Source organism: Miscanthus floridulus, chromosome 18 (genome assembly GCF_019320115.1).
Source record: "Miscanthus floridulus cultivar M001 chromosome 18, ASM1932011v1, whole genome shotgun sequence".
Lineage (NCBI taxonomy): Eukaryota > Viridiplantae > Streptophyta > Magnoliopsida > Poales > Poaceae > Miscanthus > Miscanthus floridulus.
This window is the reverse complement of record NC_089597.1, coordinates 133,750,134-133,893,108: the sequence shown is the minus strand read 5'-3', so window position 1 is coordinate 133,893,108 and position 142,975 is coordinate 133,750,134. Positions and strand designations below refer to the sequence as shown.

At 47.8% G+C, this 142,975-nt stretch overlaps 9 protein-coding genes and 2 pseudogenes across 9 annotated transcripts; 4 read left to right on the top strand and 7 right to left on the bottom strand.

The window, feature by feature from the left end:
- Positions 1-7,812: 7,812 nt before the first annotated feature.
- On the top strand, positions 7,813-10,122 carry LOC136524740 (secreted RxLR effector protein 161-like). Its single transcript, XM_066517998.1, has 2 exons — positions 7,813-8,352; positions 10,084-10,122. Exons 1-2 carry the CDS (start codon positions 7,813-7,815, stop codon positions 10,120-10,122), a joined length of 579 nt encoding a protein of 192 aa, XP_066374095.1.
- Positions 10,123-27,711: 17,589 nt separating this feature from the next.
- Positions 27,712-30,145, bottom strand: LOC136524739 (vicilin-like seed storage protein At2g18540). Its single transcript, XM_066517997.1, has 2 exons — positions 29,519-30,145; positions 27,712-27,924 (listed from the first exon to the last, which is right to left on the bottom strand). The coding sequence occupies exons 1-2, from the start codon at positions 30,143-30,145 to the stop codon at positions 27,712-27,714; spliced, it is 840 nt and encodes a 279-aa protein (XP_066374094.1).
- Positions 30,146-51,802: 21,657 nt separating this feature from the next.
- On the top strand, positions 51,803-53,456 carry LOC136522753 (exocyst complex component EXO70A1-like; annotated as a pseudogene).
- Positions 53,457-53,980: 524 nt separating this feature from the next.
- Positions 53,981-57,387, top strand: LOC136524738 (uncharacterized). The gene is made up of 3 exons (XM_066517996.1): positions 53,981-55,612; positions 55,727-56,266; positions 56,320-57,387. Exons 1-3 carry the CDS (start codon positions 53,981-53,983, stop codon positions 57,385-57,387), a joined length of 3,240 nt encoding a protein of 1,079 aa, XP_066374093.1.
- Positions 57,388-65,053: 7,666 nt separating this feature from the next.
- On the bottom strand, positions 65,054-66,997 carry LOC136524737 (uncharacterized). Its single transcript, XM_066517995.1, has 2 exons — positions 66,473-66,997; positions 65,054-65,533 (listed from the first exon to the last, which is right to left on the bottom strand). Exons 1-2 carry the CDS (start codon positions 66,995-66,997, stop codon positions 65,054-65,056), a joined length of 1,005 nt encoding a protein of 334 aa, XP_066374092.1.
- Positions 66,998-69,235: 2,238 nt separating this feature from the next.
- On the bottom strand, positions 69,236-70,187 carry LOC136520168 (uncharacterized). Its single transcript, XM_066513600.1, has one exon. It carries the CDS (start codon positions 70,142-70,144, stop codon positions 69,236-69,238), a length of 909 nt encoding a protein of 302 aa, XP_066369697.1. The 5' UTR covers positions 70,145-70,187.
- Positions 70,188-80,733: 10,546 nt separating this feature from the next.
- On the bottom strand, positions 80,734-81,066 carry LOC136524736 (large ribosomal subunit protein uL2x-like). Its single transcript, XM_066517993.1, has one exon. The coding sequence runs from the start codon at positions 81,064-81,066 to the stop codon at positions 80,734-80,736; it is 333 nt and encodes a 110-aa protein (XP_066374090.1).
- Positions 81,067-95,790: 14,724 nt separating this feature from the next.
- On the bottom strand, positions 95,791-96,802 carry LOC136524246 (uncharacterized). Its single transcript, XM_066517689.1, has one exon. The coding sequence runs from the start codon at positions 96,738-96,740 to the stop codon at positions 95,889-95,891; it is 852 nt and encodes a 283-aa protein (XP_066373786.1). The 5' UTR covers positions 96,741-96,802; the 3' UTR covers positions 95,791-95,888.
- Positions 96,803-115,299: 18,497 nt separating this feature from the next.
- On the bottom strand, positions 115,300-116,396 carry LOC136523561 (uncharacterized). The gene has a single exon (XM_066517203.1). It carries the CDS (start codon positions 116,363-116,365, stop codon positions 115,433-115,435), a length of 933 nt encoding a protein of 310 aa, XP_066373300.1. The 5' UTR covers positions 116,366-116,396; the 3' UTR covers positions 115,300-115,432.
- Positions 116,397-117,877: 1,481 nt separating this feature from the next.
- Positions 117,878-119,833, top strand: LOC136524735 (uncharacterized protein At3g28850-like; annotated as a pseudogene).
- Positions 119,834-131,630: 11,797 nt separating this feature from the next.
- On the bottom strand, positions 131,631-132,725 carry LOC136524864 (uncharacterized). The gene has a single exon (XM_066518110.1). The coding sequence runs from the start codon at positions 132,723-132,725 to the stop codon at positions 131,853-131,855; it is 873 nt and encodes a 290-aa protein (XP_066374207.1). The 3' UTR covers positions 131,631-131,852.
- Between the last annotated feature and the right edge of the window lie 10,250 nt (positions 132,726-142,975).

Genomic DNA, 142,975 nt, shown 5'->3' with positions numbered 1-142,975 from the left:
GTGTGGATGATGTAGAGATTATAAGTGTAGATGGCTCTAACTTGATATTCAAAGGATTTAGATATGAGAATCTATACTTGGTTGATTTCAATACTAGAGAAGCTCAATTGACAACATGTTTGATCACTAAGTCTAGCATGGGTTGGTTATGGTATAGAAGGCTTGGTCATGTTGGAATGAAACAATTGAACAAGTTGATTAAGCATGACTTAGTTAGAGGCTTGAAAGATGTCACATTTGATAAGGATAAGCTATGTAGTGCATGTCAAGCCGGAAAGCAAGTTGGTAACACACATCCTAAGAAGAGCATGATGAGCACATCTAAGGCATTTGAGTTGATGCACATGGACTTATTTGGACCAACCACATACACTAGCATTGGTGGAAACAAATATGGATATGTGATTATGGATGATTTCGTTAGATACACATGGGTATTCTTTCTAGTGGACAAGAGTGATGTGTTTGCAACATTCAAATCATTTGTGAAAGGCATTCACAATGAGTTTGAAACAACCATCAAGAAAGTAAGAAGTGACAATGGTAGTGAGTTCAAGAACACAAGAATTGATGAATTGTGTGATGAATTTGGAATTAGACATCAATTCTTGGCCAAGTATACTCCTCAATCAAATGACTTAGTTGAAAGGAAGAATAGAACCTTGATTGACATGGCAAGATCAATGTTGAGTGAGTACAATGTGAGTCATTCATTTTGGGCCAAAGCAATCAACATAGCTTGCTACTATAGCAACCGACTCTATTGTTATTCCATGATGGAGAAGACACCCTATGAGCTATTGAATGGAAGAAAGCCCAACATAGCATACATTTGGGTTTTTGGATGTAAATGCTACATATTGAAGAAAGACACTAGATTGAGCAAGTTTGAAAAGAAATGTGATGAAGGTTTCTTGCTTGGTTACTCCACTACTAGCAAGGCTTATAAAGTTTGGAATTTAGCTAGTGGTACTCTTGAGGAGGTTCATGATGTGGAGTTTGATGAAACAAATGGTTCCCAAGAGGAAGATGAGAATCTAGATGATGTGAAAGGCACTCAATTGGTCAAGGCAATGAGAAACATGGACATAGGTGAGTTAAGGCCTAGAGTGGTGATTGATGTTGAAGATGACAAGAATCAAGTACTCTCTAACTCAAATGTGCAAGCTAGTGGTTCTCATGATCAAATCCAAGCAAACACTAGTGATGGCAATGTGCAAGATCAACAAATGGCTAGTTCATCATCTCAACCAAGTGATCAATCAAATGCTAGCAATCAAGTGCAAGTGCTTCAACCAACCAATGTTGCAAGAGATCATCCATTGGACACTATCATTGGTGATATTTCAAGAGGTGTGCAAATAAGATCAAGATTGGCTTTATTTTGTGAGCACTTCTCATTTGTGTCATCCATTGAACCTAAGAAGATAGATGAAGCTTTGAAGGATGTTGATTGGGTCAATGCTATGCATGAAGAGCTAAACAACTTTACAAGAAACCAAGTATGGAAGTTAGTTGAGAGGCCTAAGGATCATAATGTGATTGGAACCAAGTGGGTCTTTCGGAACAAGCAAGATCAAGATGGGATAGTAATAAGGAACAAAGCAAGATTAGTGGCACAAGGTTACACTCAAGTTAAAGGTCTTGACTTTGGAGAAACATATGCCCCGGTTGCAAGATTGAAAGCAATTAGGATCTTGCTAGCTTATGCTTGTGCCCACAACATCAAGTTGTACCAAATGAATGTGAAAAGTGCATTTCTAAATGGGTACATCAATGAGCTTGTGTATGTTGAGCAACCTCCCGGTTTTGAGGATGAAAAGAAACCCAACCATGTGGACAAGTTGAGATAGGCTTTGTATGGATTGAAGCAAGCACCTAGAGCATGGTATGAGAGATTGAGGGACTTTCTACTCTCTAAGGGATTCAAGATGGGAAAGGTTGATACCACTCTCTTCACCAAGAAGCTTGGAAATGACTTGTTTGTGATGCAAATCTATGTTGATGATATCATTTTTGGGTCAACAAATCAAGAATTTTGTGAGGAGTTTGGCAAAATGATGGCTAATGAGTTTGAAATGTTCATGATTGGAGAGCTTAGCTACTTCCTTGGTCTTCAAATCAAGCAAATGAAGTATGGCACATTTGTGAGTCAAGGCAAGTATATCAAGGACATGCTCAAGAAGTTTGGAATGGATGATGCTAAAGCTATTAGTACACCAATAGGGACAAATGGAAGCTTGGATAGTGATGCTAGTGGCAACATGGTGGATCAAAAGATGTATCGGTCCATGATTGGAAGTCTACTCTATGTGACTGCATCAAGGCCGGATGTGATGTTTAGTGTATGCATGTGTGCTAGATTTCAAGCCTCACCAAGAGAAAGTCATTTGAAGGCAACTAAGAGAATATTGAGGTACTTAAAGCTTACACAACATGTTGGATTATGGTATCCCAAAGGAGCAAGATTTGAGTTGATTGGATATTCGGACTCTGATTATGCGGGATGCAAAGTTGAGAGAAAGAGCACATCGGGCACATGTCAACTATTGGGAAGATCACTTGTGTCTTGGTCATCAAAGAAGCAAAATAGTGTAGCACTTTCAACCGCCGAAGCGGAGTACATTTCGGCCGGTAGTTGTTGTACACAATTACTTTGGATGAAGGCCACTTTGAGTGATTTTGGAATTAAGTTCAAGCAAGTGCCATTGCTATGTGACAATGAAAGTGCCGTAAAGCTCACCAACAACCCGGTTCAACACTCAAGAACAAAGCATATAGATGTCCGTCATCACTTCATAAGAGATCACCAACAAAAAGGGGACATTTGCATAGAGAGTGTGGGTACCGAAGATCAACTTGCCGACATATTCACCAAGCCAATTGATGAGAAGAGGTTTTGCAAGCTAAGGAATGAATTGAACATACTTGACTTCTCCAATATGTGTTGATGCACCCCCATTATATGACATGCCTCTCCTTCGAGCAAAGCAAGGTAAAATTGATTGACATGTCATCCATCCATTGCTAAGGACTTGTTTAGTGCATCTAGTCATTCCTATCATGTCCTAAGCTCATTTATGAAAATCAAATGAATTTGATGCTTGTATGGTACCACTATTGCTTGTATGTTTGAAATAATCTAGTGGTAGCATATGACATGTCTGTGGGCTTGTTAACCTAGTGTTTGATCTAGAAAATAAGCTACAAGTGTTTAACTCAACATGGTACAAGATAACCCTTATTTGGAGGTGTGAAGAAGCTTGTCCTTGGATCAAACCGAGTTAAATATCTTTTACAAGTAATCTAGATTGAACCAAATTGGGAAAATGATCCTCATTTCACATGGTTTCACCCCAACCTATCTATAATTTGAGCTCACCTTTTGTGCTAATTGTTGACAAAGGGGGAGAGAAATTCACAAAGATAGTAAGATAGGAGGAGCAAACAAATGAAAAGACATTATAAGGGGATCAATCAAAGTTGCACACAAGTAGGGGGAGCAAGCTCATAAACTTGTATGATGCATTTGAATGTGCATTTCATATATTTGCTTGCATGGTATAAGTTCTTAATTTCAATATCCATGCTTGTGTGGTGTATGCTAGTTGTAGGTTTGAATGTTGAAATGAAAAACTAGCATGCATAGGCTAAAGTAACTAGACCTATGTTCATTCTATAAAAACTAGACCCTTATTTGTAATATTGATCTCATGGGGTATTCTAGTTTTTGTGTATGTCTTGTTACTAATGGTGCTAAGGATGGTATATTGGTGTACTCCGATTGGTATCACGCTTCAAAGGCCCATCTCTTATACCTTAGCATCATTTGGTAGAAATTGACTCTTATATTTCCTATCTAAGCATATGTGCAAGCTACAATCCAAACTCTTAGCACATATGTAGGGGGAGCAATTGCTACCATTTGGAGTTCATGAAACTTGTCCATATTCTTTTACACATGGTAAATATGCTTGGGCAAGCAACGTGGATTTAATTAAATCTCAATTCATATCTTTGTGAAAGGGTTGTCATCAATTACCAAAAAGGGGGAGATTGAAAGCTCTAGTTTGGTTTTGGTTAATTGATGAAACCCTAAGTGCTAACCTAGTTTATCAAAGTGATTATGAGATATGTAGCACTACTCTAAGTGATGAAGCAATGGCGAAGATCATGACGATGGTGATGGCATGGTGATGATCAAATGCTTAAACTTGGAAAAGAAGAAAGAGAAAAACAAAAGGCTCAAGGCAAAGATAAAAATTGTAGGAGCCATTTTGTTTTAGTGATCGAGACACTTAGCGAGTGTGATCACATTTAGAATTGATAGACATACTATTAAGAGGGGTGAAACTCGTATTGAAATGCGGTTATCAAAGTGCCACTTGATGCTCTAACTCATTGCATATGCATTTATGATCTAGTGGAGTGCTAACACCCTTGAAAATGCTTTTGTGAAAATATGCTAACACATGTGCACAAGGTGATACACTTGGTGGTTGGCACATTTGAGCAAGGGTTAGAAACCCCCATAGAGTGCGGACAGTCCGACGGTGCCACCGGCGCCCTAGACAGAAAAGACAGAGGTCACTGTAAGTGACCGGACGCTGGTCTTGGTTGGACCGGCGCGTCCGGTCAGTTGCAGCAGTGAGCGTGCATTTCGGTCTTCGACCGGACGCTGGCGCTAAAAGTGACCGGACGCTAGCAGGGTGCATCCGGTCAATGCTGACGTACACTGACGTGTGGTGCATAGTGGAGACATTGAGTGACCGGACGCTGGGTGAGTCCGGTCGAGCATGATAGGACGCGTCCGGTCGTAAGAATTCATATTTGGAACCTTACTGGAAACGACCAGACGCTGAGGTCCAGCGTTCGGTCACTTTCTAACTAACGTGTCCGGTCATCAACTGACCGTTGTAATCGGGCGATCGGCGTTTGAAGCCGATGACACATGGCGCACATCGCACGACAGGACGCTGAGGTCCAGCGTCCGGTCAATCTGACCGGAGCGTCCGATCAGCCTATGTTCAGTGCAGTGAGGAGCCCAGCGGCTCTATTTCGTGGAGGCTTCTATTTAAGCCCCATGGCCGGCTCAAGCTCACTCTCTTAGCCATTTGCATTGACATAGCAACCTTGTGAGCTTAGCCAAAGTCCTCCCACTCATCTCCATCATTGATCCATCATCTTTGTGAGATTGGGAGAGAATCCAAGTGCATTGCTTGAGTGATTGCATCTAAAGGCACTTGGTATTCATGTTGCGCTGCAGATTTCGCTTGTTACTCTTGGTGGTTGCCACCACCTAGACGGCTCGGTGTAGCGGTGGAGGATCGGCACGAGTTGGTGATTGTTCGTGGCCGTCTCCGGTGATTGTGAGCGGAGTTGTACCTTTCTCGGTGGAGTGCCAAAAGGTAACTCTAGTAAATTGCTCGTGTCATTGAGTTACCTCACTTGTGAGTAGGTTCTTGCGGTGTCCAATCGTGTGGACGAGGTTTGTGAAACACCTCTTAGCCACTGAACCACCAAGTGTTGGTCGACACAACGGGGACGTAGCGTGTTGGCAAGCACGTGAACCTCGGGAGAAAATTGGTTGTCTCTTGCCCTTTGGTATTCTTCTGGTGATTGATTTCATCTTCATCTTGTGATTGGTTCATCCCTCTACACGGCGGTATAATCACCCTACTCACTCTTTTATATTCTTGCAAACTAGTTGTGGCAAGCTCTTTAATGTAATTAGAATTGAGAGCTTGATTTGTTATTTAAGTTCATCTAGCGGAGCTCTTTAGTATAGCAAGATTGAGAGCTCTTAGTGAGTAGTATCATAGCAAGTTGTGTGTCTAGTAATCATTGTAACTAGAATTGTTGGATAGGTGGCTTGCAACCCTCGTAGAGCTAGAGCAAGTTTGCATTTCGCTATTTGTCTTACTAATCAAATTGCTCTAGTCGATTTGTAGAATTTTAAATAGGCTATTCACCCCCCTCTAGCCATATTAGGGCCTTTCAGTGGTGGAGAGGCAGAACCAAACGGTGGTCGGCACGGCTCGATCCACGATGAAGGCCAAAGGCATGCCGACAAGGTTCTGGGGTGAAGCGGTGACCACTGCGGTGTTCATCCTCAACCACGCTCCGACCAAGGCCCTGACAGGCAAGACGCTGTTCGAAGCTTGGTATGGGTGCAAGCCGAGCGTGTCCTTCCTCCAGACATTCGGCTGCATCGACCACGTCAGGAAGGCAAAGCCGATCCTCACCAAGCTAGAGGATAGGAGCACACCGATGGTGTTCCTAGGCTATGCGGAGGGTACCAAGGCATATCGGCTCTATGACCCACACAGAGACAAGGTGCTTGCCTCGCGCGATGTCGCGTTCGACGAGAAGGCGGCTTGGGACTGGAACAGTCTAAGCACGGGGGAAGCTGGCGGCTTCACCAGCACCTTTGTCGTCGAGCACCTGGTCATCCACGGTGGTGGAGACACTGGGGAAGAGGTGTCGAGCACTCCGAGAGTTGTGCTAAGCACTATAGCAATAGAGCCGAGCACTCCTGGGGTAGTGCCGAGCACTCCGGTAGGAGTGCTGAGCACTCCTAGAGGGATGCCGAGCATGCCGGAAGTGGTGCCAGGAGGTTCTGCAATGGTGGCGACCACTCTAGGACGGGTGCCGAGCACTCCCGTAGCGGAGCCAAGAGGCCTTGCAGTGGTGCCGACCACTCCTAGACAGAGGCTGAGCACTCCTACAGTGGTGCCGAGCACTGCAGGAGTAGTGATGAGCTGTCCAGAAGAAGTGCCGAGCACTGCAACCAGAGTGCCGAGCACTCTAGCGGAATAGGGAACTCCATCAACACTGATTGAGTTCGCGTCACCTCCAAGTGACATCACTGAGTTCGTGGATGCCTTCCACGAAGGTGAGGAGGTACGGTTCCGCAGGCTGGACGACATCGTCGATGGCACAGGGCCCTCAGGCCTGGCTGGTTGGTTGCTCAATGATCAAGAGCTGCTGCTCATTAGCGCAGAGGAACCACCCATGTTCGTGCTGGTCGAGCGCGATGGAAACTGGCGACGGGCGATGATGGAGGAGATGAAGGCGATCAAGGAAAACGAGACATGGCAGCTCGTTGATCCACCTTCATGATGCCGTCCGATCAGCCTCAAGTGGGTGTACAAGGTCAAGCGGGACGAGCTCAGCGCCATTGTCAAGCACAAGGTGCGCCTCGTCGCCCGAGGCTTTGTTCAGCGCAAGGGCATCGACTTCGAGGAAGTCTTTGCGCCAGTAGCATGCATGGAGTCAGTCTGCTTGCTACTAGCTTTGGCAGCAGCAAAGGATTGGCGCGTCCATCACTTGGACGTTAAATCGGCCTTCCTCAACGGTGAACTAGCGGAGACGGTCTTCGTCAGGCAACCTCCAGGTCTCGCCGTGAAGGGAGAGGAGCACAGGGTGCTCCAACTGTGCAAGACGCTCTATGGGCTGCAGCAGGCCCCACGAGCATAGAACGCCAAGCTTGACGCCACCTTGGGCGAGCTTGGGTTTCAGCGGTGTGCAACCGAGCACGCGCTCTACACACGGCGATGCGGGAAGGAGGAGCTCGTCGTCGGCGTGTATGTGGATGACTTGATCATCACTGGCGCACGCACGGAGGACATCAATAGCTTCAAGAGCGAGATGGCGGCTCGTTTTTGAATGAGCGATCTCGGCGCACTCTCCTACTACTTTGGTACCGAGGTGAGACACGGGAAGGAGGAACTCACGCTCGGTCAGAGCGCGTATGCCTCGAAGCTGTTGGAGCGGAGCGGCATGGTTGAGTGCAAGCCATGTGTGACTCCGATGGAGAAGCGACTGAAGCTGACAAAGGCCAGCACCGCGGCGAAGGTGGATGCAATACTCTACCGAAGCATCGTCAGTGGTCTACGCTACCTAGACCACACGAGGCCGGACATTGCGTTCGCCGTGGGCTACGTCAGTCACTTCATGGAGGATCCCAGAGAGGATCACTGGGCTACGGTGAAGCGGCTATTGTGCTACGTCAAAGGGACAATGGATCAGGAGATCATCTTTCCCAAGACAGGCGGGAGTAGGTTGCAGCTCACTGTGTTTAGCGATGCAGACATGGCGGGGGACATCGACGGACGGCGGAGCACCTCTGGAGTGCTCGTCTTCCTTGGGTCAGCTCTAATTTCATGGCTGTCGCTGAAACAGAAGGTGGTGGCGCTATCTATGTGCGAGGCAGAATACGTAATGGTGGCCATAGTGGCGTGCCAAGTTATGTGGTTGTGCCGGCTGCTGGGCGAGCTGACCGGTGCGAAAGCTCACCCACCGGCACTGATGGTGGACAACCAGCCCGCCATCGCCCTCGCGAAGAATCCGGTTCTCCACGACCAGAGCAAGCACATCGACGTGAAGTTCCACTTCCTCAGGGACTGTGTCGATGAAGGGCAGATCATCATCGAGTTCGTCGAAACTGGTCGGCAACTCGCGGACGTCCTCACCAAGCCGCTCGGACGTCTTCGACTCACGGAGCTGAAGGAGATGATCGGCATGGAGAGGGTACAAGGGATAGCAGTAAGATTAGGAGAAGAATTGTTAGATAATTTATTACTTCCTTATATGAACACACAACAAGGGAAGGCGGCGCCGATAAGGCCCCCTGCGGTGGTACTGTAGCCGCTGTAGAGGCAGGCGCCGAACGGCTCACCTGCCGGACTGTAGCCACATGCAGGGACAGGCGCAGAAGTCAGTCCTGCTGTGTTATCTAGTCACTGTTGCAGCATGGGAGCTGTACTAGGACTAGATGGATAGAGTTGTATATATAGTTTGCCACTGCAACTCAACCAAGAAAGTTCAGATTTGTCATCTCTTATACAGGGCTCCGGTCAACACTGGTGCTTGTACTGTGTGTGTATGCTCTGTTCTTCTTTTTCTTCTACCTCTAGCCATAGTGTATGTGGTCGGACAGCCTCTATCGTGCTCGGCCGTGGTCGGCAAGACTGGTGAGTGATCGACTCACCTGAGCCGATGATCCTGTGGGCTAACATCATCATCATGATCTAGTTGATAGAAGAACTGGTATTCTCATTGCCTGTTGCTGCGGGGGAGTCCTTACCATTTACACGAACTGGTGCTGGTGCTTCATGAATGGTAGGAGGAGGATCCACTGCAGATCGTTTGTAGCTAGTCCACAACACAATGATGCAGCTTAGCGCAGACTTAGTGGCCTTGTGAATGCCAGGTGATAGGTCCTCCGCCAGTCCTGATGCTCTAGAGTCATGGTGACGATCACCCGTCAAGGACACGAACTGAGTCTTGACATAGTCTCTTATGTCCCGTATGGCCTCATCCAGCCTGTCCAGTTTTGCTAGCAGGAGGCTACTCATCTCACCGCTTGACTTTGTAGCTTCAGCGTGCAGCTGGATTGAGGAACAGAGCCACGAGTCCCATAGCTGGACATGTTCCAAGGCACCGGCAAGAGCGTCACGGACGTCTGCTAGTGCCTGGAATCTGTGAGCTGATGCCACTCCACCCCTACCACGCCTACTGCCAGAAACAATAATCCGATGGTCGTCGTCGCTGGCACTAGGATCAATGATTTCCAATGCAACAACGACATCAACAAAAGGGAGCATATGCGAGAAGGTTGCTGCAAAAAATCCTACCAGCTCTGACGTATGTAGCCAGCAGGTTTGTAGCTGCTGTAGAGCTTCTTCTTCCTCCTCCTGTCTAGGACTAGGACACCATCCAGTGAAGCTAAGGATGGATCTTCTGATGCTGTGCGGAGCTAGGACCCAGCTGCGTGCAGTGTGCTGGAGTCGCCGCGAGACGAAGGCCCTCCCAGCGGACGCATCCAGCTGAGCAAGGTGGAGAACCCAGCTGACCTGCAGCTCCCAGAGTCACCTGTCCAAGGGATCTGATCCATGGATGAGGTCCCTCATGTGCTCGCGTGTCTTGGCCTTGTCTTGCTCCGTGACCGTTTCGCCGCCGACCTCCTCGTCCTCGTCTTCTTCCACGACAAACGTGGAGGTGTTGGGAGCGGGCATGAACGAGTGGAGGACACGAGCAGCTAGAGCTGAGGCGCTGCTGCTGCTGGCTGTGGTTGTGCAGGTAGCTGATGAAGCAGTGGTGGTGCTACTGATGCCATAGTTGTTGTTGATGTAATCGGCCAGGTAGTAGGGCTGCGGCGGCCTCTGGTGAACGGAATCGCCACCGCCGCTCTCGGTGGATGAGACCCTCGACCTCCATGCTCCCCGCCAGTTAGCCGGCCATGGGCCTTTTCGCTGCAGGTTCAAGGCTCCAAGCTGACGCAGCTGCTACCTACTGCAGCTCTATAACCTTATGACAGTGTGCATTATTGCCAACGCCATTTCGCTATGTTCTTGACTTGACCTCACCTGGATGCTGTGTGGCTGTGGTTCTTCTGCCCCAGTCTTCAAAAAGGCAACACAGTGCGATTTGTGTGGGTGTTCTTTTTCTCCAGTGCGATTTGTGAACCCAGCTCCTCCCGTCCTTTGTCGCCATACCCCTTCCCCTTCGATTCTGAATGATCGTAGGCTGATGGGAATTCTGATTGACCGGTCCACAATCTGTGGGCAAATGATTGAATGGACTGTTTAGAGGAGGTCAGGGCCTGGTATGGCTCAAGGGACCAAATACAACCATACACCAATATGGGCTAGATTAACGTGTCAAGCCGAGATGTATGTTTTGTTTGCTGTCGTTATGTGCAGGTTTCAGCTGCTCCCTCCCACGTCAGCTTATCGGCTTCTGAGAGGCCGATAGCTCCCACACATCGGCTGTACAATTGCGGATAAGATGCTAGATTTGCTATTTGTGCAAAGTAACACCTAAATCTACAATTGCGGATAAGATGCCAGGCCAATGAGCACAACGGGGAGAGCCATGGGGCTCCACTTCTGGCTCCTCCTCCTCCGTCACCGTCGACTCCGATGACTCACACTGAGATGATGGTGGAACTGTTGGCTGCTCGCCGAGAGTCAGCCCCTGCCATGGAGATAATGGCACAAGCTATTGCGGGCTTCGCCCACGGAGGCCACAGGGGCAATGGTGGGAACAAGGGTGGTGCCCGTCATCCTGAGGGGGCCTCCTCTTACCAGGATTTACTCAAGACCCACCCGCCCACTTTCACATCGATAGATGAGCCCCTGGAGGCGGAGCACTGGCTTCGCATTCTGGAGTAGAAGTTTCTGTTGCTCAACGTGGCTGACGTGCAGAAAGTGCGCTTTGCAGCGCAGCAACTATTGGGATCCGCAAGTGCATGGTGGGATACCTTCCATGCCATGCAGCAGCCAAATCATCTGGCAACCTGGTAGGAGTTCACCACAACATTCAGAGAGTTTTATATTCCTACTGGTGTCATCAACCGGAAGCTGACTGAGTTCCTGGAGCTGCGCCAGGGGAGTATGACAGTGATGGATTATGTTAATAAGTTCAATCCCTTGTCCCAGTATGCTGGCATTCATGTGGACACTGACGAGAAGAAGGACCCCTTCTTTCGCGGCCTCTCTTATATCCTTCAAGAGAAGCTGTACACGGCGAACTATCAGACCTTCGGGGCACTGATGAACGCTGCCATCGCCATGGAGGGCTTGCAGCAGGATTCCTAGGCAGAGTGGAAGAGGAAGCGGGTGGCTGTGGGATCTTCCAGCCACCCTCATACTCAGAAGGTACAGGTTGTCCGGCGGGGGCCCTATCAATCATTAGGTGGACCTTCGTTTCGGTAGCCCCAACAGACTTCTCAGACTTCTTCCACATAGTACCGTGCACCCACTCAGCAGGTGTAGCCCCAGCAGCCTCAGGGACAGTAGGTCCCACCTCGTCAGGGATTTGGAAACAAGCCTGGTGCTTGCTTCAAGTGCGGCAAAGATGGCCACTATGCCCGGGAGTGTCCCCAGAACCAGCCAGCTCAGTCTGCTCAACCATCGGCGAACTCCAGGCTGGTTAAACGGATCGTGATCAAGAGGAAGGTTCCCAGCCGATCCAGACAGGTGAATTTCATGAATGCTGAGCAGATATTGCAGCAGGAATCGGTGATGGCTGGTATGTTTACCATCGATTCCCATCCAGCCTATGTGTTGTTCGATTCTGGTGCATCATATTCCTTTATGAGCATATGAATTGTAGATAGGCAAAACTTACCACTTATGGCTATATCATATTCCTATAGAATCCGTACTGTGGGTTCGTAAATGTTCATCAATACCCAAACGGGCACAGTAAGTTTGGTATTAGCCACCCACACTTACTACCTACAGTTCATGGTAATGCCTAGGCAAGGCATTGATGCTATTCTTGGAATGAACTAGTTACGGGTGTATGGGGTAGTCTTGGATTTGAAACGGAGAAGTGTCGAGTTACGGCTTCCTTCTTCTGAGGATAGGATGTCTCTGCTTGTACCCTCAGATCCAATCTTACCTGTTGCTGCCCATGCTGAAGCCTCTCCTGATCTTACCCCCATCCCTGTGGTATGTGGGTTTCCAGATATTTTTCCTGAAGAACTTCCTGGGTTGCCACCGGACAGAGAGGTGGAATTCTCCATTGAGCTAGAGCCTAGTACTGCTCCTATCCCCCAACGCCCGTACCGCATGGCTCCAAGGGAATTGACTAAGATGAAGATGCAGCTGGAAGAGTTGATGAAAAAAGGTTTTATCCGTCCTAGTTCTTCATCATGGGGTTGTCCAGCCATTTTTGTGAAGAAGAAGGATGGTACTCTACGGATGTATGTGGATTATCGTCCTCTTAATACGGTAACGGTTAAGAACAAGTATCCGTTGCCCCGCATAGATACTTTGTTTGATCAACTAGCGGGTGTCAAGGTGTTCTCGAAGATTGACCTCCGATCAGGCTATCATTAGATCAAGATCAGACCACATGATATACCGAAGACAACTTTTTCTACTAGGTATGGGCTGTATGAGTACCTAGTGATGTCTTTTAGTCTCACCAATGCTCCTGCCTTCTTCATGTACCTGATAAATTTAGTCCTTATGCCGGAGCTGGACAAGTTTATGGTAGTATTCATTGATGATATACTGATTTATTCCAAGAATGATGAAGAGCGTGCCCAACACCTTCGGATAGTGCTATCTCGACTAAGGGAACACAAGCTTTATGCTAAATTCAGCAAGTGTGAATTTTGGTTAGATCGAGTGTAGTTTTTGGGGCATGTGTTGACACCTGACGGCATTTTAGTAGATCCCAGCAAGGTGCAAGATGTGTTGGATTGGAAGTCTCCCAGATCTGTGCACCATATTCGTTAGTTCCTTGGTCTCATGGGGTACTATCGGTGTTTCATTCTAGATTTCTCCAAGATAGCCTAGCCAATGACCAAGCTGCTTCAAAAAGAAGCTAAGTTTGATTGGAGCCCATCCTGTGAAGAAGCCTTCCAAGCTCTGAAGACATTTCTGACCACTGCCCTGTGTTGGCCCAACCAGATATTGAACGACCCTTTGATGTATATTGTGATGCCTCGAAGACGGGGCTGGGGTGTGTGCTTATGCAAGATGGGCGTGTGATAGCTTATGCTTTGTGCCAACTAAAAAAGCACGAGGTGAATTACCCCACCCATGACTTAGAGCTGGCCGCTGTGGTCCACGCTCTGAAGATTTGGAGGCACTATCTGTTGGGCAACAAAGTGCATGTTTTTACAGATCATAAGAGGCTCAAGTATATTTTCACTCAGTCTGAGCTGAATATGAGGCAAAGGAGATGGTTAGAATTGATAAAGGATTATAACTTGGAAGTCCATTATCACCCAGGAAAGGCCAATGTAGTGGCGGATGCTTTGACCCGAAAGTCACGCTAGGTTGAGGAAACAACCTTGTCTCTCAACCATGCAGAAGTGCTGGCTCACATTGCCTTGACCTCAGAGTTGCTTAAGCAGATTATTCTAGAGCAAAAGCAAGACCCCGAAGAAATTCCCCACATCAAAAAATTGATGGCCGAGGGGCGTGGCCCTCACTTTAGTGTTGATGAGTATGGAGTAGTGAGATATAAGGATAGACTGGTGGTCCCATCCAATGAGGAGCTGAAAAGGAAGATTTTGAGTGAAGCCCATCATTCAAAGCTGTCTATTCATCCTGGCAACAACAAGATGTATCATGATCTGCGCCACTTGTATTGGTGGTCCAACATGAAGCAGGACATCACCCGGCACGTCGTGGAGTGCGATACTTATGGTAGAGTTAAGGCAGATCATATGCGTACTCTAGGATATTTGCAGCCCTTACCCATTCCTGTTTGGAAATGGGAAGATATTTCCATGGACTTTGTGGTGGGTTTACTCCGCACATACAAGGGCTATGACTCTATTTGGGTCATTGTGGATAGCCTCACCAAGTCAGCTCATTTCCTACCAGTGAATTCTAAATATTCCACCAGACAGTATGCCAAGTTGTACTTGGACCGGATTGTGACCCTACACGGAGTTCTCCTCACTATCATTTCCAATAGGGGATCGGTTTTTGTCTCTCGCTTCTGGGAGCAACTCCAGGAGTGTCTTGGAACTAGTCTCCTCCATAGTTCAGCCTATCACCCCCAGACTGATGGCCAAACCAAAAGGGTGAACCAAGTGCTCGAAGACATGTTGTGAGCTTGTGCCATTTCTTTTTCTGAGAAGTGGGATGGATGCCCGAAGTTAGCTGAATTTTCTTACAATAATAGCTACCAAGAGAGCATTCGCATGGCACCATTTGAAGCTCTGTATGGGAAGAAATGCCGGATGCCACTTAATTGGGTTGAAGTGGGAGACCATGGATACTTTGGGTCAGAATTCATCAAGGAGGCTCGAGAGCAAGTTGTCCTTATCTAGCGTCATTTGAAGGCAGCTTAGAGCCGATAGAAAGCCTATGCAGACAAGCGAAGAAGGCATTTGGAGTTTAAAGTTAGGGATTATGTGTACCTCAAGGTATCCCCTATGAGAGGAGTACATCAGTTTGGTATTCATGACAAGCTAGCTCCCCGATACGTGGGTCCTTACAAAATTTTGAGGCAATGTGGCCCCGTTGTTTATCGTCTCCAACTTCCTGAGATTTTATCTACGGTACACAAGGTGTTTCATGTGTTGCAATTGAAGAGATGTTTGCGGGTACCGGATGAAGCTATAGAAGTTGAAGGGCTTCCCCTCCAACTAGATTTGACTTATGTTGAGCACCCTATAAAAATCCTAGATGAGAAAGAAAGAGTGACGAGGAATAGCGTGGTAAAGTTCTACAAAGTGCAATGGCAAAACCACTCAGAGGATGAGGCCATGTGGGAACAAGAGAGTTACCTATTGAATCATTACCCCCACCTTCTTTCTGGTTCTGATAGTTAGTTGCTGCGTCGAAATGTAATTCCTATCTCTTTCTCACACTAGGCACATGAAATCTCGGGTTGAGATTTTGTTTTAGGGGGTAGATTTGTAACACCCTCGGTGTTACATTGTACAGTTTTTGCTAAAACCATGGCATGAGCAATCATGTTTATGTATTATTGCATGTGGTAAATTGAGAAATTAAATTTTGTTGCACTAATTCTCAAATTGAGCTCTAATTTATTCCTTGTCCAAGTATTCTCCCGCAGCCCAAATCACTTTCATTCATCCTGATCCAATCCAGCTCTTATTATTCTTCTCCTCCTTAATTTCTCATGCACGCACTCGACACTCGTAAGCCCGCAAAGCACACTTCAGTACATTCTTTGGTAAGACATAGTGCTTTTACTTTGTTGTGTCAAGCAAGTCAAGTTGGCAGCACATGACCGACCGGCAGCAGCATCGCACACGCTACACATTAATCTCAATCACAAGCTCTGCTCGCTGCGCATGCCGCTTGCTCGCTGCTCAGTTGCTTTGCAAACGTAGCTCAGACACCTTTCCACGCGGCAGCACTACAGCAACGTAGAATTACCATAGCATGAAGAAAATACTGTTCACCATAGAAAATACGGTTCACCACAGAAAATACTGTTCGCCGTAGAAAATACTGTTTACTGTAGAAAACACTATTTGTTCGAGCAGCGCGTCGTACACAAGCAGCGCTTTATTACCTTTAAGCAAGCTAGTTAGCCACTAACCCTACGACGCGTCGCTGTCGTGCCTTCGCTTCTCCTGCCTATAAAAGGGCGACACCGAGCTCGCTGCCGTCCTGCGTCACTGCTCGCTCCTCTCGCCTCTCTAGTCTCTCTCTCTCTCTCTCCGAGCTCCGAGCTCCAGCTCGCCCTGTCGATCTCCCTCTTCAAGCTATAATCGACCGATGTAGCTAACCTGCAAGGATTCCTTCATTCTCCTTCTCCATTATTTCTAGGCCCACAGCTATGTGCTGGTCAACAAGTCCAATAGCATGATTAGCCTCCTCCAATAATATCATTTCTTCACCTCTAGAGCTCATTTGAATTTATTTATTTATTGTGAAATAAATTTTATTAGATTCCTAAATTCCTGATCTATCTATTGGTGTATTTTGTTCGTATGGTTCTGCGATGTTTTAGGGTTACTTATTAATTTTAGGTTGCTTGTTATTATTATGGTTATTTAGGGAATGACTTTTTGTGATGCATTGGTAGAAATGCTGGCCCTAAAAATTTTATAGTAGACTCATGATAATATTAGATGCTCTCTGTAATTTTTGTAGCCTCTGAATAGCTAATTTATTAAGGTAGCTAACATACCCTAATTTAAAGCATATAAATCATTTAAGAAATTAGTTGGTATGAGATCAGTAGAGCTAGCTTGTTAGCATGATAAGCGTGTTCTTATTTTAAGAGTTGCGGTTGCCTAAATATTAATTATTACATCATCATCATCGCATGCATATAGAGAACGAGCCACTGGAGATCATGACCTTCGGCGAGCAGGAGTACGACGAAGTCATCGAAGAGTACGAGGAGGAGATCATCGTGCAGGAGGACGTTTCGGAGCCATCCATCACTGACTTTGCTGACACCGCGCCTGCCCAAGGCAAGCCCCGGTGCATAACCCTTATTTTGAATAATAACTGGATATATATATATATATATATATATATATATATATATATATATATATATATATATATATATATATATATATATATATGTTGTGCATCTACGTTACAGGCATTTTATGAAACTACGTGCATAAATATATCCACCCTTGAGTCCTACTAGTATAGGCCAAGTAGCTGCTATGCTCAGGATGTCGGTAGCGTGGGTAACCTGTCATTACTCACAAATAGGTGATAAATATGATCACTCATGATAAAATAGTGGAAAGGAAAATGGTGACCGGGCAGGGATATGGTTAGGTTCTGGTGGGTGTAAAGGGTTGTGTCCTGTAGCCAACAGGGCATAGCTCAGTAACACTTTTTCCCTGTCTGTGTCAATTAAGGACCGATCATTGCAATGGACGCAAGGCAAGTCACAGATCTATTGTCCCGAGCGCATACTTGGGTATGGGCGCTGGGAAGACTTGTTGCTCTCTTGTCGTGGATCCGGCTCTTTTCGGACCGACTGATTGGAGGCGGAGATGGTGGAGGTCCTTGCACCGCACTGAGTCCGGGACTCAGGAGTGGGGGCTTGGAGTCCAAGTTTGGACGGGAACCTGGACACCCAGGACAAGAGGGTGATGGGTTAGTCCTGCTTATGCCTGGGGTACAAGTGGGGTGTGTGCTTTTGGGGGCACCCAGCTGGACATATTGGTTCATGAATCGCCACCGAGTCGGTACGAATTGTCTTACCTCTAGCATCATAGTAAGAACTGAAAGTTGAAAGAAGAAGAAATGGAACTAATTGCTCAACTCTTGCTTGAAAGTAGAACAGGTGCTTATATAGACTGGATAGATAATAACTTAATATGGCTGATAATCATAACATAAATAAGGACTCACTATTAGTATTGCTTTTTGCTAAAAGAAAACCAGCAAACCATGAAGCTTATCATATTCCTTGGAGTCGGGAAATTATTCCCACTAGCCGGATAAGTCTTGCGAGTACGTTGTGTACTTAGGGTTTATTTACCCCTGTTGCAGGTGATGCATGAGAAGTACCTTTGTGTGGAGGATTCTTCTGGTGGGCTTAGACGAATCCTCGTTCTTATCGCTAGATGTTTATTTTAACTTCCGCTGTTTATCATTCCACACTCTGACATTTGGTAATGTAATAATGCATTTTTTAAGAAACTCAGATGTATGAAATGGACCTGTATTGTAACTCGCTCTCATTATTGGATCCTTGAGAAAATGTGGATCTTTTGGGTTCTCCCTTGGGGTATGCCCGACGGATACCATCTGCTGAAGCTTGCTTTCGGGGTGCTTAGTGTCTGGTGGAAGGCGAGCACCTCCGTAAGCGTGTTATTTTGGGCGGTTCTACCACAAGCAGGCTTCTCTGATCCCCAACAAGTCGGCAACAGTGGATCCTAATCACTAGGAGCATCTCCATATACTTGAAGGGCTTCCTTTGGAAGCGGACATATGATCTCTGAAGTAAACTGCAATGGTCTCTAAAGTAAATTATGAAACAAATATGCTTTTTACTAAAACATAACTCTCATTATTTTTTTGTTAAAAACTCTATTGTAACTAATATGTTCTTTTTACTTATGTATTATGCATGTTCTTTAAACTTAAGTCCTTTTGCTACATACATTAGAATATTTTATTGGCCTTGCTAAAAGATATTTGTTCCTGCAGTTCATACTTTGATAGTCATTTGTTTTTATGATACCAATTTGGTGTAGCTGCACAAAGAATATATTTGTTCCTACAGTATATAGTCATCTTGTATTCTTGTTTATTCTGTTAGATGGGCTTGCCTGACCAAAGAATATAATATTTTTTCTAAATAATTTGATAATGCAGCTATCTACTATATAAATTGTGCAATTCTTCCGTATCGCGTGGTGTCCCTGAATAATTGCAAATCTATATTTTTATCAGCCAGTGGTGTCCATGGAAAGTATTAGTTGCATTAGGCTTCTTTTTTCCTGTCAAAATACTTGCCCCAATGCCGACCCCATTGAAGCCTTTGATGATCTCGTTGATTATTAGGAGCGCCATTATATTGGGCATGATTGTGGTATGCTGGTATAGTAGTAGACAATTAACGAAAAGCTAACACTTTAGAATTATTTTAGGCATAGATGGTGTTGACACAGAATTTTCATCCCGTGCCGAGAACACACGTAGCAAACCAGAAGGGTCCGCTTGATGGAGCAGATCTGCCTAGCTTCAGCGCAGGGGGTGGTCGATCCTGCGCGATCCTCCCGAGACGTGCCAGTTAATTTGACCCTGCAATTGACAAGGAGAGAAAGTTCTTCAGTAATTAAGGGCAAAACTTGCCGGTGTTGCCACACAGTCCCCAATGTGCGGCTATGTGAGCCGATATGAAAGGAGATCGACTAAATAGTCGATTCCAGTATATTCATGAGAATAAATCAATTAGAGCTCATGGGGTTGTGTAAGAAGAATCGGTTATCATTCAGGATAAATATCATTAATCGAACAGATATTAATCAATGGCAATAAGATATCAACAAAGATCAGTTTATGATGAGTCAATGATTATAATTAACCAAACCCCTTTTTATATAAAGAAACAATTCAACACCACTTAACCATTTAATAAAGATAAATCTAATAAACATGTTGGATCTCATCTATCATCATGACCAGTGGGGCATGAGGCAGAATCATGCATGCCATAGAAATAACAATAGACTCGACGACCCTAACTCATTACTAATATCAGTAGGGCATGAGACAGAATCATGCAGGCCGTAATGCAATAATAAGATCATGGGGCTAACATATCTTTCAACCTATCTTTACTTCAACGGTCTTGTGATGCGAACTATTCGTGAAAGCGCTCGATATCGGCTAAAACAGCCGATTCAGGCATAACACACAGTTAAAGTCATGCCTTACCAGGAATAGATCTACTAAATAACGATCCCTACTCCACGGTGCTAACAGTGGGATGTGAGGCAGAATCACATAGGCCATGATAACGGGCCGTGGAACGGTTCTCTCTAGCCAATAGATCTACTCAAGACGCAACATGCCTTAACGCACGTTATGCACGATTAAGATTGATGTAAAACAGCCGATAAAACATAACTCATCATTTAAGGTGTAAATTAGATCAGTTTTAGGTTAGCAAACGATGGATCAAATAAGATATAAGGCCGATCTAAATCAATCTCAATCGGGCAGAGTGATATTGCTGTAATTAGATAAATGATAAAAGCAATAAGCAATATCGGTAACTTAATGAATCTACCAAAGACTGCCATTCTAAGGTAGAGCCGATAACTTGACCTCGATTTAATTCAAGCAGTGGGGTGTGAGGCAGAATCACACAAGCCATACTTGAATTAAACAAGAGTCGATAACTAGCTTATACCAGAGCCACAGTGGGGGTCGACCGAATCGATGCAGCCATACGAACAGAGGTATAAACCATGACGGTACTTACAGACAAGCAGTGGAGGTCGACCGGATCGATGCAGGAATACTCGCTGAAGAACTCGTCGAGATCTACTCTACTTCTACTCCTAAGGGGTGGCCGGAGCTGAAAAAAGTAATTGACTTGTATTTGGATTGATTGATTCCCTACAAAATGTCGTAACCCTTCATATTTATAGGGGTGCCTAGCCTTTGGCGGGTTACAAGATAGGAAAATACTACGTGATATCCACGCACGCACATGAGACTTCTAGATGGATACATTGCCACATAACTTGCTGGCCAATCTTCTGAATCCTGCATGTTGCCGAAGCAGAAACCACGGATCTTCCTTCCTTTTTCATCTTGCTTTTCCCTTGTTTGGCTGAACCTAGAAAGTTTCTCCATGATAGCCTACTCCACATTCCTTTAATACCCGATCCTGCACGTATGTGGTTTATTTTGCTGAATACGTATACGAACATGACATCTGGCCGGCCTCGTACATGCACACACATGATGTGTGTCTTTGCTTCTTCCATTGTTGCATTGCACCTGGACGACATGTTTTATTCCAAATAAAATAATCCACCTTTTCCTTCATGTACGGACGGCCCAAGCAGCATATAGCCATATATCAACCGAATAGGATTAAATTTGGCCAAATATGTCAATTGGCCATGTGCAAATAGCTAAAACATGCATATTTCCTTTCCTTTAATCTTCTAGCTTTTCATGTGTGGAATTCCTGGACGCCATGCATCTCCAAAATATATTAAATAAAATTTCATGGCCGGCTTGTAAATATCCCTTAATTGGACATGCATATTTCCTTTTTTTGGTGTAAACTGATGGACGGGGAGATATGAGGCGCGTCTGTGGTACAACAGTTGCAGAAGGGAAGGACAAATTTGCAAGGGTCATCAAGGTTGTTATTTTAAATATGTATATTTTTCTATATAAATTTAATCTTTCCACAAACTTGCAATGATTTGCTGGATTCAAATCAATTCTTGAATCTACAGTCTATTTAGATACGTAATTTCACTTGATTTGGATCCAACTACTTAATTTAGTTTGTTTCTTTCCCCCTATATAAACATCCTTTTTTATCTCTACTTGGGCACCTTCAGTAAGTAGCAGAGATGTCAAGCACTTCCATTCTATATGTCACAACATTCTTGTCCACTTGTTCACAACATAAATATAGATCTAGTTATTATAAAAAAAGATCCATTTAATTTGGCCAAAATCACCTTGTGCAAGGCTGTTGTGTTCACATTTGTTAAGTTGCTTGAAGGGGATCATGACGCCTAAGAGGGGGGGGGGGGTGAATTAGGCAACTTAAAATTCTAACTCTAAACTATGGCATCTTCTTCTAACCTTAGCAAAACCTATGCAAAAGACAAACTATCTAAATATGCAACTATGGTTTTGCTAGTGTGTGTTGCTATCTCTACCGCAAAAGGAGTAATACAATCAATGTAAATGTGGAAGCTAAAGAGCAAGGTAGAGATATGCAAACTCCCATCGATGACTCCAGTATTTTTACCGAGGTATCGAGAAGCGCACAAGCTTCCCCCTAGTCCTCGTTGGAGCCTCTCGCAAGGAATCCCTCGCAAGGGCCAAGCTCCCGGTCGGATAACTCCGTGGATAGCCTCGGACCTTTCCCATGCGCAAGTGGGTCTCCGACGTGCCTTTCGGCAAGCCTCTCCTGGATGCTCCCCGCCGTCTTCACTATCAAACTTCTGGCCGAAACGCCGCGGGCCTTGTTCCCTCCAGTACACGGTGGCGGCCACACCACAAACGCGGTTGGTGTGATCTCACAAGACTACAAGCCCCTCCGATGTACAACAATGGTGCGCGCAAGCACCGAGTGGTAAGAGGTATGCAAACCTCACTAAACACTAGGCCTAAACCTAGAGCAAGCGCATAAGCGATGGTCTAATCAATCTAAGCACTTCGCAAAGCACCTACGCTAATCACCTAATAAAACACTAAGCACTATACAAGTGGAGATCACTAAAATGGTGTATCAACACCCTTGGTATGTTTCCTCAGCTCCACACTTATCAAATGGCCGGTTGGGAGTTGTATTTATAAGCCCCACTGAGAAAGTAGCCGTTGGGGACAAAATCCTGCTTTTCTGCTACTGACCGGACGCTAGAGTTGTCCTGATCGGATGCGTCCGGTCATCCTGACCGTTGGAGCCACAAACAACTAATCGGACGCTGCCAGCATCCGGTCACTTGTCATCGGACGCGTCCGGTCGCAAGTTCGCCACTCCAGAACCTCTCTGTACTCGATCAGACGCTGCTGTCCTGCGTCCGATCAGTTTTGCCGCCAGTGTCTGATCACTTGCTGAGTGTGTTGTCGGACTAATGAACAGTGCCATCAGTGCATCCGGTCGATTCACTTGTTCAGCATCCGGTCGCTTCTTGCTGATGCCGAGCCACTGATTGGAGCGTCCGGTGACTTTTCTCCAGCGTCCGGTCCAGTGTCCGGTCACTTCTGTGAGCTTGTTTCTTCGTGATCTTGCGTACGGCTTGGTTCCTATCTTCGTGCTTGGACTTTGCTTGATATCATGGGTCTTCTCTTGTGCTCCTAAGGTCTTTTCTTGTGGTGTTGATCGTTGGATCATCACGTCGCATTCATCCAAGTCACGTCTTGCACCCTATTGAACTACAAAACAAACACTTGCAAATTCATTAGTCCAATTTGGTTGTGTTGGTCATCAAACACCAAAATCCAAAGTAAATGGGCCTAGGGTCCATTTTCCTTACAATCTCCCCCTTTTTGGTGATTGATGACAACACGGCCAAAGCAAGCAAATAATAGAATTTTGAAAATTTAAAAACTACTGTCGATGTTTTACCACCGATAGCCTGCCACGGGGGTACCCAGGACAGTTGTTCGGGCTTCGACGAATAACGGAATTCGGCGGTTACGCAAAGAGACTCACAATTTATACTGGTTCAGGCCCTCGACTTGGTTGAGTAATAACCTTACATCCAGTTTTGGCGTTAGCCTATTTGCGTCGTATTGCTTCCTTGTATCGGGTATGCGTCTTTTTTCTCTCTTCTTACAATGGGTTGGTCGGGTAGTTAGTTGCCAATCTAGGGACCCCTGCCCTCCTTTATATAGTCCAGGAGAGGCGGGAGTCCTAGTCAGTTACAAAGTAGAGATCCTAGTAGGATGACGTGTAACTAGTCCTAGTAGGATTACATGTAGGGAATCCTAGTTGGACTAGGTCTTCTTTTCTCTTCTCCGTGGGGAACCTTATGGGTCCCTCATCGACAACTACCTACTTACTAGGATGCAATGCAAGAGGCAAGATTATATGATGTTAAAAGGTACTACTTGTAAGACTACATAAAAACTTATCTTACCCTTGCTAATGTCCCCATGTGGTATTATGGATTTAAGCCTTGCTTCCTATAAATTCTCCCCATTACATAGGCTAATCCATAATCCACTATCCTCCCTTTCTCGGACCATTACTACAAATTAATGCTTGCTTTTGGTCCTCTAAATTTCCCCCTTTGGAATCAAACACCAAAAAGGAAGACATTAGTAGCACGAGGGTCAAACTTTGTGATCCTTGAGTGTAGAGTAAAATAGATCATAAAATTTGACTCTCACATTATATAGACTAAGCTCCCCCTAAATATATGCAGACATATGATAGAAGGCAAAGCATATGCATAATTGGCAAAGTATTGCACAAGGGAATTTAATCTATATAATGCACGGAGAAAGCATATAAATATCAAAATGAAATCAACATGATGATATTGGTTTAGAAATACCACATGTAGAAATCAATTTGATTTCTACCACTTGCAATCGGTGGTGGATATTTGAAGTATGATGCTTAACTCCGGGGACTCCATTTTCCTTGCAGTGAGACTACTACACATATGATAAGCTTGAAAAGGTGTTAGTCTCAAAGCATCCAACTTGTAGAGTAGCCTCCCCCTAAATTTGTACACACAAGTATGGAATACTTGTAGAAAACATGCACATTGATTTTAGAATAAAAAATACCACTTGAAACATGACATCACATGAATGTGAGAGTCATTTTCGAAGGCGATATTCCAGAGAAATTATCTACAATTTGGACTATGGCACATATTAGATGGACAATTGAAGGACAAGCTATGTGCCGTGCTCCTAAACAATTTTAAACCATGTAGGTTTGCTCCAAGGGTTAAGAATGAAATCGAGCAAGCCTACCATAAGATATACCTAGTGTATGCATGACAAAAGGTATAAGCATGAAAATGCAAACATAGGCATGAAGAGTAACTAGATGCTTAAAAAAATTTGTAAGGAATACCACTTGAAGGTAATTGAATCTAGTTACCTAACATAGAAAGGGGAATTTGGGTCCATAGTATTCACTAACCCACTTGGTAATGATTTTGTCCATCATGATGCACCCCATGAAATGCATCCAAACTTTGCCAAGTCTCCAAATTCCCTGAAGTCCATTGAACTTCTCACTTCTCTTTCGGGATCCAAACCTTCTTGGTGCTCTTCATGTTGGAAATGATTTCCTTTGGCACCCAAAAGCGTTTGACCCCATTGTTGACTTTCTTGTTCACCTTGATGGCCACCACCTTGTCATTTTTCTTCTTCTTCAAAAGATAAGGTGTGGAGACCTTCTTGTCTACCTTATTGGTGTAGGTGTTGGAGAGCTTGCTTGTTTGCTTCTTCTCTTTCTTCTTTGCTCCTTATGGGTCCCTCATCGACAAGCCCCCGAGCATTTCATGATTGAGCTTCAAGGGCCGGGTTGTTGTAGACTTGTTCCAGGTTCTTTCTTGAAGCGAGATCTTGAGATGGTCTTCTTTTGGTTGGTTTGAGTTCTTTTTTCGGTGGGTGCAATTTTTCGTAAAAATTGCACTCACTGAGTGTAGCCCCCGAGCCTCTTGCTTTTGCTTGCGAAAGTTGGAGGGTTCGGATTCTTGTCTTCAAAAATTTCTGGGGTTATGTATCCCGTAGCCCCCGAGCCTTCTCCGAGTACTTTTCTTTAGAATAGAAATCGGATGAAGGGTCTTGATGTGTTGCCTTTGTTGTAGTCTTGAGTACTTGCATTCTTCGTCTTTCATCCTTGAATTCGAGCCCCCAGGCATAGTTGAAGCAAATGCCGAGCCCCCGAGCTTAGTGTTTGACTAAGCCGTGATGCTCTTCTGAGTTGTTTTTATTCATCCAGGTCGTTTCTAGACTTCTCTGATTCTTGATGTACCTCTTCCAGGTTGTTTGCATTTCGTCCAGGTTCTTTCTGAACTTGTATGTACCTTATCCGGGTTGTTTTCTGATCAATCCGGGTTCTTTCTGAATTTGTCTTGGTACTTGCAGCACTTCTTCGGGGTTGTTTTCTGATCAAACCAGGTTGTTTCTTGACTTATCTGAGTAAAGTAGCTTAGGAGCGTGTTTTTCCTGATCTCATGGTACAGATGTAGCTTTCCTTCTTTGTTGGTTGTGGTTCCACCTTGAGTAGGAAATTCTTTCTTCAATTCTTTCCTCAAATTTAATATCTTTATTTTCATGAAAAATTTTTCGTAGATATGCTGGTGTGTAAGGTTGAGCAGCCGCCGGGCTTTTGTATACTTGATAACTTTCGTGTTGGCAATTAGAAAAGTTCTTCTGATATGGTTTCCATACTTGGTCTATCTGCATTTCTTGGGGTAATCAACCGATTTGTACTGTAGATCTGCGTCATTCTTGGGGTGGGGTAGTTATGAGGGTAAGCTCCTGAGTTGTACTTGTTACTTGTGCCTGCTTCTGGGGCGAAGTGGTCGACCATACTGCTCTTTTAGTAAATGGTCGAGTTGTTTCTTGCTGATTGTTCCGCTCTTGGGGTGTAGTAATCGCTTGACTGAGTTGTAGAGTTGATTGCGCTTGTTCTTTGTGTGGAGTAGTTGATTGTACCGCTCTTGGGGTAGGCGACCGAGTTGTTGGAGTGATTGTACCGCTCTTGGGGTAGGCGACTGAGTTTTCTTTGTTGATTGTGCCGCTTGTTGGGTGAAGTTGTCGATCGTACCACTCTTGGTGTAGGCGACCGAGTTGTATATTTGTAGATGCCTTCTTGTTGGGCAAGGTAGTCGATCGTTCTGCTCTTGGGGTAGGCGACCGAGTTGTTTTTGTGCTTGTGCTGCTCCTTGGGCGAAGTAGTCGGTCGTACCGCTCTTGGGGTAGGTGACCGGGTTGTTGTAGTGCTTGTGTCGCTCCTTGGGCGAAGTAGTCGATCGTACTGCTCTTGGGGTAGGTGACCAGGTTGTTGTAGTGCTTGTGCCGCTACTTGGGCGAAGTAGTCGATCGTACCACTCTTGGTGTAGGTGACCGGGTTGTTGTAGCACTTGTGCTGCTCCTTGGGCGAAGTAGTCGATCGTACCACTCTTGGGGTAGGCGACCGAGTTGTTGAAGTGCTTGTGCCACTTCTTGGGCAAAGTAGTCGATCGTACCACTCTTGGGGTAGGTGACCGGGTTGTTGGAGTGTTTGTGCTGCTTCTTGCGTGAAGTAATCGATCGTACCACTCTTGGGGTAGGCGATCGGACCCGTATAGCACAACCGTTTCCGGGTTGGCTGTCTGCAGGGTAAATAAGCTATTGTACCACTCTTGGGGTAAGCGATTGCGCCCATTTAACAACAACCATTTCCGGGTTGAGCTGTTGCAGGGCTGCCCCTTTTTCCCCAACCTGATTACGGGTTGGTTCAGTCCGTTGGACAGGGCTGTCAGTCAAACCATCTCCATATGGTTGAGTGAAAAAAATTGCCCATGTAGCGCAACCGTTTCCAGGTTGGCTGTTAACAGGGAAGCCCCTTTTTCCCCAACCTGATTACAGGTTGGTTCTGTCCGTTGGACAGGGCTTATATATTTGAAGTCGTTCTTCTTGAAGAATTTCTGCTTTATCTCTCTTGAAGCTTGAGTATGTAATGAACGGTGTCTTGCTTTGGTCTTCTTCTCTTAGAGATATTTGATGATAGCCTGAATAGCAATCCAGAAAGGATAATAGAGCTAATCATGCGCCATTCTTTTGAATTCTTCTTCTCAATTAGTACCAGGTTGGCAAGCCAATCCGGGTTGATTATTTCTCTGATGAATCCCGCTGCCATGAGCTTGGTGATCTCTTTTTTTATTGCTGCTTTTCTGTCCGGAGCGAATCTTCATAACTTTTGCTTAACGGGTTTGGACCCTTTGTTCACGTCAATTATGTGCTCAGCCAACTTCCTTGGGACCCCTGGCATGTCGGCTGGCTTCCAAGCGAAAATATCTTTGTTGTCCCGAAGAAAGTTGGTGAGCGCGAGTTCCTATTTGGGGTTGAGATTTGCACTGATGATTGCCGTCTTCTCCGGGTCACCAGTCAATAAATCAATAGTCTTGGTGGCGGCTTCTTTTGGTGGTGCAAAGTTGCTTGGCTTCTTGGCCGGTACCTGAATCTCGTCTGGCTTCAGTTCGTTGGCTAGCATTGCAATCTTCTTTCCATCCCTTATGTCTTGTAACTTTTCGGATATTTGTACTGCCTGTACGTCACAATCATATGCTTTCTCTAGATCTCCTTTCAATGATAATACACCCTTTGTTGTTGGCATCTTGAGTAGTAGGTATGGATAATATGGTACCGCCATGTATTTTGTTAAGGCTGGTCTCCCAAGTATTGCGTGGTAATATGATTCAAAGTCTGCAACTTCAAATTTGATGAATTTCGTCCGGTATCTGTCTGGTGTGCCAAAGGTGACGGGTAGGGTTATCTGTCCGAGGGGTATAGCTGCTCTGCCGGGCACTATTCCGTAGAATGGTGTGCTTGTGGGTGTCATTAGACCTTTACAATCTAGATTCATCCTTTTGAGAGTATCTGCGAAAATTATGTTAAGCCCGGCTCCTCCATCGATGAGTACTTTAGTTACTGCTACTCCTACGATAGTCAGACCCAGTACTAGCGGGTAGCATCCTGCGTTTTCTGCACTGGTCCATTGGTCTTCTCTTGTGAAGTGGATGGGGTACTCTGACCAATCTAGATATCTTGGGATGGCTGGTTCAGCTGCCATGATGGCTCTGTGAGCTAGTTTCTCTTGTCTTTTGCTTCATGTGTTAGGAACACCCAAAAATATCACCGCTAGCTAGCGTTGGGGTTCTTGATAATCTCCTTCATTTCTCTTTTCCTCCTTCTTGGATTCTTCTTGCTTTGGCTCCGAGTTGTTTTGATTCCTGTTTTCTCTCTTCATGAACCGGCGCTGAAAAGTGCTGCATTCAACTAACTTGTGTCTGGCCCCTGGGTGTATGTGACACGGTATGTTTTCTATGTTTTTTGGCGCTCTTCCTCGGTAGTTGTTACTCTGATAGTTGCTATTACTGTTGTAACTGTTATGGTTTCGGTCATTGCTATTGTTGTAGTTGCCATTGTGATTGCTACCATTGCTATCATTGCTGTTGCAATTGTATCTTCTTTTGTTGTCTGTGGTTGCCACCATATTGTCCTGCCTTGGTCTTTTGTCTTGCTGTCTGTAATTGGGTCTTCTATTCTCTGAGTTGTCCCTAGCAAATCTATGTCGAGTTCTTTCTTCTGATGAAATTAGCTTCTCAACAACCCTCTTGAAGTCTTCATTTGTTCTTGGGTTCTCATTGAAATAGTCCTTATATTGCCAGTTTGCCCAGATTCCTTCTGCAAAGGCTTCTATTACCTCCCTATTAGTAATGTCATGGACTTGAGCTCTGAATTCTCCAAATCTTCTATAGTATTCCCTTAGACTTTCTCCTCTCCTTTGCTTTACTCCTTTCAGTTCGGCTGCCGTCATTGGATGGGTAATAATGCCTGCGAAGTTGTTGCAGAAAGCTTCTTGCAAGTCTTCCCAATACCTGATTGATCTTGTCAAACCATTGTAGCGGCATTGCTTCGAGGGCCATTGGGAAGAATAGAGCCTTGATGTCGTCGTCTCCGCCAGATAATTCAATAGATTGGGAGTAAACCCTTAGCCATTGTCTTGGTTCAACTTTGCCGTCATACTTGGAATGCTTCGCTGGTTTAAACTTGTGTGGTAGCTTTAAAGTTTGTAGTCTTCCTGCGAAACAAGGGAATCTGTCGTATGGTTCCGTTCTTCCGTAATCTGGCGATCTTGCCCTTCTGTAATAAGACATGTCTTCTTTCCACTCGGACTCTCCGTAGTCATCTTCTTTGTCAAATTTTCTTGATATTTCTTGGTAGCATTGGCGTGATTCTGGTTTACCTCTTTCTTGTTGCTTTGAGTAGTATTCCTGCCTTCCATTAACATCAGCACTCTCTACTGGTTCTATTCTTTGAAAAATTGATTTTCTGGGCGACTGCTCCTCTCGTGGTTCTTGTGGAACTTCTTCGTCGGGTTGTTTTGCTGATCCCCCGACCTCTTTTATATGGTCTTCCTTTGCTTTCCCATTATTTGTGAGGGTGTACAACTCCTTTGTTAATTCTTCAATTCTTCCCCTTCTTGTACTTTTTGCGGCTTCTCTCTCCTTCTTTCTGTTGTATTCTGTTAGCTCTGATTTGTACTTATTCCAGACTTGCTTCCTTTGTTTAGCCCTGTTCCTCCTTCTAGCTTTCAATTTGTTTTTCTTTAGTCTTGTTAGTCTTTGCTCATCATCTTCGTTGCTGTCACTTTTCTCATCTGGCGAGATGTTGCCTTCGGATTCATCTGAAGATTTTATATCTGGTATCTGTGGTGGTTCCAAATGTTGTTCTGACTGCTCTGCTATGTAAACAGTATACCTCATCCGAGTTCTTCTCGTATGGTATTCCATCCTCCGTTTGGTTGAGCTGTCTGTAGTTTCTGAGCTAGATCCGAGTTCTTTTCCTTCTTGATAAGATAGTTCCTCAACGCGTGTGCCAATCAGGGCTTTGCTTGATGTAAAAGAACCTGGCCAATGCACCACACAATCTTGTGGGGTAACTGTCATGATCATCCCTTCTTGTGCTCCCTCCAGGAGTATTCTTCTTGCTGAGTTCATCTTGTTTTGGGTAAAGTGTTGATAGATTGATGCCACGTTGCGCAGTCCATAAGTTCCCAAATTCTTCTTTGAGTTGTACGGGTTGTATTCCTTTGCGGTCGTTGTTGTGTCTTCGAGCTCGATTAAGCTTGGCTCTCGTGCTGCGAAGATTGTCTTGAAATTGGGATGTATTTCTTTCTCAGAGTCAGTTTCGTATCCGCTTTCTCCCTCATTCCGAGTTGGATTCAAAATTGAGAGTTTTGTCATCTTCTCGGCGAGTTCGCATTTGACTTCATCATTGAGTTCTTTTTCTTCTCAGAGACGGGTACGAAGCTTGCCGTTGTCGTCAGCTTCGCAGATCCAGGATCCGAAGACGAAGGTTGTTCCTGCCGAAAAGGTCATCTTGAGGTTGAGGTCCGCCGAGCTCTCGAGAAAAATTCGTCGAAAAGCCCCTACCTGGCACGCCAGCTGTCGATGTTTTACCACCGATAGCCTGCCATGGGGGTACCCGGGACAGTTGTTCGGGCTTCGACGAATAACGGAATTCGACGGTTACGCAAAGAGACTCACAATTTATACTGGTTTAGGCCCTCGACTTGGTCGAGTAATAACCTTACATCCAGTTTTGGCGTTAGCCTATTTGCGTCGTATTGCTTCCTTGTATCGGGTATGCGTCTTTTTTCTCTCTTCTTACAATGGGTCGGTCGGGTAGTTAGTTGCCGATCTAGGGACCCCTGTCCTCCTTTATATAGTCCAGGAGAGGCGGGAGTCCTAGTCGGTTACAAAGTAGAGATCCTAGTAGGATGACGTGTAACTAGTCCTAGTAGGATTACATGTAGGGAATCCTAGTTGGACTAGGTCTTCTTTTCTCTTCTCCGTGGGGAACCTTATGGGTCCCTCATCGACAACTACCTACTTACTAGGATGCAATGCAAGAGGCAAGATTATATGATGTTAAAAGGTACTACTTGTAAGACTACATAAAAACTTATCTTACCCTTGCTAATGTCCCCATGTGGTATTATGGATTTAAGCCTTGCTTCCTATAAATTCTCCCCATTACATAGGCTAATCCATAATCCACTATCCTCCCTTTCTCGGACCATTACTACAAATTAATGCTTGCTTTTGGTCCTCTAAATTTCCCCCTTTGGAATCAAACACCAAAAAGGAAGACATTAGTAGCACGAGGGTCAAACTTTGTGATCCTTGAGTGTAGAGTAAAATAGATCATAAAATTTGACTCTCACATTATATAGACTAAGCTCCCCCTAAATATATGCAGACATATGATAGAAGGCAAAGCATATGCATAATTGGCAAAGTATTGCACAAGGGAATTTAATCTATATAATGCACGGAGAAAGCATATAAATATCAAAATGAAATCAACATGATGATATTGGTTTAGAAATACCACATGTAGAAATCAATTTGATTTCTACCACTTGCAATCGGTGGTGGATATTTGAAGTATGATGCTTAACTCCGGGGACTCCATTTTCCTTGCAGTGAGACTACTACACACATGATAAGCTTGAAAAGGTGTTAGTCTCAAAGCATCCAACTTGTAGAGTAGCCTCCCCCTAAATTTGTACACACAAGTATGGAATACTTGTAGAAAACATGCACATTGATTTTAGAATAAAAAATACCACTTGAAACATGACATCACATGAATGTGAGAGTCATTTTCGAAGGCGATATTCCAGAGAAATTATCTACAATTTGGACTATGGCACATATTAGATGGACAATTGAAGGACAAGCTATGTGCCGTGCTCCTAAACAATTTTAAACCATGTAGGTTTGCTCCAAGGGTTAAGAATGAAATCGAGCAAGCCTACCATAAGATATACCTAGTGTATGCATGACAAAAGGTATAAGCATGAAAATGCAAACATAGGCATGAAGAGTAACTAGATGCTTAAAAAAATTTGTAAGGAATACCACTTGAAGGTAATTGAATCTAGTTACCTAACATAGAAAGGGGAATTTGGGTCCATAGTATTCACTAACCCACTTGGCAATGATTTTGTCCATCATGATGCACCCCATGAAATGCATCCAAACTTTGCCAAGTCTCCAAATTCCCTGAAGTCCATTGAACTTCTCACTTCTCTTTCGGGATCCAAACCTTCTTGGTGCTCTTCATGTTGGAAATGATTTCCTTTGGCACCCAAAAGCGTTTGACCCCATTGTTGACTTTCTTGTTCACCTTGATGGCCACCACCTTGTCATTTTTCTTCTTCTTCAAAAGATAAGGTGTGGAGACCTTCTTGTCTACCTTATTGGTGTAGGTGTTGGAGAGCTTGCTTGTTTGCTTCTTCTCTTTCTTCTTTGCTCCTCCCCCATTCTTCACCTTGCACTCATAGGACTTGTGACCTTCCTTGTGGCACATGTAGCAAACCACGGTTTGTCCTTCATCAAGCTTCTTCACTCCCTTGATGATGTTATCTTGATGAAGTTGGGCTTGCTTCGCCTTGCCTTGCACTTGAGTCAAGTCCTTGGTGAGGCGAGCTACTTCTTGCTTGAGTTGCTCATTTTCCTTTGCAACCTCTTGTGTGCATGTATCTACAACAACTTTCTCAACACAAACTTGGTTGCACAAAGATGAGTCTAAACATAAATCATTACAAGAGGTAGAGGCATCCTTTTTAGACATGATAAAGATAGAGCTTTTCTTTTTAGATGCCTTGGTGGGTGTTGTACTAACGGCTTCAAGCTTAGCAACTTTATTAGTTAGCTCATCACAATATTTGCACCTGGTTTCTATTTTAGCAAGCAAACCTTTATAAGCATCTTGTGAGCTAGCTAACTTTTCTTTTAATCTTTCATTTTTCTTTACAAGTTTCTCATCATTGATTGTTCATGCATTTGTTGTTGCACTAGCCTTATGTTGCTCAATTTTAGTAGAAAGTTCAACATTGTTCAAGCAAAGTTTCGTATGTTTCTTGTGAACTATCTAGCTTCCCTTTTAATTTTTCGAGCTTCTTTTGTTGACTAGTGCAAACTTTAGCATAATTAAGATTTTGTTGCACAATTTCAACATAAGAAAGCATTTCATCATCACTATCACTCTCACTGGAGGATGAGCTTTCGTTACCTCGTGCCATAAGGCACATACGAGAAGAGCTTGATGATGAGTGCTTGCGGCCTCGCCTCTTATGATGGTGTTCTTCTTCAATTGAAGAATCATCCCATGACTTTATTGATGTGAGGGCTTGGTTCTTGCATGCCTTCTTCTTTGTCTTGGGTGTGGGCTTGTTTGGACAACCTTCCACAAAGTGCCCTAACTCGCCGCATCCATAGCATTCTCTCTTTCTTTGCTCATTTCTTTGATTGGTGAAAATGAGATCTTGAATTTGGATGGGCACACCCTTGACATTGAGCCTTTGGATCATCTTCTCCACCTTGTTGATAAGTTTGATTGATTCTTCATCAAGGTCGGAGGTGGAGGAGGAAGATTGGTCATCATCACTTGAATCTTCATCATCATCATTGTCGACGAAATATGGTCGGCAGTCTACCTAGGGGTATGCCCAAGGTAGTAGATTGTCGGTAAACAGATGCGCAAGCCACAAACAAGACGGTGACGCAAGACGGACACGAGGTTTTATCCAGGTTCGGCCGCCCGGAAGGCGTAATACCTACGTCCTACGTCTGATTTGTATTGCTGTATGTCAATGAGAGAGAGATATTTTTTAGAGGGGTCCCCTGCCCGCCTTATATAGTCCGAAAGGCAGGGTTACAGATCTGGAAACTAATCCTAGCCAGTTACAATTGCCATACATGGCCGGATAAGGATTCCTATTCTAACCGACCAGGATCTTGCTTGGTCGCCAAATCTGTTTTGACTCCTTACGCGGGACTCCGAACAGGTTGGCCAGGCCGTGCGTCGTCTTTTAGTGGACCGAACCCACTGATCCGGGCCGGCCCAAGCCTAGCCGTAAGGGTATAGGGGTTAATACCCCCACAGCTAGTCCCCGAGCACCATGTATTATGCTGCGACACGCCATTTTAACATTCTCCAACAAGTAAGGCCCGAGTCCTTGACATCTCTGACCACCATCGTCGCCGGAAAAATATGTTGTCTGAAGAATGTATGGCGCTCTTAAGAAAAAAGAAAAAGATTTCTGTCCTGGGAAGTGTGCCCACTTGTATTTTTGAAAAGAAATGTAAGTGGTCTTGAAGCGTAGCGCCCTTGAACATCAGAGGCGTAGGGGTCGAAAAACAAACACATTCACCGCAAGGTGAAGTGTGCCCACTTAGTCCTCGAGCCTGGTAGTAGGTGACGTAGTCACATGGTGCCAGGGTCTAAATAGAATTCCCAGTTAAGTTGAAAACCTAGTTGCTGTACAGACAATACGAGATGCACCGGCAGGTGCATCATACCGATATAGTCCCTGAGCTTGCTGGAAGGCGAAGTATGAGCCTTGTAGCAAGGTCTAAATAAATGTCTCTCAACTGTATGTGAGTACAAATCATATGTAGCTGAGAAGAACCATTCTCCGAGCAGTGGTCGGGATACTCCCCGAGCACTTTAGTAATCCTTACAATCATTCAAAGCATAGGGGTCGATTAAATAAACACATTCACCGCAAGGTGAAGTGTGCCCACTTAGTCCCCGAGTCTGGTAGTAGGTGATGTAGGCACGTGGTGCCAGGGTCTAACAAAAATTCCTAGTTAAGTTGAGAATTCAATCGTCGTACAGGCGATACCAGATGCACCGGTAGGTGCATCGTACCGATGTAGTCCCCAAGCTTGCTGGAAGGCGAGGTATGAGCCTTGTAGCAAGGTCTAAGTAAATGTCTCTCAACTGTATGTGAGTATAAATCACATGTAGCCGAGGAAAGCGATCTCCGAGCAGCGGTCGGAACAGTCCCCGAGCACATTAGTAGCCGGAGCAGTCCCTGAGCACGGCAGTGGTCGGAGGAGTCCCCGAGCACGGTGTTAGTCGGAGCAGCCCCCGAGCACGGCAGTGGTTGGAGCAGTCCCCGAGCACGGCAGTGGTCAGAGCAGTCCCTAAACACGGCAGTGGTCTTGTCAGTCCCCGAGCACTGCAGTGGTCGGAGCAGTCCCCGAGCACAGCAGTGGTCGGAGCAGTCCCCGAGCACGGCAGTGGTCTTGTCAGTCCCCGAGCACGGCAATGGTCGGAGCAGTCCCCGAGCACAGCAGTGGTCGGAGCAGTTCCTGAGCACGGCAGTGGTCTGGTCCATCGAACGCCGCTTGTATTATTAATTGGTGTACTTATTTATCTCCTTACTCTGTCAAGTCCAATCTGCCATGTTTGGTCAAAAAAGCAGGCGGATATAACATATCACTCTGCCTTCTTACTCCTTCTGGCAAACAGTCACTTGGCACCTGTATGGAGGTGCGTCAGTGTGGGCCCTCTCACATTATCAACGAAGAGGCGCGTATGCTGGAAACGAAGAGGCGCGTTTATTGGCATAGATCTCGAGGTTGTAAAAACAACCGTCTGCAGCGCGTATGCACATCTCCCAAGAATCTCAGACGGACGAAACGATGAAGCTCTTTGTTATTTATAATATAGATCTAGTAAGTTACTTTTACTGATCCCCATTGTCATTCGCTGCCGCAACCTTCTTCTTCCTCTCGCCGAACCCTATTCCTCCGAAAATCATCACCAATCCCCCCGCCACCGCATCCACCCCCTTAGTAAGGACAGATTAATGGCGAAGAGAGACGCTCAGAAGAAAGGCGGAGTCATGGCGAAGGAGTGGTGGAAGTCAAGGAGCAATGAGCAGACCATCGAAGACCTCGTCACCATGGGAGTGCTCCACAACAAGGCACTCGCGGGATGGCGTGCGCCGGAAGGAGAAAGCTTCCCCGATCCACAACCAGGTGAGATTGTGGTTTTTGAGGACTTCTTCAAACAGGGTTTTGGGATTCCAGTGCACCCTTTCCTTTAGGGTCTCTACTTGTATTACGAGATTGGGATTTGCAATCTACATCCCAACTCAATTCTTCTTGTCTCCACCTTCATCCATCTCTGCGAGGCCTATGGTGGCTTCCAGCCCCATTTCGACCTCTTTCGCCACCTATTCTGTCTGCGGAAGAAAGGGAGCGGCGGCTCGAAGATAGCCAAAGGCGTCTACCTCAGTCTGCGTGACGGTATGAAGGCCCAGTACTTGCACTGCCCCTAGAACACCTCGCTTGACGAATGGTACAAGAAGTGGTTCTACATCCACGAAGAGCCGAACGCAATCACCCTGTGCGACGTGGGGTTGATTCCGGAGAAGAAGAACAGCTGGTCGGAGAAGCCCGAGAACTTGGAGCAGATCGTAGAACTGCTCGGGATGATCCCATGGGGAAAACTAGATGGTCCAAGCGTGGTCGGAAACTTCATCAGCCGAAGGATCCAGCCCTGCCAGAAGAGGGTACATCCTGGCTTCGAGTACCTAGGAAGCGCAGATCCAACGAGGACCAGGAAAGAGGCGCTCGACAAGATAGAAGTCAAGGCTAGGATTGGGGAGCTATTCAACCTAGCCGATCCCAATTATGTCAGGTTAAATGACATCGAGCACGCCTTCAAGCTGGCCCAACCTCCCCCAAAGGTAAATGATACTTCCTTGTACCTGTAGAATCATGTTGTAACAAGAAATTGACTGTTGTCTCCTCTATGTTTCTCAGAGTAATGGTCATGACTGGGCAGTAGTGTTTGTGTCTCCGCCCCCTGGTGTGGACTGGCCGCAAGTTGCCGGCCCAGCCGCCCAGACTAGCGCTAGGACCAAAGACGTCCACTGGGCAGCACTCGAGGTTACAGAGGATGCATCGACCAGAGCTGCTGGCAAGCGGCCGGCTGCCAACAAACGGCGCCTAGCCATCTTCCCCTTTCAGACGACAAAGCAGAGGATGCGGACATCTTCCGGCTCACCCCTTGAAAGAGGAGACAAATGGGGTTGACGGAGCAGGGTGGCTCCTCTGTGCCATCAGTGATCGCATCACCGACCACTGCAACACAAAGGGCAAGCAGGGAAAATGTGGAGCATCAAACCCCGGCTCCAGTATCGGTCATCGAAAAAGACCCAGTGGAACCCGCCGAGCACATGGAGCAGGCGCGATCAAAGAGACGCTCCTTCGTCACGTCATTCCGTGCTTCCAAGTTGTAAGTATCTGTAATTTTGATGTAAGCTTATAATTTGTATTGAATACTATTGTCTTCTAAACTTTTCTCTGGTGTATCAGGTCGGCGTCCACCGAAAATCCCGACCAGCTAGCCGGGTGTGGCATGGCTTCGCCAGTACTGGCGGAAAAAACTGCTCAGCAGCCGATTGTGGAGGAACCTGTAGAAGAAATTCCGTCGGAACCTCAGCAGACGAGCGACCAGACGTCAGTCTCCGAGCAGCTAGTCGAGAAGACAGCCAAGCAAAGTACAAGTGCTCCGAGCACGAACCCTACTGAAGCAGGTACCTTGGCGCCAAGGGAACCAGTCCAAGCCGAGGAGCAGCAACCGGGGTTGGAACAGAGCATGCTAGCCGATGCTACGGCTCGTGGGAAAGCCATAGTGGTCGCGGAGACTGCAGACTCTAGACCAGCGCAGCCCCCTGAACAAGAGGCCGAAGAGGATGAAGTAGAAGAAATCCTAGGCCATCCCCAAGATAAACGACAGCATGTATATGTGTCGCGCTAGCGGAACGACGAGTGGGTTATGCACGAAGAAATCCCAGAGGTCGAAGAGACCCTAAAAGTTGAACGGGCGGCAAAGCGTCTGGTGATAGAAGTCCAGGTATGTTTGGCTTGACCACTTGACCCTGTTATGTAGTCAAACTGTCTGACTTAGCTTGTTTATATGCAGGACTTGATGAAGACCGCGAAGTACCGAAAGAGGTGCTTTGACCAGATTGAGGGAATCACGACGAACAATAAAGAACTGGCGGCCGAGGTGGAACGCTTGCGCCGCCAACTTGAAGCCGCTGACCAGGAGAGGACAGAGCTAGAGGCACAGAACCAAAACCTAGTCGGCCAGCTCAATAACAAAGAGTGGGAAAAAACAAGTGAGTTGTCATTTTATCACAGCAAGTGTGTGACATGTGTTGTTGCGTTGTTGGTAGTGACAGCTGTAATGCAGGCTTAGAAGCTGAAGTAACCTGCCTCCAAAAGGAGAATAGCCGCGTGACCGCAGAGTGTGATCGTCTGAAGGAGGACAACGAGAAACTGGCTCGCAACCAGTCTCAACTCCAGGACCACACCACCAAAATGAAGGAGGAACTGAAAAGTAAGTATTCCAGACCACCTGTCTCGTTCTATTTCCCGCCTTGTCTTGTCGTGCCATTACATTTGATGTCTTGTATGGTGTTCAGTTTTAAAAGTCAATGCCAAGAGGCATCTAGAGGCCATGATCAAAGAGCGTGACGGCTGGAAAGCACAATGCCTCGAGGCCACCGAGGATCGGGACACGTGGAAAAACCGGTGCCAAGAAGTGGCAACTAGCATTGCGCCCGTCCTCGACCTTATCGACCCGGCGCTCATAGAGGAAGAGCCAAGGACGCCCCAGCTTGTACTGGTCGAGAGATGCAGACAAGCATGGGGATGGTTCCAAGAGTTCGTGAAGGAGGCGGGTGAGTACATGGGCACCCATGTGCTAAGCATGGTGCGTGCCCACTACCCCCTGATCGATCTCAAGCGCCTGGAGGCTGGATACCTGAAGGAGGTAGACCCAGACAAGGCGGAGGAGCTTTGGATGGCCCAGCTGGACCTGTCTTCAAAGATAATTGGCGATATTAACCTGTGCGGAGGTGGGACAGCACCTGTATAGGGTATGCCATCGACAAGTTAGCTGGAAATGCCATCTGTTGCAAGCCATCCGACGAAGCCTACGGTCTCGACTAGCCAGGCATCGGCGGGGCCATCCCCTTCAGCTCGACTAGCACAAGAGTCCCCGAGACTCGAGTAGGATATCGGAAGCAGCGAGCATTAAGTGCCGCGCGCCTCGACCAGCCAATGTAATAGGCTTAGAGCTGTAGAAGGAGGACATAGTTGTGTTATTGTAAACTTGGGCCTCTTCAGGCAAGCTTGTAATAACATAATTGTATATCATTATAAGCTTGTTTGTTTTGTATAAAACGTATTTAAGCTTGAAACTTATGTTGGTGTAACTAAGTGAGAACATAATAACGTTCTATTTAGTTGTACCATTTTGTTCGACACATCATCCCGAAAAGTTTGTGCGGCCCTAGTTTGCCATGTGGTCGGAGTGTGAGGTGCGTGACCTGTGCACACGCAGACGCGGATAAATCAAACCAAGGGGGACCTGCCGATCACCCGTAACGTAGAGAGCAGATCCCATGCACGTGTTGGGAGGAACTAGAGACAGGTCCTGCTCCGAAAACCGTAGAAGGAGTGGTGGTCGGATTTTACTGGCTGAGTTAGAATAACCATAAAAGTAGAAGTGACACATTAGAGTGGTCGGAGAAACCATAATAGCTTTATTGAAGTAAATCAAAAGTACAAGAGAGGTACATATCTTAGTAGTTAAGCATAGAAACGTCTAAGCTTGTCAATGTGCCATGAGTTTGGTACATCCGTACCGTCCAGGCGAGCTAACCTATAAGACATTGGTCGTGTGACCTCCTTGATCATGAAGGGCCCCTCCCACGGGGTTGCGAGTTTATGGACACCAGCCTGGTTCGTCTTCCACTTCAGGACCAGGTCCCCGACCACAAAAAACCGCTCTTTAACGTTCTTGTTGTAGTACCTGCGCAAAATAGCAAGGTATTTGGCCGTACGTACACAAGAATCGAGCCGCTTCTCTTCTGTGCTATTTACTTCTAGCTCCCGTACTTCATTGGCCCTGCCTTCATCGAAGTTCTCTACCTGTCGGGGACCTAATACCGGGGTACCCCAAAGAGGAGGAATCAATGAACCATCGAATGGTAAAAACTCCCGAAAGCACGGCTGCATCTCTTGCCCGACCAAACGGAAGTTTTGTTCCGCCTCGCCCGAGCGCCCATGCGCCTGTGGGCCCGCTCTACCTCGCCCAACGGCTGGAGGGCGACTCCGCCTCGCCCGACGACTGGGCTCGGCTTCACCCGACCCCCCGAGGACGCGCTCCGCCTCGCCCGACCCCCGAGGGCTGGGCTCAGCCCCACCCGATGGCCAGGGGATAGCTCCGCCTCACCAGGCGGCCGGGGGATGACTCCACTTCGCCCAACGGTAAAAGCTAGGTATTACCTCCTCCAACAACCACTGACGGATCTCGCCTTGACCAAAAACCGAAGGCTGGCTCCGTCTCACTTGACAAACCACGCCCTGCATCCTCATGATGGCGGCTATAGGGTAAGACAAGACGTTCGGGTCAACCGCAGCGTTAGACACCATACCCTGCACCCCGGTAGGGAAGTACCGTCAGGATGTGATAGGGCAAAGCGCTTGATCCCTCCAGGCGTGGTAGAGCCTGAACAGTATTGCGGGCGTCTTCCCTTCACCCTACAGTATTGTAGGCGCTGCCCTCAGCCTCTGGACAAAGAGTCCGACACGGACATACGACAACCACTACGATCCAAGGGCAAACCAATAGTCACCACGCCCTCCGACCCCCACGGGGTCGGGGCTAGGCAAATCCTGTCCGACACGCCGCCCGTAGGGGCGGGATGGGACGTACCCACTTGCTAAACAGTGGCCATGGCGTGGCCCACGATGATCTACAATCGCCTCAATCCTGACACGGTCTGCCATGATGGGCAGATCAGGCATGGGGAAGAAGGAAGGCCCGGGTTCCTCGAAGGACCTTCTATGCTCTTAGTATTTTCTTCTTCTCCGTCTGTAAAAACCCTGCTCCCCCTTGATCTATAAAAGGGAGGGCAGGGCTCCCACTAAAGGGATCGACTCTGGACAGGTTAGCACACAGACACGCACCACACGACCAAGCAGCAACAAAGCTCTTGGCGTCCTTCCAATCACTCCATCAGGGACTTGGGATCTCTCCCTCTCCCAACCGTTTGTACCCCCTACTACGAATCTCATTCGGTGCTAATAACACGAGCAACAACAGACTGGACGTAGGGACATTCAGCCCGAACTAGTATAACCCTTGTGTCCATTAGCGCACCATCCGGGCCTAACGCGCATCAATTACAAATTTACTCGCCGGTGTTTGTTCGAAACACCGATACTACCCGTGCTGATCTGAAAGCTATATCTGTAGGAAGGACTGCCTCAGTGCCGTAAACCATAAAGTATGGCGAGACGCCGGTGTTACGACTGGGCTAAGTTCTGAGTCCCCAGACCACGGCTGGTAACTCTTTGAGCCATCTTCCGGGAGCCTTGTCGTTTTCTCTATACATCCTCTTCTTCAACGCGTCCAAGATCATGCCATTTGCCCGCTCGACCTGTCCATTAGCTCTGGGGTGCACCACCGAGACGTACTTTACTACTATGCTCCTTTCATCGCAGAAGTCCCAAAAAGCGTTCCCAGTGAACTGAGTACCCAGATCTGTGATGATGCTGTTCGGTATGCCGAACCGATGGATGACCTGGTCGAGGAATGTGACAGCCTTTTCTGAGGATGCCTGTACCAAAGGCATGTATTCTATCCACTTAGAAAATTTATCGATCAGCACAAAGACGCACGTAAATTTCCCTAGAGCCGGTTTGAAGGGCCCGACCATATCCAGTCCCCAGCATGCGAAGGGCCAGGAGGCTGGTATTGTCTGGATCTCATGTGCCAGTACGTGGATTCTCTTAGCGAAGAACTGACAACCCTCACAGTGATGGACTAGCTTCTCTACGTCGGCTACTGCTGACGGCCAATAGAACCCTACTCGGAAAGCCTTGCCGACCAGCGTTCTTGAGGCCACGTGGTTGCCGTAGGAGCCAGAGTGGATTTGGTCCAGGAGATGTTCGCCATCCTCCTGGGTTATACACTTCATCAAGATTTCCTCTTTTGCGTTCTTGCGCCATAGCTTGCCATCGACCAGCAGATATTGCTTACTATGACGCATCAGGCGCTCGTTCTCTGTCTGATCAGTGTAGCTGCTGCCATCTGTTAGGTACTTGATGAAAGGTATTCTCTAGTTGGGCTCATGAATAGTTGGAGGGGGCTCGGCGGTGCCTGACGTCGGAACCGTAGCCACCAATTGCTGGTCTGGAGGCTTGTCTGCCGTGGAGTCTTTCTCTTCGATGGAAGGCATGAGCAGGTCTTGGACGAATACGCCATGTGGGATTTTTGCTCGGGATGATCCTAACTTTGACAGTGCATCCGCTGCTTGATTCTTGTCCCGGACCATGTGTATGTACTCGATGCCATAGAACCTGCCTTCCAGCTTTCTGATCAATTTACAGTATGCATCCATCTTTTCGCTGGTTGTGTCCCAGTCCTTGTTGAGTTGGTTGATGACCAGAGCAGAGTCTCTATAGACGTAGAGACGTTTAACGCCAAGCTCAACCGCAATGCGCAAACCATGTAAGCATGCTTCATACTCGGCGGCATTATTAGATGCTGGGAAATAAATCCTGAGGATGTACCGGAGCTGCTTCTTGGATGGTGACATGAAAAGGACTCATGCTCCCGCACCCTCAATGTTGAGAGAGCCGTCGAACTACATCGTCCAATATTTGTCGAATCCGGGAGAGGCAGGCGTGGTTAAGTCTATCCACTCGACAATGAAATCGACAAGTGCCTGAGACTTGATTGTAGTGCGGCTTGCGAATTCCAAGGAAAAGGGGCATAGCTCCATTGCCCATTTGATGATGCGCCCGTTTGCATCCTTGTTGCTAATGATGTCTTGCAGAGGGTACTCAGTCATGACCACCACACGATATCCATCGAAGTAGTGTTTCAACTTTTGGGATGTTATCAGTATGGCGTAGATCAACTTCTGAATCTATGGGTACCTGGTCTTGGACTCATTGAGTACCTCACTAATGAAATAGATTGGTCGCTGTACCTTGTAGACGTGGCCGGGCTCGTCTCGCTCGACCACCATGGCCGTGGAGACCACTCGATTAGTAGCCACAATGTATAGCAGGAGTATTTCGTCTTCTCTTGGAGCAGTGAGGACCGGAGGTGATGTAAGGTATTGTTTTAGCTGTGTGAAGGCAACGTCTGCTTCCTCTGACCACTCAAACTTTTCAGACGCTTTGAGTAGTTTAAAGAACGGTAATCCTTTTTCGCCTAATCTAGATATGAAACGGCTGAGGGCGGCCATGCATCCGGTAAGCTTCTGAACATCCTTCACCTTTTTGGGTGGCTTCATGTCCAAGACAGCTTTGACTTTCTCCGAGTTAGGGCATATGCCGTCGTGATTGACGACGTTGCCGAGGAGTATGCCAGAAGGAACACCAAAGATGCACTTCTTTGGGTTTAACTTCCACTGGAATGTATTAAGGGCTGCAAAAGTGCGTTCCAGGTTGTCAACAAGGGTATGAGCTTCCTTGGTTTTGACAACTATATCATCAACATAAGCCTCGACGAGGTCATCTTTTATCTCGTCTTTGAGGCAAGCTTGTATAGCGCGTTGGTAGGTAGCCCCGACATTCTTGAGCCCGAATGACATGGTCGTGTAGCAGTAGGCGCCGAAGGGCGTGATAAAAGATGTCTTGATCTGGTCGTCCTTTTTGAGAGTGATCTGGTGATAACCAGAGTAGCAATCGAGAAAGGAAAGGAGCTCGCAACCGGCGGTTGAATCTACGACCTCGTCTATGCGAGGCAAGCCAAAGGGGTCTTTAGGGCAGTGTTTGTTGAGATCAGTGTAATCAACGCACATTCTCCATTCATTATTCTTTTTGCATATAAGAAACGGGTTGGCTAACCACTCCAGATGATACACTTCTTTGATAAATCCGGCTGCCAAAAGCCGTGTCACTTCTACCCTAATCGCCTCCTTTTTGTCGCGAGCGAACCATCGTAGCTTCTGCTTGATAGGTTTGGCCTTGCCGTTGACATTCAAGGAGTGCTCGATCAAGTTCCGAGGTACACCGGGCATGTCAGCAGGTTTCCATGTGAACACATCCACGTTGCTCCTCAAGAACCTGACGAGCGTGTATTCCTATTTGGGATCCAGGTTGGCCCCAATAAGGGCCGTTTTGCTGGGATCACCATTGACCAGCTGGATCACCTTGTGCTCCTTGGACTTGATGCTCTTGCGTGGAGCTTCGAGCTCTGGGATCCCTAGGTGGTCGGCCAAGGTCTTCTTGGCATCGAGCATGGTTTTGGCCATGCGAATAGAGAGGTCGTGAGCCTCTGCTATTTTGAAACTGTCATCCTCGCAGGTATAAGCTGCGTACACGTTGCCTCGGAGGGTTAGAACTCCTTTCTCGGTAGGCATCTTGAGCACCAGATACCTGTAATGAGGTATGGCCATGAACTTGGTGAGCGACGGTCGACCAAGAATAGCATGGTAGGTGCCGTCGAAGTCAGCGATCACAAAGTTGATGTAGTCGGTGCGGAAGTGGTCTAGGGTCCCAAACTGCACAGGTAGCGTGATCTGCCCGAGAGGTGTAGAGCTCTATCCAGGGAGAACACCTTAGAACTATGCCTCGTATGGCTTGAGGTCCGCCTGAGCTATCTTCAGGGCGGGCAGACTGTTCTTGAACAGTATATCGATGGAGCTGCCGCCGTCGATCAGTACTCTATCGAACTGGACCTTGTTGATACAAGGATCGAGGACCAGGGGAAAACGTCCTGGCTCAGGTATTGCGGCCCATTGGTCCTTTCTGCTGAAAGAGATTTCACAGTGAGACCACGGAGGGAGCCACGGATCGACGAGGAGGTTGTCGACGTTGGCCACGTTCAAGCAAGCACGGGTGAGCAGCTTGCGTTCCCGCTTGGTCTCGATGGACACTTTGCCTCTGATGATGGTGTGCACACGATCGGTTGGCTTGACGTACTTGTGACGAGGGTCTGCATCGTCGTCGTCGTTATCCTCGTTGCGCTATTCCCCTGCGTCGTTAGGCTTGTTGGATGTATCCGGAGCCTGTTGACGCGTATAGATAGACTTGAGAACGCAGCAATTCTCCATGGTATGGTTTGACTTAGGATGGAGCTGGCAGGGCCCTTTCAATGCTTTGGCGTAGTCGTCTTCGTAATTACGACGTCCGCCACCCTTTTTAACGGCATTGACCTCGCCGTCGTCTTCCCGAGCACGCTTGCTCCTGTAATCGTCATGGCGGCTACGCCGCTGATTACGTTGGTCGCGGTGGTCGCGGGAGTCGTTGCGCTGGTCGCGACGGTCAAAATTGTCGTTCCGACCACGGTTGCCATGGTAGTCATCGCGGTGTGGGGGGTGGTCAGAGCGTGGAACCCTTGCTGTTTCTTCAATAATTATCTTCTTAGCGTCGTCGGTGTCCGCATACTTCTTAGCGGTGGCCAGGAGCGCTGTGACCGATTCAGGTCTCTTCCGGAGGAGCTTGTCTCTTAGGGCGTCGTGGAAGCGGAGGCCAGTGATGAAAGCCTCGATTGCCTCATTGTCGGAGATTGATGGGACCTTGATGCGCATCTCCGAGAAACGCCGGACGTACTCGCGCAGTGGCTCATCTTTCTGATCTCGGATCTGTTGCAGATCGTACTTGTTGCTCGGTTGTTCACAAGTAGCGATGAAATTGCCGATGAAGGCTTGCTTGAGCTCCTGCTAAGAATCAAAGTAGTTCGTCGGCAAGCTGACCAGCCATTGGTGACCTGCATGGCCAACGGCGACTGGGAAGTAGTTAGACATGACGTGCTCATCAGCCATGGCTGATCTACATGCAGTTTCATAGAGCATGACCCATAATTCAGGGTTTTCCTTGCCGTTGTACTTCTGAAGTTTCTTGAGCTTGAAATTCTTGGGCCATATGACTTGGCGAAGGTGTGGAGTAAACTGCTTCAAACCTGGCGAGCCGTGGGCAGTGTCATACTCCATACGGCGGTAGCTTTCATGGGATGCTCGATCGTTGGCTCTCTGGTTGATACGAGCGCGCAGATCGCGTCCACCGAGGTAATGGCGGAGATCGTTATTGCCACCGCGGCGATCTCGATTGCCATCTAGATTAGCCCTGCGACCGTGGTTGTCCCGGCGGTTATCATCCTGGACGTCGCGGCGGTTGTCGTCCTAGCCACCATCATGGCCATCGTCTCCACCTTGACGGTTGTGTGATGGGTCGTTGTTGCACGAGCCACGTTGGTTGAGTGGCTGTGAGCGACTTGGGTGCTAGCGGCTGTGGCTTGACTCGACCGAGACGGATGGAGCCCGAGCTTGGTTTACAATCTCCGCGGTCTGGGCCATAGCAGCCGTCAGATAGGCTTGTATTTCATCGCGAACTGCTTGGGTTTCCGGGGTGTTGGGTAGCCATTGCATTGTCGCCATGGCGATGGCTACGTTGGCACTTGGAGTTCTGAAGACATGTTTGTCCCCCACCCTATCGAAAGCATCGTTGAGATCACGCGGCTGGACCCTTATGCGTCGTGCCTCCTGGTCTGCTTCGGCTTCGATTTGCCAGCGATTAAACCGGTCAATATTGCGTGCCTCGCATGCAGTCCTTTCTTGTTCTGTTTCGCCAACTGCCGGTGGTTCGTCATTGCTGACAACATGGATCAAATCCCCTCATCTCGGTGGGAAGGACGGGAATTGTGAGTACCCTGGGGCATGGTCTGGGATATCCAGATCGTACTTGACGCCTTCATCTTTGTGATGCCGAAGCTTGGTGTGGACAGATGTATTAGATGCGGTGCCGGACGAGGAACTGGAGTCGCCCTCTTGGACTGTGTGGACAAATCCTTCTTGATAATCTTCAATCTGGATCATGTTGATGAAGTTACGTGGCTTCGGCCTGCAAAACGCTGCCTCCAGCTATGCCTGCAAAACGCGCAAGTGGGTCTCCGACATGCCTTCCGGCAAGCCTCTCCTGGATGCTCCCCGTCGTCTTCACTATCAAGCTTCCGGCCGAAATGCCGCGGGCCTTGTTCCCTCCGGTACACGGTGGCGGCCACACCACAAACGCGGTTGGTGTGATCCCGCAAGACTACAAGCCCCTCCGATGTACAACAATGGTGCGCGCAAGCACCGAGTGGTAAGAGGTATGAAAACCTCACTAAACACTAGGCCTAAACCTAGAGCAAGCGCATAAGCGGTGGTCCTAATCAACCTAAGCACTTCTCAAAGCACCTACGCTAATCACCTAATAAAACACTAAGTACTATGCAAGTGGAGATCACTAAAATGGTGTATCAACACCCTTGGTATGTTTCCTCAGCTCCACACTTGTCAAATGGCCGGTTGGGGATTGTATTTATAAGCCCCACTGAGAAAGTAGCCGTTGGGGACGAAATCCTACTTTTCTGCTACTGACCGGACGCTGGAGTCGTCCTGATGGGACGCGTCCGGTCGTCTCGACCGTTGGAGCCGTGGACAACTGATCGGACGCTACTAGCGTCCGGTCACTTGCCATCGGACGTGTCTGGTCACAAGTTCGCCGCTCTGGAACCTCTCTGTACTCGATCGGACGCTGCTGTCCTACGTCCGCTCGGTTTTGCCTCCAGCGTCCGGTCACTTGCTGAGTGTGTTGTCGGAATAATGAATAGTGCCATCGGTGCGTCCGGTCGATTCACTTGTTCAGCGTCCGATCGCTTCTTGCTGATGCCGAGCCACTGATCGGAGCATCCGGTCACTTTTCTCCAGCGTCCGGTCACTTCTGTGAGCTTATTTTTTCATGATCTTGTGTATGGCTTGGTTCCTATCTTCATGCTTGGACTTTGCTTGATATCTTGGGTCTTCTCTTATGCTCCTAAGGTCTTTGCTTGTGGTGTTGATCCTCGGATCATCACGTCTCATTCGTCCAAGTCACGTCTTGCACCCTATTGAACTACAAAACAAACACTTGTAAATTCATTAGTCCAATTTAGTTGTGTTGGTCATCAAACACCAAAATCCAAAGTAAATGGGCCTAGGGTCCATTTTCCTGCTGTATGTTTGGTGCATAACTCATTTGTGCTTTATTGGACCCTTTCAGGTTCAGAAACAAGTGTGTGATAACTTTGATCCTAGCTTTTACCCTAGATTCAAAAAGTGGTGCGATGACTATTTTTATATCAAGCTTAGTTTGTCCAGTTGTTTGTTTGATGCTACTGATTCTTGTGATCTTTTTATTTTCCATTTTTTATAGGTCTCACTGATACATGGCTATGATCAAGAAACACTTCTTCGCTTTGCCACAGGTGTCATACCATCTCTTCTTGTAATCTTGTTGGTTAAAGGGGATCTTGATATAAATTATTCACTTTAGTGCATGGTAATCATCGAAGGGCGGGCTTGGTGCAAGCGGTAGAGTCTTACCGCCTGTGACTGGAAGGTCCCGGGTTCGAGTCGTGGTCTCCTCGCATTACACAGGAGAGGGTAAGGCTTGCCACTAACACTCTTCCCTAGACCCCGCACAGAGCGGGAGCTCTCTGCACTGGGTATGCCCTTTAGTGCATGGTAATCACCACTTGTAACTGCTGATCGGAGTTGTGACCGCTGGGTTGCCTTTCTTTCTGTCTTTTATCTCTGCAGAAGTGGTCGTTGAGGTGGTGGTAGTAGGGATGATGGACGGGGGTGCCACCACCGCGGCGGTGGCCGTGGACACGGGTGGTGCCGTTGGCTCCTTGCGACTCGCCTCCTCCAATCCGGCCGAGCCAGCAGTTCATCGGTTTGCTTAAGGTCCAGGTAGGACAGTATGATGTGACTATATTTCTTCACCGGTTTGCAGATGCACGCGCCGTGGCTTGAGAATGTGCTGTGCAATTCTGTTAAATTACCCCCTTGCCGCCTTGTGTTTGCAGAACAACGGGTTCAGACTTCTTGGGTGTGAGTGATATGACTGGCCCAAGTCAATGCTCATCCCTACCACAATTTATGACCAGTGTTAGGAGTAATCACTTGAATGGCCCTGGTACTCCTCTTATCAAAAGCATAGATGTTGTCATGTTGATCAAATTGTTATTCCAGAGGTAGTCTATACTTTTATAGTCCTTTCTTGATTTTGGAAAAGAACAGGATGTCACTATCACAATTACGTCACAACTACATTCAACTCTATTTCAAACCTGATATGCCACAGCGCAGGATGGACGTAGAGCTGAACATTAGCCTTTGTTGAGAAATAAAGGAAATAGTCAAGAAGTGAATGGGAAACACTTATACTTAGATTGCTTTACTAACTTTTTGTATTTCTGGATTTGATGCCTTCAGAATGATGAGAAACTACCTTTTTTTTGGTTAATTGTTACTCCCTTCAATACTTCCTTGCATTTTGAGCATTGCTGATAGTTTGTGAAATTCCTCTGTATGACAGGGGAACACACCTTGCAGAGCATTGCAGGGCTGAATAACCCAAAGGTAACAAATTTTGTCTTATGGATTCTTGCAGAACTTGCTGTTGTTGCATGTGACATTACTGAAGGTATTGAAAATACATTTCAGTTGCTTGTTCAGTCAATCTTTTGCAGTTGATATTGACGTAATTGCAAAAATTTCTATGCTTGCAATATTCAGGTGGGAGAGCTGAAACCTAGGAAGTCGATCTATGATTCAATTCTTAGATAAGCAAAAGAGTTTGGAATCATCACTGACGTAAAAGTGGGAGAACTAAGGCCTTGTAGCACTTGACTTTGCGCTCTTGCATTCAGCCCACCTGAAATAGCAAAAGAAATAAGTTGGCCACATTCCTTGATCATGGTCTGACCTTGTTGCCTTCTAAATATATTTTTCCCCATGCAATAGTTAAAAATTTAGTATATTATCCACGAAAAAAATAGCGCGCTATTTTGCCGCTATAGCGCGCTAATAGCGTCCCAGATAGCTCGCCGCGACGATATCTTGCATTTTCACGCTATACGCGCTATTGCCGCTATAGCGCGCTATAGCGCCGCTATAGCGCCATAGCGCGCTAAATCGCCGCTATTGCTGTTTCATGTGCTGACAAAAAAAACGAGGCAGAGTCAGATTTAGGCCCATCTTGAGCCCTCTAACCCTAATCCAGAGTACCCTCCGTTATTGTTGTTACATGTTAGCTACTGAATATTTGAACCTTATGGATGTTTAGACTGTATGGAAGTATGAAACTATGAATATGTTGCCTCTTTGGACTGTTTATTATTTTTTTGCCTGGCTGTATATAAATAGCACGCTATAGCGGCGCTATAGCGGCGATATAGCGTGAGCAGCTATCTCACGCTGCGGCGCTATAGCGGCGCTATAGCACGGCTATAGCGGCGCTATAGCGACGCTATAGCGGCGCATAGCTCCCAGGAGTGGCCGCCGCTAAATTATATAGCGCGCGATTTTTTTCATGGTATATTATTAAAAACACATTTTCTACATGTTAAATTATAACAAGAGAACCTTGAAGGAAAATAATGAACCTGCACCTAAGAGAACATTGTTTTGCTATTGGATTGAACTCTAATTACCCAAAGCTGTTTCAAATTACATATTGGAATCGACTGTAGTGCTAGATAGATGCCAAAAACTGTTTTAAAGTACAAAAACTAATTTTATTTTTGTTAACTCACCAAATTATGCTTTCCATAATTTGTTTTTGCAGCAGGTCTTCCACCAGATCATGTTCTAAATTTCAGTCCCGAACCTGAGCTGTTATATTGTTTGCAATTCTTCAGGCGGCATGTACTGCTGTACTGACATATTAGCCTTTCTACTTCAGCTTTACTTTCAATTACTAATATTTGATATCTCTTAAAATTTCAGCGCTCTGCAGTAAGGAAACGGAAAGAGAATGAGTAGATGAGTTGGTAGAATCACTGAAAGTTGTGTTAAAAAAAGAACTACAACAAGGATACATTTTTTTAGAGTAATACAAGTTGTCCAGGAAATGAACCAAGTACTTGATATATTGTGTAATTGCAGCAAATAAGTATGTTGACACTTCTCTTTTCGGTTGTATTTTGAGCTTGAAGACAATGGTGGATTTAACCTTGCTTTAAAGGTATGCATGTGTGTAGCCAGCTTATCATTTTTGTTAATCCAAAAGAAAAAAAGAGAGAAGAAAATATGATGCCAAACATGTGAAAAGAAATATTTTCTTACCAAGTTTAGATCTTGTCAATTGGCAAACGAATTTCTTGTTGATTAGCAAACACAGCAAACAAATTTCTTGTTGATTAGCAAACATATTTTCTTACAAATGTTTTTGTTATTTGATTTGTGAGTAGCGTTAGCATGGACATTTCTTTATATATCCACAAGTCGCGTTGTGTATGTCCACTATGATTGTTTAATATGTTTCCTAGATGTCGTTGTAGCATTAGTACCGGCAATATATTAGTCACGTGTAATGCTCCGCCGCTCCGGACAGTGTCTTTGTAATTGTCGCTGATGATTTGTCATCACCCAGGTAAATAAAATAAAATAAAAACATTGGAGCTGTGTTGAACGCGTCTTGCAAGTTGCTGCCTCCGATCCCAGCGGCCTCTTCGTCAGTTGCTAGGGGATCGGAGCTAGCTTAAGCTTTAGCATGGAGGCCACGGCCACGCGCAGGGATGGCGGCCCCGGGCCTTCTTCTTCATGGTGGACCTACGAACGCCACGAGCAGATCGGCTCCGCCGGTTCCTACACCGCCGTTAGCAGCAGCTCCAGATCAGGTACCATAGTCTCAACTGCCCACACATCTGGCGCCTCTCGCTCCTCTCTCTCCACGGGCTTGGAGCTCATCAAGATCCACGGCTACGAGCACCTGTCATGGGGGCAAAAGACCAAGGAGGAGAAGATGAAACGCGTCATAGAGCTGGTCAACGGCGGCGCGACGAGTGCCCTGAACCTCAACCTGAAGAGGTGGTTCACGGAGCTGAGCGTCGCCTGGGTTCTCGACCTTCCCGATGATGCTGTATCTGCACTGGAACTCGAGGTATCTTATCGTAATTTGACTTGGAGCTGGATCGTCATCTTTACTCCGAGGCGGGTCCACGCTTTCGACGAAATTGTGGAAACCATCCGCTTCATGTCGACACTGCCCCTTCCCGATCCATGCTCACACACTGGTGATGATGAGGAACAAGCTGTTCCTAATCAATTCTTCTTACTGATGAGGGTGACGACCAAGATATTGCAGAGTGAAGAGCAAGCTATTCCTTACCAATGATCTCATGAGGGATGATCGTGCTAGTATTCCAGATCAAATCCAGTTTGCAAGATTTACCCAAGTGGCCATGTTGAAAATGCTCGCCTTTGTCGATGTCCTAGTTGCTCTGGATCATTGTGATGTTTATGGGATACCAGAAATATATAAATCGTTAAATCTACACTGCTGGGTATGCACGGTGTTCTTTCCAAGGCCTTACACGTGATCGACGTGTTATTCGTTTCCAGTCCCCCACGAGAAGTTGAAAGGATACTGGATGAGATATTCCGCCTCTTGTCAACAAAGAAGGAGAAGGCGCTTGACGCCTTACGTCTCACATTGAACCACACATCTCCTCAAGTGGATTCAAGACTCGTCAGCTACTCAAACTCTACAACAAGGATCATCGGACATTCACAAGGTCACTCTGTCCGTGATAAGACACATCAGCTTCCTGATGGATAATAAATTGTCATTGGATCTAAGTATATCTGAAGCAGATAACCGTGGTAAAGTGTATCAAACTCGTATTGGAAACCAAACACATTCTGACAGCATGATCATCAGTATGGCGTCACGTCTACAAGAAAAGCTTGCCAGCCTGTCAGAATCATTTCCCGATCAAGGCCTTATGTTCTTATTCTTGCTCAACAACTCACACCGATTACACAAATGTTTTCGGTTTGTTGAACCAGGGTGGTCTTCTCTCCAACTTTATTCCGAATCCCTTTTTACCAAAGTCGATGGCTACATGCAGAGCTATGTACAAGTCTCTTGGGCTCCAGTGTTGTTATGCTTGTTCAATCCTACTACTCGTTTCTTGGGAAAAACTACTCCCCTGACTAGGTTCGAGTCTGAGTTTCAAAAGACTTACATCACTCAAAAGCAGTGGAAGGTCCCAGATCCTGAGGTTCGGAAAAATCTGCGAACAGCTATCATTGAGCAAATCATTCCAGCCTACACAAATTACATAGAGGAGAACAATATTACAACGCCAAGACTTGCTCCCCAAGAGCTACAAGAGATGTTGCAAGACCTATTCGAAGGATGATCAACAGAATACACCGCCAATGACAAGTCACTGTAGGTATTCATCTATGTTGGTGTGTTGGAAAGAAATTGTGTCGCTTCAGATGACTTGACTTCTGAAGATGTAAGTGTTGTGGACTCCTTCATAGGACGCCAATATAGGCGCAGGATGAGGAGGGCCACGACCAGCAGTGGCTAAGCCACCATATTAGGAAATAAGGAGTAATTAGGGAATAATTAGGGAGGATTTTTAGGATCTCAACTAGAGTTTGTTAGACAATGCACCTGGACTATAAATGTTGCACTTAGGAATGTAATCAAGGCATCGAAGAAGAATAGAACCTCCCAGGCGGGTGGGGTTCCTCTTCGACGGTGGCTGCGTGCGGTTCTGCCGCTGCCGCCGGCGATATCTCCACCGCGCCATTGCCTTGCTACCCTCTCCGCTCCAATTCCCAGTCACAGCTCCTCCATTCTCCCCTGCGTACTCCACGGCGGCAACGCCATATCAATTTGGTATCAGAGACCCTTCCCGGTGCATCGACACCAATGTCCGGCACCGTGCCTGATCCTGCGGCCATGGACGCGAAGCTCGATCGGATTTTGGCTCAAATCACCACCATCAACAACCGCCTGAACTCCCACGCCTCCCGCCTCGCTCGTGTGGAGACTGGCAAACCCGACGCCGGAAAGGGCGCGGGCGGGGAAGACGACTACGGCGCCGACGACGCCACCTATCGCGACGACGCGGACGCCGACCCGCCCGACCCCAAGTGTGACCGCGCCTGGGCCGCCTTTCGTGAGCGCGCCCTTCACGAGCGGGAGTGGATGGACCGCGGCTTCGACTCGCGCGCATCGAATCGAGACTTCTACGGTCGCGGCTACGACGACCGCGGGCGCGGCTATGACGACTACCGCGTCCGCGACTTCGACGAGCGCGGCTACGAAGACCGCCCGGGCCGCAGGTTTGACGGTGCTGGCCACGAGTACGGGCGCAGCTTCCGCGACCACGGCCGCGGCTTCGCCTACGGTGGTGGCTGGACCCTCGATCGCCCACGCGAGCCACACAGACCACCCAAGATTCCCTTCCCCAACTTCGACGGCGAGTCAGATCCATTAACTTGGCTCAACAAGTGCGACAATTTCTTCCGCGGCCATCGTGTCCCAGAAGATAAGAAGGTGTGGATGGCGTCCCTGTACCTCGACGGCACCGCGGCTGACTGGTACTACCAGATGCAACGTGACTTCGGTATGGTCTCATGGCCGCACTTTGTCGACTTCGTCAACCTCCGCTTTGGGCCGCCGATCCGCACCAACTCCATCGCTGAGATCAAGGCCTTGGTCCGCACAAGCACCGTGGAGGACTACTCGCGGCGCTTCTTGGCCCTGCTCTCGCGCTGTGACAACCTCGCCACGCGGACGGTGATCAACCTCTACACGGGCGGGTTGGGGCAGCCATTGGCCCACGACGTCGTGATGCTGTACCCGGCCAATCTTCAGAAGTCCATGAGCCTCGCGCGGGCATTTGAGCAGCGCCGGGCGGAGACCTCTGTTGTCAACAGCTCTGCGGCGCCTAAAGGCTCGGGTCGCCGCGCCATTGCATCAGCCGGCCCGGCTACGTCTGGCGCCACAGTATCGGAAGGGCCGCGGCCGCGCTTTCATCGCCTCACGCCGGCAGAGATGCAGGAAAAATGCCAGAATGGGCAATGCTATTTTTGCCCGGAACCGTACAGCAAGGAGCACAAGTGCGCCGCCAAGGGCGTCTTCCTCATGGACTTGGCGGACAGCGAGGACGACCCCCTCAGCGAGATCAATGACGTGGAGATCTCTCTCCACGCGCTCACCGGCCTCAACTCCGCTGACTCCATGTTGCTGCAGGTCACGGGCGGTGGTGTCCACCTACGAGCGCTGGTGGACACTGGTTCCACGCACACATTCATCCACTCTATGCTGGCACAACGCCTGGGGCTTACCGTCACCCCACGCGCCAGCCTCAACGTCATGGTGGCCAATGGCGACCAGGTGCGCAGCTCGGGCGTCTGTCTCGCTACACCAGTTACCATTGGTGGCGAGGCCTTCTCCATCGACTGCTTCACGCTCGACTTGGGCGGCTTTGACTTGGTCCTTGGCGTCCAATGGCTCCGAAAGCTGGGGCCGATCGTCTGGGACTTCGGCGCCCTGGTGATGTCGTTCTGGTACAACGGCCGCTCTCACCACTAGACCGGTGTCAACAGCAGGGGATTGGCGGCTCGCGCTATCACCGATTCCCGTGCTGTGTTGGAGGAGCTCCTACAGTCATACGGCAACATCTTTGAGGAGCCCCGGGGTTTACCACCACCATGCCGCCACGACCACAGGATCCACCTCCTGCCGAACTCTCCACCGGTGGCGGTGCGCCCGTATCGGTACCCACAGCTCCTCGAAGACGAGATCGAACGGCAGTGCGAGGACATGCTCGGCCAAGGGATCATCCGGGAGTCGACTTCACCATTTTCCTCCCCGGTGCTCCTGGTCCGCAAGCAGGATGACAGTTGGCGCTTTTGCGTCGACTACCGCGCTCTCAACGATGCCACCGTCAAGGACAAGTTTCCGATTCTCGTGGTGGACGAACTCCTGGACGAGCTAAGGGGTGCCCGCTTCTTCACCAAGATTGATTTGCGCAGCGGGTACCATCAGGTGCGCATGCACCCGGATGACGTCGCCAAGACCGCCTTCCGGACGCACCGGGGGCACTTCAAGTTCCTCGTCATGCCCTTCGGCCTCACTAATGCGCCGGTGACTTTTCAGGCGCTCATGAACGATGTGCTGAAGCCATTCATCCGCCGCTTTGTTTTGGTTTTTTTGATGATATCCTAGTCTATAGCCCCTCGTGGGCTGAACATTTACAGCATGTTAAAGCAGTGTTGCAGATCATGCGTGATCATCATCTCTTCGCCAATCGCTCCAAGTGCAACTTCGGCGAACCGTCCGTGGCCTACCTCGGCCACATCATCTCCACCGAGGGCGTCACCATGGACGCTGGGAAGGTCGCAGCAGTGGAAGCTTGGCCGCGCCCGCGGACCGCACGTGCCCTGCGAGGGTTCCTCGGCCTCACTGGGTATTACCAGAAATTCATCGCTGGGTACGACGGCGTGGCAGCACCTCTCACTGCCCTCCTCAAACGAGAGGCCTTCACTTGGTTGGCCAACGCGGAAGCTGCCTTCGTCGCTCTCAAGGCGGCACTAGTCACCGTGCCGTTGCTTCAGCTGCCGGACTTCACCAAGCGTTTCGTCGTCGATTGTGATGTGTCCGGCGCTGGGTTTGGCGCAGTGCTGCACCAAGGCAACGGCGCCATCGCCTTCTTCAACCGACCGGTCGCTCCTCACCATGCCAAGCTCCCAGCATATGAACGTGAGCTGATTGGGCTAGTCAAGGCTGTCCGGCATTGGCGGCCTTACCTCTGGGGTCGTGCGTTCACCATCCGAACCGACCACTGGAGTCTCAAGTTCCTCCTCGACCAGCGCCTGACGACCATTCCACAGCACACGTGGGTCTCCAAGTTGTTCGGCTACGACCTCACAGTTGAGTACCAAGTTGGCAAGTTCAACACCGTCGCTGACACGCTATCTCGCCGTGATGCGGAGGCTGCACTCTTGGCCCTATCCGGGCCCCTCTTCACCGACTATGATACCCTACACGCTGAGCTACACGAGGATGCAGCGGCTCAGGAGCTGTACAGTCAGCTTACTGCGGGCACGGCTCCTCCAGGGTGGCAGCTTGTTGACGACCTGCTGCTCTACAACAGCCGTGTCTTCGTCCCGGAGGACTCCAGCTTGTGGCCACAGCTGCTCCAGGATGCTCATGAGGCCGGTCATGAGGGTGCCCAAAAGACTCTTCACCGGCTGCGAGCTTCGTTCTACAACAGCCGCCTACACCACCTTGTCCGGGACTTTGTACGTGGCTGCATTGTCTGTTAGCGGAACAAGACGGAACATCTCCACCCGGCAGGCCTCCTTCAGCCCTTGCCTGTGCCGACCCATATCTGGAGTGACATCACCATGGATTTTGTGGAAGGATTTCCACGAGTCGGCGGGAAGTCGGTCATCTTGACCGTCGTTGACCGCTTCTCCAAGATGGCTCATTTTGTGGCCTTGAGCCACCCCTACTCCGCACAGTCCGTGGCCCGGGCGTTCTTCGATAACATTGTCCGACTCCATGGCTTTCCGTGTTCGATTGTTAGTGATCGTGACACGGTCTTCACCAGCCACTTCTGGGAAGGATTGTTCAAGCTGGCTGGGGTGAAGCTTCTGCGCAGCTCGGCCTTCCATCCTCAGACGGATGGTCAATCTGAGGTGAATAACTGCATCATTGTCATGTATCTGCGGTGCCTCGCTGGTGATCGGCCCCGTTCGTGGCTGCAGTGGCTTCCTTGGGTAGAATTTTGCTTCAACACTTCATACCAATCTGCCCTTCGGACTACACCGTTTGAGGTCGTCTATGGCAGACCGCCTCCGGCGCTGATGTCTTACACGCCAGGTGCGGTCCGTGTGGCTGCTGTTGATCGCCAGCTCCACGACCATGATATCTTCCTGGCTGAGATTCGTGAGCGTCTCATCTTGGCTCAGGACACCATGCGGGAGCACCAGAACCAGAAACGTCGCCATGTGGAGTTTGCTGTTGGTGACTGGGTGCTGCTACGCTTGCAGCAGCGCACAGCGGTGGGCATCACGGCTGCCTCCCCCTCAAAGCTTGGGCCACGCTACTTTGGCCCTTATCAAGTTATCGAGAGGCTTGGCATGGTCGCTTATCGTCTGCAGCTCCCTCCAAAGGCTCGCATACATGATGTCTTTCACGTTGCCTTGCTAAAGAAGTATGAAGGTGATCCGCCTGCTTCAATCATGCCATTACCGGCCATTCTTCGTGGGCGTGTGGTGCCTACTCCTTCTCAGGTGGTTCGGGCTCGTCTGAACCGAGGACACTGGGAGCTGTTGGTGCAGTGGGCCGGTTGTTCCCCTGCTGATGCCACTTGGGAGCCGATTGCTGATTTCAAGGAACGCTACCCGGTGTTTCAGCTCGCGGACGAGCTGTTTGTTGGGGAGGAGGGAAATTTTGTGGACTCCTTCATAGGACGCCAATATAGGCGCAGGATGAGGAGGGCCACGGCCAGCAGTGGCTAAGCCACCATATTAGGAAATAAGGAGTAATTAGGGAATAATTAGGGAGGATTTTTAGGATCTCAACTAGAGTTTGTTAGACAATGCACCTGGACTATAAAGGTTGCACTTAGGAATGTAATCAAGGCATCGAAGAAGAATAGAACCTCCCAGGCGGGTGGGGTTCCTCTTCGACGGTGGCTGCGCGCGGTTCTGCCGCTGCCGCCGGCGATATCTCCACCGCGCCATTGCCTCGCTACCCTCTCCGCTCCAATTCCCAGTCACGGCTCATTCTCCATTCTCCCCTGCGTACTCCACGGCGGCAACGCCATATCAGTAAGTGAACAAAGCACACGTGTATAATCAACCAGGATTAAACCAGGTCTATTTGAGTATATATATTTATTTATCTCCCTTTCTAAAATAAATATGGAACAGCATAGAGCTATCTCTCTTTCTGCGTTGTAAGCTTGTACCAGCATCAGTGACAGCACCAAATGATGTTTATATGCTCTTTCAAGCCTCATGAATTGTTCACTCTCAACTTTTATTTTTCTCCAAGTGCTGCATTAACTTAAAATGATGTTTATTAAAGTCTAATAAAATCTAAGAGAAGTATCCATATGTGTAGCATTGTTAGTCCTGGTTACGTTTGTGTTCACTGCTTTGTTTCAGAGTTGGAACAAAATGTTGTTGCTTCCAACGACTGACCTCCTGAAGCTCTGTGTGAAGTCGATGAAATCAAGCTGAAGCACAAGTTTGTTAATTTTCTTTGTGGTAAAATTGTTGCACATTTTTTACTTAAGTACCTGGAACAGCATAGAGGAAATCAAGCTGAAGCACAAGTTGAAACTTGAAAGTTTGGTCATTTTGACTTCCAAATGAGTGGTTTGTTTTGCCCTCAATCTTACTCTGTTCTGCTCTATCTTGCACATGAACTCTTTTTTGATCCTTGTCTTGCACATGAACTCTGCACTGGCTGTGTTAGCGAGAAACTGGCTAGCACGTCGTCCATGTTCCATGGTTCTCCTGAAGTGTAGCAAGGGTAGTTAGCTAGTTCGTTGGCGAGTCATGTATGTACATGTACTTAACTGGCTGTGGGCAACCAGGGACTTGCTAGCGCCCGGATGTCCGATCCGGGGCGCTAGCGTCCGGACGATGCCCGCACAACGAGCGAGTGAGCACCCTAGCGTGTCGGGCTCGCGAGCTACTGCCCTAGCAGCGGGCCCGCGCTGTTCTAGACGTCGCCCACGCCATCAGCCGCTACCCACGCGCATCCCATGTGCAACACCCGATCTACTTTTGAAACATCCAGATATAACAGTTGCAACATACAAAAGAAGACAGATGAAATACTCAAAACAAAACGACTTAAAACACTTGAAAACCATTACAAACATATGCAACATGCAGATAAACACTTGTAACATATGTGTGAAACACCTAAAACACTTGAAACATATGCTTGCAACATGCATGTATATGCAACATCCAGATCTACTTTTACAACATCCAGATAAAATACTTGCAATATATGTCTGTAACAGTTAAAACATTTGGAACATACACTTAAAACATACGTGTATAGCCATTACAATATGTGCAACATCTCAATCTACTTTTGTAACATCGATATACAACACTTGCAATATACCTCTGAAACATCTGAAACACTTGAAATATACTCTTTCAACATGCGCTTTTAACGTAGCATCTACTTGTTGTTTGGACGAATGGAGGCTTGTTGACGCGAAGCTCGATGCCACGGAGTGGCGCGAGGGGAGGGAGATGCCAGCAGGCGGGCGGTTGCGCGGTTCCCGATGACACGGCTGGCGGGTGTGGTCCCCTACGGTGGAGGCGACTGCGCTGCCTGCAGGCCCAGAAAAGACGCGTCCGGAGCGTCGGACGCCCTTCCGTGAAACCAGGGAGCAGGGAGGGTTGTTTTCCATTCGTTTTCTACAGCCTACATGGATCTAACGATCCTTCATGGTGGATTTAACATTAAACTAATTTGATACTCTAGGTGCTGGTGTATCTTCTATAAAACTTAAGCTTATGATAAAATTAAAACGGTTTCTATTTTGGAACAGGAGTAGTATATGCAAGACAAAATATTTTGCATAAGCATGGACCAATACACAAGCATGTATTGCATTGGCTCTTGCTGAACATTGATGGTCGCAGACTAAAAACAATATCCTCTTAATAATAGTTATACAACTTTATTTGGTTTTGTTCAGGTCGTATGCATGAAACAAGTCAACAACTTTCAAACCAAGCTGTAACTAAAACATTGGTGTGTGAATGTTGAGCAAGGACGTCATCACGCCGCGCGAGGAACACATCTTCTTTTCTCGGTGGATTCGAGAGAGGAAAGCGGTACCCAAGGCAGCTTAGACCGGGGCTTTGATTCACTGTTCTTCCTCATCGGCTGGTCGATTTGGAAAGAAGCAATGCAAGAACTTTTGGGGGACTGAGCACGCAACCTTTGGAGCTGTTGTCGAAGATCATAGAGGATGCGGGGCACTGGTCGCAAGCTGGTTACAGGAACGATAATAACGATTCTATTATTAGGACGTCCGTCCTCGACTCGCGCGCCGGACGCATCCTATTCTATTCCGATCCCGTGACCCCGTCCGGTCCCTCCGCTCCCTTGCGCCCACTCCGCCCGCACTCTCCCCCGCGCCTGTGACCCTCCGCTCCCCCGCGCCCACTCCGCCTGCACTTTCCCCTGCACCCACTCGCTGCCGCACCGCCGCGCCGCTTCTTCGGGCTTGCTTGCGCCCCCCCGGGACAAACACCGTGCCCGCGCGCCAGCTGCCTACCGTCATGCCCGCCCACGCTCCCTCCCTCCCCCGCCCGGAGACGAGGACGGCCGCGGCGGCTCCGACGAGGTAGGTCGGTTCTTCTCTGGATCTGAGCCCTCCTCCTCCTCCTCCTCCTTTGGATCTAAGGGACGCGGCGGTGGCTAGGGTCCTAGCGAGCTCTGGGTCCTATTCCCTCCTCCCTTCGGCAAGCTCGAAGGTGATGGGTCAGGGTCTGTTTTGTACGCTTTTTTTTGCTGTTTCTCCTGTGTTGCAATGGGTTTTTTTTTATGTTGCAACATATGATTTTCGAATGTTGCAATGGAATTTTTGGGTCGTTGCAACAGATGCTTTTGCGACGTTGCAATACTACTATTTTCGATGTTGCATTACATAATTTTCGATGTTGTAGCACATAATTTTCGATGTTGCAGTACATATTATTTCGATGTTACAGTACATGTTTTTTCGATGTTGCACTGCTTATTTTTGCGATGTTGCAGTACATATTTTTTTATGTTGCAGTACATAATTTTCGTTGTTGCAGTATATATTTTTCCAACGTTGCAGTACATGTTTTTCGATGTTGCACTACATATTTTTGCGATGTTGCAGTATTTATATTCCGATGTTGCACTACATAGTTTTTTCATATGTTTGCGATGTTGCACTTGAAGTGTTTCATGCTATTTGGGACAGGGGCGCGGTGGGGGAACGGGGTGCGTTGGGGAGGGGAGCGACGTCCAGATTCTGTTCCATTCCATTCCATTATGCGAGGGGCGAGTGCCTTGGGATTCGTTTCTGCGGGGGTCGGGCGGTTTGGGAAGGGGAGTGGCATTTGGACACAGCGCTCGCGCCGGACGTCCGGACGCTAGGATGCCCGTTACAGGAAGCTAGTGTCGTTGCTTCTGCTGCTTTAGCTTGAGCATGCATGTTGGTGGCAAAATTGTTGTATGTAATATTGCCCTAAAGATTACTTCCTCCGGTTTTTAAAGGATGTCGTTTTTTACAGCGACACGGTAAAAACAACTTTGACCGTTACTTTTTGCTATAAAATATTTATAACATATATAGTCAATATATACTTTTATGAAACTACATTTCAAGAGAAATTTACTTACATCACTTTCATGTTTTCAAACTAACCCAAGAAAATTTATTTGTAGTTAAAGTTTAAAATATTTGACTTAAGACAGCCTTACATAAAACCGGATGGAGTAACTGCTAACGGCAACAGGCAGGTAATCCTCGTTACCGATCCTGCAGCTAGGCGAGTGTCCTGTAACAAACTTTCTACTCCCTCTTAAATGAAATATGTGCCAAATCACGGTCGCGAAAAAAAAAAGAATGTTGAGCAAGGAAACCCTGGTCTGCACTAGTAAGTTGGGCTAACCTTTCGTTTAACATATACTTAGATTTAGTTCTTCATCATCAAGCTGTAACAATTTGGACTTTTTGTCTAACTCATCCGATTTATCAAGTAATTGTTTTTTTCTCTTTCTTTTGTATGCCCTATTAATATTTTTGGTCCAACCATAAAGAATTGGTGAAACGTTCTAAGGTTGCATGGCCCTCTTGTGACACTACTACAAAAAGGATTTATAGCTACGCCTCTTTTTTAGGAGCGGCTCAATCTAAAATTGCCCCACGAATGGTTCCCTACATGAGCCGCCCCTACAAATCTATTTGTAGGGACTGCGGGTGTTATCGGCCGCCCCTACAAATGGCTTTATTTGTAAGGGCGGCTCTAGATCCAGCCGCCACCTACGAATGGACGCCGATCCGTAAAAATTAAGTACTAAAATTTGAATTTTTCAAACGACTTCGGATGGAGAAACAACCAAACACAAAAGTTGTAGATCTCAAAAAGTTATAGACCTTGTAGTTGATAACTTTTTTATTTGAAATCATCTTGTCAAGGAAAACTATGTTTGAATTTCTTAATTTTAAAATTTGAATTTTTCGAACAACCTCGGATGGAGAAAAAACCAAAACAAAAGTTATAGATTTCGAAAAGTTATAGAACTTTGTAGTTGACAACTTTTTAATTTAAAATCATCTTGTCAAGAAAAACTACGTTTGAATTTCTTGTATTTGAAATTCAATTTTTTCAAACGACCTTGAAAGGAGGAACAACGAAAGTTGTAGATCTCGAAAAGTTATACAACTTTGTAGTTGATAATTTTTTTATTTGAAATCATCTAGTTGAGGATAATTACGTCTACATTTATAACATTTGAAATTAAAAATTTTCAAACAATCTCGGATGAAGAAACAACAAAAATGAAAGTTGTAGATATCAAAAAGTTATACAAATTTGCAGTTGACCACTTTTCCATTTGAATTCGTCTAGAGTCCCTAACACTTGTTTTAAATTCGTTTGAGCATAATATAGCGGAAGGACTATCTAATATGAACACAATTTAGTGTGAGTTGTAGTGCTTAGAGGAGAGAATGCGTGAGGCTGAGGTCGTGGTTTTGAACCATGCGGCCACGAAGCGCGTGTTTTTTGCTTTTTTTTTACCCAAATTTGTAACTTTTGAAAAACGGCCAGCCGTCCCTACAAATAATCAGCCGTCCCTGCAAACCGATTTGTAGGGACAGCTGACGAACCGTCTATACAAATCGTCGATTTGTAGAGACGGGGCCACAGGAGCGGCTGGCCTAATCACATGTAGAAATGGTTTGGAGCCACCCCTACAAAGTCCTTACGCAGTAGTGAATGTCGATCCTCGAGCTGCCCCTATGACCCTCAAGCGATCCAGACGTACTAGCCCTTTAGGGGTGTGACCGATCTTATGTTAATAAGATGGTTTCATCTTTGTTTTTCCCTTTAACTCTAAACAAGCAATCTCGAGCGACAGCTGATTAAGATCCTTGGGGTGTAACTTAGTCATTCAAATTTAAGTCCTCGATTTTACGTGATACTAGATTTATTTTTTGATTTAATGATGCTATTGTTCTGAGTGGAAAGTGATGTGCTCGTTCATAGCGACGAGTGTTTCAGAAAAGAACGTACACTCTCCAATATGTGATGGCCGTAGGCTAATGGGAATGTCCGATTGACCGGCCCGCAATTTGGCAAACGATTGAATGGGCTTTTGAGAGGAGGTTAGGGCCTGTCATGGCCCAAGGGCCCAAATACAACATACACTAATTTGGGCCGCCAAGCCGAGATGTATTCTCCTTTGTTTTGTTTTGGCTGCGTTAGCTATTTCTCTCCTGTTGCTAAAAAAAAAGCTATTTCTCTCCTGAGTCTTAAAAGAAAAAATCTATGTGTCTCCTTGCTCACCCCATGTGCAGGTTTCAACTGCTAGCTCCCTCCCATGTCCCAGTCCCAGGCCAGGACTGCAAGACTGCAACACGGTTCATAGAGCGAACAGAGTAACAGAGCAAAACATATCACTTGTTCAAAAAAAATTTTAAAAAATATGGCAATAGCAGTGTTGCTTGGTGCATGGAGACTTGGACAGCGTGTCATTGTAACTGCGCACGTTTTTTTTCTCGAATACGCGAAAGATTTGTGTATCATTGTAATTAAGAAAAAGAGTTTAACCATACACACGACATGCTTCTAATGAGCGCCCTAGGAGGTCTTACAGTTGTGACTGGACCTTCATGGCAGACTGTTTCGAACTTCGATATTATATAAAAGTAAACCACCGAACTAAGAGCAGCGCAGAAACCTACGGTCTCTGCTCCTGGCCGCACGACCCTGCTTCGTCATCTGAGAAGAGTTTTCTACTAGTCCTAGCATTGGTCACCGGGAACAACTCGTCTAGAGCTTCCACTTTGCTCGACGTCAAGTTCCCTGCAAATAAGTCGTCGTATGCTCGCTTGGACACGGATGAAATTGAAGCTGCCGGTGGTGCAAAGTCCATCCTCTGCATGAGGAGCACCTCGCCCCGCTTGGAGGTCGGAATATGCGCCAACGGCTGAGCGGCAATCCATCTGCTCCTTTTTGGTAGGGGTTGCCTTGTGGTTGCCATCTGCTGCCTTGGTGGGCTGGCGATCAAAGGCGACATTCGCTTGAGTTGCACCTCCTCAGTGAACCGAGCGAGACGCGGGCCAACTTCACGTGGCATGGGCGTCACGTCGCTAGGGGTGGTGCAGCCATCTGCGACGCCGGGTGGTCTCGCCCGTGGTGGCATGAGCTGTGGCGGCCCCTGCACCGACAACATCAGAGATAAGTCTGTAGTCCACTGAGCAGCCGTCGCGTGGAGAACAGGTGTCCACCAGTGGTGCTTCAACCTCCTGAGGGGCTGCCGTCTGAGTAGGCAGGCACTCAGGTGTTGCTGCTCTCATTGGCCGGCTCACGACAAACGAGGCGGTAAGCTCCTCCAACATCGGGTCGAACGAGACGACCCATGCGGGAGGTCCTGCGCTCCCACACAACGCCAATGCCAGCGGATCTAGCTCAAGGAAGCAAAGTGTAGCACCAGAAGACGAGGCGTTGTCGGCAGGCGCACCCCTGCTAATGTCCCCCGCCGGCTTACGCTGGTGGGGTCAGCGGTGTCGTCGTCGGCAGGTGCCATCGGCACCCCCCATGGCCTCAAGCGCGGCCCCATCCGAGCTCGGACCGCCGAGTGGCTGGGAGGCCGAAGGGTCGCCACGAGTAGAGTGCCATGGCAGGTTGCCACCCTTCGTCGCTGACTTCGTAGACTAGGGCCGCCTGCAGTCCTTGGCGAGGTGGTGGTAGCGTGGCAGCGTAGGCAACGTCGTGGCAACCGACAAGTTGCGACACGGTGCGAGTAGGACAGACAGTTAAAACATCTGTCGTGAAGCTCTGCGGGGATCCTTTGAGCCTGCGGGAGCTGTTTTTGGCGATGCTCAACCGAGGCAATCGCAGGTTGCATCTCCTGCCGTGGGAAGACCTCCCACCACCCATCGGCGTTGGGGGCAGAGACCCTTCTGCGGCGACCAAGTCATTGGCGGACAGGGATACGACCATCCAATGGCCGAGCAGTCAGGCCGTGCACCAGTTGGGGGCACGGTCGGCTGCGTCTCCTCTGTCTTCGCCCCGGTCCCGGCCGTCCAGTGTCCACGACGCCATGGCCCCGAGTCATGACTGGACGAGCTTGGGCGCGAGGCGGGGACACATCTACCGGCTTTGCCGGGCGATGAACGGCGTCAAAGTAGGTTGTAGGGTTGTCGTCGTCGGACTCCTCGCCGTCGTCGTCCACCCAGCGACGGCTCTTCGTGCACCCACCGGAGGAACAACCAGGGTGGAAAGGCATCGTGTCGGGTGAGAGGGTGAAGGAGCTTCCAGCGCCGTCGAGGCCGCCCAGAGGCGGGTACGAGCAACTGGCCATCAGATCCGCATGCGGGTCGGCCGTGGCGGCCAACGCCGACGCTGCCGCCGGCGAGGCTAGAGGCAGCGGTGGGGACTCACTCGGCAGTGGCTGGACAGCTGGCCCACGAGCGCCATGTGCGTCGACGTCAGCGTGAGTGCCCAGGGCAGCATCCGGTGGTGGCGGGGAGGCAGCCTCCGTCGGCCGCGGTGAGGGCGTTGATGGAGCCCGCGGAGCCGCCTCAACGCCGGATCCGGCGGGGCTGGCCTCGGTGGCGGCCGCGGCGGCGGCGCCCGACGTCGGCGGCGGTGCGGCCCATGAGGGAGCACGTGGAGGCATCCCAGCGTCGGATCCGGCGGGTGCGGGCCCAACGACGGCCCCGCGCGGCGGCTTCCGTTGTTGAAGGCGGCGCGGGCGAGCCTAGGCGACAGGGACTGGCCGCTGGCGGTGGGCGAGCCCAAGGGTGGCCGTCTGCCGGCAGCGGGTCGAGTTCGCCAGCCGCGCACGAACGGGAGACGGCGCCGGCGTTGGTGTGGAGGCAGCCGCCCGGCAGGCCGTCTGCAGCGTCCTCGACGGCGGGATCTGGCGTGGGCGGCCTGTGGGAGGCAGCTGATGGCGGCAGAGAGGTAGTCGATGGCGTTGGCCGGGAGCTCGACGCGGATGGGGGGGGGCGGCTCTCGCGCGCGCTCACGGGGGTGGGGAAAAGGAGGAGGAGGTAGGGAGGGGAGGCAACCAGCGGTGGCGGCGGGCAAGGGGCCAGAGGAGTCAGGGGCTAGGGTTGGGGGCATGCCTCACAGAATGATGTTTTTCGTGGAAGCTTATTACCTCCAAGAAGGAGAAAATTGACTTGCGCACGTTTCACACCGTATGAATGCTTGACTACTCGTATTGTACTGTATTTTTGTATGCGCCTGTGGAAGCGGAAGCAGCGTAGCCTCACGCACAGATTGATCTACAATTCTATATGCACGCATGCACGCAGTCCAGGATGTAACAATGGGTGCAGGACATATTCTCCCTGCGCCCCAAAATAAGTATATCACTATAATATTAGCAACATTTATATCTTATTATAAAAATAGATTCAATAAATTATCTAATAATATTAATTATGTATTATAAATATTAATATTTTTAAAAAATATTTGGTCAAAGTTAAAATCATTTGCCTCCTCAGAAAGCGAGAACGGCACTTATTTTGGGACGGATGGAGTAATATATATATAATTGTCGTTTGCATGATAAGCTTCCTGCTAATTAAGGAGCTTAACCTAGGACGGAGCTGTCCCTAGAACTTCTGAAGAGTTTAGAGAGAAACACAAAGACTGGCCTGCATAAGTTTACAGGCCCAAGTGGTTTACGTCTTTGGGAGGATAAATGGTTGGTTAACTTTTTCCTCAAAAATCATATATATCCATCTCATATAACATTACTAGGAAGAATCATGCTATAGTGTGACATGTCTTTAGTTCTGTACCCCTCAATATTGATCTCCTTTCGTAGGTCTCTAATGGGAGATAAGTCAACTAAATGGAATGGGCTAGTTGTGAAAGTTGCGTTTGTACGACTTGATGACCAACAAGATTCTTTGAAATGGGGTGCTACCAAAAATGGTCTTTTCAATGATGCCTCCAAATTATGAATCAAAATTTGATGCCTCCAAATGAATTCATGTGAAAACTTAATTAAGATCTTTACCTGGTTCTTAAATAAATGTGTTATTTTAATCAAGGACAATTTAATCAAAAGACGTTGGAAAGTTAGCGAAAATTGTTGTTTCGATAACAAGGAAACTATCCAACATTTATTTTGGACTACCATGTCTCTATATTCATTTGGAGAGCACCTCAAGTCTCGCTTTTGGCTTACAACTGCCACATAATGTAGCTAATTTATTTGGGGATTGCCTGCAAACAATAGCGCTAATAAAGTCGCGTCTCCAAATTTGGGTGGGGTGAGTGCAATATGCTGGTCTATTTGGTTGAGTAGAAATGATGTTGTATTTGACAAAAAAAAGAATTTATTCTTTTCAAAGTTTTTGGACCCAATTACAAAATAAGAGTGTTAGGCCAATTATGAAGTGAAGTTGGGCCATGAATATTTTTGCCAATCATGGGTGGTTGCCTTCTAATAGCCTCAATGCTTAGGTTTTTGTTGTTTGAATTTGTGCTTTGTGCTCAAAATATTGTCTATTTTTAGTTTTTTTTTGTTGGTCAAAGGCTGAAATTTCAATTTTTGTTTGGCTGAGTGCACAACTTATGCGAGGCCGAATTAAAGATTATTCCTTTTTGTAAAATAGTGTAGTGGCTATATGAAACACAGAGTATTTTGCGTAAGCATTGATCAATACTCTTTATTTTGCCAAAAAAAGAACCCAATGTTATTAATGTCTCACCGCTGTAATCACGTACAGTACAAGCACGTTTTGCATTGGCTCGTGCATGAACACTGATGATCGCAGCCTAAAAAATACTAACCTCTTAATAATAATCATACAACTTTATTTGGTTTTGTTCAGGTCGTGTGCACTGTGCAGCATGATGCATCAACCTTAATTCATTTCACACCAAGCTGTAACTAAAATGTTGGCGTGTGAATGTTGAGCAAGGAAACCCTGGTCTGCACGAGGCTCCTGAACACCTTCTCGCTCTCGCTCTCGCTCTCGCTCTCGCTCTCCCGCTCCCTCACGCACTGCTCCAGCTCCTGCAGCTTCTCCAGCGCCGCGCCCTCCCGCCGCGCCTCACCGTCACCCACCGTCCTCTGCTTGCTCCTGGACAGCGGCGGCAGCCTGCTCTTCTTGGGCGAAGACGAGGCCGGCGACGCCAGCGCCGCCGCGGCGTCAGCAACGGCGCCGACCTCGAGGAACACGGCCGCGGCGGCCGCCGCGGTATCCTTTACGGCCTCGGCGAACGCCCTCGCGACCTCGGCCTCCGCGTGCGCGCCGCCGCCCATGCCGCCGCCGGCGGTGGCGGTGGCAACAGCAGGGCGCGCGCACTTGGCAGCCTCGCGTGCCACGGCGGCGGCGAGCTGCTCGAGCTCCCTCCCGGCCTGCCGCTGCGCGCGCGCGGCCGAGGCCAGCTTGGTGCCGTCGCGCCTGCGCACGGCGGCGCGGAGCTCGGCCGCGTGCTGCCGGAGCGACACCAGCGCCGCCAGGAACGTGCCGAAGGCGTCGGCCAGGACGAGGAAGCCGTCCAGCAGTCCATCGGAGTCGGCGGTGCCGGCGGCGCGGGACAAAGCGGCCTGCGCCAGCGGGAGGCGCAGCAGCTCGTCCAGCACGCAGAGGAGCGCGCGCACGTGCGCCAGTGATAGCGGGAACTTGGGCCCCGGGTTGGACGTCCACGACCGCAGCGCCAGGAGCTGGTCGTCCATGTCCGCCAGCAGCGGGTGCGTGTGGCACGGCACGCTCGCCGACCGCACGTGCCAAGCCACTGCTAGCGGCCTAGCCGAGCTCGCCGCCGGCAGCACGGTCTTCGTCGTCGGCGCCATTGATATCGCCGTCGTCGTCTCTATGTTCGTGCGTCTTGATGACTTCGCTAGCTGTGTGATCGGTGTCGGTGGGCGTGACGATGGAAGTGGAACTGATGGATCGGTCGAGCTCGACGACAAGCCAAAGTGTGTCTGTGCGGCGTGTATATATATATCGAAGAGGAGAGGACGAGGAAGACGACGTCGAGAGGAAGGCCGACGACGAGGTAGCTATCTGGAGCTGTTGGGTTGTCGCGGTGCTTGTCACTGTTTGAAAAGCCATGCACACGGCAGCAGCTGAGCTGAGCAGAGGTAGCCGGATGCCCGGATGGATCACCGACGAAGTTTCTATGAAGTGGACGCTTCACATGCACACGCTCGCACGCTGACTGCAGGCACAGCCTCACAGTCACAGTCACGGGACAGCCAGCTCTTGAAAGCTGTGCAAGTACGCGGCGTGTGGAGTTCACCGCATGCATGCCCGCCACGCACGACGCCACGTGCTATTATGAACCAGTGGCCGAGATCACACGTCTCAATCTCATCGATCGATGCTTTGGAACACGGAGCACGGGAATTTGCTTGTTCAGGGCAGTCACAGTACTAGAAACTATACGTATACATATTAGGGGTGTTTGGTTTCATGGACTAAATTTTAGTCCATGTCACATCGGACATTCGGATGCTATTTAGGAGAACTAAATATGAGTTAATTATAAAACTAATTACATAGATGGAGACTAATTTACGAGACGAATTTATTAAGCCTAATTAATCCGCCATTAACACATATTTACTGTAGCACCACATTGTCAGATCATGGACTAATTAGGCTTAAAAAATTCGTCTCGCAAATTAGCCACAATCTGTGCAATTAGTTATTTTTTCGTCTATATTTAATACTTCATACATGTGTCCAAACATCCGATGGGACAGGGACTAAAATTTTCCTGTAGGAACCAAACACCCCCTTAATTTCTACGAACACTGCGTATAAAAATCATGGTCTCAATGGATAGTTTTTATAGTACAATTTTCTATCCAATCACATACATTCTCTATCTATTCTCTACCAATCACATTCCTTCATGTCTTGGTTCTCATGTAGACATGATTTCTAACTTAGACCTGGTTTCTATGATTTTTGGTCTCTCTTCAATAACTATCTTGCCACATCAGCAAAACACTTAGGTGACAGTATAATTAATGTCTATAGAAACTATGATAATTTCTGCATTGAAAGTACCATTGCGCGCGTATCCTGCAGTTGTGACAGCTCAACCGATCGATGTTTAGACCCCCTATCGTACGTGTGAACTTGCTTCTTAATAATCACGGTGGAGTAGACTCTTATCAAAATATATATTCAGTCTGTTTGTTCGCTGGTTGATTTCAGCCAGGGCTTATCAGTCATGATACAATATTTTTTTCTCACAATAAACTAGCACTAATCAGACTTATCAGCCTAGAAATCAACCATCGAACAGGCTGATTGTGTACGTATATACAGATCAGAGTAGAGTAGACTCTGCTAGCTAGTCTAAGTCTAGATTGGTTTTGGTGTCCAGATTCCAAATGTCTCTCATCCTGCATGCACGCGATGCCATCGACGACAAATGTTACTATTTTTATTAGCTGTAACCCTGATGCACACGCGGTTAAGCGCGCCAGAGGCCGATCGAGTCAATAGATGGATATATGTAGCCGTTATTTTGCCCGTTTTGATATACTGTTTATTAATCGGAGGGGACACATCATGTAAGTTTAATTCCACGTTCTTTGAAAACTGAAAATTTACTAGCTCTGAAGACACTGTTTGAACACTGAGAACTAAGGCGTCCATGCATTAATTTGACTGTATTGATTCGCAACTAGGGCAGTGTGCGGCTGAGCTACAAGCTGACTTATTCGGTTTCTTTTTTCAGTCAGTCGGAGCAGTGTTTTTCTCTCACAATGTTTCAGCATGAACAGTGTTTTTCAGCATGAACAGTGAAAATTCATACTAGCCGAACACTGCTCTAGGTGAGTCTGAGACTCGCCTCTCACTTAACACTTACTCCATATTATATTTCTTAGTTCAAACACCCAGTTTCAAATGTTCGAAGAAATGGTTGGTTTTCTTTTTATGAGTAATATAGTGTACCAAGGTGAGTGGGGAGCACAAGGTTCCCTCTTTCACCTTAATTTAACTCTATGTAAAAGAACCAACTCCAATCCAAGACCAGTATAAGTATGTCAACCAATTCTACATTTCTTTTATACGTTTGTTTTTTGGAAAGCATGTTTTGCTTTTTTTAACGTGGGTGGGCAAGGGCTCAAAATTTCGTGATATTTTATCCTAACAGTGACCTCGGATAAATGTATATGCAAGTAATTTCGTTTTTCATTCAGATAAGATTTTCAAATTTTAGTTAAAGTATCACAATTTTTTAAAAATCCTAATCGAACTCTAAATGTATACGCAAGTAATTTCGTTTTTCATTCAGATATTCGTTTCTACCCCCCCCCCACCCCCACAAAACCACCTCCGGTATTAGGCCGAAGTAGAGAAGATGTTTTGAGCACGGTTGCATTGTGGCAGTGAAAGGACCTAGGATGCCGCCTAGAGGGCGTGAATAGGCGTTTCTGAAAATTAACACCTTTAAATGCGGAAATAATTAGTAAAGGGAGTTTCCAAAATTGAAACTTCAAATAAAGAGTAATATCACCCCTCACAAGTTAGACACAGGGCATAAAAGGTATAAAGAATATATGTAGAAGCTACAACCCTGCAACACAAAGTTAGAATAGAGAATAAATATTTTCAGCACAGGTAGGAAATACCGGACGTGTCCGGTACACACGATTTCTACAGAGCAGCCCCAAACTTGCTCCTTTCGATTTCTATCTTCAAATCAAACTGCAGGTATCTATTGGAGATGACAATATACACAAAGAACCTGCACAAGAGCTAGAGCAACATAAATATCGAATGAAATATGAATTGAGACACAATATTTGTTTTACCGAAGTTCGGACTCGTTCAAGTCCTACTCTCCGTTGAGGGGGCTGCGGGCGACCCAGCGAAGGTCAGCCCTAAAGGGTACCACGAAGGTCACTCTAGCCGGAGTCTTTTCCAACTCCTTTTCCTCCTTCCACTAGTTGTGTCGGTGTTTTGTACGAGCACCGGCAAGTAAATTTATAGTAATGCGCGTTAGGCTCGGATGGTGCGCTAAAGGACACAAGATTTATATTGGTTCGGGTTGAATGTCCCTACGTCCAGTTTGTTGCTGCTCGTGTTATTAGCACCGTGAACAGTCTGTAGTAAGGGGTACAAAAGATCGAGAGAGGGACTGGTCCCAAGTCTCTGATGGAAGGGTTGAAAGGAGGTCAAGAGCTTCGTAGCAGCTTGACTATGTGTATGTGAGTCTTCTTGTTCGGTTCAAAGTCCGTCCCTTTGATGGAGGAAGCGCATCCCCTTTTATAGAGGAAGGGGCTGTCTTTTACAAGGGTGAGGGTTTAGGATGTGTACTCTACTTAGTCTTGTGGCTCACGTCTACCTGGCCTGATTCTTCATTCCAATGATTATGAAAGAAGATAAGCGCCTACAATACTGTCGATGTCTCTGTATAATGTCATGTTGATTACAGAATGCTGCCCTGCGCAGGGTATGGGATGTAGTACAGTGGTTTTGACTTATTAGCCTCTCCCAGCCTTGCTCCGCACGCCTTCTGGTTCCTGTGAGTCTTCGTCGGAGGGACGAGGGGTCGGGGTCCGGAGTAACACCGTGGTCAAGGCCTTCTGACTTGGTGGACCTGAGGGGTCGGGAAGCGGGCGCCGCTCCCTTGGGTCCATAGCGTGGTGACAGAATATCCGTCGTTCGTGGAGATAGCAAATCCTTTTCTGGAGCGTAGCGGTTGTCGTATATCTTCGTCGGGTTCCGTGTCCCAGGGCTAAAGGCGGCACCTACAACTCTACAGGGCGAGGAGCACGCACCTGTAAAGCCTTTCGGGCTCTGCGGCGCCCAGAAGGGTCTAAAGCTCCTGTCCCGTCATTCCCTGGCAGTACTTTTCCTGCCAGGGCGTAGGGTATGGTCCTTGGAGCCATGGTTGACCCGAACGTCCTGTCTTTGCCCTATACCTATCATCTTGTGGGAACGGGGAGAAGTTGTCAGGCAAGATGAATCCAGTCTTTAGATATGGGGCAGGGTGAGGCTCGTTCCTTGTCGTCGGGCGAAATGGAGACCAGTCCCTATCTCTCGGGCGAGGTGGAATCTATCCCTCAGCCCTCGGGCGAGACCGAGCCCGCCCTAAAGGTGTCGGGCGAGACGGAGACTAGCCCTGAGCCCTCGGGCGAGGCAGAGCCACCACAAAGGCGTTAGGTGAGACGGAGTCTATCCCTCGGCCCTCGGGCGAGACCGAGCCTGCCCCAAAGGCGTCGGGCGAGACGGAACCAAACTCCTGTCATTCGAACAAGGGACGAAACGGTGCTCTTATGTGTCCAAAAGTTTTTAACGTTCGGTGGTTATTGGTTCCACCTTCTAGGGTACCCCGGTATTAGGTCCCCGACAGTAGCCCCTGAGCCTCTAGATGATTCGAGCAGAACCGCCTAGAGGGTGTTTTTTGATTTCATCGAAGTTACTTTGCCGATGGGTGCGCGCGAGCGCACCCGATGGGTGTAGCCCCCGAGCCCCTGGGTGATTCGAGTAGAGTCGCCCGGGGGGTTGTATTGGTCCCTTCGCGGGTAAGGCTAAAGGACTTAGTTTTTCGTTAACTAGATGTTTTTCCGAGGGGGTCGTGGTATCCCGTTCGCGGGGATTTTATTCAGGGCTGACCTAGCCGGGGCTCGACCATGGATCGAGACCTCCGTAATGCTTGCGCCCTTGATTTTGGATTATTCGTGGACCCGTCCCTAGTTGGGCCAATTGCCAAGTTTTTGGGCCTTAGGTGGGCCAAAGAGAGAAAAGGTCTTCGTGGCTTGCGTTTCCCAGGTGGGTAGAGAGTCCGGATTCGCCTGGGGAAGGCGAACCGTCCGCCGTGATTTTTGGGTAGGAGGATAGGGACTGCGGGCGCGTGTCCTACGACGTGACGCGGTGGTGCGCGTGGCAAGCCCAGAGATCAAGGCGGACGGTTGCCCTTCTCGCGTCCGTCACCTCTATAAAACCACGGGGTTCGCCCCCAAGGTTCCGTATTTCGCTCCCCTGCCTTTGTGTTCTGAAACATCCACCGCCAATCGCCCCAGCCTCCTGCGCCCGCATCGCCACCGTCGACCGGCTTGCGTTCGTGTTGCAGCCGCCGTCAAGCTCGCGCCTGCCCTTCTCCCCAATCGCTTTAATGGAGTTGTGGGGCAGATCTAGCATCACCTCACGGCGTTTGGAGGGCCTCGTCCGCCGTGGCCTTCTCTGCCCATTGTCCGCCGTCTAGGAGTGGCTGCTACCTGGCGACGAGGATGAGCCGGTGCCGCCTGAAGGGTATGTCGTCTCTTTCACCATCTTCCATGAGCGGGGATTCGCGGTACCCACGCATAGATTCCTTCGGGGGCTGCTGGATTATTATGAGGTGGAGCTGCAGCATCTAACCCCGAATGGGGTTCAGCATATGGCGGCGTTTGTTGCCCTGTGCGAGGGTTTCCTAGGGATCGATCCCCACTTTGATCTGTGGTGGTATTTATTTACCATTAGTTTGTCGAAGAAGAAGGTTGGGGGGAAGGATGTGAGCGTGCCGATGGGATGTGCCAGCGTTCATCTACGCCATAACCGGTCGAAGGGTTACCCGTCCATGCGTCTGGCAACCTCCAACAAGGGATGGCACTCGTAATGATTTTATGTCAGGGATGATGTGAGTGCCACCCTGCCGAGGTATACCGGGCGCCTTATTGAAAAGGCTCTAGAGTTGTGGGCTTGGGGCATCCAGTACAAAGACAAGAAACACCTCGCCGATCTTCTTTCCGCCCTCCAAGCCCTGAAGGAACGGGGCGTAAAGGGGACAGGGATTATCGGCGCCTATCATGCGAGGAGGGTGGCGCCACTGATGGCGCGCGTGCTTCCCCTGCATCAGATGATACCTGGGATGTCGTTCGAGGGGACGGTGCTCGTTGATGAGGCGCTCCCCTTCTCAGAAGTGGCGCAGCGCATTAAGGAGGAGACGGAGCCGACGAAGGATTCCACAGGCAGCGTCCTCGACATTGTGTATCCGGTGCCCGGACATCCCCCAATGCGGCCGGAACCTGGGTTCCTTGAATTTGTAAGCCCTCTTCTCCCGTGCTCTCTCTTTTTTCTAAATCTCCATTTTTTATACTTGCTTTTGCGACATTGGGACCAGCCGAGGGGGCTAGTCTTCAAAGATAGTCCGGTTTCGCTGTCAATGGACAAGGCCGTGGCGGCGGTGAATCGACTCGTGGCCGAGCGGGACAAGAAAGCAAGGGAGCAGAAGAAGAAGGCGAAACGACTGAAGCAGGAGGCACGGGATCAGGGAGAGGACGTGAGCAGTGATGACGACGATGACGATGATGATGATGACAATGAGGTAGTCGTCGACGTGGATTGGGGCGTCCTGGAGGACGAGGACACGCTGACGAGTGCCCACCCGTCCATGCTGGGACCCTTCCCATTCCACGCGGAGGGAAGTGGGTCGGTGGAGGCCGGAGAGTCCGCCGCTTCGCACGGCGTGCCGGTCGAGGATCGGTGGATGGGGGAAGGTGGGCCTGCTGCTACCGACCCCATGGTGATGGTGGAGGGGGGTGGCTCTGGTGCCGCGCCCCATGAGACGATGGAGGGGAGCGGCTCTGGTGCCGCGCCCCACGAGGTGAGCCCCCCTGCCCCAGAGCAGGGGGCAGGCTCGAAACAGTCCTGCCCAGACGAGTCGGGGCAGGGATCTGGGGATCCGTCCCCAAAACGCTTCCGCCGGCCGAGGACGTCAACGTGAGCTGCTGATCCCATTCTTGACACCCTCATTTTATTTTTATTTCTATTCTATTTTAAGCTAATGGTTATTACCTTTGTGTAGGTTCTTGCGGACGGGTCACCCCCTGGGGCTAGCGCCTAAGAAGAGTCTCGCCATTCAAGCGGGACAGATGACGTCGCCTGGCGTCACCCCTGTTTCGGGCAAGAGTGGTGCCGACATTGGGTCTGCGTTGGCCAACCCGATGGCGTCTGTGGTGGCACCCACGCCCACGGAGGTTACCGAGCAGGCGGCTTCCTCCATGGCAGATGTGGTACAGCCGGCCGAGGGCCGCATACCACCGGTGGAGGTGGTCGTGACCGCGCCAAGCCAGGATTAGCCGGGTGCGGCCGTGGTGGCGCTCGAGGGCGTAGTGCAATCCGCGCCACCGGGGGCCCAGGTGGATCCGCCCGTGGCACTCGAAGCGGCCCAGATGGAAGAGGGTCTAGTCGGAGGGTCCTCGAGCACGGCGGTGGTGCCGCATAGGGTCAGGAGGGAGCCGCCCCCGGCCCCTTTGTTGGGAGGAAGCTGCTCCCCCGCGCGGGGGGAGCCGCCGCTTCAGTGGATGGCCGCTCAGGACCCAACGTTAGCTCTTTTCTTGCTCGATGATCATTCCGAGAGCATGGAGCAGGAGGGTCTTGACATTGGAATTTCGACCATGCTGGAGGCCCTAGACCAGGCTAGAGGAGCCCTGCGTGAAATTGTTGTTCCTACTACACAGGTATTCGCTTGATTTTCTTCTTTCTTCGCATGTTTTTGTGTTTTCGCATTTCTGATACCAGTCTTCTTCCTCTTTAGGTTCTTGTTGCTCGTAGCCAGCATAAATCCTGATTCCTCCGCGAGTAGAAGGCGGAGTGGGATCGCCTCTCCGAGGAGGCCCGGCTGCGAGCAGATATGGCCGCACAGCTTGCTGCCACCCAGGAGCGGGAGGCCCAGGCGCGTCAAGATGCGGAGGAGGCCCATGGGATGTTCAAGGATTTGTCGGCGAGGTCCAAGCTAGATGGGGAGGAGATCGCCAGGCTCCAAAAGGAGCGAGACGAGCTGCTACAGAGGAATGCCGCGACTAATGAGAAGGCCGGCGAAGTCCTAAAGGAGCTGGAGATGGAGCGGGACCTCCGGCGGAAGGCCGAGAGTAGGGCCATGGCCCTTCAGCAGAAGGTGGACGAGGACATCGAGGTGGTCCGCTCTCTCCGGGCGGAGCTCGGTGACGCGGTGAGCCGAAGGTTGAGCGCCGAAAACGTCTCCGTCAAGCTGGAAAAAGAGGTTGCCCATGCACGAAGGACCCTTTAGGTTGAAAGCGATGAGCACGATCTTCTGCAAGCTACGGTCGGGGTGGTCCTTAATTCCCTGAAGGTGGTGGAGCCGGTGGAGACCAGCCCGCTCGCTACTCATGCCGCAGGTATCACGGCTCGGGTGGGCCAGCTTGAGGAGAGTGCTTTTCACGCCGGGATCACCCAGGCCTTCACCGTCGCCCATGCTCATTACGAGAAGGAAATCAACCTGAAGGTGATGAGCAAAGGTTTCCCATCCACCTATGAGGATGAAGAGCTAGAAGAAATGGAGAAGATGGTCGCTCCCCTTGTGAAAAACCTGGCGGATAGTCTGAAAGAAATGGTTCTCCCTTCGCGGAAGTAGTTAGTCAAATAATTTTGAGAACAACTTATATGTAATATGTGGACAAGCGTCGGTATTTTCGAGTCTGGACGCGGTTTCATGATTTTGCGTCGTAATTTCGTTTTGTTTGATTTTTTGCGATCTTACCAATCTGTTCCCCCGAATCTTGCCGCTGGTCTTGATGCGAGGAAATTGTTTTGAAAGAAAGAAGGGAGGTAGCCGTACCTTAACTAGCCCCTGAGTAAGGTCCGACCCCCTACATTTGCTGGGGTCGGGGGTTACTGGAGATCGCAACTGTGGTTTTGGTGACAGGGTCGACGAAGTCTTTGGATGGCATTGCAATATTCCCCGCCCTGTCTTCCAACAGAAATCCCCAACTGAGGACTCTATGGGCTCGGCAAGGTGGGGCCTTCGAACCTGTGTCCCTGTATTGATAGGCTCGAGTCCCCGGGCCTTGTCAGGGTCTAACAGGGGTTGGCCGTAATTTGTGTGTTACCTCGTCCTCGATTTTCGTAATCGGAGGGGCTGAGTAAACGACACTTGCCTCGACGGCTCGAGTATCGCGCTCAACGAGCTCACTAACGGGTACGTTCGTGTGGAATCTGGGTCCATCATTTGCTGATGGGGTCGACAGAGCCCTCTGGTGGCACTCCACAATTTCTTAACCCGCCTCCCGGTAGATGCCCGAGCCGTTCGATAGGCTCAGGGGGCCCGATGGCCTCTCCTCGATGAAGATTCTGTGGGTTTGGCTCGGGGTTAGAATCGAACGAGAAAAGGTTGAGACGTCCCTGTCCGCTTCTGAGCGGGTTTAGGCAGGGCCGCTGGGGCTTGTCTCAGTTATTTCTCCCTGGCTCTGTTTGGCATGAGGCGGCCTCGAGCCCTTCACGGGCCGACCTTCGAACCTCGGCCTGTGGCCGCCTATATCGAATGAGGTGATGGCCGTTTCGTGATGCGACACGAAGCGTTGGGATGTTTTGCATATGTATAATATAATTGAAATGAAGGCGGGGTCGGTAACGTTACCTTGGCGGTATGAGTGACGAAAAGCTCATACTAGATGTGTCCATGCGGGGTTCGGACCCTGATGTTTGCGATGAGGTTGGAGTAACCTGCATAAGAATCGCTATTCTTTGTTTTTCGTATCTCGGTGGCGTTCCGAGCCATTTAATTAACTTGGGCAACCTAATAGCTTCTCCTTTGGGGGAGATTCTGTAGGTAGACCCCTCCTAACCCTTCTTGAGAAGGCGGACGTCGAAGCTGGAGACGCGAGGGGTGTTGAGCATGATTTTTCTGGCGAACAGAAACACCGTAGCTACCGAGGCGTAGGGTCTGCTAGTTCGTCCAGTTTTACTCAAAGTTTTATGCCCGTATTTTGCATCCTTAGTTTCAAGTGTACGGAGGGGGTTGGGTGAGGAGGATGTCTAGATTCGTAGACATCCTCGGTAGCCCCCGAGTGATGTTTGTGTTTCTGCCGTTTTGATGGGGTCGGAAGCCCGAGAATGAATTTTAACGCGTAAAGTAAGAAGGCAGAGATGCTTATCTTTCTTTGGACGTTCGTTCGTCGTCTCTTCTGGGCCGAATGGCCGACCCAGGAGATCTAAAAGGTCCTATCGTCGGATCGTCCCGTGGTCCCGCATGGGGAGGCGAAGGGTTGTCTACCTATGTGGGTGCCTTAATTGCCGCGTCTAGAGCGGGTCAGTGGCGGGCCATACCCAGGTAGTGTTTAGTTTGACCAAGGGGGGACGCCTCGTCGACCGGGGCATGTCCCGTCAGTTCCGGCGTGTCCCCTTAGGTATCAATCAGCATTGATTTCGTATTTAAAGAGGGGAAGAGAGAGGGTTTTTCGTCCAACCTTTCGCCTTTCCTTAGCTACAGCGCCTCCTCTTTAAATAGGGAGGTGGAGGGGAGTTCTCATCCCACCTCCCCTTCTGCCTCTGAGCCGCTATCTCTCCTTCTTCTTCCTTTCCGCCGAATGCGTCCGTGTGTCGCGGCGGTTCCTGAGTGAGGAAGAGTAATGCCAGAGAGAGATAAAACTCACAAATTCACTCGTGAATCTGGAGCGTGATGTCGAGCCAGAGGTTATCCAGCGTAGATGAGATGGTGCGTGTCACCCTTGCCGAGGAGTCGCTGCTGCCGAAGGAGAAGAGACGCCGGTGGGCCTCGTACGTCGTCGACTGCGCCGTCGTTCGCTGTGCTCCTCCTTCGGCGGGAGGCGTTTCCTGCCTTTATGCCGTTGTCAGGGTGGTGGCTGGTGACGATGGCGTAGTCCTCGGATGCCCTGGCGAAGGCGTCGCCATCGGGGTCGCGGCTAACGACGATGGCGTAGTCCTCGGACGCCCCGGCGGAGGCGTTACAGATGATGGCGCCTTCGAGGATCCCACGAAGCGGCAGGATATCATTGATGGAGAGCATGGTGCGGTGACCGCAGTAGACGAGCTAGCCCGTGTACACACCACGGGCATCGCCGATGGAGAGCATGGCGCGGTGACCGTAGCAGTACTTGCAGTAGAGCTAAGCAGAGACTGTAATTGAATAACTTTGTGGGGAAGCCCCCGAGTAAACAGTCCTCTGAATTTACAAGTATATTATTCCTTTTTGTAATGAAATCACTTTGTAAGTGATGAATTTGCGCAAAAAATGAACAAATTTTCATCTTTTGCCTATGGCAAGCAATTTTTTATCTTTCTCCTTTTTGTGGAAATGATTTTAGTGCTTTCCGACCCTTCTCATGGTCTAAGTCATAAGAAACTAGGAACGTGGGCGAACTAATTCTGATTGAGCTGGTGAGCAAAGAGATTGCAGCCGCTGGGGCATGGGTGTCCCGCAGTCCTACCAGTTATATTCAGAATTGGTTCCCAAAATCTTAGCCCTTAGGACTCGTTATGAGACGAATGGAAAACTTAGGGAATTTTTGTAAATATAACAGAGGAGGTTTTTGCAAGCGTAATACTTGTATTACATATGTCATATGTTATGATCACATGCCAGCCCCTGAGTGAGGTCTGGCCCCTCGCGATTTGCAGGGGTCGGAAGTCACTAAGGATTGGGGTTTTGTTATGATAAAAACTGATAAGGAAGAGTATATGCTTATTTTAAGGATAAAAACGACGTAGCTGCTCAATGTTCTAGGCATTGGTGAAGACCTCACTGTTGATGGTTTTCAACCGGTAGGCGCCTAGATGAAGTACTTCCGTGACGACGTAGGGCCCTTCCTAGGGTGGGGAGAGTTTGTGGCGGTCCTTGTTGCTCTGCACAAGATAGAGGATGAGGTCTTCGATGTTGAAGGCTCAACCCTGCACCCGTCAGCTATGGTACCGTCGCAACGCCTGCTGGTACTTAGCCGAACGGAGGAGGGCGACGTCGCGGGCTTCTTCTAGCTGGTCCATGGTGTCTTGGTAGGATGCCTCGGCTCTCTGTTCATCGTATGCTCTGATTCTTGGCGCTCCATAGTCAAGGTCCGTTGGAAGAACGGCCTTGAAACCGTAGACCATGAAGAAGGGTGTGTAGCCGGTGGCCCGGCTAGAAGTTGTCCTTAGGCTCCAGAGCATGGCCAGGAGCTCAGCGAGCCAGCGTGCGCTGAACTTGTTCAACCGGTTGAAAATTCTAGGTTTGAGGCCTTGAAGGAGCATGCCGTTTGCGCGCTCGACCTGCCCGTTCGTCCGGGGGTGTGCGATGGCTGCCCAATCGATTCGGATGTGTTGTTCATCACATAATCGAACGAATTTTCTGCCGGTGAACTGTGTGTCGTTGTCTATGATGATGGAGTTTGGTACTCCAAAGCGGTGGGTGATGTCGAGGAAAAATAGCACCGCTTGCTCGGATTTGATCGTGGATATTGGTCGAGCTTCAATCCATTTTGTAAACTTGTCTATGGTGACAAGCAGGTGGGTGAAGCCCCCGGGTGCCTTTTTGAGTGGCCCAACCAAGTCGAGCCCCCAGACCGCGAAGGGCCACGTGATGGGGATCATCTGGAGAGCCTAGGCTAGGAGGTGTGTTTGCCGAGTGTAGTACTAGCACCCTTCGCAGGTGCGTACAATTTGCTCGGCATCGGCTACAGCGGTGGGCCAGTAGAAACCTTGTCGGAATGCATTCCCAACCAAGGTTCTTGGTGCAGCATGATGACCACATACTCCGCCGTGGATGTCGCCCAGCAGGAGTTTTCCCTGTTCACCAGGGATACAGAGTTGCAGAATCCTGGTGTGACTCCGTTTGTAGAGTTCGCCCTCTACAAGAACGAAGGATTTGGCGCATCGTGCGAGCCATCGGGCTTCTGGTGAGCTCTTTGGAGGCGATGACTGCGGATGCGTGTCCGCAGCATTCGACTTCGCACTCGTAAGCACGCTGGAAGGAGGTGCCGATGGTGATGACCCCGCGGCGACCCGGCATCTTCAGCTTAAGGTATGTATAATTGGGGACGGCCATGAACTTCGTATAGCATGGTCGTCCCAAGATGGCGTGGAAAGTCCCCGGGAACCCCACTACGTCGAAGATGAGGGTCTCGGTCCGGTAATTGGACCGATCCCCGAAAGTGACGGGCAGATCGATCTGCCCCAGTGGCATAGCCTGCCTACCAGGCACAACTCCATGGAAAGGCGCTTGGATGGGGTGGAGGTTCATTCGATCGACGCCCATCTCGTCGAGCGTCTTGGCGTACATGATGTTGAGGCTGCTGCCTCTGTCCATCAGTACTTTCGTGAGCCGCTTAGGTCCGACGATCGGATCGATGACAAGCGGGTACCTTCCCGGATGTGGGATGGCATCTGAATGGTCGGTCCGGTCGAAGGTTATGGTGGACTCCAACCACCGGAGGAAGGCTGGCGTGGCTGGTCTGGCTGTATAGACTTCGCGGCGCGTGAGCTTCTAGCGACGCTTGGAGTCATAGACCGTCGATCCTCCGAAGATCATGAGGGCACCAGTCAGTGTTGGGAAGGCATCGTCCTTCTCCTCTGCGTCATCTGTGGCAGGAACAGGCTCCTTCCCCTGCTCCCCTTTGTTAAGGCCCCCGGACAAGTATTTGTGCATGAGGCCGCAATCCTTATATAGATGCTTGGCCAGGAAGGCGTGGTTTGGGCATGGCCCCTCGAGCATTTTCTCGAAGTGGTTCGGATTGCCCTCCGTGGGCTTCCGACCACCTTTGCGGTTGGCAGCAGCCACTAGCGAGTTGTCGCGCCGTTGCTTCTTATTTTTCCTTTTGGCGGGACGGTTGGAGGCGCCTTTGCCGGTGTCCTCGTCCCGACTCATCTTTCCGTCAGAGCGATCAAAGACAGCTCCGACCGCCTCCTCTCCAGAGGCGTGACTGGTGGCGATGTCCAAGAGTTCCTTGGTAGTCTGCGGGCCCCTGTGTCCTAGCTTGTGGACCAGGGATTCGCAGGTTGTCCCGGACAGAAAGGCTCCTATTACGTCGGCGTCGGCGACATTAGGGAGCTCGTTGCACTGTCGAGAGAAGCACCGGATGTACCCGCGAAGGGTTTCATCGGCCTTCTGGCGGTAGTTCTTGAGGTCCCATGGGTTTCTAGGGCATTTGTACGTGCCCTGGAAGTTGCCCACAAAGATCTCCGTTAGATCAGTCCAACTCTGAATGACATTAGACGGTAGGTGCTCTAGCCATGCTCGCGCCGAATCGGTCAAGAACAGCGGGAGATTGCGAATAATGAAATAGTCATCACTCGCACCACCGGCCTGACATGCAAGCCGATAGTCTTCGAGCCAAAGCCTAGGATTTGTTTCGCCAGAATATTTAGGGATGTTAGTAGGTGGTCGATACCTTAGGGGGAACACGGCGTTGAGGATGTGCCGACCGAAGGCCTGAGGACCTGGCAGGCCGGGGCTCGGGCTTCGGTCCTCGTTGCCGTCGTAGCATCCGCAACGTCGGGGATGGTAGCCACGGCGTGCTGCTTCTCCATCGTCGCCGTGGGCGCATTTCCGAGCGTCGATGATGCTACGTACGTCGCGGCCATGGCCGAGGCGTTGATGTACTAGGACGGCGGAAGGTTGCCTGCCGCCTGGCGGTGTTTGGTGAATGGATGCGTCCCTGGTGGGACGCACTGAGGGCGTGCACTAGCTGCTGTCGGGTTCGCATCGTCGGGACAATGAACTTTCTGCCTGCTGCGCTGCCGCACGCTCGAGCAACGTGCGAATTTCTCGGCGGGTGCGATGATCCTCGAACGTCGCGGCCCTAGAAGGCCATGCAGCAAGGCGGTTGCTGCGGTGATGTTCTGGCTAGCTCAGGCAAAGTGAGGAAGGGTCCCATCGTCGGTGAGGATCCTTTGGTGTACGGTGCGGGCCGTGGCGCGCGCGCCCCCCGTCTTTGCGGCGTTCAATCTCGCGATTGATGTCCGCGTACTGCCGGACGAGCCCTTGCCCGGCCTCATCGATCTCTTGCTGACGAGCCCTTAGCTGCTCCATCCTTAGGTGAGATGGGGCAGTCGTCTCTTCCCCGGATTTGCCGTCAGGGTTGTTTGGAGGGGTGACCTCTTCCCCAGGGACACTTTCGACGTGACCCTCGGGGGTCTGCATCATGAAGCATTCCCAGGAAGGGTGGTGGCTCCCCCTACTAGAATCCAAGCTAGAGAATGATCCTGGTTCCTCGTTGAGGAGCCCGTAGAGGGTCTCCGTATCATGCTCAATCACCCCCATGAACTCGATGTCCGTGGGTGACTGAACCACACGTAGTGCCAGAGGGTGGCCAATGGTCGCCGCAGCGTTGTGGAGACCGAACAGAAACGCTGTCGAGGCGCTCCGTATGGGACCTTCCAGACACAGAGTGACGTTGTGCGTGACCTCCCTTGATGACTGGGGTCCAAGGGAGTTGCCCGGTGGGCCCTCAAGCCTAAGACGGCTGAGGTCGATGGAAGGGAGAGACGAGGCGGCTGTGTGAGTCAGCGCCAGCTCTCCTCCTAGTGTGATGATGAAATCTAGGTCGCCGAAACACACGTGTGCTCCCAGGACCCAGCTGATTGCGTGGGTGGCCATCTGAGGCCTTTTCTAGAACGCGCAAAGCTCCCCTACCTGGCGCGCCAACTGTCGGTGTTTCGTACGAGCACCGGCAAGTAAATTTATAGTAATACACGTTAGGCTCGGATGGTGTGCTAAAGGACACAAGATTTATACTGGTTCGGGCTGAATGTCCCTACGTCTAGTTTGTTGCTGCTCGTGTTATTAGCACCGTGAACGGTCTGTAGTAAGGGGTACAAACGATCGAGAGAGGGACTGGTCCCAAGTCTCTGATGGAAGGGTTGAAAGGAGGTCAAAAGCTTCGTAGCAGCTTGACTATGTGTATGTGAGTCTTCTTGTTCGGTTCAAAGTCCGTCCCTTTGATGGAGGAAGCGCATCCCCTTTTATAGAGGAAAGGGCTGGCTTTTACAAGGGTGAGGGTTTAGGATGTGTACTCTACTTAGTCTTGTGGCTCACGTCTACCTGGCCTGGTTCTTCATTCCGATGAGTACGAAGGAAGATAAGCACCTACAATACTGTCGATGTTTCTGTAGAATGTCAGGTTGATTACAGAATGCTGCCCTGCGTAGGGTATGGGCTGTAGTACAGTGGTTTTGACTTATTAGCCTCTCCCAGCCTTGCTCCGCACGCCTTCTGGTTCCTGTGAATCTTCGTCAGAGGGACGAGGGGTCGAGGTCTGGAGTAACGCCGTGGTCAAGGCCTTCTGACTTGGTGGACCTGAGGGGTCGGTAAGCGGGCGCTGCTCCCTCGGGTCCATAGCGTGGTGACAGAATATCCGTCGTTCATGGAGATAGCAAATCCTTTTCTGGAGCGTAGCAGTTGTCGTATATCTTCATCGGGTTCCGTGTCCCAGGGCTAAAGGCGGCGCCTACAACTCTACAGGGCGAGGAGCATGCACCAGTAAAGCCTTTTGGGCTCTGCGGCGCTCGGAAGGGTCTAAAGCTCCTGTCCCGTCATTCCCTGGCAGTACTTTTCCTGCCAGGGCACAGGGTATGGTCCTTGGAGCCTTGGTTGACCCGAACGTCCTGTCTTTGCCCTATACCTATCATCTTGAGGGAACGGGGAGAAGTTGTCGGGCAAGATGAATCCAGTCTTTAGATATGGGGCAGGGTGAGGCTCGTTCCTTGCCGTCGGGCGAAACGGAGACCAGTCCCTATCTCTCGGGCGAGACCGATCTTGCCCCTCTGGGGTCGGGCGAGGCGAAATCTATCCCTCAGCCCTCGGGCGAGACCGAGCCCGCCCTAAAGGCATCGGGCGAGACGGAGACTAGCCCTGAGCCCTTGGGTGAGGCAGAGCCACCACAAAGGCGTCGGGCGAGACGGAGTCTATCCCTCGGCCCTCGGGCGAGACCGAGCCTACCCCAAAGGCATCGAGTGAGACGGAACCAAACTCCTATCATTCGAACAAGGGACGAAACGGCGCTCTTGTGCGTCCAGAAGTTTTTAACGTTCGGTGGTTATTGGTTCCATCTTCTGGGGTACCCCGGTATTAGGTCCCCGACAAGTTGATTCCGACGTGGCGGAATCGACCATTACAAACTTTTCGAGGCACACAACAATCTCTTGGGTGCTCTCTGGCGATGCCTAGTCGTCTAGGACCGAAGAGTCCAAGAGTAACAAATGCAAATCACAAAATAGATAATATGCACAAGTGCTCAAGTGGTGGTTTGCTCTCTTTTTCAAATTCTCTCTTAACCCACAAATGGATTTTGCGATTTGGATCACACACTCACTAAGAGAGGGTTTGGGAGAGTTGGCAAGGCTCAAAAATGTGTATGTGTATCAGCAAAATTAGCAGCCTCCAAAGGTGGAGGCTTGGGGGTATTTATAGCCCCCTTAGAAAAACTAGCCATTTTATAGCCGTTGTCATAGCATACCGGACACGTCCAGTATGACTTACACTGCACCAACGGTAACTAAGTTACAGTAACGTTGTGAGGCGTCGAAACTCCCGATGAATGCCGAAACTTCTGACTGTCGAAACTCCTGACTCATATCGGAACTCCCGACCCTCAACACATTTGAAAACTATGGTAACTGAGTTAAAGTGTGTGAGGTGTCGGAACTCTCGACCGTCGAAACTCCTGACTCACGTCGGAACTCCCGACCCTCATGGCATTTGAAAACTAGCCGTTGGCCTCTAGCCGTCCATACCGGACACGACACATCCGGTATGACCACCACAGTGAACTCTCCAAATCAGTTAATCATGAGACGTCGGAACTCCCGACCATTGCCGAAACTCCCGACCGTCGGAATTCCCGACGAACCAACCCAAGATCAACAATATTACCATTTCTGGGCAAATACCGGACATGTCTGGTATTGCTAGACCAGCAAAAAACTGGTTAGCTCTTTTGTCTCTCAAACACTCAAAACTCACATGGGTTGGCTTGAGCACTTATGAAACATTATCTATCAACATGATGCATCCCTATTAATAGTACGACATTCCTATTAACTCAAATTTAAAAGTATAACGAATTTAAACCTTTTGAGTTGATCTCTTTCGAATTGATGCGGTGTCTTTTAATCTTCATCAAGTGAGGTTGCCAACATGTTGATATACACTTGCGCATAGCCATCTTGAGCACGTGACTTGATTCCATTCATCAAATATGAATAACTCCAAATGCATCAAGTCACTTCCAACACTTTGTCCAATATAGATTTGATCCTCCACATCAATATGACCATCATAGCTTGATTGGTACCTCAACTAAATGCAAGTACTTTCTTCTTCACCCTAGCTAGGTTCCTCGGCCGCCAAGCCATCGCTTGCCCTTCACCCTTGCTTAGTACCTCGAAGCCTTTCCTTGCTATCTTCACCATCTCAAGCCATCAAGTCACATCTTGTGTTGAATCATCTATTCATTTGTATTGTTATCTTTTTCATTTCAATTTAGCAAGCTTCAAATATGAGACCATTCCATATGCAATCCCTCACGTCTCATCAACTAATTTTTACCGGGCTTGCTTTCACATAGTACATGGAAATCCCACAATAAATAAGCCTTTGCATGAATTCCATTTGCATTATTGTCTTGTGCTTGAACTAGATTGTTTATACAACAACACATCCTTTTGGCTTTCATTAAGTACCTATGAGATAACCTATTACCTGTCCACACTTAGCAAACGGGTTAGACCTTTAATCACGTTGTCATTCAATCATCCAAAACCCACTAAAGGGCTAGATGCACTTTCAATCTACCCCTTTTTGGTGATTGATGACAACTTGATTAAAGCTTATAAAGAATATAAACATTTAAGCTTTTGAGTTCAATGATTTATGAGAGGCTCCCCCTTAATATGTGCTTATGATTAGAATTCACAAAATGACCTCAAATATCAATTGCACATATTAAAACATATAGGAGACTCCCCCTAAATCATTACATCTATGGGGTGTATGTGTGTGTGACAAAGTAAAACCATGATGCATATGACAAGATATATCACACAAGAATAAATATAAAGGTATCACATCAAATATTTCCATTCTAGCATGCATAGTCCTTATGAAAATAAATACAACACATGTATTTCACACATAGCACTCATTACACATTTTCTCAGGTCTACAAGCCACTAATATATAAATAAAGATCATGTCTCAAGAGATACATAGATAAAGCATAAGTATAAGTCTCATCTCTCACATGATACAAAAATCTCAAACTCAAGATACACCAATGAAGCTTAAAAACTATGGCATGCAGTACATATCTTCATGTACAAAGATAAGCAAATGAAACAAAAATCTTGAAGCTTTAATCAGTCTCTCTCCCCCTTTGTCATCTATCACCATAAAGGTCCAACAATGACATACTAAGGACAAAGGGGATGCAAGCTGTCTCTAAAAGCTGTGATCACTGATCATCTTCTTCATCTCTACCAACATCCTCATCATCTAAGTGTGGAGCACTAGCTAGACGAGAACCACCCGCACCAGACGGGTCATAGCCACTAGGCCTGTAGTAGCCGAAACTACCTGTGAGGTCACTCCACCGGTCTAAAGCATACATGTCTGCTGCACTGGGACATGGCTGAGAGTGGGTAGGCACACGAGCCTGTAGTGGTAAAGTGTTAGAGTGCTCTAGTGCCTGCTGCTGCTGCTACTGTTGCTGAAGAAACTCAGCAAACTCTCTATTGTACCTGGCCTACTGCTCCTCCTCTATCTCTGGCTCACTGGCTGCCTCATCTGATAATGGAGACCAAGGAGGATCAAGCTCAAGTCTAGCAGCAATCTGCTTCAGAGTCCAAGTGTCCTTCCTCCTAGCCTCCCTCTCCTTCTGCTGACAGGTCTGGATGTCCTTACATATCCCAAAGATAGCACTGAGCATCTTATGAATAGGAGAAGGAGGACTATGGCGACGTGAAGAAGAATGTGAAGGAGCATGTGGTAGAGGGGAAGCTCGTCCTGCTGCTGCACCACCTATAGTTGCATCTGCCTCTGGTGCTGCTACTGCTCCTCCTGGTCCTGCTGGAGGTACCCCAATCTCTATCAAGTCATCTACTATCTTCAGAACTTTATGCTTCTTGTCATACTCAAATGTGTGTTCTGTGACCTTCTCAATCATAAACATGATGTAAGGTGCAAATCCACAGCCCTTGAGGGGCCTCTCTCCCACACTCCTGATCTCTGACCAAATAAAGTCAAAAACAATGAATGGCTGTGCATCAGATGCCATCCTGTGGAGCAGGTTCCTAGAATAATCTGCAATGTTGCCCTTGTCTCCTCCCTTGCAGTCAATGGTCTTCCTGAATATCCTATCCAAGTATATGTAGGTAGGGTGAAAACCTAGAACCTTCCCCACTGCTCCTCTCTCACCTCCTGGTGGGTACATGTAGGCGAGCTACTCAGGAGGTAACACCAGCTCTGTGTGGATCCTATCTCTCTGAAGGTCCTCCTCTGAGAAGCCAAGAAAAGCTGCAAAGGCGTCGTAGTCAACACAGTACCACTAGCCTCGGCTCCTCTTCCACAAATAGAGTGGCATAAAACTGTGCAATGACTTTAGAGTTCCAATCATGCATAAAATCCATGAGTGTGTATACACCTGTGCGCTAACAAGTGGCAATAGCATAGTCAATGGAGGACTTTTGTAGCTCTCTGACATGTTTCCAATCTATCCACTGAGACTTGGCTACCACTGGATTCCTAGCAAGTATCACACTAGTGTAATAATCTAGATGGAACATAGTGTGAAAGCGATGATCATACTGAATCCTAGGCAAACCTCTAGGATCAATCCTCCTCTGATCTCTTGCTCTCATAGTCATACCCTTTCCTTTGTAGTTGACTCTGACAACATAGTTGGGTAAAACGGGAGCATGTACTTCAAGAAGGCCATAGTCCATGCCCTGACCTGGGTGGTGCACTGGAGGTGCCTGCTGCTCCTCCTCTATCTCCTCAGAGCTATCACCATCATCTGACTCTCTGTCTGAGTCTCTATCAGTGCTCTTCCTTTTCCTGTGCTCAAGTCTATAATCCTCAGTTTCATCACCAGAAGAGGGGCTGCTTTCACCATCACCACCCTCTCTGTACTGTGGAGCGCCCCTAGTGGCTCTAGAGGGTCTCCTGCTGCTGCCCTGCTCCTGCTGACTGAATCTGGGATGCAAATCCTATCTTGCCTTCTTGTATTTCTCCAAGGTTGGATCATGCCTATGCTTGGACCTACACATGCTAGTTATGGGTTTTGAAAAACATCTCTCCTATGTCACACAAATGCACATTCTAACATATAAAGGGCTTTAGATGCACTTACAATGCATGTATGTAAAAACATACCTTTGCCTTGAGCCCACAAGAATACCACTAAGAAGATACATAGCATGATAATCTTTATGTTGACCGTAACTGCCAAATAATCATGCTAGATACAAAATCAATTTTTCATCCAAAGGACTACAAAGAATGCTAGATAAATTTGTTAGTCCACAAGGTGGAAAATAGAAACTAAGCTCCCCCTAAATAAGTGCTTTAAGTAATTTAAATGACTTTCAACTAGCACTTTATTCTATTAAGAATTTGGGAGTCAATTTTCTATTTTGAACCGCAACCAAATAATTTGTCATATTTAAATTTGAGTTCAAGAGATGCTCACAATTCACTTAGATTTGGTAAATCACAAGCTTCTGAGTAAATTAATGATATATGAAAATATATGGATCAAAGACACAGTTGCATTCCAATTAGTGTTCTGGTTCCTGCAATACCGGACATGTCCGGTAGGTATACCGGACACGTCCGGAATACGTAGAACAGAAACACTTTCTTTCTGTCCCTAGCCATACCAGACATGTCTGATAGTGTTAACGGACACGTCCGATAGGTGCAGGACAGAAATAATTAATTCGCTGCTTGTGATTCTTCGTTTAGCTCTATTATTTATTGTATACCTGCATCTCAACAAATGAATTGCTCTACTAGAGAGCTATTAAAAGCATCATATGGCAAACATGATAATTATCAAGTAAAACTAATTAGCCACTTTCAATTTTTCACAAAAATGTCTATTTGTGAGTCATTGAGCACAAAATAAACAATGTGGCTATCCTATACCGGTTTAAGTACTTGTTACCAATGGTGAAGATGAAGTAAATGATATATTCATTAAATTATCTTTGGGTCAATCATATAGGAAATTATGATGAGAATTGATTGATAGATTGAGTGAATATTTTCAATTTACTTGCTCAACCACCCCGAAGCCTTCATCTCATCACCAAGTACCTACATCATTAACCTAAGCACACTTTGGTACCCAACTCTTGTTGGGTCCTTTTGAGTTAGTCAATAAGTGCTTAGGCACCCAAATGGCTTTAGCACTAGTTTGTGGTGAACACATCACCTTGTTAGTGCTAACTCTATTTGTGGTCTTCCTAAGCATATCATTATAAATAAATGTGTTCGGCTTAGTTGTGTTACCATTTGGGCATTCATAGCTTAAATGTCCCTTTCTTCTATAAGCATAGCATATGCGATCTTTGTTTGCTCTATGCTGGCTTTGCTTGTATGGACATCTATCAACCTTGTGCCCCATCTCATTGCATCCATAGCATCTTCTTGTTGCAACTAGGGCTTTCTTTCTTACCTCTTTGTACATTGGGCATTTCTTGGTAGGATGCCCCAATTTCTTGCTCATAAGACAAGTGCTTTGTCCATCACTTTTCTTTTGGTTGGCCAACTTGTTTGAGGCCTTTTGTTCGGCCACTTCACACTTGTTGGCCAAACTATTATGTGGACACATGGTCCACTCATGTCCATATAATCCACAACCATAGCATAACCTTTTTCCATGTTTCTTGCTCTTGGTTGTGTTGGCCTTACTTGAAATGTGATTCTTTTGTTGGGTTTTGGAGGAAGCAAGGTTTGAACCCTTCTCAAGCTTCTTCATCATGTTATCACGGTTATCTTGAGAAAGTTGTGCTTTCTCCTTACCCTTCAACCGAATCACATCTTTCTTTAATCTTTTCACCTCTTCTTTGAGCTCTATATTTTCTATGAGATTTAGCTCAATCGAAGATTGGCTTGCTTGAGGAGCACACCCATTAGTACAAGAAATATTTAATTGAGATGGTGTACTAGTGAGTGAATGTGTAAGAGGTTGAGAAAATTTTATCGATGTGATCACAACCTCATGAGCTATCTCAAGCATGATGCTTGATTCTACTACGTCCTCATGAGAGCACTTTAGATGAACATAGTTTTCTTGTAGCACATTATATTTGCTTGATAGTTCATCTAGCCTTGCCTTGAGCTCAAGGTTTTCCTTCTCTAGTTGTGAAACACTAGAAGAGGAGTTAGTAACTAAAGCATGCTCAATTGACAATTTTTCATACCTTTCACTTAGAGCCTTTAGTTCTTCCATCTTGGAGATGAGAAGTGATTGCTCTTGCTTCTCAATCTCTTCTTCAAGCTCATCATTCTTTTCAACTATCTTCATGATGATGAACTTGTCCTTGCGGTTGAGATGATCAAGGTTGTAGTTGTCTTCAACTTCAACATCACTCTTATCTTGATCATCCACTTGTGCTTTCCCCTTTCCTTGATCTTTCTTGTTACTCTTCTTCTTGCTTTTCTTGGCCATGAGACACAAGTGATGACTATCATGAGATACTGAGGTTGACTCATCACTTGGTCGCCACTGGGCTTGAGTATCGTTGCAAACAACTGCTTGCTACTCTGCTGCCTCGGCCATACTGGACAGGTCCGGTAGGCATAACGGACACGTCCGGTATGTGCAGGCAGACAGCAGGTCATGCGATGCTTGCACTTCTTGCTCCAGCTCGGCGCTCTTGAGGTCTTGTGAGGTTCCTTCGCTGCATGAAGACACAATGGACATACTTTCCATTGACTCGATCTCAAGTGCATCATCACATTTGGATTTTCCATATAAATTAAAAAGTCTAGTCTAAATGAGATGAGCACTCTTCGGAGGTGGTTGTCCATTGAAGATTGCCTCATCTTGAACCTCTGCACTCAATGTACTCAACATAACATTAATAGCTTGAGCATTGAGTTGCACGCATATCTCTTCCTCTTTTGACAAATCTTTGTAGTTGCTCCAATCAACTATAGGAAGAGGTATGCTTGCGTCTACAATATGCTCAACAAGAGGACTAATATCCCTAAAAGCATTGAGTACATGAATTGACCAAGATAGAAAGTTTGAACCATCATTTTGAAGAAGCACTGGCTCCAACTCGATAGGCATCGACATCCTTTTCTCCGGCGGTGGAGCTTTAGGTGAGAATCTCGCTCTGATACCAATTGAAAGGACCTAGGATGCCGCCTAGAGGGGGGGTGAATAGGCGTTTCTAAAAATTAACACCTTTAAATGATTAGTAAAGGGAGTTTCCAAAATAGAAAGTCCAAATAAAGAGTAATACCACCCCTCACAAGTTAGACACAAGGTATACAAGGTGTCGGGGACCTAATACCGGGGTACCCAAGGAGGTGGAACTGATGAATCATCGAACGATTGACACTCCCGATCAGACGAGAATGTTACTGCGTCTCTTGTCCGAAATGACGCGAGACTGGTTCCGCCTCGCCCGACCCCCGAGGGCTAGGCTCCGCCTCGCCCGACGGCCAAGGACGGACTCCGCCTCGCCCGACCCCCGAGGGTTGGACTCCGCCTCGCCCGACCCCTGAGGGCCAGACTCCGCCTCACCCGACGGCCGAGGACAGACTCCGCCTCGTCCTACAAGTACATCCTACTGCATCATGAGGATGAGCACAGGGTACGACTTGACACTCAAGTCAAACACAGCACCAAGGACCATGCCCTGCGCCGCGGCAGGAAAAGTACCGCCAGAGAACGACGGGATAGGTGCTTTAGACCATTCTGGTATCGCAAAGTCCGAACAGTATTGTAGGCGCCGCCTTCAGCCCTCAGACACGGAACCCGACATAGACATACGACAACCACTACGGTCCAGGAAGAGACTCACGCCTTATACAATGACAGATGTGCTGTCACCACTCTGTGGTCTCAAAGGAGCGGCGCCCGCTCCACGGCCCCTCGGGCCCACTGGATCGGAGCGCTCGCTTCGGCCTCCGGACGCCCTCTCCGATCGGAAGGCCTTGCCCAAAGCGCTACTTCAGACTCCAACCCCGCGTCCCTTCGACCGGGGCTCATAGGAACCAGAAAGCGTGCATAGAAAGGCAGGACAAGGCTCATAAGTCAAAACCACTGTACCAGAGACCATACCCTACGCGGAGCAGCACTTTGCAACCATCCTGACATTCTACAATGGCATCGACAGTGCTGTAGGCACCTACCATTATCTGGTATTCACCGGTATGGGCAACAAGACTTGGTCAAAGTGTAATCTAGTAGACTATATTATTCTAACTTGCTTCAGATAAAATGGACTGGAGGGAGTACCGAGAAATGTGCAGCATTCCATTCTGTGTGACTACGTTAGCTTAAGCTACCGGCTACAAATGATATTGTTCCACGTTCGTTCTTTATCTGATGAACAGTCAGATAATGCCCTACTGATATATAATTACAGTACAGTTTTTATTTTATCTGGGGCTATGATTTTTGACTGAATTTAATTTCTGTGTTATTTCCAACTGCCTGCGGATGAGTAAATAGTAGTAGTAGTAGTATATAAGGAGACAAAATCAAGCAAAACCACAAAACTCACTGCGATACGTATGGCAAAATTTCTTTTTCGTATATATGTTCTCTATTTTTCAATGTACAGTATATATACGAGAGTACACAACAGTTAGCTATCTTGTGTTGGCGACTGATACATTCTCTAGATCGCCGGAGTACGGATGTTGAGCAACGAAACCCTAGTCCGAACAATGCTCCTGAACACCACCTCGCTGCCGCTCTCGCACTCGTCAATGCATCGCTCAAGCTCCTCGAGCTTCTCCGGCGCCACATCGGCCGTCTCCGGCTTCTTGGCGAAGGCAGCAGCGAAGGTCGTCGCGGCCTTCTTGCTGGAGGACGTGGCGGCAGACACGGACGCGACGGCCGAGAACACGGCGGCGGATGCAGCGGCGCTGGCCGCCGCGGCGTCCATGAGCGCGGCGGCCATCTCGGCCTCCTCGGCGGTGGCGGTGGCTGATCCGAGCGCAGCCAGGCGGGCGGACCTGGCAACGGAGGAGGAGACGGCGGCGGCGAGGCGGGCGAGGTCCTTCTCGGCCCTGCGCTGGGCGCGCGCGGCGGAGGCGAGCCTGGCGGCGTCGCGCCTGCGGAGGGCAGCGCGGGCGTCGGCCGCGTCGCGGCGGAGCGCGAGGAGTGACTCCTGGAACCCGCGGTGCGCGTCGGCGAGGAGGAGGAAGGCGTCGAGGAGGCGGTCGGATGAGGCGCAGGCGCGGCGGACCAAGGTCTGGGGTTCTGGGAGGAGGAGGAGCTCGGCGAGCGCGGCGTGGAGCGCGTCGATAAGTGCGAGGCCGGTGGATGGGGAGGTGGAGGCGGAGGTGGCCCAGGCGCGGGCGGCGGCGGTCTGGGCCTGCAGGTGCGCCAGGAGCGGGTGGGAGTGGGAGCGGCACGGCGGTAGGCTGATGGAGCGGACGTGGCCCGCGGCCGCGGCGCGGGGCCGGGTGATGGCGCGCGCTGGGCTCAGCTGGAAGGAGATGGAGCGGCCGAAGCTGGGCGCCATTGTTGTTGTAGTTGTAGGTAGCTTGCTTGGGTTTGCAAGCTAAGGTAGGTCGATTGTTCGTTTGTGTCGTCGTCTGAGATGGAGAGGGGGAGGCGAGGGAGGCTCGTATATATGGAGGAGCCGAGGGGAAGACGAAAAGCTTGGTACGCGGTGGTTGCACGTGTGGGTGGGTAGCAGCAGCGCAGTGAGCAGTGAGCTAGCTAGGGGGACATGATCCGCGAGGACAGGTTGGACGGAAAGGAGCAGCGGCTGCCGTTGGAGTCAAACCAATGCAAGGCCATGGCGCCAGCAGCTGGGATGGATCATGCATGCTTAGGTTATGCATGCCTAGGTGTCATGTTGGCTCCATCTGCAGAAAAGGTGAGGTGTTGGACATGCATGCAATAAGGCAGCAACGGAAGCAGGGGACGCCCTGATCTGTAACACGCACGCACGTCACGACGACCATCGCACATGCATATGATATGATTGAAGTAAACTAGCTAGCCAACTGTGTGGTCCAGGACTCCAGGCCAAACCAGGCAAGAACACATCAGGCTTGATCATCATCATCATCTCATGGCTGCAGTCGCATTTGTCAAACACTCAACAAACACACGTACACGGCCGGGCGGTTTAGTAGTTGGCTCGCCGCTGTAAGTAAACAGTGCCAGGGCACACGAGGCCGGGCATCTTCAGGCTTGAGCTACTAGCTAGCCAACTGTGTGGTCCAGGACTCCAGGCCAAACCAGGCAAGAACACATCAGGCTTGATCATCATCTGATCATCATCTCATGGTTGCAGTCGCATTTGTCAAACACTCAACGAACACACGTACACGGCCGGGCGGTTTAGTAGTTGGCTCGCCGCTGTAAGTAAACAGTGCCAGGGCACACGAGGCGGGGCATCAGAGTATTCTTCGATCCGATCCACCGGGTGGTAACCAACCTGCTTCTCCGATCCATGCTCGATCGGCCGCGCGTGGCTTGCATAGCTAGCCCTACTATCATTTGGCCGCGTAGTACTACGTAGGTAGCTAGCAGTAGCTCGGTGCGCTAGCTAGCTGCCAGAAGGCAGCCACCGTGTTGTCTAGCTCCTCCGGCCTCCATAGCTAGCTAGCCAGTAGATGCGGCTGCAGACGAGCTGAGTCCACGGTCGTCGTCGCCGCCGCGGAGATGGGGATGGAGGTGGACAACGGGGATCGCACATGCACGCGGCTGGGATGCTGTTGTGCAGGAGGCTCGCCAGCAACCGGACACGCGGCAGGTGAGGCGAGATTCGTTATTCCCGGGCCGCAACAGCCGGATCCATGCTGTGCACACGCAACATCTCGATCGACGATGGACGGTCCACCATATGCGGCGCCGGCACGGGCACCAGCTAGTAGCGTGCGTGCGCGCGTGGTGTCTGCTCGCTCGTCGCTCCATGTCCATGCCATCGGGGGACAGCAGATTCCAAGTGTTTCGTCGTCTCCTCCCCTGCATCTCTCGCCCACCCACCACGTACACCATGCACGTCAGCATGTGTATGTACACACACATCTCACGCGGCAGCGCTCATCATAGCTGAGACCACGAGCAGTAGTACGACTCTAGCAAGCAGCAAGCCGCACGACTGCTCTGCTACCCCTGTCAACTGTCATCGTGTGTTCGTGTGTATGATACCTAGCTAGCTCTAGACCTATCCAGCGGCAGTTTCCAGCGCTTCAGACATCCACGGTCGACAATGCACGGTTTGGAAGTTTGGTAGTCATCTTCTTATGCCTAGCTTACTCCTTCCGTCCCAAAAGGTGTGTAATCCTGATATTTATCTTGTCTCAAAAAGAATGTAATTTTGAGTTCTGACTAGCTTTTTCAAGTGGAACCCACCCAATAAAAACACAACCAAAAAAACACCGCATAATTCATATGCCATTGGATAATATAAAATATTTTCTCTACATAGAAAGATTACTTCCGTTGGAACTCTCTAGAATATAGCAGGGGTAGGTGCGTAATTTTACACTTATGGAGAATTCTCTACATAGAAAGATTACTTCCGATGGAACTCTACGTGCGTAATTTTACATCTTCACTAATCTAGCCTCGAAATTTAAGATTTCCATTCTTTTTGAGACGGAAGGGAGTATACTGCTGGCGGTTCTACAATAATCCAAACATGTTTTATTAGCTTATGTATATATGCTAAACAAAACTAGCTAGCTAGCTACTACTTTCCGAGCAAGTAATAAGAACCCAGCCGCCATATGATAACCGGCCAACTTCCCCAGCTTCAATTTCAGCAGGGATCACAACTTAGTAGCATATGTATATTTGCATTTCCAACCATTAGTTCTTAACATTGCAGCAACATATATTGTAAGTTGCTATATCTAAGGTGTCTTGGGGCGACAATCTTATACAACCAACAAGTACAATTAAAAGAACGACTTACAAAAGAGAATTGATAATTTTTATAGTCAAATAATGATAAAATTACCTATTGTTTGAACAACAATAAAAAATCAAGCACTTGAATTATAGGAGAAGTGATATAGTGATATATATTATGCCTCAATTTTCTTTAATTCCAAGCACCATTTGTTTGATATACTTAAATATCATGCACAAATATAGTAATAGACGGAATTTCCATATCTTTTTTTTAGGAAAAAAAAACACAGTCAGTGCCTATCTCAAGCTAATTCTTTTCGTTTTATAGGTCCATTATTCATAAGCTTTGCAAACAAGCAACGCCTAACAACTTGGATTTATCATCTTACGTACCTGCTAAATGACACACTACGCAAAACTTTAACAAGTACATGTATCATGTCGTCCAACGATGCTTGTTTTAGTTTACCGGTGTACCGACTGAAAACAACCGATTGAGCTGTGCACATGCTAAGAACGTCGTCTGGTCCAAGCTACAACCTTAATAATCATCGCATTATCATTTTGAATGGAGGAGAAAAAACATGCTTTAATCTGTACCTTGGTGCTCTCCCACCATCATATATATCACCGGCCAGATGCATCATGTACTATCTAGATAGAGAATAATATATGCCAGTCATAATGTTGCACGAATGGGTTGTCGTCCTCCAACTCTTACGGCCTGTTCGCTGGTTGGTTTCTGGGCTGGTTTGGGCTGGCTGGTGCTGGTTTATTGTGAGAGAAAAACACTGTTAGCTGGCTGGTTTGGGCTAGCTGAAACCAACAAGCGAACATGGTGTTAGTCTCCTCTCTCCTCTCTCCTCTCTCCTCTCTCCTCTCCTACCGGCTGCTGTTGGTTGCAGAGGCTGAGTTGGTTTGCGCACGAACGCTTGCATGCTGAATTATTTGTGTCTTCTTTTCCCTTTCAGCTAACAGCCGCCAGATCCGCAAAGAGATTTCTGTGACATGAATCTTTGACATAAATAGAGACAGAATATGCTTCATTATTGAAACAAGCAAGTAATGCTAACCAGATATATATGTTCATATATATATTTACAATTATTGTTAGTAGTGGAAATCGTGCTCAATTGATAGCGAGAGAGGGAGCTAGCAGACGTTTGGCCGGGTTAATCACGCTGGTAGAGAACAGAGCTTTACTTCCGGTGGGGAACCCCCTCTAGTCCCGGTTCCCCACCCGGGAGCAAGCATCTGGAACTAAAGGGGGTACTTTAGTCCCGGGTCAGGAACCGGGACTAAAGGAGGATCTTTAGTCCCGGTGGGTAACACCAACCGGGACTAAAGGTGCCTCCTGACATGCCACGATGGCCGGCACCTTTAGTCCCGGTTGGTAATACGAACCGGGACTAAAGGTTTTTTTTTTCTTTTCTTTCCATTTTTTTGTTTTCTTTTCAAAATAGGTTTTCGAAGTCGTATTGTACGATACTAATTATACATTTATACGCGCGTATAGTATGTTTCGGATCAAGCACAATGAACGTATTAAATCACACAATTCAAGCATAGAAATATAATATATATATATATATATGCATGCATGCATCATATATATTTACATGCATATGTGTATTTTACATTATATTATTTCATGTGCATATATTATAAAAAGATTGCATTACAGTTGTTGTGATATAACAAGTTTTCTCTCATCCTCTAGCTTGGCTTCCATGGCAGTGTTGGGTCGAAGTAGAACTCGCCCTTGGAATCGATGACCTGCTTATTAAAAAATCCGGCTATAGACTCTTGAATTGCTTTGATTTGGTCTTGCCGTATGACCTTTTCCTCCAACCATCGAGTCTACAGGTTTGAATTAAAGGAAAATAAATTAATATATGTACATATATATATATATATATATAAAGACATAGTAACACAATCAATAATAATAATTAAATGAATATATAGTGTATTTTTAACGTACTTTTAGTCTCTCTGTAGGAGTTCTTTGGGAGACCACCTTGATAAACTTGCAAACATAGTAACCATAGTAGTTGTTCCCCTGTTCCTGCCTCAGACACCACTTTACAAGAAAAAGATTTGTCATCCAATCTGGTGATCCAGTGAAAGCTATATGTTTAATTAATAAAGATGATGCGATTTAGGGGACTTACTCTCAAAGGGATTACATTCAGTGGCGCTTTGCAATTTCCCATGTGTTGCTTCTCAATAAAGGTTTTCCAAACACTGCCCAATAAAAAATTTGCCACGCCAACAGATATAGTCAATCATTATGTTTGTGTGTATATATAGTTGCTAGAGATACCGAAATTACCTCTGGATAATATCTATCATATCTTGGTAGTCTTGTTGTGGTTTTCTCATCGAATCATAGATTATCAAGTGACTTTTCACCAGATCGATGTCCATCAATATCCAGTGATTGTTGCATGTGTTTATAGGATATAACGCATAACACTCATTAATTAACTAGAATCAACATATGAGCCATTAAGGATGATCGACATTATTAACACTCACTTAAAGTTGTAGGAAAAGAGTATATCCTTCTTGTGGCGTTGGTTCACTAAGAAGTTCATGAGGTTACTCTCTGACTCAGACTTCCAATTAGTCTTTGGAGTAACTTGGTCTTTGAATACTATATGGGGATCAACAAAACCAATTTCATTGCAGCCTTCCTTTCTGAGCTCTGTCATTGTAAATCTGCATATATATAGTACTTGTTAGGATAATTTATATGCATATACACACATATGATGAGTTTAATAATAGATCGAAAGAATTATTACTTACAGGCAATAGCAGCTAATGATAACTTTATCTAGAGAGGTCAGGTGGCATAGTTGATGAAATTTTGCAAAGTCAACATACATAACATCATCGCCACGGAACCAATGTTTGTCTCTAATTCTGACACCAACGCAGAAGTCTCCACCGGTAGACGCCTGCATGTACCACTTGTTTAGCAGGTACATTTGCGTCCCCAGATCAGATAAGGCTTGAGGGTTGTATAGACTCTGGCCTAGTACAAATTGTTTCTTCCAAATATCAACCTCCGCCGCACTATCAATGTTTCCATCACCAAATATCTGGTAAAGGTCGAGACCAGTCTCATCAATAAATTCATCAAGGTGATCCAAATCGACATCCGGAGGTATGTTTGCCTGATGCATTAATCCTAAATTCGAACCATATTCATTACCAACAACTAGAGGGGGGACTGATTGGTGCGCTTGTTGTCCGAGTTGGGCAACTCCTTTCCCTGCCCGCTTCTTTTTCTGTGGCACCTCAATTGACTTGGTGAGAGTGCGGTCATAGTCCGATAACGTTGATTTGGACGGCTTACGAGATTCCCGCTATTGTTGCTGGTAAGAAGCCACCCTTTTTTCTTAGAATATCTGGAGCTATGAAGAAGTACGGTTTCTCCGGGTTTCTCCTTGCTTCTTGATTCTTTTTAAGTTTGTCATAGAATCTAGACATCTTTTTTATATGCATCAGTTCCTTCTTCCTTCTCTTCAGATATTATTTTGGGAATAGCCCTTGGTTTCACGGTGGCTTTCTTTGCCGGCGGGGACTGGTTCTTCGTTTGCGGGGCTGGCCTCTTGCTAGGCTTCTTGGTAGGCGGGGGCGGGGGAGGCGTTGGAGACCTCCTTGGAGGTGTTGGCAGCGGCGTTGGAGACCTCCTTGGAGGTGGTGGCTGCGGCATTGGAGACCTCCTTGGAGATGGTGTGGATGCAGCCTCGCCTTCCAACACAATGTCATCGTACAGAGCACTATGATGATTTGGCGATTGAACAATTGGATTTAGGTTGGGGGAGGATCTGCTACAAAAAAAGGAATGACATATTATTATGAGCAGATTGTTAATTATTTAAGCCAATACAAATTAATGATGTAGTGTTTTGATCCGCACGTACCTATGGTGAGGTAGTTCAGGAGGAGGTGGAGCCGACATCCCGGGAATGATGATGTAGCGCTTGCACCATAGAATGAATGTCTTCTCTGCTTCTTCTAGAGTCTTCTCGCCATCACCTCTAGGAATGTCAAGTGGCAAATCACTAAAACCTTTTTCAGCTTTATCTACCGAGATGGTAGCATATCCTTCTTGGATTATGTTCCCATGAATCCTTGGTGTCTTGGTTCGGTCGATAGGATTAACAAGACCGATAGCCACCTTGATTGTGGAATTCCCCTTCGGAATGTGTAGCTCACACGATGTACAAGGTTCAGTGACGTCATCCACAGGGATGCGCAGTCCTGTGTCCCCTTGATTTGGTATCTCTGTGGAAGCGCAGCTGCTTTTCAACTGAACAGATTGGCTAATATTGATTCCTAGCTCTGATGCCTGCTTGCTTGCACTCACTGCTATTTGCACTTGCCTTCTGATTTCCTCCTGCATTCTCGCTTCAAGGTTTTTCCCCGCTTCTGTGCTTCACGCACCACTTCCTCCAACCTCTGGAGCTGCTGTGCCTCTTCTTCCTTCTTTCTCTGGTGGCTTCTGTAGGAAGGTCTGTCCTGAGGGAATCCATGCTCCCACGAGACACTTCCTTTGCCTCTAGTTCGGCCACCATGTTCAATAGTCCCGATGGCGTATGTCAGCTCATCCTTCTCTCTGTTGGGCCTGAACGCACCACTAGCAGTAGCTCTCTGAGCATAAAACAATCTTTCTACTGCTTCTTGCAGTCTTGCGCCATAAACGCACTTCCCTGTCTCCTGGTCCAGTGTTCCCCCATGAGCGAAAAACCAATTCTTTGCACGTTCTCCCCACTCGAGTGATTCTGGTGTGATACCCTTGGCAAGAAGGTCTGCTTCCATTTTGTTCCACTTCTTAATGGGCCACCTGATCCTAAGTTATGGTGGTATGTCTTCTGTTGGGCATTACGTTGGTTCTTTATCACCCGACTCACACCCTCTTCCGAAGTCTTGTACTATACAAACTCATCCCAATAGGGCCTCTGCTTTGAGATCGGGCCTGGGACAGTAAAATCTGGCGCTATGTTCTTCTTGACATACGTCGTGTATAGGTGTTTCTTCCAAGTCTGAAACTAGGTGGCCATCTTCTTCATTGCCCAATCCCTAACTCGCTCCTTCAATTCATCACCATCTATTATATCATCATAACTATCTGTTTGGAGCGTGAAATGTACCAAGACATCTTTCCAAATTAACGTCTTGTCACGATCGGAGACAAAACTGATATGAGGAGCATTGGTCTTCTTCTTCCATTCACGGGTACTGATCGGGAGCTGGTCCTGTACAAGGTAACCACAGTGGTCCACGAATTTCATTTTATTCGGCCCCCCGGTTCTCCTGTATCCACATTGAATTCCGAGATGATGAAGCGGCCCTCCAATGGCTTTTTGGGACCTCGAACATTTTTACTCTTCGTTGTAGTTGTTGATGTCGATCCAGAGGGCTACAAAACATAAACATTATTTTTAATGTCATGAGCACACATAAGACATATGATAATATATATAGCTAATAATAAAAAATATATACTTGGCCAATATGTTGTTGCTCATTTTGTTCAAGAGCTAAGTACTGACTCCCGTCATCTGCATCCTCTTGCACGTTATTTTTAGCACCATCATCGCCGGCAACTTGAGTGCCAGTGTTGATCAAATTCATCATCAACTCCTCCTCATCCATGTTTCTCGGGTCGGCCATCTAGCTTCAAAAAACAAAACCAATATATAGTACGTCAAATCTTTGCTTACATGCGTAAAATCTTCCGCCGTATAAACCCTAAACCCTAAACAAGTAGGTTTTGACGGGTGAAGGTTGGTTTGTATGATAAGAAGAATCAGGAAGCGAGTAGGTTTTGGCGGCGATCCCGCCTGAAACAAAAGGGGGGCGTCGCTATGCATTAGGTTTTATTAAACGGAAAATAGCAAGCCTCGCCTGAAAGAAAGGGGGCATCGTTGCGCGTCAAGTTTCTGAGAACAATAAACGATGAGCATCGCCTAAAAGAAAAGGGGGCGTTGCTGCAAACCAAAGTGACAACAAAATCGCACTGCATCCTGACTCGTCAAGTAAACAGCTCCAAATAATGTTTACAATGATTGGAACCCTCGAAGAGGTTCACAACAACACGCCAAATTTACAACAAAACCACTTCAAGCACACTCTTCATAGACTGAGCTATATCCTTCAGACTCAGCTATATCATCCACAACCACCTGCAAACCAACCTTCACCCACAAAAAATGATCGAACGAGGGCGGCATAACCCTAAACCCTAGGGCGAACGAGGGCGGCGGTGCTCCGCCGTATAAACCCTAGGGCGAACGAGGGCGGCGGTGCTCCGCCGTATACATAGAAACGCATGGCGCTTATACATAGAAACGCATGGCGCTTATAGATGGCGCGTATACACTGGAATTTTTTTTGATCTGTTCCTTTGGCGCTTTCTTTCTTATAATAGTTAGCGCGACAGAGAATAATGCCTGTCTAAACGTCGTGTGCGACGTGCCATGAAAATTAGCTAGGTATACGTTTGGGTTTGTGATCGATACACACATTTGTTGACGTACGTACGTATGCAAGTGACAACCAACAATGTTTCGCTACTATATCAAACATGCACGTAGGAATAAAAGAAAACGTGAACAACATGTACGTACGGTTACCATGATCGTTGCCTAAAACATATGTACATAGTGTTTCATGTATGGAGATCGACGGTAGGATCGGAGCAAGCATAGCTAGCGTACCTCGGGCAGCCGGCGGTGTGGCCGCGCGTCTGGCCGGGGCGAGGGTACCGGCCGGCGGTGTGGCAGCGTGTCTGGCCGGGGCGAGGGTACCGGCGCGGTGTGGCCGCGCGCGCGCGACTGGCCAAGAGTACCGGCGGTGTGGCGTGCGCCTTGCGTCTGGCCAGGGCGACCGGGCAGCAGCTAGCGCCGCGAGGTCATCGGCACGTGGGGTGGCGTGGGGACCGCGGACGCGCGCGAGGCGGTGGCGACGACCGACGTCAGGCGGGGTGGCGGTGCGGCGTCCTCGGTGTGGCGGGTCGAGTGGCGTGGACGTAGGGGGAGAGGAATCGGCGAAGAACGCAAGGAAGAAGATGACACTTGTATATATATGCCATATCCCTTTACTCCCGGTGCCATCCCCCCACCGGGAGTAAAGGTACCGGTGCGTGTTACCAATCAGGAGTAAAGGTATACCTTTACTCCTGGTTGGTAACACGCACCAGGAGTAAAGGACCTTTACTCCTGGTTGGTAATAAGCATCGGGAGTAAAGGTTTTTTTGGCGGGCCACGAAACTGCAGGCCACCTTTACTCCCGGGTGGGCTTCCAACCCGGGAGTAAAGGTGGGCTGCAGTTTTGTTTCCCGCGTGTTTTAAGCAATAGTCTTGTTAAATACAATAGAAATGCAATAGTTTTTGTTAAATACATAGTAAATTAAATAAAAGGCATAAAATTATTTTGTTAAAAATATGGATTTTCTTTTTCTTTATTGCACATAGGAAAAATCTATAACCTAACTTTTTTATTTTTGTTACAATTATAAAACATAATGTAACTAATATTTATTATTTCGTTAATGCAAAAATGTAGTGTTTAATTAAAATTATTAAAACTATTGGTTTTGGACAGGAAATTTGTTTTCACATCATTTTAACGTTAATATTTTAATTTTTCATCACTCAATATCCTAATTTACCTTTTTGAGAGAGAAATCCCACCAAATCAAACATTGATTTAATTTGAAACATGACATAATAAACATATGAATTCACAATTATTACATAATATCTCAAACACACACTACATTAAATCACTATATCATCAAGTGGGCACAGCAGTGAACTTCTTCTTTACGTATGTCCCTTGGTTATGATCGCATCGTAACCATGGAGTGTCATCATCATTTACCAAGATGCTAGGGTCTTTGTTCACTTTGAATGGCGGAATTCGGTCATCCTTTTCATAATCTTCTGACATGTCCGACTTGTCCTCAATTCCCACGATGACTCTTTTCCCTGAAAGAACTATGTGGCGCTTTGGCTCTTTGGTTGAGTTATTATCGTTTTTCCCTCTTTTTGGTTTGGTAGACATATCATTGACATAGAACACCTGATTCACATCCTTGGTAAGGACGAATGGTTCGTCTTTGTACCCAATATTACTAAGGTCTACTGTTGTCATTCCATACTCGTTGTCTACTGTTATCCCGCCTCCGATCACCTTGACCCATTGGCACTTGAACAATGGTATCTTCAAAGTAGATGCATATTCTAGTTCCCATATTTCATCTATGCGTCCATAATATGTCTGCTTATTCCCATTCGGGTCTATGGCATCTATGCGGACACCACTGTTTTGGTTGGTACTCCTTTTATCTTGGGCTACTGTGTAGAATATGTTCCCATTTATCTCGTACCCTTTGTATGTGACGATATGCCATGATGGTTGCATAGCCAATAAATACAGTTGCTCATGGATGCTCTCATCACCTTGACATTTTTTTCGTAACCAACCGCCGAAAGTTTCCATGTGCTTACGCGTAATCCAAGCTTCAGTCTTCTCTAGAAACTCGGATCGTAAGAGATCCTTGTGTGTCTCAATATACGGATCTACCAAAGAGGAGTTCTGTAGAATTGTGTAGTGCGCTTTATTGAAATAATCATCATCCGTACCAATATATGTTTTCCTCCCTAGTGTCCCCTTTCCGCTTAGTCTCCCCTCATGTCTCGATTCAGGAACACCAATCGAGTCAAGGTCGGGAATAAAGTCAACATAGAACTCAATGACCTCTTCTGTTCCATAGCCCTTGGCGATGCTTCCTTCTGGGCGAGCACGGTTGTGAACATATTTCTTCAGGACTCCCATGAATCTCTCTAAGGGGAACATGTTGTGTAGGAACACAGGACCGAGAATGAAAATCTCCTTGACTAGGTGAACTAGGAGGTGTGTCATGATATCAAAGAAGGAAGGAGGGAACACCAACTCAAAGCTGACGAGACATTGAACCACATCATTCTGTAGTTTAGCTAGATCAGTTGGATCAATTGCCTTCTGAGAAATTGCATTGAGGAATGCACATAGCTTCACGGTGGCTAGACGTACATTTGGAGGTAGAATTCCTCTTAATGCAACTGGAAGTAATTGCGTTATGAGAACGTCACAGTCATGGGACTTTAAGTTATAGAATTTCTTCTCTGGCACATTTATAATACCCTTTATATTCGAGGAGAATCCAGATGGTACCTTGATGTTGTTTAAGCATTCAAACATGATTTCCTTCTCCTCTTTGCTTAGAGTGTAGCTGGCAAGACGTAAGTAATGGCGTCCATCATCTGTCTTCTCTGGATGCAGGTTGTCTCTTTCTCTCAAACAACGCAGGTCCTGCCGTGCTTCAAATGTGTCCTTAGGCTTTCCATACACACCCATGAAGCCTAGCAGGTTCACACAAAGATTCTTCGTCAGGTGCATCACGTCGATCGAGCTACGGACCTCTAGGACTTGCCAATAGGGTAGGTCCCAAAATATGGACTTCTTCTTCCACATGGGTGTGTGACCATTAGCGTCGTTTGGAACAGGTTGGCTGCCATGTCCTTTTCCAAAGACGACTTTCACATCATTGACCATATCGAGTACATCCTCACCGGTTCGGTTGCGAGGCTTGGTCAGGTGGTCTGCCTTTCCTTTAAAATGCTTGCCTTTCTTTCTTACGGGGTGATTTGCAGGAAGAAATCGACGATGGCCAAGGTACATGACCTTTCGACATTTTTTCAAGAATACACCTCTAATATCACCAAAGCAGTGTGTGCATGCATTATATCCCTTGTTTGACTATCCTAAAAGATTACTTAGAGCAGGTCAATCATTGATTGTTACGAACTACAATGCTCGCAGATCAAAGTGTTCCTGTTTGTACTCATCCCACACACGTACACCTTCTTTATTCCACAAAATGAGAAGTTCATCAATAAGTGGTCTTAGGTACACATCGATGTCATTGCCAGGTTGCTTCGGGCCTTGGATGAGCACAGGCATCATAATGAACTTCCGCTTCATGCATAACCAAGGAGGAATGTTGTAGATACTTAGAGTAACAGGCCAAGTGCTATGACTACTGTTCTGCTCTCCAAAAGGATTGATACCATCTGTACTTAAAGCAAACCTTAAGTTTCTTGCGTCATTTGCAAACTCCGGGAATTCTCTGTCGATTGCTCTCCACTGGAACCCATCAGCAGGGTGTCTCAACATATTGTCTACCTTACGGTCTTCTTTGTGCCATCGCAATAATTTTGCATGTTCTTTGTTTCTGAATAGACGTTTCAAGCATGGTATTATAGGAGCATACCACATAACCTTGGCAGGGATTTTCTTCCGTGGACGTTCGCCCTCAACATCACCAGGGTCATCTCGCCTGATCTTATACCGCGATGCATGGCATACCGGGCATGCATCCAATTTCTCGTACTCTTTGCCATGGTACAGGATGCAGTCATTAGGACATGCATGTATCTTCTCGATTTCTAGCCCCGTAGGATAGACAACTTATTTTGCTTCGTAGGTAGTGGCGGGCAATTCATTGTCCTTCGAAAGCATCTTCTTTTGGATGTTTAGTAACTCTCTAAATCCCTTGTCAGATACACCATTCTTTGCCTTCCATTGCAGCAATTCTAGTGTGGTTCCCAACTTTTTCTGCCCTGCATCACAAGTTGGGTACAACAATTTCTTGTGATCTTCTAGCATCCGATCGAACTTGATCTTCTCCTTTTCACTTTCACATTCTCTTTGTGCGTCACGAATGACCTGACAAAGATCATCAGCCGGATCATCTTCTGCGGCTACCTCTTCTTCAGCTTCTCCCATTGCAGTATCATTGAAGCATGCACCATCGGGAATAATATCATTGTCGTCCCATTGTTCTTCTTCACCTTCTTCCATTACAACACCGGTTTCTCCGTGCTTCGTCCAACAAATATAGTTTGACATAAAACCTGACTTGAACAAGTGTGAATGAAGAGTCTTTGAGCAAGGATATTCCACCGTATTCTTACATATGGCACATGGGCAGCACATAAAACCGTTGTGTTTGTTTGCCTCGGCCGCACGTAACAAAGAATGCACGCTGTCAATAAACTCTTGGGAGCGACGATCAGCATTGTACATCCAATGCCGGCTCATCTGCATTACATGACATAAATACCATATTAAAACCTAGATCATAATTAATTATTTATACAACATGAGTGCCACCACAAAAGGTACAAATTTATGAAAGCATCGCTACAATGTAGACAATCCCAACTACCACTAAAAGAACTAAAGCTAAAATACATTTCAGGAGCACAAGGATTTCGCGACCAATCTCAACTAAAACAGACAGATCCCCCGATTATGCAACATCTTTGGGCTTCTTCGGCTGGATCACTGCCTCATTATCCGTCGTATCTGCCTGTTGTGCAAGATATTTTTGCACGAGTTCAACATACTCTTCCTCCCAGTAGAAGCCTGAACATCGTCCACTACCATCCCACTGAAATTAAAACAAAAAATTAGAACTTTAATCACAACCATCATGAAAATAGGTATAAACTAACCATAATCATTAAATACGATAAAATAACTCACATTGCGATCCGGACACTTGTACAAGATACGATCCTTGTTGGGACTCTCCTTCTTCACTCGGTACTCCATCACAATCTTCGTCTCATCATGACACTTGCCGCATGGAATGAGAGGGAGGCCCGGCCTAAGTCGCTTTGGAAACCTATGAGAGGCCGAGGACCCGGAAGCAGTTGCCATCTACTCTCTAAACTCATTTTTTAATACACTATAAATTTCTCATTTTATAAACAAATAAAATTAACAAACTATAAAATTATCTATATCTCTAAACAATGATATTTTTAATGGTCATTGTGTTCTCGTCTTTTACTGCGGCAGGTAAGTAATTCACATGATATTTCCACAAATTAACAGAAGAATGGGAGTGTACACACATAACAATCGATTATCGTTTATATTTATATATATATACTACTGCGACGATATCAGGACATGTGAACAAATAACCATCCGTACTAGTTGACCTTGCTTACGTGATCATCTCGGCGAGCATTTCTCCACCGGACGACACCGTACTTGGCCACGGAAGAGCTCCAATTCTACGAGGAAGGGAACACGGTCTTCCACGACTGTTGCCGCTCTCCCTCGTAGAATCAAAGCTCCTCCTTGACGTCCGTTACCGCTCGGCAGAGAACATGCTCGCCGAAATGAACACGGTCCGCTAGTTCAACTAGCACGAATTTTCTATAATTTTCTAACTATTTTCTAAGTTTTTCATTTCATAAAAAGTTAAAATAAAAAGTACGGTGATTGACAGACTACTGCGACGATATCAGGACATGTGAATAAATAACCATCCGTACTAGTTGAACTTGCTTACGTGATCATCTCGGTGAGCATTTCTCCACCGGACGGCACCGTACTTGGTCAAGGAAGAGCTCCAATTCTACGAGGAAGGGAACACGATCTTCCACGACCGTTGTCGCTCTCCCTCGTAGAATCAAAGCTCCTCCTTGATGTCCGTTACCGCTCGACAGAGAACATGCTCGCCGAGCTGAACACGGTCCGCAAGTTCAACTAGTACGGATTTTCTATAATTTTCTAACTATTTTCTAAGTTTTTCATTTCATAAAAAGTTAAAATAAAAAGTACGGTGATTGACAGACTACTGCGACGATATCGGGACATGTGAATAAATAACCATCCGTACTAGTTGAACTTGCTTATGTGATCATCTCGGCGAGCATTTCTCCACCGGACGGCACCGTACTTGGTCAAGGAAGAGCTCAGATTCTACGAGGAAGGGAACACGGTCTTCCACGACCGTTTTCGCTCTCCCTCGTAGAATCAAAGCTCCTCCTTGATGTCCGTTACCGCTCGACAGAGAACATGCTCGCCGAGCTGAACACAGTCCGCAAGTTCAACTAGTACGGATTTTCTATAATTTTTTAACTATTTTCTAAGTTTTTCATTTCATAAAAAGTTAAAATAAAAAGTACTATCGCTGAGATGAACACGGTCCGCAAGTTCAACTAGCTACTTTAACCTTCTTTCATGTAAATATGCAAGCTTGAAGTGATTTTGAGCTCAAATTGCTTACAAATAAAAAAAACCACAATAAAGAACCATATATATATAGTGAACAAAATGAGATAAGACAATGGTGAAAAATGAGAGTATGAGATTGGTAACCTTTACAACTGAAGAATCGACGGAAAAATCGAAGAAATCGACGGAGGAATCGAAGAATGGATGGAGGAACAATGGAGGGAGGGAGGAAGCAAGAACACTACTACAGTGAGCTTCAAAATGTGCTGAGCTCGGGCTCGGAGAAGAAGGAGACGGCCGGAATATATAAAGGAGGGACCTTTAGTCCCGGTTGGTGGCTCCAACCGGGACTAAAGGTAACTTTCCAACCCCGGGCGCAGCCACGGCCTGGGAGTAGACCTTTACTCCCGGTTGGAGCCACCAACCGGGAGTAAAAGTATACCTTTAGTCTCGGTTGGTGGCTCCAACCGGGACTAATGGTCCCTGCCACCTCTGTCTGGCGCAGTAGCCGTTGGGCAGGGACCTTTAGTCCCGGTTGGAGCCACCAACCGGGACTAAAGGTATCTCTAGTCCCGGGCGCAAAAAATTCCGGGACTAGAGCCCATTTTAATCAAGGATCAAAGATCTGTTCTCTACTAGTGTCATATTTCTAGGTCCATCTTTTAGTACTAGAGGATAAGAGAGTATCTTAGCTATTTGAATATAATCACCAATTGCAAAATTCAAGATGGCAGCTAACCACCGTATTTCCAGAGACAGATTTGATTCTAGCAAGGACAAATTTGCATTGCACGAATGGGTAGGTCCCATCAAACAATAGCTAGTCCAGTTTGTTTATTTACTGCAAAGTCTAGAAATCTTATCAATCCGTATGATCCTTATCTGTTGGGTTTCCTAGTTTAGTTTTAGTACCAATTAGCTAACAAAGTGAGCTGTGCAAATAGTGGGTAGCTAGGTTTTTTTTTCATTGTATAACCATTACTCCATTAGCTCTTCTTACTTAAAAACAATATTTGATAAAAAAAATGTTTGTTTGTTTGTTTGAATTTAATTGCCATCTCTCAATGTTTTATTCCTAACTGCATCCATCTACATGAATTTCATACATCTATTGTCACCCAATTTCTTGTCTTAAAGACCTCTCCTCCTCCCATTTATTCCGCTCCTACCACATGGTTGTGTAATTTCTGCCGAGGCTAGGTTGAAGTAGCCTTTAGTTCTTTGACGAGATGTGTAAAGAAAAATCTAATTCTTTGGACTTCTTGTAACTTTAAAATTTGAATCATCCTGTACCCTACAATCCATAACTATCTTTTTTGCCCTTAAACATTACCTGAATCATTCTAATACTGCTCATGCTTAGTGGAGCCACTATTGCCCGGAGAATATGCTAGCCGGCCCTGTCACCACACACAAACACATCCATTGGCACAAGCATTCTAAAATAAAATGTGGAACCATCACCAACATCAGTGAGTAGCTAATCTCTGACCTACTATTTATACCACTCTACAATATTGTTGTGAACCATGCATGCTATGACCATATTTGTTTCCACTTATGACCAGCTTCTCACAAAGAAAAAAAAACCCGACTATGTCTCTTGCGTTGCTCATCACGAGATTCTCATCCATGTGCTTGCACAAGGAATCGATCGACCAATAGCCTGTAAGATATCAAAAGAGTATATGTTTTTTACAATTTTTTAATAACATCAATTGACTGAATATGTTTTCTTCTCCTTGGTTATCACCATGAAAGACATCAAAATTTGAGCCAAGATCGTTGTAATAGACACATTCCATTTAGTTATTTCTCCTTTGTCGACATTGATGATGATGCTATAATTTTCTATTTCATTTCGATCTTTCTAATAATAATTTGTATGGACTTTTAATTCATTTTGAGATCAAACTATTAACTTTCATAATATTTTACTTAAAATTTTATTTTATCAATTGTGTTTTGCTTGGAGATGGAGTCTTTATGTAGACATTTTTCTTTCCCATTAGATCAACCTAAAATCCAATATTTAATGTTGGACCTTTTCTTTTTTCTGATTAACACCGGAATTTCTAGACCCTCTTGGGTGAATCTAAGTGGCTCTTTTTAACATCGTTGTATGAATACAATAGATATATTTTATCTATTTGTGATGGAGCTTTACTCTATATGGTTACCCCACATACTATGATAATACAAACATTTCACATTAGTTTCATCACAGGTGACCAATGTTAAGTATGTAAATATATTAACTATGGGCAACTAGTTTCGTTGGTTATCTGGTAAAACTGTAAAACAAAATGTACAAATTGAACTAGAAAAGTACAATGTTCATCCTGTCAAATAAGAGAAACAGAAAGGGAGCTAAATTAGAAGTTCAAATAAAAAAATTTGATACTTAAGATGTATATAAACCACACTGATAGAGAAGCTGAAACAAGTCATTTTGATCCATGCATATGTTTTAGCAGTTTTTTAAACCATCTAGGGGCTTAGAGGCAAGAGCTATGCATATATGACTGTGTGACCATCGTGCCTAAATTTATCATGTTCATCAAAGCCTAAATTTAAAATACCTCTGAGTAGTGGTGCATCGTGCCCAATGACCGACTCTGTGGCCACCTCCTTTTGTTTAGTTCAATGTCTCTGGGATCTTGGGCAATGTTCAATAGAATAGGTGCATTCATCAGTTTTGTCTCTCGTTCGAACGCGCAATAGTGATGTGTCATCAGGAACTTGATCTAGATCCAGATCAGAGCCATGGCTTCACTTAAGAATAGTGAAATTGCAGAGATCTTAATAACTTGAGCAATTTGCGTTGATGGAGCCTGTTCTCCCTCCTTCGCTCACATCCATAGATCAATGGATTCAAAATTCAAATGAGCATTTTTTTTGGATTATAAAGTATTTTGTATATGCACCGTCCGTCAAAGAGATGAGTTTAAGCTTATGAACACGAGTGCCGATCGATTTTGTCCTATGAAATATAATGTACGCATATCACAGTTCATAGGAATGCAAGCATTTGAACAAGAGCCAGATAAACAAGCTAGAGGGGGTTTTTTTTTTTTTTTGAGGGAACTGGAGTGGCGCTAGAGCTTTTTTTTCGTTCAATAATCTGTATGTACACTTGCATTTTTGTGTTAACAATTTTCGTTCAATAATCTGTATGTACACTTGCATTTTTGTGTTAACAACGACATCTTTGAGTGTTTTGATGGATGTCGAAAACAATCACCATGTCTGGGTGCGAATGTTGAGCAGTGCAACTCTAGCGTGCAGGATGCTCCTGAACACCTTGTCGTTCCCGGCTTCCATCTCGGCGATGCACTCGTCAAGCCGCTCCATCTTCTCTAGCGCAGCCAGCTCCCTGTCCTCGTCGGAGGCGGCCGTGGCCTTGCTGCTCCTGGTGACCAGAGACATGAGCGTCGCCGTGGCCGCCGGTTTCTTGGAGGAAGCAGACGCGGCGGCCGCGGTGGCGGCGGACGACACGGCCTCGAGCGCGGCGAACACGGCCGCGGACGCGGACGCCGCGGCGGCCAGGGCCTCGGCGAGCACCCCGGACACCTCGACCTCGGCGACGCTGGTGGCCGCGGGCGCCACGGGGAGTAGAGGGAGTCTGGCGGCGGCGCGCGCGGAGGACGCGAGGCGGGTGAGGTCCTTCTCGGCGCTACGCTGGGCGCGGACAGCCGACGCGAGGCGCGCCGCGTCGCGGCGACGGAGCGCGGCCTGGGCCTCGGCGGCGTGGCGCCTGAGGTCGAGGAGGGTCTCCCGGAACGCGCCGTGCGCGTCTGCGAGGGCGAGCAGGCCGTCCAGGAGGCGGTCCGAGAAGGCGCTGGCGGTGGCGGTGGCGGTGGCGGTGGCGAGCGCGGCGCGGGGCTCCGGGAGCACGAGGAGCTCGGCTAGCGCGGCGTGGAGCCTGTCGAGGTGGGCGAGGCCCGCGGACGGGGTGGAAGTGGTGGTGCAGGGGTCGGCGCCGGCGGTGGCGGCCCAGGCGCGGACGGCGCGGGTGGTGGCGTGGAGGTGCGCGAGCAGCGGGTGCGCGCGGCAGGTCGGGAGGCTGATGGAACGCACGTGGCGCGCCTGTTTCTTGGTGGTGGAGGAGGAGGAGGAGGAGCGCGCCGGGCTCAGCGGGAAGGAGATGGAGCGGCCGAAGGCGGGCGCCATTGGAATGGGTCGTTGATGGAGGATGCCTTGCTTGCTCTGCAGCCTCAGCTCGTTGTGGAGAGGCCGGGGACGAAGAGGGGGTATATAAAGCGGAGGCGCCGGCGCGTACGTGGGGGTGGGCGGGTGGCGCTTGCAATGGCATGCGTGGTTGGTGGCGCAATGGCAGGAGGCAGGATCCGCGAGGGACGGGGACGCGTGCATGGCTGCTACACGAACGAGCACGTGGAGCTCGATGGGTCGCCTGCTGCTGGATCGGGGGGGTGGGGGGTGGATCTCTCGGCTCTCTCTCTCTCTCCAGTCTCCACTGCCCTGCCGCCACGCCACCACCCATGCTTCCCGTTGGACGCACGCCATGCGTGTGTCAGCGCTCTGCACTGCGGCAGGGGCAGAGCATGCAACCGCGCGTCGGCGGCGACGCTGTGGATGGCAGGATGGGGACTGGATGGGCCAACCGGCCAACGCCAATCATTTGGGATGGGCATCGCGATCTGCTCTCTCTCGCATTGTTCCGTGGGTGTTGGTGTGGTGGGTGGTGCATCGGAACGGATCATGGCCTTGCCTGGGGTCTCTCTCTGGCTGCCGCAGCGGCAGGGCAAGGCGATGCATGAGATCCGCCGCTGTCCTGTTGGTGAACGACCGATCGATTTGCCGACCGGCCGGTGGTGTGCACGCTACCCGGCCAGTACATGCTTCCTTCTCCTTCTCCATCACACATTCAGACAACAAGATGGTGGTGCACTGGTTGTTCAAGCTGCGTGCGTAGCGTACGTGCCTTGTACCAGCTGTGCCAATGCAACTGTGTATTTCATTTCGTGCTTCCAGGCGCTGCTTATTATATGTAACAATATTAAATAGTATAATGCGCGCATGGTTGATATGCTTTATTTTGTACAGAGTAATATGCATCGTAGGCACTTCAACTTGTCTTGAGGTGCCACTTAGATCCATAAACTCTTAAATCGTACTTCTGGCACCCGAATGTTGTTTAAGTATGTCACTTAGGTGCATAACTCATCGGATCAAGGTTTTGGCCGACGTGACATGAACGGCGTGGCGCAAGCGCACGTGAGCCTGCTTTTGGGGCGTGCAATTAAGGACCTGTTTGGCAGGGCTCCGGCTCCCGCCCCTATTCACCTGTCGGCCGCCCACGGACCGACAGGGGGCTACTGTTCACCGGAGCCATTTTTCTCTCTCCTCCTTTCCTCTCTCACAGACACCGCCGGAGCTAGAGAAACTCATTTTTCGGGCTCCGCGGCTTTGGCTCCCCCTGGCACCTATCGGCCCGTGGGCGGCCGACAGGTGCGGGAGCCGGAGCCGCCGGAGCCCTGCCAAAGAGGTCCTAAGCAGAGAGCCACCGTTATCCAGGCTCGAGAGCTCTAGATCCTTTGGTTGCAACTGCATTGTGGATTTGTGGTGCCGTTGATCGAGCCGCGCGTGCATATGCACGCGAGCACGGACGACGCAGGCGGCAGGCTAGCACGCGCGCCCGCGTCGTCGCGACGTGATCCGGTGATGGGGTGCGCGACATCCACCAAAGCGCTACGTGACATGGTGTGGGTCGGCGCCGACGCCCATGCGCGGCGGAGCTTCTCGCTGCCCTCCGTCGACATCCAGCGTCTGCGGCTGAGGGCTGTGTCGATGCTCAGCACCCTCGGCCTCGCCGGCAGCGCCCGTCACTCCGGCTCGTGCAGGCACGCGACGCTGTCGGTGAAGGAGATGATGAAGGGCGACAACGACCACGCCGCGGACGCGGGGCTCCTCGGCGACGACGCGGCGAAGCGGCCCCTGAAGCACTGCACGCCGACGCTGACATCGCCCAACGAGCCCGAGGTGATCAACGCGTGGGAGCTCCTAGCGGGGCTTGAGGACGACGTGCCGACGGCGCGCGCCACGTACAAGAGTCTGTCACTCGATGAGTCGCCGCAGGAGTTCGCCTTGGAGGCGCCGCCGCTGCCGCAGTGGATGCATGCCGACATGGACATGCCCGTCGCCTTAGACTTCGACCCGGAGGTACTGTCCAGATTCCGGGAGGCTCTAGAGGGCACGCCGCCATCGTCGGAGCCTGCGGTTGTCTCGTCCGCCGAAGACGAGACACCCAGGGAGCAGGAACAGAAGGACAGGAAGGACGCGGAAGCATGTGAGGTACGGAGCGCTCGAGGCTTGGCTGCGCCCCTAGGCTAGGCTGGCCGGGCTCGCGTCGTGCGCGTCGCTGGTGCGCGTGCGCATGCAAAGCAACCGGCTCACCGGCACGATCCCCATCGGGTTCGGCAAGCTGCCGTCGCTGCAGCGGCTCGAGCTCGCAGGCAACGACCTGTCGTTCATCGACCTATCTCACAACCACCTCCAATACTCGCTGCCGTCGAGCCTCTTCACGATCCCGACGCTGCAGAGCTTCTTGGCATCAGATAACATCATCTCCAGCGGCTCGGGTTCACGAGCGCCGACGTGGTGGCGTGCATAAAGGAGGCGAACGTGGTGGGCATGGGCGCGACCGGGGTGGTGTACAGGGCAGAGCTCCCGCGCGCGCGCCGTGATCGCCGTGAAGAAGCTGTGGCAGCCAGGGTACGTGCACAACTACGCGGACGCCATGATGTTGTACGAGTTCATGCCCAACGGCAGCCTGTGGGAGGCGCTGCACGGCCCGCTGGAGAAGCGCGCTCTGCTAGACTGGGTGTCCCGCTACGACGTCGCCGTCGGCAAATGCGGTTAGGAGCATGGCCACCCCGTCGCGCGCATGCGAGCTCGACGGACGTCGCGCCCAAGCCGGACTGTGTTCATCCTACTACCTTGAAGTCACCTGCAGCTCCCCTTCAGGCTTGCTCTTGTTCTGCACGACTGCACTGCTAAAGCTGCAGGCTGCTCGTCTGCTCCAGAGAGAGGCGGAGTCAGGCTCTGGGCACAGCACGGCAGCAGAGCAGGGCCGGGGTGGCTGGCGACGGCGTGGTGTAGGCCGCCGCAGAACCGGGGAGCGCTGGGGCGGGGACGAGGAGTCACCGGGGCATGGGCTCGCCGGGGAGCAACCGCGCGAGGAGGGCAGGGCTGGTCTCCGTGCCCGCATCTTGCACAGCTACGGAATGCGTCTAGACGAGCGCGACGTCTCCATGCGCGCCGTCTTCAAGGCCGAGCTCGTGGAGCTCCTCGGGCCCGGCTTTGCAGGCGCCGCGCTCCCGCGCGTGTTCGTTGACGGCCAGTACCTCGACGGCGCCGAGGACGTGCACTTCCTGCACGAGGCGGCCGAGCTCAGGCGCGCCCTCGCGGAAGCTCTGGTACATGGAGGCGTGCGCCGCCAGCAGCGACGTCCAGTTCGTGCCGTGCGAGACGTGCTACGGCAGCTGCAAGATCTTCGTCGAGGAGGACGACGCGGGCGACAGGTATCACAATGTCGGCGAGTTCCGGCGGACGACGCAGGCTCACGTGCGCTTGCACCACGCTGTCCACGTCACGTCGGCCAAAACTTTGTTCCGATGAGTTATGGACCTAAGCGACATATTTAAACAATATTATGGTGTCAGAAGTACGATTTGAAATTCGTGGACCTGACACTACTCTTTTGTATATATATCCAACAAGTCAAGTCGTTGTCCATATCCATACACATGTTTTGCACACTCACAACGGCCATCTGCTGCTGCTGCATGCTACCTCCTCCATGTAAGAGTATATATCCAGAGCCTTGCCTTGTTCAACCGCCTGCAGCTACCGGATCCGAGTATCCGACGACGTGCACATCCATCTTCAAATCATATTTTTTTGAAATAAATACACGGCACGATAACTATATGCTCCAATGGTAGTTCCATCTTATTACATGTGCGCTTGCATTTTTCTTTCCTGCATATTCGGCAAAACCTCGTCCCCTTTAGAAAAAATGCTCGTGCTTTGCAACGGGACGCATGCATGATGATTTATTGTATGATTTTCATACCAATAGTAATAAACTATATGTTTTATTAAATTTATTAATTGGGCATGATCCAACCATAAATAAATAAAAAAAATTGAGCCTTTTTCTCTGTGTGCCATTATGAAAGATGCTCCAAGCTTAGAGGCCACTGAAAAGTTCAAACGCATCCTGGTGTCATGACACTTTTTTTTTTACCTCCTAAGCCATTCCGTCCACCTTCCGTTTGGTTTTTTGTCATTTGCCAGCCCTGACACGTGGACCCAGCCAGTGAAAACGTTTAAAATGCCCTTCTCTCATGACCTCATCCTCTACCTCTTTCTCTCTCCGCTGGGTGGGGCCAAGCTGTCAGCGACTCCAACACCTTCTTCCTCCTTAAGACGAGCAGCGTGAGCTGAGGCCTGGCGCCCGCTACTTCAGTCGACGCGGAAGGAGCATGGGACGACAACGGGGACGGGGATGGCGCCGTGGATGTGTCAGTCTCCATGTCTGTCTCCTCGCCCTCGCTCGTGCAGCCGAACCGGAGGCGCTCACCGTCTGAGCGCACCCCTGCCCGCGCGCCAGTCGCTAGCACGAGCCCTGTCCTCGGACGCCTGCCTTGCTTGCATCTCACGTCGGGTGCTCTAGTGCCACCACGAGCGCGTGCTCACCATTCTCGGGGCCGGCCGAGAGCCGCGCCGCACCCTGCGGGACGACGGCCGCACGCCGCCCCCGAGCTGGCCGCGAGCCGCGCCTGAGGTTCGGCCACGCCGCGCCTTGGGGCCGGCCACGCCGCGTCCTGGAGGACGGCCACACTGCGCCTAGAGGACAGCTGTGCGCCGCCTCGGGGCCTACCGCGCCTCGCTAAACGTCGTGCGCGCGGGTGGCGTGGCCGGAGGGGTAGGGCGCGGCTACACGCAGGACGACGGGGCAAGGCGCAGCCATGCACGCGGGTGGCGTGGTTGGCGCGGCCATGCGCCGCCTTCACCGGTGGAGCCGCCTCCTACGTCAGGGATACTAAGACGATGACCAAGAGAGGGATGGAAAAATCTGGCCACGCACGTTCTTGGCTTTACAGCCATGGCGGACAGCGGCGGCAGGATCAGCCAATACAGCCCCTAACCTTGATCGTTCTCGACGAGATTGCTTCCAGGAGCTAGCTTTCAACCTTAATCACTCATTGCTACAAGGAATCGAAACGAGAAGGCTCGCTCTGTGGCGAATTTTGAAAGATGCTGAGGGTGGCCATGGCGGACGCGTTCTGGCTTTTATAGCCGAGCATCGCGAGGCAGGGCAGACATGGGCTCAACCGGTGCTCGCGGTGGCTTCCAGAGCACAGAGGGGCGTCCACTTGCGTAGGTGGTGGGGGCCACACTTGCCGTGCAGGGGGAGCTCGCCGCCGCCATGGATAAGGCCCAGGCTGCGGATGACGCCCAGGCCCAGACGACGACGTCGTGTGCGGCCACGGTGTATGCCAAGGAACGGCAACCTCGTCTACGTCTAGCTCGCCCACCTTCTAGAACGGCGCTCAAGGGCCTCGTCAAGCTGCAGGAGCGGTCGCGCGATGGCAGCAGCTTCGCCGCCGTGCGCCTGGGCGGAGCTCGCCCACGGCGGTTGGGGCGGAGCTAAGCTCGCCCGCACGTTGGTAGCGGTGGCAGGGCGCTAGTCGCATTGGCCGGGGATGCCCCCAGCATTGCGTCGGGCTCTCGGGCGCCATCGATTCGGCAGGGGCGGCGCTGCTACAAAGAAGAGAAGAAAAAAGAGGAAGGTTTGGATGGCTGACAAACGGGCCCCACTGTAGGGCAACATGATCATTTCATCTGTCTATTTGACATCGTTAGAGGTAGTGGACGAAATAGCATGGAAGGCAAGAAAGTTTAGCGTCGTGACATCAGGGAGCATTCGAACTTTTTAGTGGCCTGTAGGCCAGGACCATCTTTTATAATGGCACACATGTAAAAGGCTCAAATAAATTCTAGACCCGACGCCCTCGACTTGCGTCTTTGGTCGGTGGAGACACACAGAGAAGAGAGGCGAGTTTGTCCACTCAAGTTACGGAAATCTAGCACATCCACGTCATCCTCCAATCCAAACTCACGGTTAGTTGCTAGAGCTTTATTAGAAATGCCAATCTATTCACATCAGCAAAAAAAAAAAGGAATCGACGTGCTTTCTAGATAGCTAACAACAAAGTATCTTGCATCTTAAGAGGCGAACACTGCAAATTTAGAATATTGATGGGAATACAACCGTTGAGCAATAACATATCACAACATTAGGACAAATGTTGACTTGTCAACGTTCACAACTGAGGATAACACATTAGACTAGAACAAAGCTTGCATGGTTAATGTCTTTTTTGTGATCCGTGTATGAAGTAGTAAACACGTATCTGGAAGAGCATCTATGGGAAGCAGATCCATATTTCTCATTGATAGGGTCTGAGCGGAGTTCACACCTACAAGTTGATCAAATGTGTTAAAAGTGAACATGTGTGTTACAACAGCAAAATTTTTGGGAAAAAAATTAACTGTCAGACAAATTAACATAAGACTCAATGCCCCTCTCTCACCAATAACTCGAACCATGGTGGTTTATAATATCCAAATTTTCCATCGCTATTAGTCGGCTGGTGGCACATGGGCCTTCCATGCCAATAAGAGTTAATCTGTGACAACTACAATCATAATAGTTGTAGAAGGAATTTTAAGACGTGCACGTACTGCTATACATATTGTTCAGCTGCTGAACAATTCCTTTACAATCAGGAGAACAAATGGTTCAAACTTGTGTGGTTATTCCTTACCTATAAATGAAAGGGATCAATGTGTGTAAACATTATCAAGAGAGAAAGATAGTAGGGAACTGATAAAAAAAGTATAAACAAACTAATTTAGTCATGGACCCAAATATTTTAATTTTAATTATTTGGGTGCATGAATAAATTAGTTTGTTTATACTTTTTGAGTGCGCACACTTCATAATGAAAGCGATATTTGTCCTCAGTACCCAAACATTAGGAAGAAAGGTACTGAGGACAAAATCGAAGTTTCAAGTCAACCATAATGACAGAGATATTGTCCTTAGAGCCCTTCGTCAGTTCGAGCCTCAGCAGCGTCTTGTGCAGAGGGATCAGTGGATCCATCGCCCTCAACACACAAATGATGATGTGAAACCATTGTTCTTGTGCCACGGTTGGATTTGTCAATGCGCAACTTTGCATGCCTCTTCATTCGACACATCCCACAGTTCATCACTTGCAAGAATGAGACAGTTCTTCATTCGACACTACATCCCACGGCCCATCACTCGCAAGAATGAGGCAATCGTCATCTTTCGTCCTAGGAACAAATGTAACTTCTGGTTTTGGAATGACGAATGGTTTCAAATATCGGTCCCTTCAACAAGTGTTTCTAAGTTTAGGTTAGCAAAAGGTGATGAAAATTGGACAAATGCTAACCAACCCACAAAGAAGTCAACTGAATTGTTGGTTCAACTAAATTTTCTATAGAAACTAGAGGAATAATGTTGTTCAAGAGTTTAACACAATGATGTATCTGATTTGGAGATGGCTATGAATGTGAACTTCTCGGATAGATACAAGTTGTTTCAACCAAATCACTGATGGAGTGAGCACTTTTAAATATAAAAACAATTGTAACATGGTAATTGTAAACGAGGGCACATAAAAATATCTCATCTTCCCGAATTGAAGCATGTCATCTAGCGAAAATCACCATGCTACAGTTGGAAACTTAATTGGAAATTGAACTGCGGAACAATTTGTGATATAGACAAACTTACAAAATCATGAGTCCATGACCAAACAACAAGCAGTGCAACTTTACTCGATTCTTTCTCCATCAGATATAGATTGGAAAAACAATTATGAGAACTTGTTATCATGTAATATGAGTTCAGACTTGAGAGACTCAAAGCATGATGGCGAGCGCGGGAAGCGCTAGGAGAACGAACAAACGCCGGGTTCACTATTCCCCTAGACATTTTTTAGTTGTCGAGATTTCATTTTCTTTACTTCTCAGTTATCTAGTATATTTAACTATTTGATTCATCTTCCAATTTCTAATTTTTTAACATTTTAACTCAATAAGTTATTAACAAGGAGTTGTTGATGTGGTGAGTATCCTCAGTCATCCAATCATTTCATGATGTTTAAAGCCGGTTAGTACAAAAAAAATTGGGTTCGGGATACTAACAAGTTCTTGAAGTTGTTTTTAGTTTGCAGTACAAATTTACAAAACTTTAAGTTACGCTATTGACAGTTGTTTCATATTTTAGAGGAACATATTGTTGGATGGGACAATGTTTAGTTACTATTTTACTACTTTGATGTTACAGCTATATTCTACTTGTTGGTCTCGAATTAAACAAGAGAGATGTGGGAGTAGAGAGAGTAATGAGTGAGGACCAAAGGTCTTCTCCACCTCTCCCCTCCCCTCCCCCATTTTATATGGGAGGTGAGAGAGGTTATTTTCATTATTTCCCAAGTGAGGTTTATATTTACGAATGAGTCCCTAGAAGTTACAAATGGACTTTAAGCACTCTTAAATAAGTTGTATGCATTTTGTAATTGATCCTAAACACTCTAATAGGGTCTCTAGTATATGCCTTACCCCAACACTTACCATAACAAAAAATGCAGCTGCCATACACTACCAGAATAATCTGGAATTGCCTTGGGGCTGAGGAAATATACTTTGATGTACGCGTTGAGCTATGCCCATTGGTACAACGGTGAAGATACTTGCAAAGAAATCCTTCAGGTCAGCTCTCTAAAAAAAATGATCCATTACCGGTGGCAATGCACACTCTATAAACCATTTTTGGGATGTGAAAATGAACAACAATTTATTAAATTGATTTTCTAATGTTTATTTTTTGTATATGATGCAACCCAATGAGCTTTACCTTTTGAAGCTTGTCATTGCGTCCGAACTAGTGTTCAGCAAGCTAAATGGAGCCTTGATCCAGTCCTAGACTCCCTAAGGATCATATATAGGGGCTGCTAAAGAGAGCCTCACTACCAGTCCTAGACTCCATAAGGATCATATGTAGGAGCTACTAAACATAGCCTCACTTTCAGTCCTATAGAGTTCTTAAGGATTGTTAGATTAATTGGGCTAGGCCCATAACTAACCTAGCAAATCATCAAAGAATTCCAAAGGCCCACAGTTAGTGCTAAGTGGGAGTGGGATTAGTACCACATGCATGGTACACTCACTAGGAAGGTGCGCTCAACTTAAATAAGAAGATACTGTGTGTCTTTCAAATAAGTTGAGGAGAGTTGGGGGCCACATGGGCACGTCGTCATGCCGAGCCGCGCCCTTGGCCTTGGCCTTGGGCGAACATGATGTGTTGGGCCACCTTTTAGAGCTCAGCACAATGGTCACATAGTCAAGGCAATAGTTAGCATAGGCATAACGGTAAATGGGTGGGCACAGGGCTAATGGGTAAAACGCTTGGGCCTGACACTAATGGTCACATAGTCACAGCAATGGTCGGCAAGGGCATAACGGTAAATGGGTGGACGCAGAAGGGCAAATGGGTAAAACGTATGGGCCTATCACTGGTAACAGAGTTCCTTGCACGCACAAAGGGTTTGGGCAAGCAGGCCTCCGAAGCTCGGTCCGCTTGAGCACCTGCACGGGTAAACAGAGCCTCACTCCCAGTCCTACCCTAAGGATCATAGGGGCTGGTCTACTGTAGCTCGCTTGTTGGACGACGGCTGGCAGAACGGAGAGCTTTTTGGTTCTATCAACGATCTATGTGATGTTGTGTGCAAGCCATGGAGCGTCATGTTCTGTCGGCAGTTGTTAAGTGCTACTCCCTCCGTTCTTTTATCTCCTTCGTCTAAGAGCATATCCAAAAGAATTGCTATCTAACTTGTTATTATTATTTTTAGCTAAAACTCTAAAAAACTGGCCTCCAACATACTAGCCAATGCGATTGCTATCCTATTCGACATACTATCCCGTAAGCCTCGAGAGCTAAATTTAGCTAGCCGGCATGTCTTACTATCTTGGTGCATGTGAGGCTTACAGTCTCTACCATGTTTGCATTGAACCAAATTACATTACATTCTCTTAGAGATATAGCTAGTCTGTTGGAATATGTTGGATTATGGTGAAAGAATTTTTATGAAGTGGATAGCTAAATAAAGATATGGAACATGAAACTTAGAATGTCTTTGGAGATGCTCTGGGCAAAAAAAAAAAAAAAAAAAAGAATTGTGTTTGCTATGCTATACACACTATATATAGCTTCTGCGGTTGTGTGACAAGTGTACTTCTAAAAAAGAAATTTGTGTGGCCAGCTAGCTAGTAGCCCTATTAGCTAGTACTCAATTAACCATTACTTTAAAAAGGTAACTAATTGTACTCCCTCCGTCCTCAATTAAATCAATTCCTAGAATCTTATAGAAAAGAGTAAAAACATCTGTCATATAAAATGAGCACCTTATGAAAATATATTTTATGATAAATTTAATGATACTAATTTGATACCATAACTTAAGTTTTTTTTCAAGAAATACGGTCAAAGATTAAAAAGTTTGACTTAGGACAACTCTAGCAATATATTTATAATAACTAATCACATCCACTAGTACAGAAACAAGCTATACTCCCGGTTGGGAAACCCCTTCAGTCCCGGTTTCCCAACCGGGAGCACGAATCCGGGACTAAAGGGCCCCTCTTTTAGTCCCGGTTTCTCGCCCGGGACTAAAAGTCCACCTTTAGTCCCGGCTAGTAATACCAACCGGGGCTAAAGAGGCCTCCCGGTCTGGCCACGTGGGCTGGCCCTTTAGTCCCGGTTGGTATTACCAACCGGGACTAAAGGTTTTCTTTTTTGTTATAAATGTTATAATATGGTAGCTGCTGTTTGGTTTTTTTGTTATAATATGGCTGCTGTTTGGTTTATTGTTATAAATGTTAGATAAAAAGTTGTGGTAGCTGTTTGGATTGCAGCCGCATGTTAGTCAAAATGCCCTGTATACATTCTCACTATGAAATGTTTGAATAATCATCACAAGTACACGAGAAGCTTAATAATGTTTACTAAAATAGTAGCATTAGAGCAATATATTATCAGCTTCTAGCTTTTACAAAATGAACAGCCAGCCACTACAAAATCAACAGCCGGCCTTCCATTGTTCATGACGAGACAGTCCTTGCCTTCCATTCTTCATGATCAGATAGTCAAAATAACACATGCAAATGTTCAAAAGAAAGATGAAATTAGTAATATAATAAACTAAAATAGCTTGGAATACAAATGTACCGTAAGAGCTAATTTTGTCAACAACAAAAAAAATTCTAACACCACATGCCAAATCTGAAGATTTCCTATATATTAGTTAACAAAAAAAATATCTATTCGATAGCAATCTTGCCTAGATTAAAGAAACGAAGCACCTGCAATGATTTGTCCATATATACTAAAGAAAGGAAGCACTAACTAGCAAGAACCATATGGATTCACCGTATCTCTGCATGAATTTATTCTTACAAAAATCAATGGAAAGGGGAAAATGGAAATGCCTTCTCTAGCGGCTGCAGGTGTTGCTACGCCTGAACCTTCTTCCGCACAGACTGGATCTGCATGAATCACCACCACGAGATGGATGAATCTTCACCTGGCTGATTGATTTGCCTCGGTTGTGGCTTCCAATTCCACATCCACAAGATCATAGCTTCTACAAGACTAAAAGTATATTTTAGATCTACACAGATGGGGAAAACTAGAGATTAGCAGATGGTAACGAGAGAGAAGATGAGAAGCTGCACAAGTTCATCACCTGTGTGGACGGAGAAGACACCCGTGCTCAGCAGGCAGGACGGTTCTTGTATATAGGATGGGACCTTTAGTCCCGGTTGGAGACAACAACCGGGACTAAAGGTTCCTTTCTAGTCCCGAATGGAGCCTCCAGCCGGGAGTAGACTTTTACCCTTTAGTCCCTGTTGGTAGCTCCAACCGGGACTAAAGGTCCCCTGCAGCAAAAGTCTGCCACAGTATCTGTTGGGTAGGGACCTTTAGTCCCGGTTGGAGCTACCAACTGGGACTAAAGATTTTTCTAGTCCCGGGCGCGAAAAATACCGAGACTAAAGTCAAATTTCGAAATGGATCAAAAGTCGTTTCTCTACTGGTGATCATTAGCGAGCAATAATTAACCCGTCCAAATCTCGAGGGCGAAGTAGCACTATCACTTAGTACACGTTGTGAGGTACTCGTAGACGAGAGACGTACGCTTATGCCTGCCAATCAAACACTTGAAATCAGGAAAGGAGAAACTATTGAAGTGTTTGGTTTGAGGGGTGACGCAACCGAGCAAGGAGCACGGGAATATAATCGCTGCTAGCTAACGTTTGCATGCACGCATCATGTACACAAGCAGCCTGCAGGCTGCAAGGCACGGCACCAGCAAGACATGCATGCAGGCCGTGCCGGGCGGCCGGCCATGGCCGCCGATCGAGGCAGGCATCGCGATATATTCGCAGGCAGCAGGCATGTGTGTGTGCGCTTGCGCGCGCGGTGTCGTCGCTCAGCTCCGATCCCCCGGCGCCGGCGGCCGGGCCGGGGCATGCACGAGCGCGTCGGCGCGTCCGTCCATTTTTTGCACGCGTGGCCGGGGCAGTGCCCGACACGATCCTCGGGCCGGGGCGGGAGGCGGTACGGACGACGCGCGAGAGGATCGATCGGGGCCGGAGGGCCGGGAGACAGACACGGTAGCAGTGCATGTGCATGCATTGCAGGCCCGTGTGTGCGCGCGCGAGGGACGCCGGCATGTCCGATCCTCTCTGCGCTGTACGTCGCGACGTACGGGCCTTAGCTTGTTTTGTCCTCTTGCGTTGATGCCTTGTCTAGTTATATATGTTCCACCATTTGTGTACGTTGGATCTCATCAAAGCTCAACTCAGTGGAAATGGCAAGTGGCAACTGAGGTCACACGCTGCGACTGTGAGCCTTCGACGGTTCGACCCTACATATAAGGCTCTCTCATTTTGCCCCTCTTAAAACACTGTTTAGTACATATTCTAGCTTGGGGGCTTCGCCATCGATTTCAATCTTCGTGGGTTTCTTTTAGGCAGCAGTATACTTGAATTACATGAGCTGCCTCGTCGCAAAACCTGTGAGTATACATGAAAAAGAAAGGAGTTTTACTCACTTATAAGTTTTTGACATTGCTCATAATGGCTATGAACTTGGGATCTATCTAGGTTTGGGGATTATATATGTAACTTTTTTATAATGTTTTGACAGTCCGATCGAGGCCATAATGATATTATGAAGATTATGTTCTTTTGCAAAAGCAACACCACATCGAACTGCAATGTTAACATGCCACTGTATTTTTCACAAAAAAGGATGTGCAAATTTTATTCCATTTCTCTCATTACAAGGGCGAGGTCACAACTATGTGATTCAATATATTACTTCCACTACCATTACTTTCATTGTTACTCAAAGTTCATTTCAGATTTATAAGATTAATTCCAAACATTCAAGAGATATCACTTTCTCTATTACATCTCTGAAATCTTTAATTTTTTATTATCAAGTATTCCTTTTGGCCTCCGTTGTCTTGGTAAGTCAAGTGCAAATTGGACCTTTACATGCAGAAGTGCCAGTTATTCATTAAGAAGATGAACATGGACACTGTTATCGATCTACTAGCTTCAACTATGTCCCTATTTATAATAATCTGGCTATTTACACAGAACATTAGTACCGGTGGTTCTAAACCCATTTTCACAGGCTTTTTAGCTTCCGTCAGTGTGAAAGGTCAGTGAAAATCGCAAACTTCACTGGCGTTTTTCTTAAGGACCCACTACCATAAATCTGCAGTGGCAGTTTTCTTAAACATCCTGTGTAAATGATTTTCAAAAATTGCAAATCATCCTAAAAATAGCAAAAAAAAAAAACTTTTTATAGGGGGAGGCCCACCCTAGGATGCCACGCCTAATTTCTAGCGATTTTTTCATTTTCACGATAAATATGCACAAGTCGTAGTACCTAGAAATCAAACTCACAACCTCGATCAGGCCTAAAACGATACACCCCTTACCAATGCTCCCTAAAGTCACTTGTAACTTAAAAGGAGAAGCAATCCCCCCGTATTTACTCCACCAGATTTTGAAATGAAGATTTGGAGCCCTAAATAAATTCAAATAAAAAAGTTTCAACTAAAAAATTTTAGGTCTCATCTAGAGCGACAACTTTGCTTTTGATCATTAATCCATCCGAGGTCATTTGTGAAAATTGAAAAAAATATGAATTTTAAAATCTTTAATCTTAAAACAAAATTTTTGAGACCTAAACGATTTCAAATGGAAAAAATAATCAACTACAAAGTTATGGTTCTTCTCGAATATACTACAAATAAAATTCCCTCCTGCACATACGAAAAATTATGAGAACGACCACTATGAGTAGCATCAAGATCAAACCGCCATGGCCGACCCAACAATAAATGGCATGCACTCACCGGTGCAATATCATAGTCCACTATATCAACATAATTTCCAATGAAAAATTTAACTCGCGCTTTATGAGTAATTTTTAGTGTGCCACTTTGGTTCATCCATTGCATATAACACGGTGTTAGAAGCCTCCTCCTAGACAAAGATAAAGCATGCACAATATCAGAACTAATGGTATTTGTGAAACTACCACCATCAATAATTACTTTGCATACCCGACACATATATATAGCAACCCATATTAAATCTGTTGGTAAAGACCCTTGCAACACTAATATGGACTTACAAGGGCATATGCCCCCCAGCCTATAAAGGTTTCCACTCCAATACAGTGTCCTTTTATATAGTGTGTTGTTTTATTTTTATCATGTTGTGGACTTCTAACATGTTGGAAATGCATGGTCTTCTATGTCTTGAATCAAAAGATGAATTCTAAATTTTGCTAAGTCCACACACAATAACGTGGATTTTATGAGCACATAAGACGTAACCAACTGTTCACCTACATAAAGTGGTTTAGTCTGAGCCATTAGATGGACATTGGAGTGCTGAGATTCAGCCATGTCATGGTTAGCCCCTCGCCTCACCCGTGTGAAACTCAAAACCAATCAAGGGACTCCTAGTAGTTGAACCTTCAAAGTAAAAATTAGTCGGCGAACTGTATATGGGCCTGGTAAGTAACATTCCCAATTTTGATTGATCCAGGAGCACAGTCTGGAGCTGCAGAACATATAATGTAGCACCGAGCGTGTGCTTTTCATTCAGAGAGATGAGACGCGGGCACTGAACAAACTCCAAAACGAACTAAAAATACAAGCTAACCAACCACACTCTGTTAAACCTCGGCAAAATCCGAAGGAAAAATTAGGTCTTGCTCCTTAGTTTTCATAGTTGCACATGGTCTTCATTTACATGTCAAGATTTCACAATGCAGCAGGAAACATACACAAACGTAACTGCACAAAAAACCTCACGTATTTACAGAGTTACAGTTACACTCATGCATCTTAATTTCTGACTGCTAATCAACAAGTAAACAGCATGCAGATGCATTTGTTATGATTCACTAGCTTGGAGAGATGAATTAGATTGGAGGCTGGAGCTGGAGCTAGAAGATGTGGGTGTGTATGTTGAGCAGCGCAACCCTGGTCTGCACGAGGGTCCTGAACACCTTGTCACTGCCGGCCTCCAGGCCGTCGATGCACTCCTCCAGCTCCTCCAGCCTCTCCACGAGCGCCACCGTCTCCTTCTCCTCCGACACCTTCTTGGTGAGGCACATGAGCGCCGCGGTCCTCTTGCAGGAGCACGCGGCGGCGGAAGCCGACGCGGACATGGCGGCGACGGTGCCGAACAGCGCGGCCGACGCGGCGGCCGTGGCCGCGGCGGCCTCGACCAGAAGCCCGGCCACCTCGACCTCCGCCGTGCTGCCGAGGCCGAGGCGTGAGGGCCTGCTGCTGCCGGCGGTCGCGCCGTCCCTGGCGGCGGAGGCCGCGAGGCGGGCGAGGTCCTTGCCGGCCTTGCGCTGCGACCTGAGCGCGGAGGCCAGGCGCGCGCTGTCGCGGCGGCGCACGGCGGCCAGCGCCTCCGCCACGTCCCGCTTCAGCTCCACCACGGCCTCCTGGAAGCTGCCGTGCGCGTCGGCCAGGCGGAGGAAGGCGTCCAGGAGGTGGTCGCCGGTGGCGGAGAGGGAGAGCGCGGCCTGCGCCTCGGGGAGGTCCAGGAGGTCGCCGAGCGCGGCGTGGAGCGCATCCACGTGCGCCAGGCCCGTGGCGGCGCCGGACGTGGCCGGGTCCTGCGCCCACGCGCGCACTGCGCTGATGTGCGCGTGGAGGTGCGCGAGGATCGGGTGCGAGCGGCACGGGAGGCTGACGGACCGGGCGTGGTACGCGGCGGCGGCAGAGGACGCCGCGCGGGGCTTGGTCGACGACGACCTGGACGGGCTCAGAGGGAAGGAGATGGAGCGGGCGAAGCTGGGCGCCATGCCTCCGCCGATGGAGCTAGCTGGTGTGTGTCTGCGGCGTGCGTGTTCCTGGCTTATAAAGAGGCGGAGGCGGAGCTGGCAGGCGCAAGGTGGTGCGTGCGCAGGTGAAGCAGCAGCAGCAGCCGGTGGTGTGGTAGCTCGTGTCGGCGTGGAGAAGTGTGCGTGGCTGGCATGTCTAGGTTAGCGGGCGCGGGCGGGCCATGGCCATGTGTGCAGTTGAAAACGATGGAGCTCTGCTGGGTCGATCACGCTCACGCGCTAGCAGTGCCAGTGAGCAGTGACAGTGTGGCCTTTGGGTTTGCAGGAGAACGCTGAACTGAACGCGGTTGTCAGACAGCAAGTGGTTGACACGCGTGATGTGATGCAGTAGCCACGGTGGCAGGATCGTTCTTGGCCTCTGTTCTCTGTTTTCTATACGTATATTTCCACCTGATTTCAGATCGTCTGAATAAAATAAGCTGTTAAATACTCCAGTATTGTAAAGCTTGTATCTTGAGATTAACAAGTGACAGTAGGCCACACCAGTTGTTTTAAAGCGTTGATTGGGCAATTGCATGTTTTGTTTATGCATTTTTGTGGGCAGGAGATCTCATCTTAAGTTCTGGATAAAATCTCTTCTATGAGAAAACAGATTTCTGAATAAGGTCGTGTGAACTGGTGCAGATTAAGTAACAAGTACATAAACGAATAATCAATCAACTAGACAAAGGTTAAGCACACATTATACAAATTTTACTTGTGTCCAGTCACGGGTTTAGTTTGGACGAACAAAGAATCCAAAAGAATGAGTTGCAAGACCCGATATTTTTTCTTTTGATACGCAGGACCCAATATTTGGTATGATAGCTAGAGTGTACTACTTGTCAACTTGACATATATAGTGAAAAGTGAATAGCCTAAAGATAAAAATAAATTATCATTTTTAAGTTTAACCTAGATATCAAGACAGTATCATGATGGATTAATAATTGTTCACGAGGAAAGTAATTTGAAAAAAGGAAGAAAATAATTAGTACGCCCTGTAAAATCCTTTTGTGCACCTTCGTAGTGTACTATCTAGTTTTCTCTTCCCCTCTAACCACACAGCAGTGCTTCCTTACCTCGCTGGACCTCTTCGGAGTTCCCATGTGATGGCACTTCCTCCCAACTCGCAGGCCCTCCTCTTCCGTTCCCTTAGCGACCTAAGAAGCGGGGGCAACCATTGAACACCATTTCATTCCTACACTTCGAAAGCACATCTAGCACATCAAGAGCAGGGAAGCATAATAATGTTTTTAGCTAGGAGGTTTGGAGGGTAACACATGCGCCAGAACTCGAAAAACTCTAGTTCATCAACCATGAATCCAATATGCATGGTGCCACACCGCACATGAGAAGACACATTCAAAGATCAGACGATGAAGGTTTGAAGGGCGGCATAAGCATCAGAACTCGGAAAATCTAGCGCCATCAACCATGAATCCAGTATACATGGTGCCATGTCGCACGGAAGAAGGCACATTCAAAGATCAAATGATGGGGATTTGAAGAGCGACATACGCACCAGAACTCGAAAACTCTAGCACCATCAACCATATATTAATCCAGTACGCATGGTGCCATGACACAAGGGAGAAGGCACATTGAAAAATCAAATAATATGGACGTTTGAAGGCCGATATAAGCACCATAACTTGAAAAGTCTAGAGCCATCAACCATGAATCCAGTATACATGCTGCCACGTTGCACAGGAGAATGCACATTCAAAGATCAAATGATGGGGTTTGAAGAGCGATATAAGCACCAGAACTTGGAACTGTAGTGCCATCAACCATGAATCCAGTATGCATGGTGCCACGCCGCACGGTAGAAGGCACATTCAAAGATTAGATGATGAGGTTTGAAGGGACCATAACTCGGAAAATCTAGCGCCATCAACCATGAATCCAATATACATGGTGCCATGTCACACGTGAGAAGACACATTCAAAGATCAAATGAAGGGATTTGAAGAGCGACATCAACACCAGAACTCGAAAACATTGGTGCCATCAACCATGAATCCAGTATGCATGGTGCCATGCCGCATGTGAAAAGGCACATTCAAAGATCAAATGATCGTTGTTTGAAGGGTGGCATAAGCACCAGACCTCGAAAACTCTAGCGCCATCAACCATGAATCCAGTATGCATGGGGTGCCATACCGCATGGGGAGAAGGCACGTTCAAATATCAGATGATGGGATTGAAAGTGCGACATAAGCACAAGAACTCAGAAATTTTGGTGCCACGCCGCACAGGAGAAGGCACATTCAAAGATCAGATGATGGAGGTTTGAAGGGCGACATAAGCACCAGACCTCGAAAACTCTGGCGCCATCAACCATGAATCCAGTATATGCATGGTGTCACTCCGCATGGGAGAAGGCACATTCAAAGATTAGATGATGAGGTTTGAAGGGTGACATAAGCACCAGAACTCTTTAACTAGCACCATCAACCATGAATTCAGTATGCATGGTGCCATGCCGCACGAGAGAAGGCACATTCAAAGATCAAGTGATGGGGTTTAAAGTGCGACATAAGCACAAGAACTCGTAAACTCTAGTGCCATTAACCATGAATCCAGTATGCATGGTGCCATGCCGCAAATGAGAAGGCACATTCAACTATCAGATGATGGAGGTTTGAAGGGCGACATTAGCACCAGAACTCAAAAACCCTTGTGCCATCAACCATGAATCCAGTACGCATAGTGCCATGCCGCATGGGAGAAGGCACATTCAGAGATCAGGTGATGAGGTTTGAAGGGCGACATAAGCACCATAACTCAGAAACTGTAGCGCCATCAACCATGAATCTAGTATGCATGGTGCCACCCCACATGAGAGAAGGCGCATTCAAAGATCAGATGATCCACAGTTTGTCACATTGTGGCACAAGGCACAACTATCACCATCTAGGAAAAGCCCAGAATCTCTCTCTCTCTCTCTCTCTCTCTCTCTCTCTCTCTCTAGCTCGACAACTGCCACCGGCACTATCCAACGCAAGGCACCTAGTTCTTCATTTGTCCCTTTGTTAGGCCTTGGACAGGACCTTTTCTAGCAACAAGCACCCAGTAGACAAAAACATAGCAATGGTCGACAGCCATAGGCCTTGCAATAGGGGAAGAAGCATGAGGTTGTGCTCTACCTTGCCTACACTATCGCTCTCAAGCTCCACCCTAAGACACCATTCCTTTGAGTAAGCCTCATCAACACTCCTATGATCTAGGTATCCATCTTCTCCCTCTTCTTCGCTCTCGGCATGGCTCTTCATAATCTCAACCTTTCCCCCACCCAAGACCAAGAAGGTCGGGTATGACGTAGATTTGGCTTACCCATCACCCAGAAAGTTCTTGGGTGCTAAGTCATTTTCTTTGGTGGTCGCTTTTGTCCACTGCAGATTTGGGCATTCTGAAGATTCTTCTTTATCCATGTCAGGAAAGACTTTTCATTGTAGAAGAGCAGTTAGACAAGGAGATCATCTCTCCTCTCTCCTTTTTATCTTAGTGCCAGTCTTTCTTCAAAACATTGTGCACAAAGCCACCACCTTGGGACTGCTTACCTTGCCATTAATTCGGTTGCACAGACTTCCCCATCCCACAAAATTTTTATGATACCATAATCATCATGGAGGTATCTACAAAGTAGCTTTTCTTCTTGAAAGCCATCCTCTCTGTACTTTCTGTGAAGCAAATGGGCTAAGACTAAACTTTTCTAAATCCAGTCACCTATTTAGGCCTGCCTCTTGGTCTTATAAATCTCAAAATTGATGAATTCCTCCCTCTGGTCAATAAATGTGAAATAATATTGGCCTTCACATCCCCTTTCTATCCGAAGCTGGTAGATGTAGGATGTGCAGTGCAGTGCATGTTGCCGAGCAGCAAAGCAAGGTTGGTAGCTACTCTACTACCTGTTAATGTTACTGTAGTATTTGCGCTAAAGAACGGGATGATGAGCACGTATACATACATAAATGCACATACACATGCGATGCTGCCGTGGCTGTGTGTCGTTGGAGTTTGTGGGATGGCAGGGGGCGGCAAGAAGCAGGGCACGAGGTGTGTTCACCCGTTGCAGGGATGCCATGGCGACATGCATGATCCGCGATGGCCGCGCGCAGAGAGGCAGGCTGCTTTGGGTTGGCTTGCTAGCTTACGCGTGCGTACGTCCAGATCTCAAGGCTCGGAGGACACGCATTGGCGCTGCTACATGATCAACGTTAGAGCACGCATGCTTGCAGACAGCTCGCACATGTGTCTCTCGATCGAGAGTCTCCAATCCATCCACCCAAAAGCGCTTAATTATGTGGCAGTTTATTACTCCTAAATGCAAATGAAACTCTGATAAAACCTCCACTCAGACTGGCCTATTCATCACCTCACTGTTGTAAGTAGCTTGCTAGCTGGTGCCTGGTAGGAGTAATGTTATTGTAATCAGTGGCAAGGTTTAGTTTAACAACTGACGGCTCGATGCATGGCGTGCTGGTTTGAGGAGGCCGACAGAGAGAGACTCAGAGACAGGATCCGGGAGGCATGGACGACAGAGAGCGAGCGAGGGCCGGGGGAGCTGAGGCTGACGCCGCTGGCAACTTCTCGGCGGGTGGGCATGCGTGCAGCCAGATGAGACCCTTCGCTCGTGTTTCGTGCTCCTGCAGGCATGGCTGCATTTTGCATATGCTGCTGCCGCGCCATTTGCGGTAGTGCACCGCTCGAGCCTTTCTTGGAGCTAGCGACGACTCCTCTCCTCTCGATCGGATCTCGGCTCCATCGGCCGGGACGACGACATGCACGGACGCAACGACAACGACTAGTGTTGCTGCTAGCTGTTGCTCCAGCTGATCGAGCTTCAAAGTTTTGTCCCTAACTATGTGGTTGAACATAGCATCATGTATTATTTTAGGTCCGCCTAGCTCACTCCCGTGTCCTGCTCTATTTTTTTTAAAAAAAAAAACTCAGCAAGAGATTTGCTGAGCAAATTTTAGTAGAATGGAAAGAAGAAAACAACACTTACAAAAGGGGAACATAGCTCATAGAAAAAGGAAGATAAAAGGAGGGGGGGGACAAGACACTACCACGGCTAACGCTGACACAAGGTGAACCGACGAAACTAGGCACATGGCCTTGAAGGAGATCGAGAAGAAGAAAAACAACTACTACAACCACTGCTAAAACAACTACCTTAGGTCCCCTATGTTGTAACATTATGTCTGAAAGCCAGTTTGAAAAGGTCGATGTCCTCCGTTAATCAGAAGAGCAAGCTGCAATGGTTGTAGAGATGCATTTTTGAAAACAACTACTACAACCACTCCACATTTCTAGGTTCATCATGTTTCCATGGAAAACTCCATCCAAGACAATTAATTCGTTGGAATAACCACTTTTGCATAGAGAAACAATATTAGATGATAGATATAGGTTGGGAGGAGAGCACCATTTTGACAATAGTTTCTCTCCCGTACTGTCCTGCTCTCATCACTGTCAAAGTGTCAAACACACCATTAATTTCCTTCCTTGCTGTCAGAGCCAGCGATCCCACTGCTATTCAGAAATTAGGGGATGCTTGCTTTTCTTGATGGAAACATATGCAACCAAGTGTTAAATAATAATAATGGCAGTGGTGGCAACAGAGAAACAGGCCGGTACGTGTATAATACTTTGGGTTTATATTTTTGTGCAGTGTGCATTGTAGCTGCATATAATTATATATCAACATGTATACTCTTAGTATATACTAGAGAGACACTTTGCATTATTATTCTCTTTATTAGCGTGCATGATAACTCCTGTAAGTTGGCAGTGAATATATATGCATGGTGGCTTCTTTTAATTTGTAGACCAATTATTGTATATAATTGATCATCACGGGTGTGCATGCACTACAATTGGTTCGTGGAAAGCAAACTGGGTATGCAGTGCATGATATCGATCATATGAGGTGAACAAGCAGATAGCTATAATATTGGATCTCGTACGTTTCAGTTTACAGAGATATCCATATGGCCGGCATTACTAGATATTTTTCTCGCAAAACGTCGTGGGATAGATAAACAAAACGTTCAGCACCAGCAGGATTATCACGACACGACAACAGTTGACAGTCGGCAAGCAAAGCTAGGTCTACAGCACACCATGCACGTACATATAACTATATATATAAGGTCCATTAATAATGTAGAGATGTAGGTGGCCATTTTTTAGGGCAAATGCATAGGCATCAACTGAGACTCAGCTCAGCTGTTGCTGTTGGGTCGAGGCGAGATGTTGCCAGCTAGCCATTTTGTTAGGGCAAATGCATAGATAAACAAATACTAAAATAATAGTAACAGAGATTCCCGGTCCCCCAGCCCCTCGTGCGGGTTGTCGTACGCCGTCCACCTCGCTCCCATCCACTGCACGCCACCAGCTAGCTACGTAGGGCCCGTTTGGCACGGCTCGCAGCGGCTTCGGCTTTTCTGACGCGAACACTGTAGCAACACTGCAGCGGCTTCGGCGTCGGCTTCGGCTTTTCTGACGCGCACTGTTCATCAAAGCCGCACAAGCCGATTTCTCTGGCTTGCCCCGCGCGCTACAGTGTTTTTGCTACAGTGAGACAGAAAAGTAGGAGAGAGAAAACCGGCTTTTTGCTACAGTGTTGCTACATAGTATCCGCAGTAGTTGTTCCCTTATTCTTGCCTCAGAACCCACTTTTACGAGAAAAAAGATCCGGTGAATTGAAAGCATGCATGGTGTTAATTGAATTATATATATAAAAATGTAGCTAGTAATTACTTTATGTGCGATTACATCCAGTGACGCTTTGCAATATTTCATGTGGTGTTCCTTAATGAAACTTTTCCAAAAACTGCGCCCAATAAAATAAAAAATTAATTTGGTATTTAATAATTGTTGCAGTTAAGAGATCGGGGTATATATAGTTGCTAGAGAGACTAAATTATCCTTGGATAATATATATCATATCTTAGTACTCTGTTTGCTCTTTTCTTAACGAGTCTAAGATGCTCAACCGACTATTGGCCATATCGATGACCATTAATATCCAGTGATTGTTGCATATGTTTTTATACACAAATATGATCGACATTAACTAGAGTCAACATATATATATATATATATATATATATATATATATATATATATATATATATATGGGAGATAGCTTAGCTAGTAAGCAAATAATTGAACAAATGTCCATGTGATCGTCATTAATTATTTAACACTCACTTGAAGTTGTAGGGGAAGAGTATGTCCTTGTTTTGTTGGTTCACTAAGAACCTCATGAGATTTTTTTCGAGTTCAGCTTTCCATTGAGGCGGGGGATTAGGGTGTTTGAATATGACATTTGGATCAACGAAACCAACATCATTATCCTTTCTCTTTCTGAGTTCTGTCATCTTATATCTGCATATATAAAAAATATAGTGTGAGGATATATAATTTATATATATACATGTAGCTTTATATATATACACTTTAATAGTAGAAAATAATCACACTTATAGACAATAGCAGGTAATGAGACTTTTGTCGAGAGAGTCCAGGTGGCATAGTTGGTGTAATTCTAAAAACTCGACATATATAACGTCATCGCCACGGAAGTAATGTTGGTTTCTAACTCTGACAGAAACAAAGGTCTCTCCCCATTCACACGCCGCCATGTACTACTTGTTTAGCAGGTACATTTGTGTACCCAGTTCACCTAAGGCCTCAGGGTTGTATAGACTCTTTCCATGTTCAAATTTCTTCCATGGATCCACTTTCAGAGCAGATGGTCCTTCAGCGAGCACTTGGACAAGGTCCAAACCAGTATCCTCGTAAAACCAAACCAGGTCCTCAAAATCGACGTCCAGTAAGTCTAAGTTTGAACCATATTCATTATGAATGACAAAGAGGGGGGACTGATTGTTGCGATTCTTGTGCGAGTTGTGCAACACCTTTCCCTGCTCTAGTCTTTTTCTGCGCCGCCTCAAATGACTTGGTGAGAGAGCGGTCGTAGTTCGATTTTGGCAGGGTCTTTTGAGATTCCCGCTTTTTCTGGTCCACCTTCTTTCTTAGAAGATCTAGAGGTTGGTAGAAGTACGGTTTCTCTGGGTTCTCCCTCGCTTCTCGTTGCTTTCTTACTTTTTTGAAGAAACTGTTCACCTTTTTGTACTGCAACATTTAATTCCTTTTCACTTTTCTCGTAAGACAGATTTTGGGGAATAACTGGATTAGAGGAGGCTTTCTTCTTTGCCGGCTGGTGGGCCAACGGCTTCGTTTGTGGGGCAGACCTCTTAGGAGCTGGCTGCTTCTTGGTCATCAAGGGAGGCGGGGCAGCCGTTGGAGACCTCCTTGGAGGTGGCGGCGGTGGAGACCTCATTGGAGGTGACGGCAGTGGTGGCGTTGCATAATCATTGCCCGGAGCACTATGATGATCTGGAGATTGAATAATTAGACTTAGGTTGGCGAAGGCCCTGCTATGTGAGTACAAAAAATAATAATTAGGTATAAAAAATTGTTATTATTAATTATGCATGTCAATAGAAAATTAGTGAAAAAATTGTTTCGTTCACTTTTGTCCGCACCTATTGTCTGGCAGTTGAGAAAGCGGTGGTGGACTAGAGACCCCGGGAATAATGATGTAGCGCTTGCTCCATAGTATGAATGTCTTCTCTGCTTCTCCTAGAGTCTTCTTCCCATCACCTCCTAAAATGTCAAGAGCCAGATCACTAAAACCTTTGTTAACTCTATCCACCGAGACGCTAACATATCTAGGTGGTATTATTGCCCCATGGATTCTTGGTGTCTTGGTAGGATCTGGAGGAGAAAAAACACCGAGAGCCACCATGATTGTGGCATTCTCTTTTGGAATATGTAGCTCACATGATGTAAACGGTGCAGTGATGTCATCCACGGGGAAATGTAGCATTGCGTCATCTTGATTTGGCAACTCCGTGGAAGCGCAACTGCTTTTCAACTGATCGGGGGGGCTAATATTAATGTTGATTCCTGGATCTGATGCCTGCCTTTGGGCTCTCATTGCTATTTGCACTTGCTTTATGATTTCATCCTACATTCTAGCTTGCATGTTTTTTTCGCGCTCCTGTGCTTGAAGCAACGCCTCCCGTCACGCATAAACATATTCCTCCAACCTGCTGATCCACGCTGCTTCCTCATCCTTCCTTCTCTGCCGACTTCTATAGGTATCTCTGTCGTTAGGGAAACCATGCTCCCAAGAAATGTTCCGTCCTAAACCTCTCATCCGGCCACTGTGTTCAGCAGTCCCGATGGCATACGTTAGTTCAATCTTCTCTCTATTGGGCCTGAACGCACCAATAGCTTTAACTTGTAGAGCATAAGAAAATCTTTGTGTTGCTCTTTTGAGATTTGGGCCATGAACTAGCTTTTCGGTCTCTAGGTCCAGTCTTCTCCCATGAGCAAAAAACCAATTCTTCGCGCGTTTGGGCCAATTGATTGATTCTGGTGTGATACCCTTGGCAAGAATGTTCTCTTCCATTTTTCCCACTTGGGAATGGTAGTCGCGTAGCCACCTGATCCCATGCCATGGTGGTATACCTTCTGTCGGGCATTCTTTTGGATCCTTCTCACCCGTTCCTCACCCTCTTCCGATGTCTTCTACTGTACAAAATCATTCTAGTAGGGCCTCAACTTCGTGAGCGGGCCCCTAGTATTGAAATTGGGCGTTAGGTTCTTCTTGACGTATTTCGTGTATAGGGATTTCTTCCAAGTCTGGAATTATGTGGCCATCTTCTTCATAGCCCACTTTTGAACTAGCTCCTTCAGTTCATCATTGTCGATATCATCATAATCATCCACTTGCAACGTGAAATGTTGAAGGATATCATCCCAAATTAAATTCTTATCAAGATCAGAGACAAAACTAACATGAGGCTCGTTGATCTTTTGCTTCCATTCACGGGCACTGATCGAAAGTCTGTCCCTTACAAGGTACCCACAGTGTTGCACGAATTTCCTTGCATATGGACCAAGTGGTTCGCCTGTCTCGATATTGAATTCCGATATTATGTAGCGCCCCTCCAATGGTTTTTTCGGGCCTCGAATATTTTTACTTTTCGCTGTTGTGGTCGTCGATCCAGAGGGCTACGTATAAAAAAAGAATAAATAAATATCATGTGTACACATAATAGATGATAGACATTCAAATATATATATATATAATATTCAAATATATATATATAAATATATATACCTCGCCAGTATTTTCTTGCACA

What these genes read in the sequence shown, in the direction of transcription:
- LOC136524737 (XM_066517995.1), bottom strand. Translation starts at nt 66,997, where the DNA reads ATGCCTCCACGTGCTCCCTCATGGGCCGCACCGCCGCCGACGTCGGGC. An exon ending in TTCATCGCCCGGCAAAGCCG is followed by an intron (nt 65,534 to 66,472) that starts GTAGATGTGTCC and finishes TTGTCGGTGCAG; the next exon opens with GGGCCGCCACAGCTCATGCC.
- LOC136524739 (XM_066517997.1), bottom strand. Translation starts at nt 30,145, where the DNA reads ATGAGGTATACTGTTTACATAGCAGAGCAGTCAGAACAACATTTGGAA. An exon ending in ACATGTCTTATTACAGAAGG is followed by an intron (nt 27,925 to 29,518) that starts GCAAGATCGCCA and finishes TGTGACGTACAG; the next exon opens with GCAGTACAAATATCCGAAAA.
- LOC136524736 (XM_066517993.1), bottom strand. Translation starts at nt 81,066, where the DNA reads ATGCTCTCCATCAATGATATCCTGCCGCTTCGTGGGATCCTCGAAGGC.
- LOC136524740 (XM_066517998.1), top strand. Translation starts at nt 7,813, where the DNA reads ATGGAGAAGCGACTGAAGCTGACAAAGGCCAGCACCGCGGCGAAGGTG. An exon ending in TCGCCCTCGCGAAGAATCCG is followed by an intron (nt 8,353 to 10,083) that starts GTTCTCCACGAC and finishes GTGGTTGTGCAG; the next exon opens with GTAGCTGATGAAGCAGTGGT.
- LOC136520168 (XM_066513600.1), bottom strand. Translation starts at nt 70,144, where the DNA reads ATGGCGCCGACGACGAAGACCGTGCTGCCGGCGGCGAGCTCGGCTAGG.
- LOC136524864 (XM_066518110.1), bottom strand. Translation starts at nt 132,725, where the DNA reads ATGGCGCCCAGCTTCGCCCGCTCCATCTCCTTCCCTCTGAGCCCGTCC.
- LOC136524738 (XM_066517996.1), top strand. Translation starts at nt 53,981, where the DNA reads ATGTCCGGCACCGTGCCTGATCCTGCGGCCATGGACGCGAAGCTCGAT. An exon ending in TCTGGGACTTCGGCGCCCTG is followed by an intron (nt 55,613 to 55,726) that starts GTGATGTCGTTC and finishes GAGCTCCTACAG; the next exon opens with TCATACGGCAACATCTTTGA. An exon ending in TCATCCGCCGCTTTGTTTTG is followed by an intron (nt 56,267 to 56,319) that starts GTTTTTTTGATG and finishes GAACATTTACAG; the next exon opens with CATGTTAAAGCAGTGTTGCA.
- LOC136523561 (XM_066517203.1), bottom strand. Translation starts at nt 116,365, where the DNA reads ATGGCGCCCGCCTTCGGCCGCTCCATCTCCTTCCCGCTGAGCCCGGCG.
- LOC136524246 (XM_066517689.1), bottom strand. Translation starts at nt 96,740, where the DNA reads ATGGCGCCCAGCTTCGGCCGCTCCATCTCCTTCCAGCTGAGCCCAGCG.